Raw genomic sequence first — 144,179 nt, 5'->3', positions numbered from 1 at the left:
TTATTATTTTCAGTTACAAGAAAAGACACTACCCACGTAAAAAGTGATTATAATGAGTATGGTATTTCATGAAGTAACAAGATTGTACTTATTTTTTCCAGGATTTTAAGTGCATTGAAACCAGTGTTCATTTTCAATAACTGCTTCCATCCACCCACCAATTGATCTTCTAACTGATTATTCTGGACATTCTACCCTGGACAGCACAAGGCAAGCGTACATCCTAGACAGGTTGATTTTCTAGCCAAATAAATATTAAGTGCTGATAATAGTAAATACTGGCGTAAATGTGTGCACTTGCTGAGGTAATTTATGGACATACACAAGGGCTTCCAAATACAAATAACAGGCCTACAAAAATTTGTACTTTTTTGTTTTTCTACCCTTCTAAACTGTAATAGGATTCTCCTGCCTGAATTATGATAAATACGTATTTTATATGGCTTACACCGGCATTTTATTACATTGTAACATTAAATATCGCAAATATGTTGCATTCTGCTGACCCCATATCTGTCCAGTCTCTGAAAAAATTTTTTTTCGTCATTTTAATGCATAAATTCACTTGTAAATGCATAATGTTCGTGAAGTAATGAATAACAGACTATATAAAGCCCATTTTTTTCTCAAACATTCTTCTAGCACTGTTTTCACCCTTCCCCCAACAACTTACTTGTTCCAACAATCCCTCATTCTAAGACCAAGAACCAGATGTGAGGTGTTCTCTGAGTGTTCTCCAAGGCCAGCTGCAGCTAAAATGAAGCACCAGTGAGGAGAGCTGGGGCCAGATGAAAGCAAAAGACAGATCCTCCCGACTTTGACATCTTTATTGGGAATTTGGTCAAGCAGCACTTGAGCCATTGGGGTGTTCTGAAACATTGCCCTGAGAACCATACCACCATTAAATGACAAAGCATCCTTCTCTCATGGCTATCAGCACATGTGTAGTTATTATCCTTAAAAATTTAATAGGAATGTTAAAATAGTCTTTTCCTCATAACAGAAAATCAGTTATGCATGACATGGATCAGAACGACACAATATTTTGGAATACTCTTTATAGAATATACAGCAGTCATTTTAATAAGAAACTGCTTTTGAAACCTCAGTAACATGCAATTATTGACCAACAACAGTCTACAAATATAGCTCATACATAGCAAAATACAGCTCAAATAGAGCTCTGTGGTTATATACAGCAAAACACATCACAGGGTTCTGGTGTTTTTACATAAGATGTAATTTTATTGAGTCTGGCAAAGAAAACACAATTGTTATTACATCTAATGAGTTGAAGCCTTAAAAACCTTTTAAAAATGCATTTTAGAGGACATTAATTTAATTTGATTTAGGAAATATTTATATATTGCAAGAAAAGGTAGAGAAGCGTTTCACTATTCAAAGATACCGTTTAAATGTTTTATGTTGAAGGTACATATATCTTTTTTCTAGCAGTACAAACTAATTCTGCCAAATAATTTAAATCCATGTAAAAAAGGGAGTTAAAACCATGACATCATCAACACCTACATGGTACGGGGAAACTGAACTGAATAGTATTCTACAATCAATGAATGTAATAATTTGAAAACTGAAAATGAAAACTAGTTTATAACAGTTATAAACTATTCCTGCCTTTGGAACAATCATAAATAAGCCCACATAGTGTAAACTGATCACTTTTTTAGAAATTAAATTTAGCAAGAATACATTAGAATTTATGTTTACATTTTATGATATATGTATGTTCTATGACAATCATACTTTTGAATAAGATTACCGAAAACTGTATGTAAATAAATAAAAGTTGATAATATAAATGTATCATTCACTAAATAAGCCACACCTCATTTGCCAAGTATCTAATGTGAATACTCCTTGTATTCTTTCCTTCATACTAATATTGAGATGATTACATTGGCAAAGACATCACTTGAGCTGTAATTCACTACGAGTCTAAATTCTGCGCTTCCCCCATGACAAATGAACCGGCATGGAATCCAGTCTCTTAAGCGAGCTGTAACTTTCAGCAGCCACTTGCAGGTGCGAGTGATCTGTCATTCGCTGCTGCTCCCTCAGCCACCTATCACTGTGTTTAATCAAGGCTGAGTGTGTAGCTTCAAGTTGAGATTAATTCCCAGACCAAAGGTTTCTTTCCACCTTTTCTACTTTTTAGGCTGCAGCACACATATCTTCAACAATAGGGGAAATTAGTACATTTCAAAATATGGTACAGCATCACGGACCAATGGACAGATCAGCTACCAAAGATACCTCTTTGTTTTACGTACTGTAGCATCTCTGCATGTATAGAAACACACACATACACATGCACACATAGATACTGAAGACAGAATTCCTGTATGGGAGCATAGGAGTCAAATAAGCTGTTCGATGTTTTTATATGAAGCTAGTCTGTTTTGTATTTACTTGGATAAAGGCTATAATCTGGCACCATCAAAGCAGACTGCTAAAAGATACCAGTTTCAAGTGTCCAGAAAGTGCACTTTTACTCCTGTTACTGCTCTAGATCAGGTAAAAACTGTTAGGGTCAATCTTTGATAGATATTGATGTTAAGTCCAGATACATAGGAGGTTGTTTTTGTAACATAGCTCATCTTGCTCTATATGCATATTTACAGGTGAGAATGAAGCTTGGAGTCAGAGTGCAGGGTCAGACATTTATCGGATGACCCTAGAGCATTTGTCAGGGTTAAGGACCTTGTTCATGGGCCCAAGGATGATGTAACTACTCTGCCGACCACTGGATTTAAACCAGTGACCTTCCGATCACAGGCATGGAGGCTTAACCACAGAGTCACATACCACCTGGTTTTCAATCAAGCTTCTGACTACTGAGCAGAACCCAGTTCCTAAAAATGTTTCCTTTTCCTTTGTCATCACCAGGGACATTTGATTTGAATGAGTATTCTTATTCGACTATGTTTATATTCAGTTATACTCTTGATTTCATTCCCTCCCACCTCTTACCCTGACCAGGACTAACAGTTAAAAAACAGGTGGTTCAATGGATGGTTCTATACTTAACCTCCTGAGACCCCACCCATTCATTTATCTCCATTGTAGTGGACATTTTGTTTTTGCATCTATCTTTTCACTGATGTAAGGAAACTTATTTATTCCTGTTGTACACTAAAGAGGACATGCTGTGAAATTAAAAATAAAAATAAATTTGAAAAAATCTAAATTGTAAGATGTCTTATTTCCTCCGGAGACAAATAACCTACAATTGAAGGACATTTTTTTTCTTGGGTCTCAGGAGGTTAATAATAATAATAATAATAATACATCTTATTCATATGGAATTTTTCAAAAACGCAAAGATGCTTCCTTTTTCATTCCTCTTCTCCTAGTGAAGGTTGAGTCTTTTCATTTGTTTGAAAAGTCTACAGTGGCTTCACATTACCAGGACTGTTGTTGTAGCCAAGAACTGTGTAAAGGATAAAGTAAACATGTGATTGTAAATATTTGAGATAATTGAGAAAATGGTTACTAATTAGTGAACTTGTTTATGCCGATCTTAAAGGTGATGGGCTGTGTGGGCGTGAATGACACATACGTCACGACTGATAGTGAGGCAGCAGATTTGAATTTGGCTGTGCAAATGGTGCACATCGCTTTATGTTCACGTTATATCGCTTTGATTGATTGTTTTAAAATATTTTTTGTTTCGTTGAAAGATCGGTTTGATTTACATAGCAGTTTCATTCATGATTTTGTTTGGAACAATAAAATCCATCCATCCATCCATTGTCCAACCCGCTTATTCAACTGGGTTGCGGGGGGTCCGGAGCCTATCCCGGAAGCAATGGGCACAAGGCGGGGAACAACCCTGGATGGGGGGGCAGCCCATCGCAGGGCACTCACACACCAGTCACTCACACATGCACACCTAAGGGCAATTTAGCAACGCCAATTAGCCTCAGCATGTCTTTGGACTGTGGGGGGAAACCGGAGTACCCGGAGGAAACCCCACGACCACACGGGGAGAACATGCAAACTCCACACACATGTGACCCAGGCGGAGATGGAACAATAAAATAAATAAGTTTATACAAATATTGTCTGGTGTAAGTGCATACAAAGTGACCACAGACTCGGCCTTTCCACAGCGTTTGTTTGGATTTATAGGCCAGTACAACTGTGGAGTTGATTCCTGCCCTGGCATTTTATGTGTTGAGTTTGTATGTTTTCCTGTGTTCAGATGGGTTTTTTTTTTTTTGGTACACGTCTTCCCACAATCCAATTGCATGTGGTTTACATGAATTTGTGTCTCAAAATTGCCCTTGGTGTGTGTGAAATAGTGTTCCATTTAGGACATCGTCTGTTTCATTGTCTTTTTCATTCAATAATGCTGCAACATTTCTGGTCCAGCAGGGGGTGCTGGGGATGCCCTCCATGACCTGTGAGTCAACAAGGAAGGGCTGAGCATTTAAGCTCTGTGGCCCCAAGTCATAAGCCTCCTTAGTGAATCTTGTTACCATTGGATTTCTCTGGATTTGATCTTACTGCTTGTAGACTTTGTTTCTCACCAACGTCCTTCTTGGTGTTGGATTTTGTCTTTAGGTCTTACTTTGCCCTGTTTTCTGTCTCTCACTAATCCCCATGGTCCTGTTGCCTCAAGATCCTCCTGCTGTCACCTGGACTGTGCCTAACAGTTCCACAATCTGCGCTTCTCCTTTTTTCTTGTGCCCCGATACACCATCTCTGGTGTTTCCACTTTGTCCGATCCCGCCTTCGTGCCCCGCCTGTGTATTCACTCGGTGCACAATTCCCCATCATGTTTGACAGAAGTAGCTACAGGGAATCTCATTGTGTAAGAGCCCTATGCACTGCTGCTCAGAGTTCTACCCGAACTGTGATTTCTTCCCCCTTGCACAACCCTTTGTAGATATCTAGCTCTGATTAAGACGCCCAGATGGTGACATGCGAATGGGAATCTTTACCTGTGGTGGGGGGTTTTGCTTTCTTGCTCTCCAACCTTGGGAATATTGCACAGCAAGGGTGAATGTTTCCCTTCTTGTCTCTCTAGTAACAGTGGAAAGCATGAGGTACAACGTCTCCCTGGTTACTGACTATCAGTAGGGTTTATCCAAGTCCTTAAAAAAGGAGCTATCCTGCAGAGGAACAATCTTAAATCCCTAATTTCCCTCTCAATCAGACTGAGCAGTTTTATGTAGGAGCATCAAATGGATGCTTGTCAGTTTCACATCATTGCTACTTCCCCATGGACATCAAGCGATACTCTGAGCTTCAGCTACAAAATCCAGAGCACATTGCAGCTTACTGCAACGCATGAAACCCAGGATTTTTAGACATTAGACAAATTGTGCCAACTGCCATTCCTTTTAGTTATTAACCTGAAGCACCAGAAGTGTCTTCTGAACATTTAGCAACTGGGACCTGGCAAGTACATTGGGTCTTTTCCTTGACATGATTCCAGTACCAAACTACCTGGAGACTGGTTTTTAAAATAGTGAAGCAGATGCTCTATCCCACATCTATGGTAGTGAAGCAGGGATTCCCTTCCATAGTCGAAGTTGTTAGCCAAGTGTTTTCAAGCCCATGTAGAAGGGTAGGTTGTGAGATGCCAAGACAGCTGACCAGTGAGTGACCCCTCCAGCTCCGACCTCTAACTCCATTTTTTACCCCCCTGCTTGAGTGGATGAATTCCGCTTTTTTATTAATGCTCACAAACCTTATCTGAACATTATTCTTTGTACCCAAGTCAGTTTTAGGACCCACAATGCAAGTGGAACACCACCTCATTTGTGGTGTGTAGCGGAAAGCTTCTCAGTACTGACTAGACGTCCTACTCCAACTGCTAACCATGCTTACAGCGTTCCTGGTCACACATTGCTGTGCATTTTATAATGAGCCTTCCTGCATCGCAGAGGACACTACTACAGCTTCTGTAAAGCAGTTCACTTCTTAGCTCTCAAGATGCTCCCCTCAGCCCAAGAGCAGCCAGAACTCTTATTCCACCACACCATTCAGATTCCTGAAGAGATTGTGTCAGACTGGGGTCCTCCATTTGGTCTCTAGGGTCTGGAAGGCTTATGATAAGCACCAGGGGGTAATTATCAGACTTTCTCCTGGCTACCACCCACAGACTAAAGCACAGACTGGAATGACAAAACAGGAACTTGGCTGTATCCCGCAGTCTCCCACAGAAATATCAGCCAGGAGGACTAGGTTAAAATTCTCAGGAGTATGCCCAAAACCCACTACTTAGTTTGCTGATGAGTCTTACCCCATTTTAACTCTGTCTGCATGGGGTACAAACTGACCTTGTTTCCATTTGATATAACTGCCAATGTATCCTCAATGGATCAGTTATTTAATGGAGTAGCTAGGTCTACTGACAAACTCTGCTGGCTTATTCAGAGAAAGTCATCACAGAAACATAAAGGTGACCATCTTTCTAGTCATCTCCTACTTACCCTCCTGCACAACATGTCTGGCATGATACATCTGCCATTCACTTGCGGGTCTTTTTGTACCAAATGGTTCTCAGGTATATCCACCAGAAACCGTGAAATGACAAGTGAACCTGATACCATGTCAGCTACAAGTCAACCCAACTTTCAACCTGACTCTGCTGAAAGCCCTTTCCATCAGCCCACCGGCACACCCAGTCGTCCATAAGGCTTCCAGCTTCAATATCTGGTAGATTTGGAGGAGTATCAGCCTGAGGAAATATCCTGGGTCTCTGCCAGAGACCTACTTAACCTAGACCTCATTGCAGAGGTCCACCAAGTTTATCTCCTAGGCATAGAGGATACTCTCCCAACAGTAATACCACTCGGCAGTAGTCTCATTATGAGTGTGCCAACTGAAGCCACCCCTGAAGGAGGTCCTGTTCTGACTTCTCCAGTCCCGTAAGGGGAGCTGAGGCTGTATAGTAGCGGCGGACATGGAATTTTCCATAACCTACAACCAGAATTCACAATTGTCTTTTGCCGCCTGGATCCTTCCTAGTAGCTGTGTTTTAGTCGTCTAATTGTAAGTAAACTGTTTTCTGATATTTAAGCACCCAAAATCAGAAATTAAGAAAAGTTACAAGTCACACTTTTTCTGTCTAATATTTTTTTGTAATTTCAACCCCCACAAAAAATTTTGGACTGCTGAAGTGGCCAGAGTAATGATCTTTTAATTGTGAAGAAAAGTAATACTGTATAACAACTCATATATTGTACACCACTGAGTGTAACAATGTGCAGTCTCAGTTGTTTAATTATCATTCTGATTATCTTTTTTCAGTATTGTCACCTGTCCTCTGAGGGACAATTATATACCTTGTGTATGCACATGTAATGAGGTACACCTTAGTTTTTTCATACAATCTCGCTGGTCTGGTTAGTAAATAGAGAAAAAAACTACCCCAAAGTGATAATTTCATACTTTTTTGAATATTTATTGCTCTAGTTCTACATTATGGGTTCATAAAATTTTCCAATATATTATATTCTCCAAGCACATATAAAAAGAAAATGTAGCATCAAATATTTCCTAGAACTTTTAAGTTAATTGGCATGAATTTAAAATAAAGCCCTAAAGATTTTTGGAGCTATTTTAGAGATCATGTTTGTGATATTTAAGATGAGCGTGCATGAGGGAGAATTTTCAATGTGGTCTGTGAAAAGCTTTGTAATATTTGTAAGCTACAACATATTTTAAATATTTGAACCATAACTGACTGAGTTACATGACAAAGCACAAATATGTCACATACACATTTAACTGACCACCACAGTGTATGAAACACATCCTGTATGGACGCCCTAAGGAAGTAAAATCAGGGGACATTCATACATTCACTTGTGGTTTATTATCAATAGTACCTGTTTCTTTTTGTTCCTGGAATGGATTCCCATTACAAGACACTTTGTCCATTTGATTTTTCTGTCTCTTTCCCTTATGCTCATGTCAAAATGTCTGTCCTCTACTTTGAATTCCCCCTACCATTTTGGTAAATAAATCCACACCCACATAAAATCCCCTTATCCCATGTTATGTGGTTCTGTTTGCTTCACTGCCCAAATCTTGCAAGGTGATTTTTAATAAATTTGCAAAAAATTCCACAGGAAAGAATTCCCATGTTAATACAGAGGGCAACACTTTATATTAACGGCACCTTCATAATGCTCTCATAATGCATTCATAGAACATTCAGTGCACATTCATAATGCATTCATAGAACATTCATACACAGCATGTAAGTTTACCTTAACATCCTAACATACCTTAACAGCTTTAATACACGTTAATAACAAACCGTATATGATTAAATGTTTGTTATTATCATCAATGTTGTTATTAATGTATAACATTACCATACACAGTCTAAAGTTTGAGAAACATGCAATCTATAATAAATTTTAATGATTTTAAGGACATTTCAGCACTTCCTAGAAGTTCATTTTGCCATGTTTGATGCGAAATTACTTGATTACAAAAATAATTCAGAAACAGGGGCACTGTAAAGGGGAGAAAGTTACAATGATTCCAGGGGTCCTAAGAATTTGGAACATAATTGGATTGGCATTATAATGGTATATAATTGGTATTATAACTGGCATTATAATGCATTATAATGGTAGGTATAAGCATTAAGGATGCTTTGTACTGCATTATAAATGTATATATAGTGCATTATAGATGAGGACTTCATAAAGCATTCATAATGCATAATACACATGGCTATAATGTGTTATGCCTTTTGATAAATATTTCTAGCCATATTTGTAATGCTTTATTAATGCATTATTATTTGTTATGAATGTGTTCATAAATTACTAAAAACATGGCCTTAAGTAAAGTGGTACCAATGTTTCATGTATATTTCAGTAGTTTGCCTTTTGACAGTTTTAAACTGGTATGTTCTCCCTCTTTAATAATAATGATATAAATGAATGTTCCGAGATTCTACTTTATTTGTTATATTTGTTATTCATTTCCTAAATAGTGGAAAAAATGGCTTTTTTCAGTGAAGAAAGGGTTCAATTTAGGTTATGAAAAAAATAAAATAATCGAATAATCAAATCGTGATAGAATTGTTCCCATAATTATCATAATCAAATTGAATCGCCTTGGGGTTAACAGTGTTCACCCCTAGATGTTTTTGTCCAAAGCAGCAGACAAGTGAAACATAAGCAGCTTGATTTGTTATGTTTTTTATGTTCAGACAGGCAATAATTACAGTATTTAATAATTACACTTTTAATTACACTTTAATTGTGGCAGTGGGTTTTCATGAAACGTATGTCATAGCTTTATAACATTGATCTGTAATATCAGTTGTTTACGCAATAATATAATTGCACTTATATTCAAATTTTAGTTACATTTAAAACTTTGTTCAACCTGTACCTGTTTTTGTATTGTAGCAGAACAAATAAATAGTAATTTGTTTGGATCATTTTTTATTATTGTTTCTGTCTTGTCAGTTTGTTATAGCTACCAATACAATCACATAAAATGTAATCATTTTGTACAAGATTGAGAATGTCTTAAAATGGTAATGGGCTGATGTGTTTGTTTGGCAGAACCAGGTCGTTTTTTTATGTCTGAGCAAAGGTGGAAATAGGAAATGCCTCAGACAAGAGGAGATGCAATGCAGTGAATAAAACATGCGACTGTGGAATACAGCTATAACTAAAAGTTTGCACACCATAAAGGGTCAGCGGCAGAGTTTATTGCTTTATTTCAGCTAGGAAGATGTGATTCTGGCAGCCTGGAGGACACTGAGAGTACCAATGGGCCTGAGTAACTGTTTAAAGAACATGGGAATTCAAGAATTTTTAAAGCTAGAATCGGTGAGAGCGGGGACTTGGAACACCAAGCAGACCCAGCTGGTGATGAGTTTCTGAATAAATTGATTATTACTGAATTTTATTTAAGACTGGATTTGATCAAGCAGATTCCCTTATCACCAAAACTAAATTGGCCTTTTACACTCATAAGATTATACCAAGTTTTCATACTTTCATTTGGGATTTTGTGAAACAATGGAATGTGTCACCCAACTCATAGACCATGTTCTTCTGTTGTTGATGGAAGTTGATCTGACAGTCACCATTGAAACATCATGTAGTTGCGGTTCCTCTTGGGATACAGAAAGGTTTGATTCCAAACTAAAAAAACAGTAGCAAAAACCTGAAATCCAACCTCAAACAGCAGGTAAATAGTTGTCCCTGCAGTTAGGAAATGACGTGCAGCAGTATACATATATTTTTTTGTGATTTAACATGCTATTGACAGACCTCATGCATGACCTCATGCAAAACTGTGTTCTTGGCCACCAAGTCAGTGTTTCATGGAGGCCATTTGACAATTTCATTTAACAATGTTTTGGATTTTGTTTTAATGCAATTAATTCAATGCAATTTGATAGAGATTTAGAGTCATTTATGTATCAACAGGGAACACGGAATGTTGTAAATCCACTGCCATAGCCTTTTAAAAAAACCATTAAAAATCTATTGAAAAGGAATTATTAAACAGCCCATGCTCAGATCACACTGTGGCCTTTTCACTTCCAGGTTGTACATAGGTCAGAGAAGGCCCCAATAGAGAAGGAATGTGGAATGTGAGAAAGCAGGGTGGAGGTAATAGAGGTTAAGTCTGCTCACTTGGATATCACTGTAGACCAAAGCCCAGACTCCCATAATCCTAAGTTTCAGTGTTCTGTTTCCCTTTATTTCAGTTTCTTTTCCCCAGTTGAATGGACCAGTTGTATTGTTTGATTTCCTCTCTCCATGGATCCCTAAAAGATAATAATAAAAAATAGGCCTTTAATTCAAGTCTAAGTCAGAGCAAGTATTGTAAGAGACTTTTGCATGTTGATGTTTGCCAGAAAAATGTAAATAATTCTGTTAATATGTGTGGTTTAATAATAGAAGGCCTGATCTATGTTACGTTAATACATTTGCAGTTTATATCCTGCAATAACAGTGTACAGTTCATTTTCTAAATAGCTGCTTCTTTTCCCTAAATCATCAATAACCATTAGCATGATGATGACTGGTCCTTTTAAAATACTAGCAAACAATATTAATTTAGAATTTTTTTAATTTCAAATGCTACTTTTGTTTTTTATAATGCATGGCATTCTATGAATTATCTCACCCATAACAACAAAAAAAATGGAATGCGAAGACAAAACGAGATAATAAGCAGTAGTTTATGTTTCAATGGTAATGCTTTACATTAGCCTTATTTTCATAATAACTTTATATTGCATTCATAGTACATGTAGTGCACCTTCATAATGCTCTCATAATGCATTCATAGAACATTCATAAGCAGGATGTAAATATATCTTAACATCCTAACATACCTTAACAGGTTTAATATACATTAATAATAAACATTAAATGATTATAGGATTGTAATGTTTGTCATTATCATATAATATTTGTTATTAATGTATATTAAAGCTGCTAAAATGTTAGGAGGTTAAGGTATACTTACATGCTACATATGAATGTTCTATGAATGCATAATGAATGCATTAAGAAGGTGCAATTAATGTAAAGTTACCAATGTTACCATTTCAATCTATATAAAACCTGAATTCAGGAAAGGATACTTTACATTCTTCCCTTTGTCTAAGTTTTCCCAGGTATTTCCTGAACAGGCGTGAAGTTTCAAACGTGGAATTAGCAGTGCCTCTCAAGCTTTAATTAGTGAATAAATTCAAAACACAAATGTGGGTAAGGAGCATTTGCTGATTACAGTGAGTTGCCATGCCCACCACACAGGGAGGAGACCCTCTGCCAGCTGTGTGCCAGGAGACACCTCAGCACCACACTAATTTTTGCCAGTGGCTGGAGAGCCAATCCTGCCACCTACCCCCTAATTTCCCTGTAAGTTGGAGGTCCTGCTTGCTGGGCTGGATGTAGATTAATGTCACACCCAGGACAATGCAATCGCAGGTTAAGGGGTTTGCTCAAGGGCCCAACCGAGTAGAGTCTCTGTGGGCATTTACAGGATTTGAACCAGCAGCCTTCCAGTTGCTGGCACTGATCCCCAGCCTCAGAGCCACCATTCCATCCCAAAACTGCAAAATAATACAAAACAAACAGTATAGCAAAGTAAAATACCAAGACGCAATATATATAAGCTCCCAGAAATATTCTGTAAGCCAGATGTAAATATATTCAAAACATATTTTTGGTTTTATTTTACATAATTAAAGTGCGTACCATTAATCTGTATGTCTGTTTTAGGAAAACAGCTTCACAGTTTCAAATGCCTTCAACATGTATCTGAATATCTGAAGATAAGAGGATTCTACTTTGTTTCATGTTTTAACTTTATTGGATTTGATTTGAATTTAAATACATTTTAAAATATTTTTATCTTTCACCATAAATGCTTTGAGCGTTCTATATAAAATATATAAACTATTATTATTATTATTATTATTATTATTATTCATTCGAAGATATCATGATTCAGCTATATTGTAATACTCTCCAATAGTAAATGATTTTAAAAAATTGGACGATCGATTTCATTTTCTGTGTTCTGTTGTATACATGTACAATGGTGCCGATAGAGGTTTTAGGGTCCATGAAAGCATATCATTTTAGGCCCTCCAACCCAGACCAACATAAGAAGAACATAAGAAATTTACAAACGAGAGGCGGCCATTCGGCCCATCAAGCTCGTTTGGGGAGAACTTAACTAATAGCTCAGAGTTGTTAAAATCTTATCTAGCTCTGATTTAAAGGAACCCAGGGTTTTAGCTTGCACTACAATTTCCACTTATGGCCACGACTTCTAGTAATATTGCAATAGCCATTCGGCTGAACAGCATCCAAACCTGTAACCAATATAATTATGTTCCAGATTTTTTAGGGCCCTTGTTACTCGGAGGTCTTTGGAATCAGGAATGTCCTTTACAGCACCTCTGCCTTTGTATGTTTATGTCTATGACACAATTTAAATAATTTATCATTCCACTTTGTATCTGCAGTCAGTCACAGAATAGCCATAAACATGATTTTGACAATTTCGAGTGGAATAAATCAAATGGGGTTTTTTTTTGTATGTATGTACATGTAAACGATATATGGTATTGTATACTCAAGACAATGTATTTCTGCGGCATTAAAAAATTAATCAATTTAATTTTCCACTTTTAAGATGCCCTTCATTGGGTTATTTAATGCCTATTACATATCGCTAGCTCCAATCTTTTAGTTCATGCTGAAATTTCAGAAAAGGATAGTCTCAGATAAATATGCTTAATTGAGGCCGAGTGAACTTTCATTATCAGCACTACAGTCAAACAATCTAAGCAAATGTGATAATTAGAATGAAAAATGTATCCGTGGGAATGCTGAGTGTTCCAGTCCTGCTGTTTCTGCTTTTCATATTTGGCAGTGAGCTCATTTAACAAAAATTTTTAAATAATAACATTCTATTCTTTCACAGACCTCCCTAAACAATCTACAAACACTAACATTACTCCAGGATCCTAATTAAGTTCTTTTCTTGTGTTCCCCACTGTGTCCGAATATTACCTGTTATTGAAATGAATATGTTGTGGTATTAGGCCAAATACTCTGCACAGGAACAGGAATTCTTTGCAAGTATAAAGGTAGAAACAGTTAAACAGTTTTAGCAAAATGATAAACAAATTCATTAAAAGGTTGACATGATAGTTTAACAAAATGTTGTGGTGGACAGATGTAATTAAATGTTTCCATACTGAATAACCTAAGATATTCCTTCAGAACCACGCTTTTTAAAATGTTAAAGGAGCAAAAGACTGTGAGGATGACAATCATTTCTGGTCCCTGCTCTTTTCTTTCCCTGTTCTTCTGTAGGCTTAGAACTGTAAAATACTTTTTATGCACACAGTACATCAGAGTTTGATACAACCAATGATAAAACTGGTGGAAGTGATTTCAATAATTGATATCATACTTTTAGACAGTATAGTGTTTGGTCTGTTGAAATTGGATTTTAAAGTCCTTAGATTTCCCAGTGTGTGCCTAATGTGTGTCTATATGTTCATCTGTTTATTGAAAGTATTTATTCGACAAATAAATCCAACCCTCAACTAAGTGAACACAGAACATGCATCCTGGTCAGGGTCGCAGGGGACTGAGGCCTATCCCAGGCTGCACAGAGAACAAGGCTGGGGTTCATCACGGATACGACACGTAACTTCGTAACACTCGTTAGATTATCTGCATGACTTTGGACTTCAGGTGGAAACCCATGTAACCTGGGAAGAACTTACAAATTCCACACAGAGTGGAGGAGGTAAGCTGGATATATCAAACTAGAGGTCTGCATTCCCGCGGCCCGACCAGATTTTTTGCTACACGGGAATAAATTTACAAACAAAACGCGGTAGTGGTCGGTAACTCTAGTGTAATTTGGACGGGAGCGGGCGGTCTAATAATATACTGTACTGTTCCCGACGTCCTTTCTGAACAGCATATCTGCGCTTTACTCAATCTTATCGAGCACCTGTATGGCCTGCGCTCATGACTGTTATGCACGCGCTGCACGCATGGACTGCGTCACGCATTTTATTGGCAAGGTCTGTGCACGCAGGGTTTGCATAACGGTCATCAGAGCGGGCTGCACCGAGGATGGCAGAGAAAAGTGTGAATGCGCTGTCCTTGAAGGACGTTCAGCTTGGACTAGAAAATGGTCAGTTTACTGTTAAGAAACCCACATCGGGCAAGACTGATGTATGGGAGTCTTTTTCGTGTGTCATAGATGCAGATGGAAAAAAATTACCCTTTGCGCGTTGCGATAAATGCCTAAAAGTTTTGATGTTTAGCAGTCACAAGACTGGAACCTGGTTTAAGGCGGCACTCATGCCTCATTACAAAGGGGCAAACCAAACTGGCATTTACTAAGTCTAGGCCGTTACCAGAGCAGTTGAAAAAAGAGACCACAGAGAAATGTGTTGAATTGGTTTGCCAAGACATCCGTTTTTGTTATCCCTCTCTTTCGGTTTAAATGTGAGATCCTGGAAACAGATAAAAATTTAGCGGGAGCGGTCGGGTCGGGAAGAAAATTATTCTAAGCGGGCAGCGGGTGAACAAAGAGTGAATATATAGCGAGAGCGGGTGGGTGTGGAATAAAACCTCGCGGGAGCGGGACTAAAAAAACAGTCCCGCACAGACCTCAATATCAAGCAACAGCATTACCCACTGAGCTAAAATGCCACCACAAAAACATAAAAGAAGCATAATCATTACTTAATAAATATATGAATGGATGGGTGAATGAAGAGTAGGATAAAAAGTAATTGGGTCTGGAGGATGCCTCAGGCAACTCTGCTGCTGTCACGACTACCGATGCTGTGGCATGTCAACAAAGTCCAGTCCCAGGCTCCGGTCTATCACACTGACTAACGGACCTGGCTGTCGGCACAGGATCTGCCATGTAGGTGCTGTCGCTGGCTCCCCTATAACCAAGATGACTAGTCCCGCAGCAGTATGCTTGAAGTTACCCGTTATTGCGGCTGCACCCCACGTCCTACGTCTCCCAGCTCAAGCCCATGGTCATCAGTCCTCTAACCTGTATGTAGACAGGGCTGAAGCCTGTGCATTCTGCCATCTGTGGGACATACGTCACTGAGCGTGGGGGGCAAACCTCTCCCAATCCACCAAGTAATGGAAGCCCCTGGCAAGGCATATCCTGGACACCTCCCTCATTGAAAATTTCCAAAGGAATCACCCCAGGGTACCAGATGAAGCACGTGGAGTTGGTCATCGAGCAGGGGATACATCACAAACCAGCATGGAGGAGCCCGACTGACATCACTCAGCTCACATACGGATTCCCTGTCTCGGGCAGCCAAACCCCCAGGGAATCCCCGCTCTAGGAATCCTGTTGAATCGGGGAAACCCTGTCCAGCCCACGCCCTCACCGGTGAGTACTATTTCCTGCCACGCCTCTTTCCAGCTGTTATGCATTGTCTTTTACTGCACCTGCTATTTTAATTTCTTCTGAGAGTTTGAGTGTACTTTACTTCCACATTTGACTTCTCATCCCTCCTGCCCACTGGTACAAAAGCTAACTTTGTCAAAAGACTGAGTCTGGAAGTGGTGGTGGTGGTGGGAAGAATGGCATTCAAATTGTATTCCATTCTAAAGAATGCGGCCCCTTCTCTCAAAAGAGAGCTGATGCAGTTGAGAAGCTTGAAGGTCACTCACCCAACTCTCACTGAGTGATCGCTGTATTATTTGACTTGCACTAAATTGTGCACCTTCCATGTTTATACATGGAAGGTATATATATATATACTTTCTATTTATTTGTTTGTTTCTATACTTGTTTGTTTGTTGGGGGTATCGTGTTAAACACATGTTCCCATCTTCTGTTTTCAAAACTTTCATCTTTACTAGTTTGCTTCACACTTGGATCCAGCTTTGCATGCCCAGTCTGTGCAATCCTCTGTCACTAAGTACTGGTGGCTAGAATATTGAAATTTAAATGATGAACAATAGCTGAGGATATACATGGTGCAGCTCAGGATGCACAGAGTAACAATGATAATTGGTGTCATAGGCAGCATTTTCTTCGGGGGAGAATTTCTTGGTGTAAAGTCTGAAACATTTAGATTTTTTCTCTATTAAGCACCATTCCCAACATATTTACTCCATGATCATGCACATATAACTCAGCCTGATCACCAATGTACCTAATCCAGGGGTGAGGGTAAAATGCGGACTGTTTACAAACAATGGATTTTATGTTTATAAACAGACGCGTCGCAAAGGACGCATGCCACGTAGACAGATCACGTGGCATAGAAAGAAACCCATACGACGTTACCTAATCACGGGGTGCGTTCGAGGTGTGTCTGCAGCTGGCATGACATGGAGCGCATTGCTGAGCTCCTCGAAGGCTCTTTTGTTCACGTCCGGCGGAATCCGCATTTTACCCTCACCCCTAACCCAGACCAAACCCCACAGCACTGCCATTCCAACACCTGTCTCTGAGACCCAGAAGCTCCTTTTGTTGAATTGTATCCCCTGCCTTGCCTGATACTCTTGCAAAGGACCTGTTGCTTACATGTGGTTAAACTCTCGCCCATCCACAATACATATATAAACTCACACAGTATGTATCAGGATCAGTGCCTGTCTGGCCTTGTCCCATGTGTCTTCTCTCTGTTTGGTCAGCAGTCCCTGCTGGCTATCCTGATTGGTGTTACTCTAGTGTGTTTCCCTGCTCCCTCCGTTTGTGTATTTCAGTTACAGCTCCTTGTTTTTCGCTCCCTGCTTCCTGTATGTTCAGTTTTCCCTGTTTTAGTTTCCTTTGATGTTTGGCCCTTTTCTGTACCTGATTGCTCCCACCTGTACCTTGTTGCCCTGAGTCCTGATTGGTTAATTGGTTCTGGTTTTCACCTGTCCTTCGTCTAGTGTATTTAAGTGCCTGCTATTGTTCTACTCTTCAGTTGGTCATTGCAGCTGCTTGCGCTGTGGTTGTAGCTTTGTGTTTGTAGCCTGTGGTAGTTTTCTTGTGTTAGTTGTTTATGCTTTCCACTGTTGTTCCTTCCCTTAGTTTTGTTTTACCTGTTCTATTTTGACCCCTATCAGTTTTCTGGTTCTCCCTTTGTGTTCTGTATTGTTAATAAAACCTTGCTTGTTGAGAACCACTATATGGATCGTCCCTCCGTCATGCCCCGTCGTAACAGTATGATCTGCAAGCAGAAAAATCCAGAAACCATGAGTGTCAATGATCCAATTAGGTTAACAAAATGTTGTCATCTTCTGAGGGTTCACCCACTTAGCTAACTGCTGGAACCACTCCTGCCCTGAAACCAGAACTGAATGGACTAAACCCTTAAGTTACAATGAAAGAAAGAAAAAACCTCTACAATTATAAAACTGGACTAATAACTATAAAACTTAATGAGATAGACATGTCCAGTAAATTGTGGTTTAAGCAATATACTATGTGGGACAACACTTGATTTTCAGATTATAGTAAATATAAAAAGACCACATTAAATCGTTTCAAAACTTTTCCCACCTTTAATGTGACTTTTAACTTGTACAATTCAGTTGAAAAACAAAACAAAATTGTTAGGGAGAAAAAAATATATAGATAAAAAAACATAATAAGCTGGTTGCATAAGTGTGCACACCCTTAAACTAATACTACATTGAAGCACCTTTTGGTTTAATGACAGCATTCAGCCTTTTTGCGTACATCAGTCCCACATCTTCAGTCAGCCAAGGAGGCCACCAAAGTCATGGACTCTGCCAGAGACAATTTTGTGGCCTGTGTCTGTGTCCAGGCATCGTCCCCAGGAGCATAGACTCCATCCGTAGCACTCAGATCTCCTACTTGCAAGACCACCGATGCCTGCAGGCCCTTGATGGAGCCCTGATGTGCTGGTGGTTACGGTTCCTACTGGTCCAGTTCAGTCCGCAGCTGTGTCACCGCTGGTCAGTGTAGGGCCACCATGTTCCGTGGACTGTTGTTTGGCCCTGCATCTCATCCATTTGCTCCCTGGTCTACATTCATGCCTTGACCCTTTCCCTACCCAAGTCACCTGTTTCAAAAAGCAAGATTTCTTGCTTAGCCGGATAACTTGTCGGATTTAATTTACCCCAATGTAAATGGCCCTTGTCTTCGATTACTTACATTTAACCTAGCCTACCAAGAAATCCTGCTTTCTGAAACAGTCCTTGGTTCTACCCCAGATAATTGTTAGCCAATGTTAGCAATATTAGTTGATAACAACACATTATGTGGTATTTTACACATAAAAACACCATAGCAACATATCCACAGATAGCGGTTGGACAGTACTGTGTGTACCACCAATTTAATGAACCACAAATAAGATTTAAGTGCTAATAAACAGTATAAAACTGCAGCTTTAACTTATATTGATAAAGGGCACAGCCATCTTGAATTCTGAGGCTGGGGTTGTGTATATTACTCAGACTTCATGAGTCAGAATTCTGACTTCAGGGGGCATTCCAGTTGAAATTTCTGACTAGGAACTTGGAATTTCTGAGTTACGAGTTCAGATGGAACACAGCATAAGTCCCCAGTCGCAGGTTCCTGTGGTGTTCTTTGATCTTGTAGTCCTGTCTGGGCTATTTGTGGTTCACCTGTCTGTCCTGATTTCCCTCTGGCTTGATGTCCTATTATAGGGTCTCTGTTCCCTGGGTGTTTCTTTGACCTCTACTGGTTGTCCTGTCTGGCTCTCTGGTGTCCCTTGTTCATGGTCCTGTGTACCCTGTTCCGGTCCTGGCAGTGCCTCTCACACCCACAGTGCATGTATTGAAAGGTGGTACTGTCAGGATCAGTCCCTGCATTGCCTGTGGTTTTCCCATTTGGCCAGCAGGTGTCGCCGGCCATCCCATCTGTCTCTGTTCGTCATGACTCCTTGCCCTAGTGTTTGATTGAGTGGTAATGGCCCACACCTGACCCTCATCTTGCCATCGTTACTAGTGTGTATATGCACCTGCTTATGCCCTGTTTCTTTGTCGGTCTTTGTATGTGCTATAGATGTTGTAGGTGTTGCATGTGATTCCTGCCCGTGTTAATGTTCCTCATTAGTGTTCCCTCTGTCTTTCTTCTGCATCAGTTCTAGCCCTTCTTGGTCCTTGTTCCACACACCTGCCTTAGCTTTGACCCCTCACAGTCTCTTTCATTTAATGTCCTTTTAAGTTTAACCTCAAATAAAGTTCACCATTCCTCAGCAGAGTGAGTTGTTCTTGATCATGCCTCATCGTGACACATACGATGTTTTTTTAGAATGACTGTGTTCTCAATATCAAGTGTCTTCTACAGCTGCTGTTTCCTTCCTTTGCTGCCACATAGTGCTGCTGCTTCATTTTTGTGTCAGTTTGTCTCAAAGTATAACCAGGTAATGATCTTCATGCATATATTGCACACATTTTTTGTAAAGGACTAATAAAAACCATGAAGCAGTTTTTGATTTATCACATTCATAAGGTCAGATGTCACCTGCTCTCATTCTTCCCTTTGCTGCCACTAAGGGGTGCTTTAATTTTCAGATGAGTTGTCTCCAAATTTGATCAATTCCAGTTTCTTACCCTTCATATATTTTTTCAGTTATTGCTGTAACAAGATCAAGTGTAAAAACTGCCCTTTTCTTTTCTATCACTATGTGGCGCTGCTTAAATTCAGGTGATCTGTGTCCCAGTCAATGCCACTGCAAAATTTGAAATATCTGCAGAAGATCCATCAACTATGTTTTGAGTTATTGTTTTAATGGGATCAAGTGTCTGAAACTGCCATTTTTGCTATTATTATTGTTGTTGTTGTTATTATATTAAATTATTATGTGAGTGCACCTCATCTTGGATTATTCCCTGCCTTGCACAGAAAATGGAAGGAAGGATGGATTATGTGAGTTGTAAGCTGTGGCCAAGTCCATTCCCGAGTCCATTCTCCATGAAGATCTGTGTAAGCCAGCACATCCTGTTGATTGTACCCTGGATCCATAATATCACAGCTGGATCCGTTGGATAAATGCAGCGTCAAACTCAGATGGTGATGCCATCCAGACATGTAGACCGTAAAAAAAAGCAAGGATAGCTCAAAGAGGTGTATACTCTTTACTGGTAAACAGAGAGGAACACAAGGACATATACAGGAGCACCAGCAGCCATAATTACAGACTCAGCATCCCATACATAACTGGCAGACTGTTCCATGATCTAAGGGCCCTATAATTAATGGCTTCAATGCTAACTGTTATTTCATTATTTTACCTGCCTTATGCAATCTAAGTGAACAATTTGTATTGTTAACATTAATCAGTTTAAGTAGGCAGGTGCTTGACCTTTGAGTGCCTCATATTTAAATCAGTCCTAAGTGAAGCCAATGAACTGAGATCAATGGTTCTATGACCATGCTCTCTGCTCCTAATAACAATTCTAACTGCTAAATTTTGAATTAATTGTGTTTATTGTGCAGTGTGTACTCCCTGCCAGTAGAACATTACAGAAATCCAACCTACTAAATACAAAAGCAAGTATTTGTTTGACTGAATTGTGTAAAAATTCCTTTATTCGGCATGATTTCTACAGCACAGTGAACATCTAGGTATCATTCACATCATAGGTGAGGTCCTGCAGGTCCGTAACCACATCCTCCACTAGTATGGCAGACATAGAAGACTCGACAGACAAGGGTTGAGATAAATACCCCTCAAGGGGCAAAGTTTTGTTGAAGGAATGAGGAAACACCACACAAACGGGGGTCTGTTACAAGGTGACATCCATTCAGGGTGGTTATCCTCCAATATTCCCTCCCTTGTAGGTTGGCAGCAGTGGTCCTTCAAGGCAATCATCTTCCAATGGTCACCTGCTGAAGCTCAAATTGGTGACTGACTTTTCCTTTTCTCTTGGTTTCTTCCCAGCATGGGTGTCAAGCCCTGCAAAGGGAAGACTGTCCTGCCCCCTGCTTGAGGCAATCATTAGATGCTAGCTGCACCTGAATAGCTTTTCTTGAAGAAAACCACAGTTAGCGTTAGCCCACTACCACAGCCCGTTACCATTGTACAGAGGCTTCCCAACCAGGCTGCTGCATGACAGCACGTGTTAACTTTCTAGTGTCACTGATGCTTAACTTACATAATCTTAAGTTCTTAAGTTCTATATTTCTGTAAGATGAAGCCTATGTTAGACAATGCAAAATGTACACATCTGATGATAATAATAAATCCTTCCTTGGGTTTCTCTCTGCAAATAATATGGTTTCTTTTTTTCCTAGTTCTAGTTTTCACTCTTCCATATATATATATATCATTCATTAATAGACATTTGTGTCATTTATATAGGATTGCAAGTTTAGATATTGTTCAAAATCTTCCCCAGTGGAAACATTTTCAAGGAGAACATCACAGGGCCTAACACTGAGCCATGTGGAACTCCAGATTTGACTACTGATGTCAGTAACCCTTCAGAGGTATCAGATTTCTAAGCGCTATGAATCCAGTTCCAGAATGGCCTGTATGTGACGGAAGTCTGTTCAATAATATGATATCTAAGGCTGTACCTATGTTGAATAACACAATAAATTTAGAACTGTTTTACTCATGTGGTGTTAATGTCATTTATTATCCATTTTATTATTTATTATTATTATTCATAGATGCCAGGAGCACTTTTAGAGCACTTTGTTAAATGAGAAGGATACAATTTCTTTAAGGATTTCTGAATCTCACACTGGTCTATAGATATTATCCTGAATTAAGGATATTTTTATAATGATACAAATGGGCTTGACAAAGATAGCTTAAGTAATTTTTGGAATTGGGTCCAGTGGACAGAAGTGGGCACTGTATACAAAATTAATGACCTTATTTCACCTGATAAATGAGACAAGAAATTGCCAAGGAAATAGTGAGGGAAGGTACCTTGACCAACAATGATTTCAGAATTAATAGCTATATAGTTAATCAGAAGTTTTACATCACAGAGTTAAGGAAAACAGGACTTTATTAACACGGCCCTTGGCAAAGTGAATGAGGTGCCAGACAAAAGGGCTCATCCTAACCTGCATATACCCAAGTGACCAGGTTTTCTGTCTGCCAGACGTTTCTTCTTTGACTGGTAACCCTCGGATTACTTAGTGAAAGACTTGAGCTGCAGGCTGAGATATGCAGTCAAACTAAGTAGAACAAATGCATAACAAAAAGGACAAGGTCATATAAACACGCAAAGTCACATGATTGACTAACAGGCATCAAGACAAAGAGCACAACCAGAAACCAAATGTATACTCCAAATTATTTCAAAGGGTATTACTTGGATGCAAAATGTAATATTGGAAAAATCAGATAAGACTCTTTAATTGTCATGAAACAGAACTTGGAAAGCTTGATTGAAATAAATTTTGATTTACGCAACTGACAAAGTCCAATATTAGACTCCCCAAAGAGGGACATGCATCCAAAATGCCAGAATTTCTGATCAACAGACCATAGTAGAGTAAACTGTAGGAAACAGATACTTATCAAGGCATGAGTTGGAGATGGGTGGCTTCAGGACATGGTGTACAAAAGAGAGACTCATGTTCAGAGAACTGAAGAAATACAGCCGCGGAAAACATTGAGACCACAGCACAATTTTTTGCTTCACTCATTCCTGAATTTAAGCGTCTGTGAATGTTTTTTTTTTTTTTTTTTTGCAAACTGCAGCCTAGTTCTTCCCTGTTTCTCATTAATGAAGAGCTTGTTCTTTTCTTTATGGGTCTTCAGCCCTGCTTCTAGGAGCCTGATATGAACTGTCCTAGCAGTGCACTTCACACCTGCACTTAATGCTTCCCATTCCTTTTGACGGTCACTTGATGTCATCCTCCGATTCAAGAGAAATTCTCGGATAAGTTAACAGTCATCTCTGCCATTAGAACGTCACGTCCGCCCTCTACCAGGCTGGTTTCTGGTTGTTCCCAGTGTCTCCTGCTTCACCTTATTCTTGTGTACTGCTGTCTTAGAAATTGTGAACCTGGAAGCTACCTGCTGCTCAGCGCAGCCTTCTGCCGGCAGAAGCACAATTAAACCATGATTTAATAATGCAGAATTGTTTAAAAATATAGAGTGGTCTCTTAATTTTAAAAGGAATCAGGATACAGGTGTTAGCAACTGATTTTTGACTGTCACTTAGCAGATGTAATATATTTAAATTCTTCAAGTTTGAAGAACTTATACACTTAAAGTTGTTACTATAATATGAAAATATCAGATTTTTTCTTGGAAAATGTATGTATTCATGCCAGTAATGGAATGCAATGATGTTAGCGTGTAGTGTATTTTTGTATTATTGGCAGAAGAAAATTCTTGTGAGCTTGATAGATTTATTTAAGAAGGAAGTAAATTACAGCTGAAACATTTTTTTCCTGAATGAATGCTGTGTGAATGAATCATAGTATTGGGAGCTGTCCTTAGTCCTCTTCATTCCAGAATATTTAATAAAAGCATAGCGTTAAGCTTATTTAGATAACCGGCAAGGGTGCATCTTGTCCCCACTGTTGTTTGTGTTTTTCATGGACAGGACACAAAGGCACAGCTGTGGATGGAAAGGTATCTGCTTTGGGGAGCAGGAGGTCACATCCTTGGGGACGATGTTGCTCTTTTAGCCTCCTCTGACCATTATGTCTGACACAAATGTCAATGCTGAGTGTGAAATAACAAGAATGAGAACCAGCACCTACAAATTCAAAGCCATGCTACTCTCTCAGAACAGGGTAGAGTACTCCTTTCAGGTGAGAGAGGAACGTTTGCCCTTAGGGAAGGAGTTTAACTCAGGGTCTTCTTCATGAATGAAAGTGACAGGGAATGTGAGATTGGTGGGCAGATATATACAAACATGTTAATGTAATATAGCAGAATATACATTCATGCTAGTATTTGTACCTGGCTTTATTTTATCAAGAATCCATTAGTTTATTTGTAGAAAAATTTAGCAGCACCAAAGTACAGCCGTATACCTCCTCTCTGGCTTCGTTGTTATCCAATTTTCACGTCCATATAGAGTCACAGTCACCATATCCTGGACAAATCTGACCTTGGAGATTCGCTACGGCTTTTGCCAAGTGCCACTCTGTGATGTATTTCTTAATTGATGCATCCCTTGTTGTGGATGATTGTTTCAAGGAGGCAACAAAACGTGAACATTTGTTTATTTAGCAGTCCAAAGTGAGGCAAACAGCACATACAAACATATAACTTTCAAGGACTCAACTAGGCATAAGTGCAGCTAGATTAAGCTTCCAAAGAATGCCCAGGTACAAGTGTAAGCAGTACTGGAGCTAGGACTATACACCACCATTCTCACATAGCAAGAGGCTAAAGAGACAACTATCCAAATTTATAGACAAAGTCTAACACTAAAAACATTCAGGAAACATAGAGTGGTGTAGGTTAGAAGAGGTTTTTCTGGAACCGATGGGTCTTCAGGCATTTCTTGAAGGTTGAAAGGGAATCTGATGACCAGATGTGGTTTAGCAGCTCATTCCACCATTGGGAATCCACCCATAATGAATGACTGGAGTGAGTGGAGAGATTTCCAAGTGGCATTTGTTTGCTGAGCGAAAAATGCAAGATGAGATGTACTGTAGATCTGGGGCTGTACACCCTATGTTCACCATCAGCCATAAAGTTCACTGCTGTTCCTGAGGTCATAACCTGTTTTCTTCATAGTCCCCACTTTTCAGTCCGTTCTTTAATTTTTTATTATAAGTATGTACAATTTCTGGATTTCTTTTTATAAGTATGGTGACAAAACTATATTGAAGTTGGTTGGTGTTTCTTCCACCAATCCTTAGTCCACAATTATCATTTTCTAGTCCAGCTTTTCTCATCCTGAGTACAAGATGAATGGCGATAATATGCAGCCCTGCCAAACTCATTAATCAATATGAAAGTAATCTCTCCATATATTGTCCTGAAAGTGGTTACCTGTTCAGCATAATAGTTCTTCATTAGGACACTAAGTTGTTCTGGCACTGCTGAAAACATTCCACAGTGACCAGTTAACCCAAGTCAAATCTTTGCTCTAATCAGTAAAGCACATGTTGAGCTCTTTCTGGGATTTATTGATTTTATAGAATATCCATTACAGTCGTGTTATGTGCTGTACACCTTGTGGGCAGTGGTGGCTTAATGCTTAGGGAAGCGCACTTGTAATTGAAAAATTGCAGGTTCGAATCTCTGACCAACAAAGCACCTCTGAGGTACCCTGAGCAAGGTACCGCCCCCAAGCACTGCTCCCCGGGCGCTGAATTAGCTGCCTCCTGATATGTCACATACGGGTTAAATGCAGAGGACACACTTTCATTGTGGTGTGACAATTAATCTCTAAACATCACTTTATCGATGCAGACAAAATATTATTAATATTTATGTATCCATATTTATCCATATTAATTTCTTATCCAGTACAGAGTCATGCTGTGTCTGTCCCAGGAAGCACGGAACACAAGGCAGAGGAAACCAGGAGGGGGAGTCAGTCCAGTGCAGCACACCGACTAACATAATTTGGGCCATTTAGACAACATAATTTGGGCCATTTAGACACCAATTCACCTAACTGCATATTTGTGTATTACAGGAACCTTGCCTGCCCAGAGGAAACCCATGCAAACTCCACAGATACGGAGCAGGGTGGGCAGGAATTCAATCCATAATCTTTTGTGAGGCCGCAGTGCTACTCTCAAAGCCACTGTCCCACCTATTATCTATTTATATATCTATCTATCTATCTATCTATCTATCTATCTATCTATCTATCTATTATTATCATTATTATTATTATTATTATTATTATTATTATTATTATTATTATTATTTATGTGCAGAGATATCAAACACCAAGTAAAGAGTTCATTAAATTTTCAAAATAAATGCAAATATATTAAATATCTGTTATTTATACAATATCAGTGTCGAACCACAGTGGAAATGTCCTCCTGCCGGTTGCCATTCTTAATAACCCTTCCCATCATGCACTGTAATCATCAGCAATTTACTACAAAAACAGCTATTCAGTATTTCCATTTTGTGAAACTCTTCAGAACAACAGATTTACAAATTGTAATATTAATATGTTCACTGGTGAATATTTGATGATTTACAATGAATCATGGGATTGGTCTCATTTGGCTCATTTGGCTAAAATATAAAATTTTGATAAATAAAATTGTAAATTTTCCAGAATGTGAACGCATACACACTGACCGACAAGAATAAAACATACAATCACTGAAATTTGGTCGGTGGGCGTATGGGCACACATATTTTCCAGTTTGTTTGAGACTAATTTTATGCCACACCACTTTCTATATTTGCCTGTAGACCAGTAAATATCGTTGGCCGCTTAATACATAAAAGCAATTACATGGAGAAGCAAGCAAACAAAGAAATTCCTTCTGTAAATTGAAGAGCATTGGTGAAAAGGTTTAAGTATCATGACAGCAAGACAGTACAAAGTATTCTAACTTGAAGTAACACAACCTTTGCTTTGGCCAATAATGCATAAATATATACCAATTCAATACATATGGGTTTTAAGGAAAAGATCTGCTACCACAGGGTTTCAAAGACTACAACAAACCATATTATTTCCATTAATTCTACAAATTTCATTTTTTTAATGAATTCGATATCAGGAGATTAGATAACATGGGATGTTTTGTGAGTTTAAGGTACATGAAAGGTTTGCACTAGTTTGGACAGTGAACAAAACCATGTGACATCGGGATGGTAGGAAAGAATATGCACTTTATTTGGGATGGAGATGGGTTTAAGAGATGGGATTAAAGAAATGGACAAGAGCAACAAAATAAAACGGCAGCTGTTTCAGTATCAGAATAATGCTGTGTAATGCTAGATTGAGAACAGGCCATAAAAGCTATAGAGTATAGATACACCGTATTCGCCATAAGTTCTAACAAGAAAAATTATATAAAAATGAAATTCACCAGGTTTTCAGGATTAATGTTGTCTGGTCCCTTCTAGCTGTCACCATACAAGGTCAGTTAGCAAATATATGCCCCCATAGTTTACAGCAATCATACAACTAGAAATCACTGCATTTGTTGTCCTCAAAAGAGTGAAATCAAGATGAACAATGGTAAGGTACGATTGTACTACACAACCTGCATTGATATAAAGAAACTTTATGGCAGAATAAAACAATTCATAAATCAAAGCACCCGAAACCAAAAAGGATGGCATGAACTTTACACGTAGGTCATATGTTACAAGGTTATGTGTAATATATTGTGTGAAGTTGAACACTGAGTCATGCATAATGAATTCCGACCACCAGTAAAATTGTTTCCAGAAACACTCAAAAGAACTTATTATCTGTCACAAGTATGTGTAACATCAGAGCAAGGCACTCTCAAATGTTATTATCCCTCGCTCCTGGGTAGCTGGTTAGAAACTTAGGGGGAGCTGAGCTGTACAAATATATCTGTACCACCCGTTAGCTCTGAGTGGCTGTCCAAGGAAATAATGGCATTGACTGACACAACAGTGGACCAGTCATTGACACATGGATCTCATCTGGTAGCTGGTGTCATGTGACTGAAGGAGAACTATGCACGGTAAATATTTTGGCTCTTGTTTGTTGATTTTTGTACTCTCAAAAAGTGAAGTAAAACCCTTTTTTTTTGCCAGGGATGGGTATTCCATCTTTCCAATGTATTAGCATTTAAGCATTTTTTTTTCTCACTTAGGTCAGAAAATTATGATAAAGAAAACTATCCTTATGTTTGGAATTTATTTATTGGTTTGTTTACTTATGTCTCTGCGTCATATATCATTTGCTATTTGTATTTTTTCAAACGTAAAGCTTCGCATTTATAGAGGAGTTTTTTAAGCTGGAGAAACTGTCCTTATAAAAATCACTGATGGAGGTCTTCGTATAGTTATCCAGCAGGTCTCAGGAGAAATGGCAGAAGAAAAGCTGAATTTTGGTTACTAATGAACAGTTAAATACTGTTAGACTCTTAGGTTCTTTTACTGAGACCGAATAGCCTACAAGAATATTAAAAATACGTCTTCAGTTTCTTGGCTTTCATGCCAATGTTAAAAGTGTGATAGTTAGGCCTAGATAAACATACAGACAAAAAGACAAACTGACAAACAGACAGATAGATAGATAGATAGATAGATAGATAGATAGATAGATAGATAGATAGATAGATAGATAGATATACCAATGGTGTCTTTTTATTTATACTTAAAATCCAAGATCCAGATTATGTATTATTTTTCCCTTTTATCTCAGTCAATCACTGGACCAGAACCCTGACAATGACTGGGTAAGTATAATCAACTTAAAATCTGTGTTAAATCTATTATAACTGTAAAGTATCTATTTCATTTTTTTTAAAAAGTAATGAAAGTAACCATTAAAAAATCGAATATCAACCTATAAAATAACACTTCTAGTCAATCAACAACACCTGAACAGCAAGTAGAAAACTTTCAGTCCGTAGCTGACAGTTAAAGACATGTTCGAGTGTTCCACAGATGGGATTGTGCAGAGATCTTTCGAATTAATTAATGTTATGACTTTTGTGATATAATGAATGTAACTACTATATTAATATTATGAGCTGAAGGCTAAAATCACGTAAATACTTAAATTGTCCCATTCCCGTCAAAATTGAATATTTTTTGCAAAATTTGAAGACACGTAGATTTAATTTTGGTTAAACTAAAATTAACATGCAAAGCAGCGATGAAACTACACTGAAACTAGGAGTAGTGTATGACACCGTGTATGCAAATCCATTGACATATACTTCCCTTGTTCTTTTTTTTATTTCTCATTATAACAGTAAAAGCGACATATAAACCGAGAAAAAGATCACCCAATTAGCCTAATAATCAGTTTAGAAAAAGTGTATGTAAGTATTGGTTTCCATAATAGGTCAGCGCAGTTTTCTGCACCAAACCCAAATTCATTACAGACTATACAGAATTATCCTTAATTATTAGAATCCGTAAAGGTGAGGAGACCTATACCACTCCCGTAAAATATATATTTGTCTTTCAACCTCTGTCCTGAAACTGTTCACGTGAACATTAATGCTTATGATGTACTGGGATACAAATGAACCACTGAGATTTTTTCCACATAAACATCATCGTTATCAAAATATAATACTAATTAACCTCGTTTAACGTGCATATTTAAGCCCCAAAATAGTGGCGGAATAAAATGTGAGTGTTTAATAATCGTATGGTATTTTTGTATTATGTTGAGTATTTGTGGTTCATTCTTTGTGTGTCATTTTTGGTCTTTGCTTTGCTCGTCAGTTCTTTCGTGTTGAATTAAGACTTTTTCTAGTAAACATGATTATTGAAGTCAAGCGGTGTCGTTTCTCGCCGATGGTCGGAACACATTGGAGTATATATATGAAGTGTGTGTGTGTGTGTGCGTGTGTGTGTGTGTGTGTGTGCGTGCCTGCGTGCGGCCGTGCATTTTGCCCATTCTCTTACGGGCGCTTAGCTAGTTAGGATTGCTGTGATGCAGGAATGTCCCGGGAATCAAAGGGTGTATGTACACTACGGCTAATTTAGAATCACTGGCTTCTATCTAAGCAGCATGCCAGGTGTTTACGGGACTCACCAGAGAATATCCCAAGCTAACATCGGTAAAACACGTTGACGTCACAGCCTCAGGACACATTCGAACGCGCAAGATGATACATCTGAGGCAACGATGTCGCCCTGACTCTAACATATTGATGGCTGTGAAGAAGTCAAGACTGGTTCATAACTTGGTTCACAAGCAAGCAAGTGCGTAGATTTGGGTATAGACGGTAGGGACATGCCCCTATCAATATTGTGGGTGTAACCTGTGTGTTATGGTTCGGGACTGATTGGGTCCTTACCAATGTAGAAACCAAACCTACGCCCTTGCAAGCAACCCTAGTCTATATCGTCTATGCGCAGTTTGTAATGAATAACACCGTCACGATGTTATTGCTTTTTGTTTAATCGGATAAAAAGACCACATTTCAAATATTCCATTTTCCAGTCAAATAAGCAGTATTCTGTAGGGCAGAATTATTTGTGTGTTTAGTTAATAGGCACAAGACTTGCTTTATGAATAGCAAACTCAGCGGGTCAACACCAATTTGATAAGTAAAAAGTATTTCTGTGAGTGGATGGCCGGAGCTATTGAACTTTCTGCACGTTTCTTAGCTTTTTATTAAATGAATGCTTAATAACGAAAAGCAAGCTCATTCCTACAACCACTGCTACCTGGGTCCAAATATTTTGGGGCTGGAAAACAAATTATCTTTTTGTGTCCCATTCAGCAGTGATTCGGTAATGTGTAGTATACCTTCGTGATCACTTACCTTAAGCACTTACGCACGTGTCTGCCATAATAAATTTACAAAAAGTAAATGCAAGCAAATTCTCCAAATTCCAGCATGACACTTAAAATATTTTCATGCCAGTGATTACTCTCTCATACTTTTTATGTGCTTTGGCCTATGCACTGCAGGTGTATGTGTGTTTGTTGTGAATGAAGTTTTAAATTACATGTTAATGTTATTCATTGTTTTAAGCTTAAATCACTTTTAGCGTTTACATATCATTTGAAATAATCTGTTTAAAGCAGTTTGTCATTTATTTTCATTACTTATATGCAGTTATCTTGTCCACTTTATGGACAACAGGGTCCACCAAAGGCAGTTTGTTGTCGTAATGACGAATTAATTAACTAGCAAGAAAACTAATCATATATTTAGATCATCCTGTGATTACAATTTAAAATCGGGTGCTTAACAATGACAGTGAATTCCTGAATCGCCCACATATACGAAGTATAACTCATCTTGAAATGTTATTTAGATAATGAATCATTACTAATTTAATTCATAAAACATAGTCTGGTATTTTCAACTTGAAGATGTGTAAATATAAAAATTAACTGTTTTTTAATAATACTAATTTTAATACAATCAATTGATTTGGAAAGCATTTCCAGAACATTAATGTGTCTCGGGGAAGAAGGGAGGAAAATGGTTGATGAGATTGATGGAATGCAGCCGTTTATTTATTGCAAGGGAGACAGCATAGTGTTGCAGAAGAAAGAGCAATACATCTTTCTGCTTTGTTTTAATTAAATATATGGAACAACTCACAGACTAGCTGAAAAAGTACGACAAATATTTAATGTTCAGCTTTGACCAGCAGATGTGTTTTGTATTATATGTCGATAATATTTTCAAAGATGCATGCACGACATTGAATGGTGGCATCGGTTTACACAACTGCAGGAATAAAAACATACGTGATTATTTATTTCTATTATGGTGCTTCAAAAAAAACTTACACCTTCGTAAATAATACACAAAGCAGGAAACTGAATCTATGAGACTAGAATGTTTAATTCATCATTATGTAAGCAATTTGGAGAGTGATTATATGGTAATTGCTCATTAGCGGTGTATATTTATCGCTGTACCTTATGTCAAGGCCATGGGAATTGTGTAGGGTTTGTTCTCCGGTTTCAGGGATCAGTTTCAGAAGCAATTTGTGAAACAGGATAGATCAAATTTGTACTGACGTCAGGTTCTGCCAGCTCCACTGGATATTCAACCTATAAATATTACACTATATAAGCGTTCTATGTGTTCGATGTTTGGTATGCTGGATTCAGTCGTTCTGTTACAGGAAAGCGATGGTTTATAGTCCATGAAAAAAGACACGGTGCCTTCAGATGGCGTTTTAAAATAGTAATGAAAGGAGGAACCATAGAAAATAAAACGTCAGGTCTTACTGCCACAGCCTGATTCACTTGAACTCCAAGCAGGTTGTTAACAATGATTTATAAATTTGAACTGACCTTAACATGTTTGTTTAAAAGAACAGTATCCGCGCAGCACAGATTGCGAGTATTTTTAATATACTACCGCGATTCGGGAAACATTCCCTTGAATTTTTATCGGTGGCATAAACCTTAAAGTTATTTAGGAGCCATATTCCAGGTTTCTGTTTCAATAATTTTTGGATTTTGAGCTATGTAATTTGTATTCTTAAATATGACAGTATCTTTTAACACGTGCCGAAAGTGGTTGGTGAAAACTATATGAATTAAATCTATTAATGATTAAGTAATTATTTTCCGATAATTTATGTAGGAAATAAAATATGTATGACTTGTTTGAAATCATTGTTTTGAGAAGGAAATCTCTAAACTGGCACAATTCACACAAGCACGTCATTTACAATTTGTAGAACGTATTTAAAGCAATTAATTTATATATTTAGGTTTTAAGACCTAAAGGTACCTGCTTTCTTAAAAACAAGTATCCTGAAATTATCTTACTGTACATGGGGGCAATTAACTGAAATATTCCGGAAACTGAAAATTACTTTAACAGATGATTTTTTTTTAGTTATTCACTGTCATCCGGTTGTTATAAAACGTGCGAGATGACAGTAACCGAAAGTACCGCTTATAGTACGATCATGCTTGACTGATACATTTAATAGATTGATACTTTAAATCCTGGTCTAATTATATGTATAAGGATAAATTTAGTGTGAGGTGACCTCCCTTACTTCATTTGTATGACCATTTTTATGATGCATCCATTCAAGGTCTCGCTGATCCCGAGTACATTCCGCTAAGTATAGTAAATTAGGCAGGGTACCCTCTGGACGGGACGCCAAGCCATCGGAGAGCTCTTACATTCAAATAATAACAGCAATTTAAGATTACCTATTCACCTGAGCATCGGCTTGTGGGAGGAGAGTCGAGGAAACCCACACCAACCCGAGGAGATCATTTAAAATCCAGTCGTGGGTGTAAGGTCCTTGAGCAAATGTGTCATGTAAAAATTCTTATACTGAAATTCAATATAGGCCTACTGACGATGAGGTTTCAAATTTAGTGTTATTGCGTAATTTGATTATTATATTATATTATATTATATTATATTATATTATATTATATTATATCGTCGGATTTGACTATAATGGTCAATTCATCTCATACTCCATTACTACTATTACTACTAAACTACAAACTGTATTTACTACAGATGTATTTGCATTGACGTTTATTTTGTATGCCTAACTTACTGTAACTTACTAACTTACTATAGCCACACACTTACAATTCCGTGTATGCATGAAAACACCCTAATGAATAATATGTTATTTGGGAAAGTATGGTGCATTTAATAGCTCCCTGGAAAAGTTGTTTCGTTTTATATTTGTCACTCACTTCATATTAGATGCAAACACTGACGCAGTTAATTGGCGAGAGGGGAAAATTAATAAAGGAAGCTAAACACAATTTAGCTGCTTTGCCTATTGAGGCAGAGGTAGAGAAAGTGCGCCAAATTTGTTTGCAGCGGATCAAGGCTCACCGCCTTCACTGCACTTTCTTTATCTTAATTCCAACTTGAAAAGATATAATTATCTAGTTTGAACAGGACCGCTATCAAATCCTTCTTTAAGCAGGGAAGGGAAAAGCTAGAGTGGATTGCCGCGCTCAGAGCCGCTCGGTGTAGCCCGAGATAGGAGTAATGAAGTTGTGGAGTCCTGAGATACAAAGGGCATTAACCTCATTAGCATGAAACCTTTTCTTCTAACTATTGTGGGACCCTTTCAGCCTTCTAATCCCCCTATTTCAAAGCTGGGTTTGTAATAAAGCTTTTAGGGGTTTTTCAAAGCTAATGGTATTCTCTGAAGATTTTTATTGCTGTTATAGTCCACAGACCATTTTAACATTCCCCATCCATAGTTTGCATGTATAGCCCCCCCTTCCAAAAAAGCTCTTTTATAAGCACGGAAACAATTATAGAATAGCTACTTGCCTTTCAGTACAAAATGTCCAAGGTGGATCTCAACGTATGTTTAATTGTGAAAATAAAATACAGTTCAACATGTATAATCATAATAATAAAAATGACCTCGCGCGCCATCCTTCGTATTTTGTACCCTTCCTGTGCCATTATAACATTCCTAAAGTGTCTATAATTGGTCAGCGTATCTCTTAATTTCTCTGCTTCTCAATGAGCATACATCTCTGTCATCAATTATAAATTATATTGATTTATCGCTAAAATGCTAAAAAAAAAAACACACACAAAATGAGATGCCTGGGTTTTTTGTTTGTAATCAAATGAAGAAACCAGCGCGTGCTCGCATGTCCTAATCACTGCGCTCGATGACAAGAGTTCAGACAAAGCTCTATTTTTGCGGCACATTGCAACCTTCCCTTATCACATCGTAAGGGGTAGTCAGATTGTACTAAATTATGTCCAACCAAGCCCCCTTGGATCCACGGATTAAGAGATTAAAGCGGACCACTGGGCAACGCATCCCCTTTCCCCTTCATATTACTCGTATGATAATTGCCTAAACTGATTTGCACTTTCACAAAAGCTCGTAGGACTCTTTGTATCTTGAACAGAACAGACACTGCTTTGCCATCAATGGAAATAAAACTGATTAATGCCGTCTATCAGGCTAAGCGGCAAATGAAGCATGAAAAAACAACTACTTGCCCTAGAAAACTGAGCTTTTTAGAGTTGGTAACAACATTCTTTATATGTTACTTATGAACTATTTAACTGTAATAACGCACTACATTAATTTACATTTTATTGATATTTGACTTGATTTCCTCTGCTTTTGTATGTTGTCTTATACAAATCAAAACTGAATCCACGATAGGGCTGCACATTGTATATTTCAGTACGAGTAACCTGAGAAACAAAAATACTGTCTTTGCCTTCAATGCAGGTTGTTTAAATGTCCATTGAATATTTAAAACTGCTAACCTATTAGCATACTTTCAAAAAGCCGTGTGGATCAACTTTAAAATTACATTTTTAAATAAAAAACCGTTGATTTTACTCGGAGCAGCATACTGATAAAACTTTATTCACAAAATATTGACAATGACATACTTCTTAGAAGTATTCTTTGTGTTAAAATTGTAGCAAACTTAACACAAGCACAAAACTATTTACATTCTGGTAAAAGAGTAACAGAAACATTAACTTTTAGTACCTTTATACATGGAATATGCTCAGTGCTTAAAATCTTGCTGCCCACAGGGTCGTCAGTTATTACAATTAATCCTTCTTGGCAGCGAGTACAGGAGGGCTAGATTTTACAATGTACGTATCAAGGTTACGGAGACATAGTAAAGCTTTAGATTAAAGGAATGTCCTAAATACTTGTATTTAAAGTACTCTCCTTGTGGTGTAGCAAACTTTTATAAAGTTTTGCAATTAATCTCGTTTGTCTCTTAAAAAACACTATAACGCAGCACTGCTACTTCATATTGTTTTCACAATCACTTAAACACGAGAAGTCAAACGTTCAGACTGCACACTGCTGTAAAAATGAAGCACACAATATCTCTGAGGAGATCGAATTAAAACCAATGCATATGAAAAGGGTAAAAGAAAACTAACAATCAAATATGATTTGCCATGCAATTCAAGTTTACAAAAAGCAGTTAAGTGTTTTGGTATCTCGAGTGGAACGCTTATATTTAGAAAGTCTCTTAAGTGCAAATGTCCAATGCGAATTGGATTGATATTGTAGTGGGTGTTTTCTGAAGATAATAGTTTTGTGTATGCGATGGATGGCGGGGGCGTGTGAGTGTGAGGTCGTAGTAGGTATCTGCACGTGACATCTGTGTCAACTTGCCTTGGTATTTTGAATTGGATTGACAGTTCCGTGGTCTTGATAACAGTACCACCAGTCCGACTTCTCACTATCAGCTGCCGATCTCCAAAGAATCGATTTTTTAATATTGTCTTTACCCTCAGTTTCTCTGCTACTGGGTATTCTTTTCAGTGTCATCCATAACGCCGACGTCCCGCGATCATAAATTTAATCGTCTGAAGTGACGTCGATTTCCTCCGGGCTCCCCTGCTTCGTGGCAAGCCTCCATCGATTTATATGATGCGTTCCTTTCTTTTTTTGTTGGGAGTCTGACCCTTCTTCTTCTAGTTTCTGCCGTTTAAATTTTGTTCTTCGGTTCTGAAACCAAACTTTTACCTAGAAGGGAATTTATGAAAATAAATCACATGTCTTCTATACGCGCAGTCTTTGACAGCTTAACAGCACCGAGAGTAAACAAACAACGAACAACGTAGTAATTGCAACATTTCAGAACACGACCGAATCAGGAGGCCCATTCGTATATCTTTGTAACTCTAAAGTTCTGAGTGAAAGGTTTCGATTGTTGGGCCTAAAGTGTTAGTTTTCATTATGCAGCATGTAAAAAGTCTAACAAGGTAAAATGACATAAGAACGCTCTACAATGGCATCTTAAAAACCGCAAGATTTCATATTTAAATTAAACAGTCACCACACCGGTAATTAAAATGTGCTTTTACACACCATCACAGTTAAAGATTTTACTGACACTAACGTCTAAGAAATATAATTTCATTCTGTACACCATTCGGGGCTTTGCCATGACGAGGCATTGGCTAAGACGGTTTTTGTAAATTTACATTAAAAAAATTCCTTTTAATATACACGCGGGAAAACGCAAAAACAAATCAATATTTGGCGTTTAGCAATCTGTCTCATATATTACATGCATGCGTGTCTGTATTGTGACCTGAAGAATGATCTTTAGTGCTCAATCGTTTTTATCCCGTAACTGTGACTTACTGATTTTTAGGAGCAAATGCCCTTAAATTATTTGAGCGGAGTTTATGCATCTAGAATATTGGTTTGTTAAAATAATTTATTATCAATTGCTTGTCATAGCCGTTCTGATTTATGAATTTTATTCTGCACTGTTTGCATTTGTTATTATTTTTCTTAACGTGAAATAAATGTCATTGTGCCGTAGTATATAGCAGGACCGTGTGAACGTCAACACTATTCGTTGTCATTAATTCCGGTTAGTACGTTACGTACGACTCTAACACTAATTACACATTGAAACGTCAATAAGACCAATAAATTGGTACTAAAAGTGGTCCTGCCGGGTTTCCCTAACGGATGCATTTTATTAAGAACTATTATAAAGTGATGACACATTACTGTAGGAAAATGAGAACCAACTCAAACGGAGCAGACAGAAGTACAGTCCTGGCATTTCGAAGGAAATCTAAACTCGATTATAACCTCATATTACGGAAAAAGGTGTTTCATATTACAGAAAAATAAAGACCTGTTTTACAATTTCTCCAAGTTTATGCAAAAAATTAAAATATTACATTTTGCATTTCTATAACGGACACTCCCTTTCACTCCATTTCACTATTAAATATAGAATGCGGAGTTCTCTGTAGACAATAACATGACATATATTTTATATTACAAACTTATAACTATAACTGCATATATACCTAATCAATTTTAGGCCAAATTCACACAATTCCGCTGATGCAAAACATGACAAATATTCAGCTGCAGTACTGGAATTCAGTAACATAAAAAAAACATTATATGTCTTTCGTTTAATAAGAACATTTTAAGGCCTGACTGTATTGTTTATCCAGAATATCGATAGGTGTATGTCATTTAAAGCTAAGTTAAACGCAACTGAAACAATGCCGAAAACAAGTTAAACAACTTGTCAAAATTATAATTTAATTAATAACTACGGATATTTTTCCAGTCGACCTACCCTGTGCAGTTTGTAAACAATTTGAAAAATAGGATTTTACGTTTGAAATGTAACTTAAATCTCTTACCTGAGTTTCTGTGAGGCTAAGGCTGTGAGCAAGCTGTTTTCGTTCGGCACCAACAACATAATGATTTTTTTCGAAAGCGTGTTCAAGCCGCAGTAGTTGCGAAGGAGAAAAAGCTGTCCGAATTCTTTTGGGCTTTCTTGCCAATGCGTTATGTAAAAGAAAGCTTTCTGGGCTTGTTTCGTTCCCTGTGTACAAAATAGAAAAAAATATATAATTAACCCTGGCCTGTCTTCCAATTTATCAACAACTGGGTTCACATAAATTTCCGAGGAATAACGTATTTAATTAAGACGTAATGTACTGCGATTTTACGGCATACAACACACGAATTTACGCGTCAATTTGGATATTTACAGTACGGAAGATTGATCTTGTTAAAGAAATTTAAACGTAATAAAAGTATAAACACAATGATTAATAAAAGACAAAATATTCACACGTTTGCTTTACACGGTAATTGCTGTTACGAGTACAATTTTTACTTAAGTTCACAAACGCGAAAGGGCTCGAGGGTAGGCATAAAAATTAATAACACGTGGTCTAAAAGTCTGAAATTTTAGAAAACGTTAAAAAAAAATCTTATGAAGGATGTTATGTATTGTATTTTGACTGACATAAACATTATTTCAAGATTATAAAATTTTAATACAACAAACACCTGGCAAGCATTTGATTTCAATGTTTATTTCAAAGGCAAATATAAACGGTAAACGGTTTTACTGTGTTAAACGGAAATATCGTAATGTATTTCAATTCAAGAAGCTCTAAAGAACTGAGTTAACCTAATTTATTATTACGCATATTACCAACCGAATACTATAAAGTTGTGGAATAGGGCAATATGTTTACTTACTGAAAGGCCTTTTCCTCAATAATGTATTTAAATATCTACTTTTGCTAATATTTAAATATATTCGTTTGCACACACATATAATTCGACTGAACTGAGCCATTTTATTTTTGTTAATATCAATTCATATTTTTATATTTAGTGTATAGAACTTTATTCTCAATTGTTAATATATTAGCATATAAAATTAGCATTTAACCTGTGTTTGAATTAGTCTTGACATTTACTTACATTTCCTAGCTTACAATTTAAATAAGAAGCAACGTTAATTTGCTACAATTTTGCTTTTTTTATGTATTAAATAAAGCATAAACATACCTTGGAATCTATGCCCCAAATACCTATATCTATGAATTAGCCAAGGGTAAAAAGTTGAAGGATCCCTTTGCTGACTAGCAAAAAGAGGGTGCGGACTATGCGAGGACGATAACGGGTGAGTAGCCAAAGCATGTGGAGGGGGTACAGAATGAACCGGGACAGCGGAGTTTGGAGGATGCGAAACCGCCTCAGCGAACACCAAGTCCGTATTAGAGTAGACGCCCCTGCCGCTGGAGTGAAAGCCGTTCAAAAAAGGATTCATCTGGCTTGAATTTGCATAGCTGAGAGCTGCTGGTCGAATGGGTTCCTCTGACCTCGACGCCGGTTGAGGATTATCCTTCGCTACCAACGATTCAATAGTAAAACACCGCTTCGGTGTCGGCTGAAACATGGTTTTACCAGTCAAAATCCACCAGCTCAAGTCAAAGCAAGTTTTCTATTTTAAAAATACTCCACTCCGAGGTTGAAAGTTTTCCTGCGATGTATAAGTTGTATAACGAAAAATAAATCAGGTCGAAAAAATTCTCTCTCAAAAAAAAAACAAATCTCTTTAAAGGTAATCGCCTAGTCCAGACAATCCATGAATGTGATCAGTTCTTCACCAGTTGTGCAAGCGATTTGTTAGTTCATGAGCCCTAATTAGTGATGGAGTCACATAAACAGCTTCCTCTGAAGCTTGTAATGGCTTGGTGATTGGTCGCTGCTACTTGCCTTAAGGTTGAGAGAAGACTCTTTAAGTGCGTCAAATGAACTAGCACGGAGAGGCGGATTCAAGCAAAACGGAACGGATTCGTTCAGAACGAAACCTACCGCGATTTACATACTCGCCTGAGCCAGTAGAAAGCCAGAAGGTACTTTAGTTTCTTCGTAGGTAGAACATTATTGAAATACGGTAGTTGAATTTTTGTAGAGCAGTTTATTTCGTTAAGACGACAGTTCATTAAATAGCATTTAATCATTATGACATTTTTGTTGAAAATGTTTATTGTTTCATACGTTAATTTAAAAAGAAATATTTTGCGTCGCTACTTTTGTTGATTTTACAGGTTTTTAAGACTAATTTATGACGGTTTAAATTTGCTATTATTTTAATTTTTGTTCGCTGTGCCACCCATCCCCCATCACGAAAGCAAATTCTATGTCTCTCCACGTTTTCATTTTCTCCGATGGTCCTGAGATTAATTTAGGGGTTGAAGGCTTCTTTGTTTCTATTGGCCGGTCTATTGGCAAGACGGTTGTTAGATACACACAATACGCTTTTCTGTGTTTGTTTGTCCTACGGCTGTAAGACCGTATTATTCAGCTATCGGTAATTATATTGTATGAATAACATATATGGTTTGTAGAATGAGCAGCTGTAGCGTGCTTTATTTAGCGCGTCCAGAGTATCTTGAAGATGGCAGTACGTGTGAGATTTCTTATAGCCTATAATTTCATTCCTTCTAAGTGACGTATTTTTATTATTACGATATAATATAGTATTTAACTAAAGATCGATTGTCAGTATTAGTTATGCCATTTATAAATATCTTTAACGTAATTTCATATGGTTAATCAGAATTTTATTACCAAAAGGTGCCGCGCGAGTTCCTTTCCATTTTGGAATGCACACCTTATTCTTGCAAAATATCAAATAAAGTTGATGAGTATTTCTATTGCCATGTCTCTTCCATATACTGTCCATATGCGCTCTGCGCCCGCACATAATACGTATTTCGGTGTAATTATTATTTTAAATATCCATTGTGTTCAAAAGAAATGTCAGTTGATGTAGCAATACAAAAAGTGAAGGGAAAGAAATTTTGCGTATCCTTGTGTGCTGAACATTGTTAAAGCACTGCATAAATTATCCGAGTTTAAAAATTGGAAATGTCGATCAGAGAATTACACACACATATATAATATATATAGGCCTGTATTTTGCTAAAAGTCTGTGAAATAGTATGCTTACAACTAAAAAAAACTTATGCTCTATTCGTATGTTCCAGATTTCGCTTGTTAACAGACTTTCATTATTATTCAACGTACAGTATTCTTTTTAAATAAAACAGTATTTGCTCAAATGTAATATTTGGTTACATAATTAAACTCGCGCTAAAATAGGCTGAAACAAAATATTTTGAAACATTCTAAAGCAATTAGAAGAAGTCAACAAACAGAAAGGTGGGCTCCAGAAGACGATTCGCATGTAATACATTAGCGTTCGGCGTGATGCGAAAAAAAACTGTACATCTACCAATACGACAGTTTCATGTACAACAATGAAACAGTAGTACCCAGAACAGTACACCGAAAAACTCCCCGGTAAGTAGAAGTACTTTCGCCTGAAAATTAGAGTATATTGCATATTACACGCTATAGTGGAGATGTTACGTCACATGTCAAAGTGTCTTAGTTATTGTTCATACCCACATATTGTATTTGCTTATTTTTTCCTAATGTTATTTTCTTAATTTAATATCTGGTGTTCTATCTCATATCTGTAGATTGTAGAAAATTACGTAAAATGTTAAAAAGTAATATTTCCCGTTAAGCATTAACGCTTTAGGAAGTAAGTAAACTATTGTCTGAATGCTTTCAAACTATGCGGTTTGATGTGATGTATTTGCTATAATTTCGCTGACAAAATTGGTTTCTTTGAACTTAAAACGTTCCTTACATTTCACGAGCAAATAAGTTAACTACCTATTATAACAGTTTTGCTTGCAACAGAATTTTTTATAATGCTTGTCGAATGTACAGTACACCGCTTCAGGTCAGAGCTGCGTTTCCTCATCCAAACTACGTGTTATGCTAAAAATATAAAAAGCCATTATACATGATTATACGTTCATAATTCAACAGTTCAATATACACATGTAATCACATTACTAGAAATGTTTAACAAAGAAATTGCTAGTTCCGTTTGATTATACAGGGAACTCGTAAACAGACCAACTGAAAAACGACTGTATTTTTTCAAAAGACGGTGCTATAGCGGCTTCCTGTGGACATAAAGCGCACCTTTGCCAATTAAGCCCAACAACCATAGCAACATTTAATTTCTGTCAGCAAAATACTATACTTTGTGTATATTTCAGAAGACAACATATAACCTGAATCTAAGATGCAACATAGTTGTTAAATTTCAGAACTCTAAAAGATGAAGAAAATTGCAAGAATAGAACCATTCATTATTATGATTGCATTCAGTTCATTATAATTAAATAGCTTGATTTTTCATAGTATACGTGTTGGTAGGTAGGCCTAAATCAGTTTGTCCCCTACCCTTGAACCCGAAAATGTTTTCATAACAGCGGAATTGCAAAAAGGATATTCGTTTTAGTTGTCAAAGTAATATTGTTCCGAAAACTCAGTATTCAGTGGTTATGAAGAATTTAATTAAATTCAACTTCTAAAAGACCGACAGACTAATCAATCGTTATATTATACGTCATTGATATAAGAAAAAAAGTTACGAGGAAATCAATTATAAACATATCAGAGTGTCGTTTATTTGCTGCTTTTTATTTCAATCGGTATCACTAGCTCAATCACCTTATGTACTACCTTTACCTCACAAGATAATTTGTATTGCAGGTAGACTTATTGTCTTATCTGAAGAATAAGAGGAATTGTATGGGAAACCTTCGTCCAATAGGAGTTTGAGAGTATTGCTTACAGAACAATCTCTTTTAGCAATATATTTGACTTTAACACGATGAACTGGTCACGCAACAATCAGAATATATTTAACTTTTTATATATATCATACTGGCCTAAATTCATTCAATTTGTAAAATGAAGCCGTCGCGGAACGTGAGGTTACAAACATTTCAGCACTCGAGTGTTCTCCTCGCGATTGATTTATTTTGTTCGTTCGTATGTCTCAGTTAACAACTGTCAGTTGACGTATGAAACAACAAATGCTTTAATATACGTTCAGAACAATCAATGCAATAAAGTGACAATTAAACGATTAGACTGGTTTTTAAATAAATAAATGAAGAATGCTTAAATTTGGAGGAATTTGTAGTCAAACGAGCACCTCTTACCGTCTCTATAAGCAGAGTGTACAGTTTACACGAGGAAGACTAAGCACATGACTACACAGTTGGTTTGCCATTTTAAACGTCGAGAACGTTAACGTTTATAATCTTGCAATCATGTGTATGTAGCATGTAGCCTGTGTTTCCCAGATCTCGTGTGGGTGAATAGAAAGTTAGTGTATTTTGTAATACAGCCTTTTTATTATTGCCTCTACAATTCAACGTTGGAATTATGAAATAACTTTAATTTGGGACTCTACAGTCCCATTCGAAACGTATAACAATAATAATAATAGTAATAATAATAATAATTATTATTATTAATAATAATATCTTCCAGTGAGTGCTCACCTTTAAGTTTTTGAAACAAGGTTAAACTGCATGACTACCTAATATAGGGCAGATAACATACAGTGCTATGATATAATACATAATTAATGTCGTATGCGCCATAAAAAAAACCACATAAATAACTGATTTAAAGCAGAAACAAAAACATTCCCTGCCACATGTATCGACACAGGTAAATTTAAAGTATTATGCGTTCAGATTATGTTGATCCTCAATAGCAATAATAGGAATGGCAATCTTTAAATATCAAGAAAAAAGAAATCGTATGTTACTAAAGCGGACAATCAGTATGGATCTTTAATATAAAATGCTTTTATAATAATTAAACGTTCTCTTTTGCATATTAAATTTTGAGTCATGCATTAAATTTATTTTAAAATTGTAAGTCGAATACATATTTTTTCAACTCGAGGTTACTATTTTTATTGTTATTATTATTATTATTATTATTATTATTATTATTATATATTAAATGTCGAGTGACAAATGCATTACTGCTGCCAAAAAAGATTGTGCTACAGCAGCGTGCTAGGTAGGACTCGGATATGTAATTTTCCACAACGGAACAAAGACATCAGTTTTTCAACTCTAAAAGCAGATGTTCATATAGAAATGTATCATTATACAACCTTGACATTAGGATACGACAAATTATTACTAAAGACGAATAATATCTCCTTCTGAAGGGTTACAAGGGAACATTGCGCAGATGCCTATAAAAGTTAGAAATAGTAGTGTATAAATTCACCGCTCATCTAAAAACTCATCAGGTTACCGTGTGTGTACAAATGCTAAACATTGATTTAAGTTAGCCTTCTAGTTTTGTTCTGGAACCAAGAATAAACCGATTAGGATCTCATTACGTTATGTCTAAGTGTTATATCCAGTATTACTATAATTTTGAAAATTAAAATAATAGACGATTAACCAACCCTAACCCACCACGTTATATAGCAACTAAGTTGAAGCGACAAGAAGACGCTTAGTAAAATAAGCAATTGGCCAATTTCTATTTATCGGAAAGATACGTATTTTCACATATTGAATTTGCAGTTAGAAGATAGAACAGGATTGGATGAATGGTTTGCTTATGTTAATACGCAGGGATGTTACCATACACTCGCTAAAATCTTATTATATTTTTAACAAATATAATAATTTGGGAAATCAAAGGGATGTAATGACTAGCTGAAACACCCGTTTAATAAATGATTGGTTCCAAACATGTCGACAAATTTTGTCTTGTAAATGGGGCCAATTACTTTAAATGACTGCACAAGTAGAGCTGTTGCCTTTCCTTATTCTGAAAAGTCTGGAAACTGTGCTGAATGGGTGAAATTTGGGCATGTAGTTACGGTTTTAAAATATGCAGTCCACTAACCACCAAACAAATAATTGGGGTAAAATAATATTTCAAAGATTTTTAAACAAGTTCCTCCAAAGAATTTAGGCTTAATGGTTTGGGGGAGGGTGATGGGGGGGGGGGGGGTAGCTTCTGAAACCATGTTAATGAAATGATACTGTCTAAATGATTTGGTGGCCTACTGGATCCCCTTCTCAATTGAATTTTTTTGTTATTAATATTCAGATTTCTATCCAGTGCAGGGTTGCAGTGAGTCCCAGGACACTCAGAGAAGAAGACAGGGCACAGCCTTGGTATGGGTATTAAGGGTTTTTTTCTCCACAGTCCAATGCGTTTCTGAATCTCCTGTCGTGTTTGCATATGTGTGCCCTGTAATGGTCCATCCAGTATGTCCCCTTGCTCTGTGCTGCCTGAGATAGTTCCCAGAGCCGCCCCCCACAAACCTATACCCCAGTGAAAAGAAAGATTTATTATTATTATTACTACTGCTACTACTACTAGTAGTAGTAGTACTGCTACTATTACTCCTACTATTGACTGGGTAAAATATAATTATGCTCAATGTTACAGTTATATTAGGTGGTATGAGCCTCAACTTTCTTCAATAACTCCCAGCTGCTGCATCTGTCGGACCTGTAATTCAATGTTCAGCCGACTTGGTATAGGGCCATTGTAGCACAATGATTCCAAGCAAGGTGCAGATGTCATGGTAGGTGACATGGGTTCAGCCTGAGACAGAGAAGAACACATATGGGTGCTGATCTTGCAGCTGTTTTATTTCTTGGCATTGGTGGATAGTGCGCTGCTCCCCCATATCAACTTCCTGTCTTTGTCCAGGCCAGGGGTCTCCAACTCTGGTCCTCTAGAGGGCTTTTGTCCAGTTGGTTTTCTATCGTACCTGAGTTCTAATGAGACACACCTGTCCTCATGTAAATGTCAGGAGCAGCTGTGGCTCATCAGGAGCCAGGTAGAATAGAAAACCTACTGGACACTAGTTCTCCAGGACTGGAGTTGGAGACCCCTGCCCCAGGCAAACAGGAGGGGGTGGGTTCAATTGCCTTCTTAAGCTGGTTGACGTGATAAACCCATTCTGTTTGATGTCATCCCAGCTGGGTGCTTTGGTAGCTCCCTGATCTGACTTTTTTCTCCAAAATGTATGGCCCCTGCCAGGTGGCAGGGTAGTAGGGAGAGATGAGTACTAACACTAGCTCACCAGGTTTGATCTTAGGATTGAGTTTACCAGTACAGGCACTGCTGGTTTCACTCGTCTTCTAGGTGCACCAACATTACCCTTTGAAGCCACTCTTCCATTTCCAGCACATGTTCAATGACAAAATGGAAGGGGGGAAGTCAGTCCTGCCATGCCTCCTAGGCTATATCAAGTAGTCTGCATGGAAGTGTAGTCTGTGGAAGCCTAGGTAGTCTACCATACAGCAGAGGGCACCTATGGGTTCATGAGGTCCCAGCTGTGAACATCGTTGCCTACCACTGTCTGGAGCATGCTTTCGAGGACTGGTGGTGGTATATTGAAGTTCTGAGATGTTTAAGAAGTGCCAGATAGTTGGCCAGGAGGAACAGTTCCTTAAGTATAGCTTTGGAAGTGGCTTTCCTCAAGAGGATAGGCTCAAGATATTGCATGGCATAGTCTTTCAAGTAGCCCTGCAATGTCCATCAAATTACACCTCGATAATAGGCAATGGCCCTAGTAGGGCTGGCAGAGGCACCGTGGGGAACATCTTGTGACATATGGTGCAATGCTGGCAGAAATTCTGGAACTCTGCTTCTATACCTAGCCATTGGAACCAGTCCCAAATCTTCTCCAGAGTGTTATAGGCTCCTAAGTGTCCTCTAATCAGGTAGGTGTTGAGCAGATGCATTATGATATCTACAGGATTTCAGCCCCAGGTACTACCAGCAGGTCAGTTCGCTCTTCTTGCCGGAACTTTTGGTCTGCGGGTCTTGCCACAGTGGAGTGAACACAGAGCAGGGATACCAGGAGGTCTTGTACCACCACATACTCCAGATGCACGCTCCACCCAGACATTAGTGCCAAGGACCTGTCAAAAATCCTTATACATACTGCTGAGGGTTAGCCAGTCTTCAAGGGAGTTTCCTGGGGGTAGGACAGCAGCCCTAACCAGGGAGATGGTACATCCTGTGTATCACCATATTAATTGGTTGCCCCTGAAGCTTAATCTTGATGGTTGGGAACTGAGCTCTTGGCCTCCCCATGTAAGGTGCATCCTGCCAGCCTGCTCTTCATGGTGCTATTTCCAATCCATGTGCTACAGGGTCTCACAGCCCTTCCAGGCTTGTTGTTCAAGTGTCAACTCTTAGTATCAAGTCAAATATGTTTATTGTCAGCCCAGCCATATACAAATACACAGAGGGTTAAAACTGCATTTCTCTAGGAGCAAATGTTGTGACACAACGTGGGACAGAGATAAATTACAGTTGTGACATGGCAGTGCAAAGGTCAGACAAGACAATGAAACCAACTATTGTAGCACTGTAGTGCAACAACAAAGTACAGGCAGTACAGTGAGTGGGTGGGAGGTATATGATTGGCCTTGGAATTATAACTGCAAATAAAAAACTGAAACAGTAAAAACACGGTAGCAGCATGATATACAGTGTGGAGCAGAATAAGCAGGATATGTAGATAAGATAAAAAAGACAGCATAAACCCATTTAAAGAGTACAGTAAAAGAACAATATAAAAACCAGTTTAAGGGTGTGATAGTACAAATACAGTATAAAAACTAATGCAAATGGTATTCACCCTTTTAACAATTGACCTGAGCCCATAGGGTGGTCTATGGAGCTATTCACCCAATAGCGAGCTGCAACAAATAGGGCAGGGCTCTTGTGTAACCACGCACCACCATGATATGCTGCTCCATGATATGCCTGACTGGGTAATCCATAGGCCTTAACCAGTGCTACACAATCCATAACAGCCTCAAGATTTAGGTCTGGTGGAACAACATGGTACACTTCCACTGATGCACTGATCCAGTGCTGCCTGCAAGGTGAGAGGACTGTCTGATGCAGGATCTACACCTTCTAGGCATGGTGGTTAGTGGCTTCACTTATTCAGAAGGTTGTAGTATGCAGGCTGGGGTTTCCCAGTCAGAAAGAGAGAAAGTATGTTAGCCCACTCCTCTGACCTCCAAACTTGATCAAACAATATGGGAAAAACGAGAATTAACTAAAATAAAATACAAAGTAAATACACTGGGGAAAGCAGACAGAGTATCCACATACAGTAACATGCACAACGCGTAATAAAGGGTACTTAAATACACACAGAACACAGGGCAAACAAGGAACAGGTGCAAATCATAATCAAATTAACCAATCAAGGAAGGCACAAGAACAATGAGCAGGAGCTGGGAGACATAGCAAAACACTAGGATAACAACAATAGGAAAGACCAGGACCATAAAAATACACAGGAATGCTAAGACACAACACAAGCGGGGTAAACCTAAAACAGGTAAACCTAATACACTAGGAAACTCAAAAACACAAATGTAATATAGTAGGTGAGGCTGTCCTCAGCTCAGCTTCAAACCCACGATGGGAAGGCACAGCCTTCAAACCACACGCTCAACCTGTCAAGCTACATTGTAGCCCAGGAAACAGGGAGACGATACTAGAGCTAAGGGGCTACAAGACAAAGGCAGGAACAAGACGGCCAGCCACACCTGCTGGCCAAAGGGGGATATAACACATATATAGGACAGGGATGGACGGGTGCTGATACAGCCATCAGTATGATGTGTTGAAAATGACCATAAGTCTCACTGCATAACCAATATGTTACATTCACAGATATCACAAAAGTTATCAAAAATAATTATTTTATGAAACATAGTCAACAGGAGGTATAAAGTGTTCAATTCCACCTAAAGAAAAAAAGGCTGAAGAGTCTCCCAGAACACCCCAGGCCTCTAGATTCCCCTGGGCCTTGGACAGCACAGATGCCTGATAGCGAGAAAGTCGACAGAGATTAAATGTACTGGGCTTGGTGACAAGGGGAGAGGAAAGGCAGTGGTGAGATGGCCTATCCCTTGGAAAACTGCTCAGTAGAACCATCATAATTGCTGACACCACTTCCACAACAAGACAGTGATATAGAGGCAGTGATAATGTCTGTATGGGAACCTCAGCGGCAGCCACAACGGGACAAAGATAGTAGCTGGAGAAGAGGGGAGGATTAACAACAGTGCCTAACAGACTTCCAAGGAAGAGACAAATAATTCGGATTTGATATTGAGGCTAACATTGATGATGTCCGGACAGATATAAGGGTCTCCCCTCTAGGGGACTCAAGGTGTCATCCCACAAGTCTAAGCTTCAGCTCCTGTACAAGGGGAGATAATGTGGAGAGAGATAACCTGTATTGTACCAGGCTGGATGGATGGATGGATGAATGAATGAATGTTACCTACATATAGTGCTTTTCAGAACCAATGGGGTAGCAGCACTTCAATCACCACCACTGTGCCCCCATCTGGATGATGCAACGGCAGCCATTCTGCACCAGTACGGTCACCACACAGTAGATCAGGTGATGAAAGGGCAGGAGAGAATTGACCAATTAGATATAAGGGATTATTAGGAGGCCAAATTTGAGAGGTCCACAGTTGGCAATTTTAGCCAGGGCATCAAGGTATCACCCCTACTTTTTCGAAAGATGCCCAGGTGTCTTTTATGACCTCAGACAGTCAGGTCCTCAGTTTTATGTCTCATCCAGAAGACGTAGCAGACCAGTTGCACTTTTTATAAACTCAGTACAGGCCTTTCTACCTCCATTGTTTCTGTACCCTACATCACCATTGAGGATAATGTGGTCTGCCCCTAAATGAGACAAACTATGCTCCCAGTGGCAAAGAGCTGCTGAAGATCTAGAGCAGGTCCTCTTAGCGGAACTGGAGCAATTTTGGTAACAGCTATGAGACTTCCTTGAACAACTGTGGCAGCTGCTGAAACAGAGATGAGCCATTCTTGTGCCAGTTCTGTGTGTCGCAAAGCTAGCAGGTCCTTTAAGCGAGGCAGCTGCATCATCTGTGGAAAGCCGTCCTCTAGAAAGATTTGGGAGGCAACAGGTGGAGGAAGGCCCCCACTCTTTTATCCTCCTAAGACCCAGCTGCTCATTTTTATCCTCTTTATTTGAATGGCCATGCATGCTACTTTGATTAAGAAAAACACAAGGAACTCCTGCATCTCAAAAATGCACCCATCCATCCATCCATCTTCTGCAACCACTTGTCCTGTTCAGAGTCATGAGGGGTCCTGAGCCTATCAAAGAGGCTACGTGCACAAGGCAGGGGAACAACCCAGGATGGGGTACCAACCTACTGCAGGTATGTGATCAGTACAATAAATTTTCCTGAATGTATTTGTTTCTTGTAAATATGTATTAAATTATTAGATTATACATAAATTATTTATATCTTACTGAAAAACACCATCTCCATCCATCTTCCAATCCTCAACAGGGTTGCGGGGACCGAAAAACACCTCCATCGACAATGTACTTTGTAGTGGAAATAATGAGTGGTTTTCTCACTTATATTGTAGTTTTGACATTTAATCAGGTCTTTAGGAATATGCATGTATTGATTTGACTTTTTCGATGTCTTCAGATTAATGCTTGTTGTGGGTGAAAGAGTTTTCTAGGATAATTCTGCCAATAGCCAAAAGACTGGAGTGAAATGCTAAAAGTCAGTTACTTTTAGGTTAACCTTTTGCTTTTAGCTCCTCTTAGGATGAAGAGGAATGTGACAACATCACTGGAGCCCTTCTTTGGAATTTCTCTGTACCTAGCATGCCTTTGATATCCAAGAGTCAGTCCTCTACTCAAGACTTCAACAACCTAAAACCAAACTGCCTGAATCTGCCAAGACCAGAGTCCATTAATGAGCAAAAAATTTCCTTCATTCCATAATTTCCTTCATTCCTTCATTTGTTCCTAATAAGCTTCTGAAATGTTCTCAAAATTCTTGATCTGTTTGTTGTCATCGGCCATAGGTTTTGTCAATCCTCCTATACTCTTGTCACTGTATAACATGCCAGTTTTCATGGTCAGCACAGTTTAGGGAATAGAAGTCCAGGACAGCTGTTTGAGGTTGTTCAGCCCTTTATGAACAGTGCGGGAAATGTCTTCATTTGTAAATTAATATCTCACTGGCAGGGTTGATTTGGAGTGAGGTATTCTCTTTGTATGATATTTGTAATTGTAATGAGTATTGCTGTGTGTGAACCATGTTTTATGGTTTCCGTAATTAAGAACATCTGTGTTGCTGCTGTGGATAAAGCCACACAAAGAATTATGGGATTCCTAATGATCTTGCCCTGATGTATATTAACTATATTGTCTCTATGACAAGAGGGCATTCCATACTCACCAGATTTTTGATTTTGTATATAGTTACTCCTTCAACTTGTGGGTCTAAAAACATATTTATTTTTTCATTCATAATCTGAGTTTCCAGACCTCAAAAAGGAGAACAGTCCCATTGGATTCTGTTTAAACCCAGTCAGAAGCTACAGTGGAAGCTGGTAAATATTATGCTTTCCACAATCATACCTGATTGCAAGGAATGCTTATAATGGGGTTTCGTTGAACGCTGAACCTATCGTTTCAGTACACCATCTGTAAAACATTTCTTAAATATTTCTCCTGTTTGCAGGTGGCCTGAAAAGGAACAGAATCATACTATCAAAGAGGAAGCTGAGCTGGTCATTGCTTATGGCTCGCAAGGTGCATGTTTTATTACTCAAAAGTTTTGACTGCCCCAGTTTTGCAAAAAAAAACCCTTTACCCCATTTCTAATGGTGGATGTGGAGTATATTACACTCTTGCCACCAGCTCATGAGAGTGAATGTCACTAACGGAGAAACAACAGAGGGCAAGGTCACGATGCAGCCAGATCCAAGCTGAAGTGATATCTAGCAACTGAGGTTCTTGGGCATGAAGGGAAAATCCAATGTTGCAAAGAACTATTCACCACTAGAACACAAGAACTACGAACCACAAGAAGCCAGATAGGACAGTGTTTCCCAAACCAGTCCTCAGGGTGCACTGGATGGATCAGCATTTTTGTTTTATCCCATTTCCCAGTAAGGCTTTTAGAGCTCCTGATTGCTTGGGTCAGGTGTTCTGGAAACTGGCATAAAACAAAAATGTGGATCTGTCCAGTGTGCCCCGAGGACTGGTTTGGGAAACACTGTGATAGGGTACAAGATGAGATGACAAGAAAAACATTGAGAATTAGTGAACTAAAACGAACCTCTACATCACTCTACATCAGTTTCCAGGGGTCTTATGCATAAAACTTTGCATAGATTTCACTCTAAAAGGCTACATACGCAGGAAGGTGGAAGACTACACAGAAATATTCATGTTTACAATGTTTACCAGGTCCTGGAAACTTTTGTTTATATCTCCCAATTAATATGGATCTAAATGCATGTACAGAAGGTTCTCACTATACATTGTTTCCTCCCAAAATTAGTTAATTAACTAATTACTATTAATTAACTGAATAGTAATCAAAGGTGGAAAGTTCAAGTCCAGAAAGTAAAAATACATACCAAGATTGTGTTTCAACGGTACAGTGTGCTCTTTGGATTAGGCATCTGCATCTGAAGCTATGGACAGTGAAAGTTCAATTGAGTTTAATCTTAAATTTGGAATAAAGTGGCCACCCGTCTCGCATTTTATGAGCTCATCCAATATTGAAAAATAAAATGATGTATCCCGTTTTGAATCAATACGGGAAGTGATTGTGCCCCCCTACTTGGCATATTTTATGGTGAGGGAAATCCCATATTTCTTCAGATTGGGTGTGGTAATCCCAGGCTGGAATGACCTACAAACACATTCTTAAAAGCCTTGCATTGCAAAGAACTGTTACGAGTGAGAGGTACTTACATGTAATATTGAGATCCAGGATGCTTTACCGAACCCGTTTCAGTTAAGTCGTGGGCACATTTTACTAATTTGTACCCTCATTTTAGTTAAATCATGGCCACATGTTATTTAATGTGTTCCCTCGTTTTAGTTAAATCATGGGCACATTTTACTAATTCATTCCCTCATTTTAGTTAAATCATATTAAAATGTGGCCATGAAATATATGATTTTTATCAGTATGCATTGGGAGGGGCTCCGTAACAAAGAACTGATTAGTCATCCTTAACTGCCACATCTGACAGTACCTTCACACTTCACATTGCACTTAAAATTCACTCAATACTTCTTATCCCCATTTGTGTGTGTAGCAGCATTGCAATCCCTTATTGAATCCTAGCTACTGTGGCACTTAAACCCATAGGATACACTGCTGATGTGTAGGTGATCCAGTCCATGGAGACTTCAATCTTCCAAGGCTTCCATTGCCAGGTATGGAATGGTGAAAATCTTATTTGCATACTTTAAGTAGGCAATAGTGGTAAATGAATATAGGACAATATACACAAAAAATACATACCTCACCTAGGGATGCTTGATGATGAGTTAGAGGGGAGACCTAGGGAATAACACTGTCCCTGAATCTCGTGATCCAACTGCTCCTTATTCTGTCCCATATGACAGAAGGAAGAGGAGAGAGAAAAGTGACTGTACTGGGGGACTAGAGTACTTTTATTAAACAGCCTGTCTTTCTAAGGCAACGTGTTATGTATATGTTATGGACTGCTGTGAGATGTGTGCCAGTAATGCTCTGAGCCAATCACCAATCTCTGCAGTGCTTTGTTGTTCTGTGCCAAGAATCTGACATACCAAGATGTTATACAACCACTGAGAATAGACTCTATAATGCATCTTTAAAAATGGATCGGTACTGCTGGTGGCATTTGGACCTTCCTCAGACATCACAGGAAATTAATGCACTGGTGGGATTTATTAATGACTGTTGAGGTATGACAACATTTTAAATTGTACAATATTCCCACCGATTGGTATATATGGGAATGTAGGCTACATTTTGCTTCTTCACATCAACGACAAGCTCCTTAATCTTGCTGACATTTAAGGAGAGATTGTTTGTTTTGTTTATTCTTTCTGGAACCTAACCTATGCCCCCTAAGCTGCTCTGCCTGCAAAGTGCACCTGAGTCGATTGGTATAAATAGCAGAATTATTACTTGCACACTGATACAATCACTGGATGGTGGGAAGGATTTATCAAAGGCCAAAAATGAAGGGATCACAGGCGACCGTAAGAAAGGGACACAAAGAATTCAGAGGCATGCATGGGTCCCAATTAGAAAACCTGACACAGAGCCCAAAGTGTTCAGCTGTCTCAAGACTAAATTGCCCTAGAAAGGAAGCTCAAAGTGCTTCCTCTCCACCTTGAAAAGGGGTTAGAAGCACTTGAAGTTCTTGCAGAACCAGAAGCGCTACACAGGGAGGTAAAGCACTTGTAATTGTCTCTGTAACAGACTGCCTTGAAAAGGGAGCACAAATGCTTGTATTCGTATCAGATGTCATGGCGGCACCTCCGGGGCCTACGCACGCATGCTGCCCCGACCAATGAACAGGTGGGCGTGTGCCCGGTGCTCCACCTTGGACAACAGCCACCTGTCAGATCGCAGGGCCAGTGTTTTGGATAGTCAGCCAGCATGTGGCGTCAAGGCTTCACCCACAAAACCCCAGACTGGAGGTAACTCATCATGCCAGGGATACAAGCTAAAGGCTGACACCCAGCATTAGGAATATGCCAGCAACTGTTAGATGAGAATGATAATGGCAAACCTATTTTATTACACTCTGTATTGCCAGTTGGTAGGCCTGCCATGCCCCTGCATTGTTCGAATGAATATATAGAATATAATAAAGTGCAGACTGTCGACTTTAACTAGTTACATTCAAACTGGGTGAATTACAACATTTAGTATATGTACCTCCCCCCCCCGCTCGCTTCACAAGATTAAAAATAATTGCAGAATTGACTGACAAGCTATTTCATGGCCAGGTATGGGCTTTTCCACTAGAGCTGTCAAGATTACCCGACAAAACTTAATTACTCGATTATTAAAAAGCATCATTTAGAATTTTCTTAATCGATTACTCAGCAGTATGGCAGAAGCAAAACAGTACATAGATGTTGAGGGCCCAAATAAAGAGCAAAAACATAATATGTGTGGAAACACTTCACATTAAAACTGAATGAATATGCAGTAGTCTTCAGCATTAGAAATCAGAACTTAAATATACGACTGCAATGCAAATACACAACGCATGCAGAGCTCATGCAAAAGCAGCAGCGGTAAACTGTAGATTGATACTTTTTAAACCTATACTAGATAATGTTGAAAAGGAACCATCATTAAACTTGCAAAGCTTGCTAAGTTTGGTTTTCTGTGATTGAGTAAAAACGTTTTAGCGCAACTTATTGATGGTTCGAACCCAGCAGACTATCGCAATCTTTACTATGTAACAATTTGCATGTACATAAAATGCTATGTTGATATTAACATCACACATCATTTCCTTCCATTGCCCAAAACCATGCAACTTAAATGTATTGGAGTACCTAAATTGACTGTGTGACTCAATGTGCACCAATTGCAATGCATGTTATATATTACAAAATATTACTCGATGAATCTTCAGATTAACCAGCAGATTACTCGATTATTGATAAAACCAATAATGGCAGGCCTATTTTCCACATTATTTCATTCACAATTAAACAGGTAAAAGGTCTGGATTTGAATCCATGGGTGATTATCAATACCAAGAATACAAATACTTGTATTTTGACATCCAAGAGCAAACTTGGGACACAATGAATCATGGGATTTATTCTCATTGGTGAGGATGCAACCAATGCATCCTTAACATTTGGGGCTGAGTAAGAATGACATCTGGGGAATTTTACCATCTTCCATACTTCTGATCTTGAGTATTGGAACTACTTCAGCAATGGAAGATGACATCAAACATGTATGGGAGAACACAGGAATGGTGAAGTATTGATACTGATAAACATCCTACAAGTGGAATTTCTATTTGAAAGCTGTTGCGGTGAACTCTCAATATGAGGTCCAAAGAGCTGTCACTGCTAGTAAAGCAGGCCATCATTAGGCTGAGAAAACAAAACAAACCCATCAGAGAGACAGCAGGACCATTACAAGTGGCTATCAACAATGTGGTACAAAGGAAGGAACACAGTGGTGAGTTCAGTAACACCAAAAGGCCTAGTTAACCACAGAAGACAACAGAGAATAATGTTCACAGAATTCTTTCCTTGGTGAAAACAACATACAATAGAGGAAAGACTACAATGTATGTGTGCTCCCTAGGATTTAACACACTTTAATACACAAGCTCTACTTGTTGAGCTACAGGAGTATAAGTTAACCATTAAGAGAAGATTTCATGAAAGTAAATACAGGGAGTTAACCACAAGCCTGAAGAACAGGAAGGCCAGATTGGACTTGCCAGAAAACATTTTTCAAAAGCCTAATCTGTGGACAGATGAAAGAGCAACCTGTACAAGAATGTTGAGAAGAGTATGGAGAAGGGAAGGAACGGCTCATGAACTGAAGCATACCACATCATCTGTGACACATGGTGGAGGCACCTAGTGTTATGGCATGGGCATGTATGACTGCCAACAGAACTGGGTCACTAGTGTTTATTGATGATATGACTGCTGACAGAAGCAGCAGGATGAATCCTTAAGGCTATAATAAGGGTACAGTATCTGCTCAGATTCTGCCAAATGCTGCAAAACAGATGGAATGGCGCTTCTCAACAGAGATGAACAATGATTGTCCAAATACGTATGGACCTAAGTATATGTCCTATCACAATACAGAAGGGATGGGTGCCTAAATGATTTAATTTGAACATGTGCATGAACTTTAAAGGTACTGACTGTCCATTTGAGTACAACCCTGCTCTCAAGTAAACCAATTCTCTTCAGATTTTATATGTCAATCAGTCCAGTAATGGTAACGCATATTATATTCCTAAGAAGCATTAAAACTGGGTAAGACCGCGGTTCAGTGGTTGTTACTACAGCCTCAAATTTCTAGGGATTGATTCCAATACCTGGCTCAATATGCATGGAATGACCATGTTATCCCCTAGTTTGCATATAACAAGCACTAAAGTGAATTGGTGAATGGCCCATACTGTTTGACTACATGCCAATGGATGAACTGGAATACTGTCCAGATTGCCCTCTTCCTTGAGCCCAGGTACACGCCAACCATGAGCCTATACTGGAAAACTGAGAGATGGATGAAACATTGGTTGCACAAAGGCATCATCTTTTTTTATGAGAAAACTATCAGAAAAAGTAGCAGAAGTCTTTATTAATGCTGCAGAGTGGAAACATGGGCATTCACAGGGCATATCACATGTCCTAATATCCTCCATCTTATATTAACCTTACCTTCAAACATGAGGAGGCAGCCAATCAAAAACAGAGCTTAAGCTGTGAAGCAACAGTGCAAGTAAGAGTTTTATATTATCTAAACAGAAAGCTAGTGTGCCCTCTCACTCAGTCTAGCTATATTGGTGGGTCTCCCTTGAAAATGAATGTAGGTGATTTAGAGCATGGTTCAAATGTTCTCCCTCTTTTATATAGGTTTGGGTTTCCTCCCATGGTATGCAGATAAGCAACATGGTATCTCTAAATTCTCCATAATAGTAGATCTAATATTAGTAGAATTAATAACCAGAATAATGGAGCAACAAATACTTTTTTTCCTTGAACGAACTGCAGTTTTTTATAGGGTGTCACTGAATCCCAGGCACACTGAGCGACCTCTAGGCTTTTAGGCATTAAAACGAGTTCATGGGTACGTCAAACATTTCTGCGCTCCGCAGGAACCAATCGCCTGTCGTCTGAGGGGAAGCGCTCTCAGGACGTTGCGCTTTCGCTGATTGGACGCGTGCGTCAAAGAAGAACCAGTGAAAAGGACGCAAGGTTTTAATCGTATCTTCAAATGGGTTTCACTCGGACCGCCATTTTCTTAGTCCCGCCTGTAAGTAATCCAATGGAGGAATTAAACCGAAGATATTTGCGTGTGAATCACAGTAACGAATTGCCAGTTGAGTGACATACGCCTCACTATGTCCAGCTGTATTTACTGGCTACGTTTGATACCCCTTGGCCGTGCGAACATTTTCTCGTTTTGTGAGTGAGGGCTTTTTTCTTCCGAGTTATAGATACATGTTTTTTTTAACCATTATAGTATTTAGCTACATACGTTGAAATTGTTGAAAACATGAATGAAAGTGAATCGCTGGTAATCTAAAACCACTGCTGTATATTATTTTGAAGACGTGATATTTTTATAGACATACGCGCTGTATTTTTTACTAGTGCCACAATTAACGGTTAATTGATAGTGTCGATATTATCTATTTAAGGCACTAGTTAGCATTTCTGTGTTCGCTCGTTCGTATGCAAGCTGTTTGGCTCGTTGCATAAACGTAGCTATTACGTTTCTGAATGTTTATAGGCCGTAATGACCAAAAAAAACAGCTATAAATAACCTGAAAAACAGACGATCTTGATAGGCGAGGAAATACGGTTATCAGTACAGAACTGGTCACATTACAACCTCACGGAGAAGTCTAATAAAAACACTGTATCCTTATGTAATCGTTCGTAGAGGTTCAGTCTCGGCGAATAACAGGTTAGCTACGTAGCTGGAGGTTTGTTGTCCTTTATTTGCGGTTTAATATCTAACTCTGCTAATTAGCTAGCTAAAACTAACATTATTAGTAATCTGCATGTTCAATAATATAGACGTTTTTGTCTGTATTATCGCCAGTTTCCACAAAATGGATCTTCATAAGATTATTCAAGATACATTGAATGAGTTCATCCAGGCGTGTATACCAAACGCAGATTTAAGGTAAGATAACTGACCAAATGATCCGTCTTAAGATCTCAGAGTTATGCTACTTGCAGTGTTACGTAATGTAAACATCTTGCAATGGCTTTGCATACGTATTTAGTGTGTAATATACATTTTTCTGTGCAGCTTTCTGGATGACGTGCTTCTTTCCTACATCACTGGTGTGCTGGAAAACTTGGGCTCTCAGGACAGTATGGAGGAAAACTTTGATGTAGATGATTTTGTTGAAATGCTAGAAGCATACATTCCTGGCTTTGCTGAAATCGAAGGGTTAGAATGCTATTTATATAAATTATACCGTGTGTTTGAAATGTTGCCCATCTTTTTATTCTTTAAAGGTAAATTAAGAAAACACAACATGACAAAACACATTTTTGGTGGCCAAGAGTGTAGTTCGAGAGTAACAATTTTACCCACTACAGCATCTATGGATGAAGATTTTAATGAATCATTAAATTAGCCTTTGAAACTTCATTCTCATGATGCTGGTTATGCTGAAAGTGTTGTTACTTAATCTCTTAATTGAATGTAGGTATAACTTATTATCTTTTTCCCAGGGTAAAAGTATGTGAGATGATATTTCACTTGGCGTCAAAACTAGCTAGAGCACGAGGAGAAGGTAAGTTTCAATATTGTGTAACTGGCAAACAGTGAATGATATGGTGTAAAATACAGATACTCCTCACTTAATGAACAAGTTCCGTCTCTTCGACTAGGTTAAGCGAATTGGTTGATAAGCGAGGAGATACTGATATTTCAAGCATACTGTACTGGTAGTGGGTTTGTGTCAACCATCTTTAGATATTGTTTTAATGTCACTTGCACCATTTATATAATTTTTTTGTATATTTGTAGATGTTTAAACAGTAGTGTATTGTATACTTTAACAGTGTACTGTTCCCGTTACGTGTTTTCTCCGTATGTGACAGGTGAAAATCTGTGAGTGATTAATTGTAATAAACACAGAAAAGACTTCGGAGATCTATCTAGGATAGCAAATTTACAACAAGCTGGCTGATAAGTGCTAGCGTTAATCAACAGAATTACAGATAAATGATATGCTAAATATATAGGCATGTATTGCAAATTAACATCACTGCAATCCAATGAATCACTGTTGGCGTCCTTTTGCACATTACCGAACTAAAACGCATAAAAAATAAAAGTTCCTTGTACATATTGACTAAGTTTTGAAACAATTAAACTTGTAGCCATTGCTTTCAAAGATGTAGCAAAGGTATAAGACACAGGAAAACTTTAATCTTTAATGCATGCCTATGCTTTGCGTGCAACTGGAGGTTCCCTATCCTACAATACAAAGCATGTGCATCAAGCTACATGCAACATTTCAGAATAAATGTCGATCGCAAGTTCAGTGTAAATTGATACGGCATATCAAAATAAAGGTCAATTATTGCAAACAGTACACAACCTTCCTTCGGTGACCCGAATAAATCAGAGAGCAGAACAAACAGAATAGAACAGAAACACCGCACTGCCATTTCCATGCCCAAACTTCTCTTATAGTGTACAATACCAACTGGCTGGAGAGCTGGCCGTAAGTCTGGGTGGTCATTAAACAGGTAGGTCATTCAGTGAGGAGTATCTACTCATAAATTGTTTATATATATATATATTGCTTTTTCATACTTTTTGGTTCACATGCATATATAAACATTAAGCTTTGAGTTTGAACAGGGAAGGCAGCTTGCAGTGACTGAGTGCATTACATTTCAAAGTATTTCTTTGTTTGTTACTGCTTAAAGTTGGTATTTCGATGCTTTTGACATGATATTCTTTGTATCTATTTAAAGACAACGGCCTACCAGAGATGGCGATAAAGGAATCATATTTAAATGAAAGTACTGTCTCACCTCATGGGATTTCCATGCACGAAACGCAGGGCCTTTCAACAATGGAAGAGGGAGCTACAGCTAAGGTATCCGCCACCGATTGTAAGAGGTTAAGCCAGGGGTGAGCAATCTTACCCGCAAAGGGCCGGTGTGTATGCTGGTTTTCGCTGCAACTCCCTAATCAGGTCACTAATTAGAGGACTGGTTGGCTGAAGAGTCCTCACACCTGGGTTTGAACAGCTGACCTAAAGGTCATCCCAAAAACCTGCATACACACCGGCCCTTTGCAGATAAGATTGCCCACCCCTGGGTTAAGCAGACATTACTTATTACCTGATTATTGTATAATTCAATAAAATATGATTAAAGCAGTAATGGCTTAATGGTGTCTTAAGTTACTCATATCTTAATAAAATGTAGTTTGCAACATTGATGGGGCTAATTACTGTAAGGTTTCTTCTAGGGAATATCTGAGTTCACAGGTATGAAGAATGATAATATGAGTTGTAGGTGGCCAACCATATGAGGAATATAACATTAATCTGTATTAATTCCTCTGGAGTAACTTTCAAAGACAGTCTTAAATAGGTGGAAAAATTGCTTTCCTATTTCCTAATGGCAAAGGCTGACAGATGTCCAACAATAATATAGTAATTGCTGTGTTTGAGACCGAAATCTCATTTTGGTAAACCCTTACAAAATAATCATAATGCTTCGGGCCATTTCTAGATTTTTTTTTTTTCCCTTTTTTGAATCTTAGTAGTGACCTATACGCTTTTGAAGAAATGAAATTCTTTTAATTTGAAGTTTTTGGTGGCATGCCCCAGTTATAGTGTAATATTTCTATTTAATTGGGATGTTCTTTAGGAAAGGCTTATGCGGAGGTGAACATTCTTAAAAGGATAAAAATTCCCAAAGACTTGTTTTAGCAAAAAAAGCAGTATTATAAATGTCATACGACTAGAATGCGACATGTGGAATGGAAAGTTCTTCAAAAGTAAAACCTTAATATGATTTGCTGTGTGTTTTTAATTTATATGTAGGAGAATAGTTTTGGAGGAGATGTCCAGATGCAGCAACTCCTTGAGATGTTCCCTAAATGCAGTGTGACAGAGGCCATGGGTGCCCTATCCATTGCCAAGGGAGATATGGAGGAAGCTGTTCGGCTCATCATAGAGGGAGATGTTGAGCTCCGTCATGACCATCCTCTTAAAGTAAGTTAACCCATAATTCATTCCCCCTATGAGAAAAGGTCATCATTTTTATTGTGATTGACTTCAATTGTGAAATTCACCTGTGTGTTTTCACTGTTTTGTCAGTTTAGTAGTGAAGTATTTCTAGTCATTTCAATGGTGCCAGCCATTTATCCTGGTTTATGATAGATCCAGGAGTTATGGAATAAAACATTAACAAGTGCATTATTGCCACTTTAGGTTTCTAGATTCCAGAAAATGGATGCATCGCATTTTATATATTTTTTTCTTAATACTTTTTGCCGTACTATCGTGAAGAAGAAATAAGAATTTAGCATAATAAAATATTATGGTCAATATAGAGGAATGTGAAGAAAAATATCCAGATTTTTGTCCAATGTTATGTTTTTAACAGGTGAAACATTGTAAAGCTGTTTCACCACAAGCTGATGATAAGTTGAAGGCAAGCATTCTTGAAAAGTAAGTTTAATCTTGTTTATGCGTGATTAATGGTTCTCTTCCATTCATATATTATTTGTTGATAACAACTGTATGTCCAGAAGGATAATGTGGGAGGGCATTAGTAACCAGTGTTTTCATGTCATTTTCAGAAGTAATTGCTGTTTTCCTTTAATTGGTCTCCCTAATTGCAAGTTAGACCCAATAATAACTGTAGGATTCATAACTGAGTTTTGACTTTCGTGTCCATCGAACTGGCAGCTTTATTTTCTTCACTTTGTGTAAAATTCATCCCATCCAGTTCCATCCCCCCAATAAACATGGTGCTGTTTATTACAACCATACAGTCCCACAGTTTAATAATGTATTCTTAAGTTGCTCTTAAATGTTTTTTTCTTCTAGATATATGTTAATAGATGATGAGGAAGATAAGAAAATTCACAGGCCTGTAACACCCAAAGAAGTAAATCATTTTCCTGTTAATCTTTTGGATGGATGGATGGATGCATGGATTGATCGATTTGATTTTTCTGATCAATGTCCAGACAGATACAATTACGTATAATACTAGTGTGTACTGATAAATGCTACATTCTGCAGTTCAGTAGGATTCAGCAAAAGATTTTCAGAGCCTGTATATTATAACAGTATGAAGATTTTCACAAAGGAATTTAAACTGAGATTACATTGCTTGATCCCTGATTGCAATGTTGCCTTTTATGCAGGCTCCCAAAAAACTGGTGCGTTATCATGGTGGTCAGGTGGTGACAACCAAAGGGGAAAAATATCACCAAGTCAAGAATGAACAGACAGAGGAAATGAAGAAAACTTACATCAGTCTTAAACCAGCACGCAAGTATAGATTCCATTGATATCTAGGAGACTAGATGGTTTTCTGGGTGTCATTCACATTTCAGACAAGGTACCATAGCAAATTAAAAGTTTTCTTTACTGTGGTGGTGTTTTATCTTTAAAGACAAACAAATCAAAAAGGTCATTATTGAACATGTGAGTGCTTTGTTCATGAGATGACTAATCCATAATTTCACATTCCTGTTAAATTTTAAAAATTTTAAATCTCCAATTTTAAACTTTTATTCAAGTCTTTGGTGTACCAAAGTTACTGGTTCACTAATAGCATTTATCTGCCAAGGTAAAAAATAGTAAATCATTAAATCCAGTGGTTTACCATGGTACCATCATGATTTCAAACCAGAGTAATTCTGTGTAATCTTATAATAGAAAGCCTAATGCTAATCTGGGCCAGATTTATTTTTTTCTCCTGTTTTTGTCTAATTTTTTTTTATCTTGTTAGGTTGTATATTTTAGATTTACCCGAATGACCTTTAAGATGCATGTTCTTTATTTTTATATACATGTGTATTAAGGGTATGTATATATGCACTGAGACATTTAAAAATAAGCGAAATGTTATATAAGATATTTAAGAACCAGAGAAATGTTGTAAATGTCGAACTACATCTTTTTAATGTATGTTCTCTTGCAATAACTAGTCTCACATGGTTCTAGTAGCATTTTATTGGTGGTAGATGTAATTTGGTTTTGTATTCTATTTTTTGTTGAGAAATTGGAATAGATGTGTGTGTGTGTGTGTGTGTGTGTGTGTGTGTGTGTATGTATGTGTGAGATATATAAAAAAAATTTAGGTAAAGGTCTTTTACCTCATGAATATTATGTATGCACATCAGTGACCGGAAGGTATTGTTTTTTTATTAATGAATTAATTTTTTCATTATTTGTCATTTTTAATTTTTGAATTAAAATGGCTTGTTTGCATATTGGCAAGCTAAACATGAAAATAAAAAAAATGCGTGATTACTTGACTTTCAGAAATTTGGAAATGTAACCAAGATTATATTAGTGGAGGGAGTGGACATTTTTGGGTAACTTTTTGTTTTCAAATTGAATAGTCAACTTAAAAAGGATGCTGGGTATCCTCTGTTATAAATATGGATTGTGATTCAGAGACATTATAGAAGAATGGTTTTAGTGGGTAGGACTGTGTGACCTCACCACTAGATTTGTGGGTTCAGTTACTGAATTACATATGTTTCACCTGTTCTGGGTGGGCTACCTCCAAGCATCCTCTTGATACATCTTTGATCTTTGGGCTGCGCTGTCCATCTATTCATGTTCCATACCACTTGCCTAATAGGCTGGTCTAAATTAACAATAGTCGTCATTTTCAATTAATACTTTCCCATCCGCAGCCGGGTTTGTTGTCTTTGTCATTACTTTTAATTTAAGAATTAATATCAGCTGAATGTTTCCGATGCAAACCGCTTTCCCATTAATTTTATCATAGCTGTGAAAAGCAAAGATGGAGCATGCTTTGTGAGATTCATTGAAATACAATCTATTCATCAAGCATCAACTAAATTTAAACAAGGCCTTGTGGTCTTATTGGTGGAACTCCCACTATGTCCATAATGAAATGACTACTGACACTAATCAACCTGTGGGTGGCACTGTTCATCCATTCTAAAACCATACAGCTTATCTAGTAAATGCATGTGGTGAGGCTGTAGACTTTCCCAGACAGTGCAGAGGAACATCCTGGATTTAATAGACCTTAAACAGGCCATGTACTCGCATCCAATGTTCACTTAATTGCATGTTTTTGGACAATGAGAGGAAGCCCATGTAAACTTGATCTCCATACACACATAACGAGGAAAGTAATTGAACCCACAACCCTGCTGGGTAAGGCTACAATTCTAGTATAATTTTAATATAGTACGTGGGAAACTTTCCAAATTAAAATGAACTAACATGATTGGCAACAATATAAAACTCGCAGCACCTCTAAAGATGTAAATGGCTTAGGGCTGTGTGAAAGTATAAAGGTTTGTATAACTGTTTAATGTGATTTTGAATTGCTGGAGGTAAGACGGTTAATGGTTAGACAGGGATATAAGCAACATTCCCTCATCAGAGACAGAAAACCGGGTATCGATGCTGCCTGCCTCCGTGGCATTCCCTATTATACTACAGAACATTTCTGCAGTTTGTCCTGTTATATGTTGTAATTGCTGTTGAAGTAGCTGGTTCTCTGCAATAAAGTCATCTTATGAGGTCAATGAGAGATGCTTAAGTATCTGACAAAAAAGTAAAATGTGTGTGGTATATTCATACAGCCCCTATGGCAAATGTGAAATTGAAAAAAATTAGTGTAAAGTTTCTTGTGGTCCTGACCAGGAAAAGTGGTTAGAAAATAGGCATATATATATGTTCGGAGAATCGGTATCATCTCTGTTGACCTTAAAATATGTAAATGAGTACCCCTGTGTTATTTTCTTAAAACCATTCAAAGGAGTTTCATATTTATATTACTTTATCCCCTTTTATTTGAACAATAGCATACACGTATAATGAAAAACAGGTTAGACAGACCATATTGAAATTACAGACTTGAGACTAAGTGAAACTTTAGTACATCCAAGCTAATTGCATAAGGCCTCTTAAATCGTTTCACCTACACTCAGATAGTTGGTTAAGTAAGTATTCAAGACAAGCCGTTAATGCCACGTTTATCTCAATATTATGTCTTATGGGCTCCTTTTAATCCATTATAGCTCAATATGGCAAGGCCATGTACGTAGTGTGTAAAATAACATGCATGATACATGGTTCTAATGCCACAGTGAGAGAACATAAGAATACACTTAATCTGGTATGGCACATCTGCCACAAGATATAAAGATGTGATTAGGAGTTTGACCATTCTAAAAATAATTCAGCTAAATCACAACCACAATAGTCAACTAGATTTCAGGCAATACATAAATGAATATCCTCTATTTTTTTTAATGATTAATCAGTGCCACACTGTGTGTTATGAATACAAATGATAAATATGCCAAATATACTTAAGTGAAAATTGAAAAGTAAAAAATTTACTTTATTTGCAGTCATAACATTAATGGTTTTCATTCTTATGTCCAGTAAGAAACTGCCAGATCCCCCGCCTATAGTGTTCATTTCCAAAGGCATACAAGTAGGCATTGAATGTAGGGGATGTTTTTGCTAGAAGAGGAGGCACCTAGAAAAAAAACAGAAAAACAATATATTTGAAAGTATAATTATTAAAAACAATATACACTGCCTGGCCAAAAAATGTTTAGTTGGACGGCATTTAGCTTTGATTATGGTGCACATTCGTCAGTGCATTGTTTCCATATGCTTATGCAACATCTCAATATTTTTTTCCATCCAGATTTGCATTAATTTCCCGTCGAGATCTTGTATCAATGATAGGCGAGTTGAACCACTCCATAAAGTCTTCTTCAGCGCATCTCAAACATTTTCAGTGGGGTTAAGGTCAAGACTCTGTGGTGGCCAATTCACGTGTGAAAATCATTCCTCATGCTCCCTGAACCACTCTTTGACAATTCGAGCCTATGAATCTTGGCATTATTGTCCTGGAATATGCCAATGCCGTTCGGAAAGAAAAAAAATCCATCGATGGGATGCCCCGGCCAGTCAGGAGATTCAGTTGCTCAGCTGACTTCACTTTTTTGTGCCATAATGTTGCGGAGCTGTAATAATGATCCAATCATCGGCTCTTAAGTACTTACTGATTTAAATTCAAATGCTGACAATTTTTTTGGCCGGGCAGTGTATGTCATGCATTATAATATTGTAAAAAGTATAATTACCATTCTCAGCCTAGGTGACACAAGAGTGGCATCTTCAAAAGCAGCATATAAGGACAGCACTGCATATGGAGCCCAGCAAAACAACAATGTCTTCACGGGAGTGTCAGGATTAAACTAGAAATGAATGACAATCTGGATTGACCTTGAAACAGTCAAATAATGTGCTTCATGTATTTCTTTATTTTTTGCAATTAGAATTTTTATTGAGCTAATAACCAAAACAGCACATACATATAGGTGTGGTTCTGCAAGAACATCACATATTCCAGTTAAAATTTAAAAGTTAAAAGCAATGCTCTTTTTCTGCAACAAAACCAATGGAATTCTTTATTACTGACGTTGATTCAGGTTAAACAAGCAATTGTCTCAAAAATTATTTTAGATGTTGCTGTGCACTAAAAATGCTTGTGTCTCCTAAAAAAGTTATGCACCAGTGACAGAACAGCACTCAAAAAGCAAACAGTCTTACCTTATATTGGCTGGTCTTCTTAAATTTTCTTTCAATTGATTGGTAAGAACTCATGACAGTGACAGTTTGTATAAACAGATTGCAAATAGCCATTGAGAGCATATAGGAGACGTAGTTCCTAGAGGAAATTCAAAACACATTACGTTTCAATATGGCTTAATTTCCAAAATGATATTTTAATCAAGCTCACTTAACATTGATACAAGGCTCTTAAGATCTTAAGTGTTACTATATTCTTCTGATACTGTTTTACAACGTGCTGGCTGGTGTACCTGTCACCTTTGGAGTAGTCCAGAGTACAGCATGTTCTGAGGGGCTCATAGGCATATTCTCCCCATCCAAGTAATGGCATGGCAGACCAAAATCCAGTAAAACACCAGATGAACACGACCAGAGTGATTACATCACTCCATTGTAACTTTGTTCCTAAATGGAACATTGGGGAATTAGGATATGATAAGAATTCTTAATTAAAGGTTATCTAACCCTTAAAATGTCTATGCTTCCGGTTTCTCTGTGCATTATTTTCTGTGGTTCTACTTACTTGTACAGTATTGATGGTACCTGTCCCAAGCAATTGCAGCAATAAAATTAATGCTAGCAAGGGCAGTTAAAAATCCTTGAAAACCATGAGTCTGACATCCCTCTGAACCATATGGCCAATATCTGTGGAACTCAAGTAAACGTGTTAACAAGCACTTAATGGAATGAGCTGCTATTTCATTACTCAGATTTAGAAAAAATCCGTAAACAGCAATTGTATTTCACTGACATATGTTAAGTAGCTTAATAGATTTATGTTAAAAAAAAAAACAAACAAAAAAAACATTAATTACCAACATGGATATCTGAAAACTAGAAAAATTACAATTTGTACAGTTTTATCAAAAATACTATACACAGGAATCAACATTGTATATTGTATAATTTATGATCATTTCTTTTAAACAGCAATAAAAAGTCTTCAGTTATTTTTTTTTTACCCCAAAAAGCTTGAGAATGCTGCAACAGTTGCATTTATGCAAATTCCAATGTCAGCCATAGCCAGGCTAAACACTAGAAAGTTACTTGGGGTTCGTAATTGTCGTATTTTGAAGAAAGAAACAAATGTGAGAGCATTGAGAGAGAATCCCACCAAACCTTAAAAATGAAAGCAGAAGAAACCATTAAAACATCAAGCATTTAAACTGCATATTAAAACTGATGAACTGATATATTTCACTACAAAGTTTTTCAAGAACTCAGTAATAATTTGACTATTAATTATGAAAATGTACATCTTTCTAAGTTCTTTTTTGCCAGTAGCTTACCTTCAAGAAAAAGAGTACATCCTATTGAGAAAACGTCAAAGTCACTGAATCCCTCAGGTAAAGTCACCATTTTGTTTTTGACAAAAATGTTTTTAACAAAACTTTGCAGTTTGATAATGCATCACCGTTTGACTATCTAGTCTGTCTTGATATCCCATAGTATGTTCATAAGAGGCTTTCTTTTAAGGGGCCTTTTAACGGGAAAGCACACACACTGTTAAGTCCCAAAAAGAATTTTAATGAATATGACTGAACAGCTAATCCAATTAGCACATATAATAAGGCAATTGTGTCCTGGAAGACCAGTGTTACCTAATCAGTTCATGTTTTTCTGGTATTATATTTAAAATACCATATGTGAATTTTATTTTTCATTAACGGAAGTTCAAGTTAACCTGAATAACATGAATTCACTTTAACCATACAAATACACTCTCCTGCAGCATCATTATTCTAGTTATGACACATTTGTTCTTCAGCTATTTAAGATAAAATGCTCTATATATATACACACACTTTAACACAGTGAAAAAAAGTTTCATTTCTTTGTTATTGTTGTAATTGTGGCATTCTAAGAATAGGCATTTAATTGCATTGAATTAGAAACAATGGTTTCATTGTTTATGAAGCTCTACCCTGCCCACATGATAATAAGATTGTGAACCATGGCAAAGCTACAAAAAATGATTAAAATGCCATAGACAAGTTTTCTTTCTTTTTATTAGTAATTTTTATACTGTGAACATTTTTCACAGAGTCTGGAAAGGCCAATGTATTGATAGCATGTTCACATATTTCAAATACACTTTATGTAGTCTTTGTTAATTAATTAAAGTTGAAAACAGAACTCCGTAATCTCTTCAACATGCTTTAGCCTCTTTGGAAAAAGGGTAAGGCAGAATCCAGTTCAGAAAAATACAAATATTACCTCACAGCAGGAGTGTTGCAGAAAACGTGACGTGAGACCGTCTAGGAGGGTTTGGAGTCTGTTAAATACATCATATTTTATATATAACAAAAACTGCTCATTATGTTAGTAACATGCTAACTCAGGAATAGGTCTCTGCTTAGGCAAATATTCAAGCTCCTATAAGTGTAATTCAACAGTCATCCAGGAACCTTCTGCATAGCGGCAGCTGCAAGCCACTAATCACCATGAACAGAGAGTGAGCATTATTGTTGCATTCTATTTGAAGTTGGAAGTAAAAATTTCCGAGTTCCTAGTCAAAATTTCAAATGGAACGCCCCCTGAGGTTGGAGTTCCGACTTGGAAAGTCAGAGGAACCTCTAGAACAGGGGTCTCCAACTCCGGTCCAGAGAGCTACCGTCCAGTAGGTTTTCTATCATACCTGGCTTCTGATGAGCCACACCTGTTCTCGGGTAAATAACAGGAACAGGTGTGGCTCATCAGAAGCCAAGTGGGACAGAAAACCGACTGGATAGTAGCTCTCCAGGACCGGAGTTGGAGACCCCTGCTCTAGAACCCCGACTTCAGAATTCAAGATTTACATCAGAAGTGAAAGCTGTAGTTATGCACTGTTTATTAGCACTTCTGTGTGGCTCATTAAATCGGTCGTACACACACTGTCCAACTACTGTGGACGTTGCAATGGTGTTTGTTTGCGCAATATACCAGGCAATGTGTTATCAGCTGGTATTGCTAACAATAGCTAGAACTGGGGCCTGTTTCAGAAAGCAGGATTTTTTTTGCTTGGCCAGATTGCTTATCAGATTTAAGGTAGTCTGGGATAAATGTAAGTGAATGAAGATTAAGGTTATTTAAACTGGGGTACCTTAAATCTGACAATTTATCCGGTAAGCAAGAGCCTCCAACTTTCAAGGTAAATGGAATGCAGCATATCTTCCCTGGCATAGCTAAAATCTAAATCATGTAGGAGAGAGGAGAAAGCAACCAGTAAGCCGGTTGGACTGCAACCACCCAATTTGAGGAAGATGTATTTTCAAGAACAATTTAAGTTTGTTGGCTGTTCTTAGACATGCCCTTTTGCAAATAAAATGAATGCCTCAATTGAGAACTGTGCCCCTTTGTCAGACACAACAGTCTCTGATGTCGCAAGGTAGACAAAGGCTTCTTTGATCGTCTGAATTGTAAGTGGACCTGAGCAGTCTTTCTTCGATGTACCATGAGGAGTAATCCATGATTAGCAGGCAAGTCTTCTTGGGCCACTCAATCGGATCCATCTCTATATTGTATTCTGTGTTTCCAGCAGACTTTACATCTCTCTATTATTTGACCTATCAGGGAACAGATAGACTCCCTAAAATCCCCTCAAGGGACCTCTGTAGTTTCTCCACTCACAGAGATGGTAGCATTACTAATCCCTCTCCTAATAGTATTTATTAAGCTCGATAACCTCTTTTTTAAGTTTGTCCATAGTACCTCTTGGTGTCTGTTAATCCTCTTTATACATGTCACTGGCCAGCCTGATATCGAGTACAAACAGCTGATGCTAAACCTTGTCTCAGTTGTGTTAGAGCACTGCACAACCATGTTTCGAGGGCTTAGTTCCCATCTCACCTTCCGATTTGCGTCTCTGCCCAAATCCATTCTATTCTTCAACCATTCTTTCAGTAGTTTTGGGACTGGGTCCATCTGAGATAAACGTTTTGCCAGGCAGTTTCACAATGCCTCTGAAATAATGAACATCTGTCAAGCAGGTTGTCATCTGCAAAATTCTTATCAGCATCAAGGCCTTAGACCTGTTGAACTGGAATCTCCCGAAAGGAATGATTAACGTTGAGGGGTCATGACTGGTAATCTGGAAAATCTGGCAAAATCCATACTAGGCATATTTTTTTTTTGGACTGGCAGAATATGGTAGTCTTGTTACACTGCTGCATTTTGGGGTAGAAATCCTAATCTTCTTACATGGGCTTTGGGATGGCAACTATATCTGAAGACCATTCTGTCACTTTTGTGATCACCCCATATCCATATCATTAGCATGATTGACACCAGTATTATTCATCTTGCTCCCATTGTTGATTTTTATTTTGTTTTTTTAGCTGTGGGGCACTTTGTTCCCATCATGGAAACAAGGAGAGGTCTATGGTTCTTTAAGAGCCCCATCTTTTTAGTGTTCAGAATTCCACCGAACATCCATTACTTGGACCAGTTGGGTTTCCTTGTGCCCCAGTTTCATCTGATTATATCTCATATTTCCAAGGTCCTTCTGGTATCTAGGCACAGCAGCTAACTACATCAATTCCACAAGAAATGCCTCTTTTCCTTTTCACAATATGAAGTTGCAGGCAAATATCCATGAAAGGGCGAGATTTATTCAAGGAAAAATAGGTAAATACACTATATGGACAAAAGTATTGGGACACACTTATTAATCATTGAATTCAAGTGTTTCATTCAGACCCATTGCCACAGATGTATAAAATCAAGCAACTAGCCATGCAGTCAGATTTGTAAATATTTGTGAAAGGATGGGTCATTCTGAAGAGCTCAGTGAATTCATGCATGATACGGTCATGGAATATCACCTTTGCAATAAGTCAGTTTGTGAAATTTCTTCTCTGAGAAATTGTAAGTGGAATTATTGCAAAGTGGAAGTGTTTAGGAACAACTGAAACTCAGCCACAAAGTGGCAGACCAGGTAAAGTAACAGGGCTTGGTTGAGTGAGGCACATAGTGTAAAAGTAGCCAAAGCTCTGTTGACTCAATAACTGCCAAGATTCAAACTTCCTCTGGCATTAATCCCAGCACAAAAACTGTGCACTGGAAGCTTCACAGAATGGGCTTCCATGGCCGTGCAGTTGCATACAAGCCTCACATCACCCAGTGCAATGCCAAGCCCCAGATGGAGTGGTGTAAACCAGCCCGTCACTGGACTCTGGAGTGAAAACATGTTCTGTGGCGTAATGAATCGTGCTGAAATAGGGTGATGAGCAGGAACCTTCTAAGCAGTCCAGTTTTTGCAGGGAGAGAGATCATAAGATGCTTGCACATTTTATTCTCTCGCTGACCTGCTCCCCAGTGCAGGCTTGAAGCTGGACAGGGGAAGACAATGCCACCTTCCATTTGGAGCAAATAGTGGCTGGCAGTCCTTTCCTCTTAACACTCCTTTGTGGTCAACTGTTAGTCAGCCTAATTCCTGGTGGACTGTCACGTTACATAACACAAAGGTTAAAGAAATGGCTGTCCTCTAGGAATCTAATTAGCCAACTCATTAACTCACCCGACACTGCACAAACACATTTAACTACACATGCTCATTCCATCTTAACTTTACAACGAATAGTAGAAGAACATGCTGTTAAATAAGCCTTTAAGAGTTTCAAATCCTGGGACACAAAAGGTTTTCATAGCGATTTGATAATACTCTTGGCCTTAATGAATATGACCAGCAATACTTGAAGGCTTTAAAATAGAGGGTTTTGCCTCTGGCATGGACAAATACAGCCATTTTCTGTCTCTTTTCGATTTCTCTTTAGCCCAGAGGTGTGCGATACTAAAATTCTGTTTGACTAATTATTGCACCATTTTCTGGGGTGGAACTTAAGCAATGGAAAATTAGTGGTCTTACATCAAGTTACACCTGATCAAGTCCCATCCGAGGTACATGGTCAATAATATAAACTAATCTAGAGGTGCCTGAAAGCGGATGCAGTAGGGCGTTAGTGGGTATATCACTGTGTAACAGGTGCAGAAGAATGGGCAGCACTGCCAGCTGTATAATAACCCTCTGTCCAAATCTAACTTGTAATACCGTATGCATACAGTAATGTTTATATGATGGACAGCTACAGTATTGAGATACACACAAATTGACTTGCTTTTGGTGGTCTCGGTTCCAAATGCGAACACAATCCAACACAAGGCTGTTTTTGTTTTCCCGTGACTAGCCACATGATGTAAAAAATGTTCCGACTTGATACAATTCATGAACAATTTAGGTCTTAAAATATGCAATTTGCACAATATGGTTAAAAATCAGCAATACCTGGAAAGACATTAAGTGACAAAGCAATTAACTGCCATTTTTAATTGGGATTTTTGCTAAATGATGGTCAGGAGAGGATTGAAACTAAGTTTAAAAATATATATAAAACACACACAACCTGCAAATTCATATACTCAGCTATATTCATATTATCAACTACCTGATGAATATCAACTACAGGCATTTACAAAAAATCAATCCAGTGTTTTGAAACACATGTGCCTACTTTCCTGGTGAACCAAACAAAACATGTAATATTCATGTAAATGTCACCATGCCCCTACTTTCCTATATCATCTCCAGGTGTTGTCATTTTTAGAAATTTGGATACTGTGATCATTTATAAAGTACTATACAATTTGTAGTACTTTATTTGGTATAACTGCTGCACTATGATGTGTAAAGAGGATCCCAACATCATCATAGTCAATAAATACATTACAAAATGCTACTTGACACTTAGCAAAACTTTCAGGGAGCATTTACATTTTCTAAATATATTCTATATTAAAAAAAAAAAAAAGATTTATGTTAAAAACTAAGAAAAACTGAAAATGGGACCATAAGTTAATACTGAATAATGTGCATTATTCTAACTTTGTCCAATATTTGAACATTAACAAAGCAATATAGGGCATATTTCACTGTACAAAGAAAGAGTCCAATAACACTTTCACAAATTTTGTTTGATTACCAAATTCTGATGCGTATTTTCAGTTTTCAAGCTATATTTAATTTACAGTACAACTCACCCTATACAATAACCATTATTGAAAACATCATTCACTTGTAATATCTTAGCATCATAAATGACATTTTAAATCATACATCAGGAATATTTACACATTTTTGGAATCAAATAAGATGATAAATAGGCAAATGTGTTCAAGTAGTGCATGCACTTGTAGCTTCTACATGCATACAAAAATAGAAATGAAAGCACACAGGGAACAAAACCAATGACAGTGCACTAGCTGAAATTCTGTTCATATCTCCCCTTGATCATTGTGTTCAGTAGAGGTCCAACCTGGGAAAGAGAAGCTTCATATTATTTGTCTGATAGAAGGAGGTGGTAATAAATAATAAATTAACAACAACAATTAATAATAAGTAGTAGTAGACATTCAGAACATTATGATTTAAGACCTTCCATTGCACAGAATTATTTTATTTTGAATGTGCTCTGTGATAAGATGTTTGCTGCCACATTAGTGTTTAGGTGTGTAACACAGTTCAGTATTTTTTGTATATTCTTTCACAGAGTCAAACAGAAAAGGATGTCACAATAAAATACCTAAAATATTTTATAGGATGTCATAAAGCTTAACAGCACAAGAAACTCGAAATGCATTCTTTATCGCAAACAAAACTGTGCTGCTTTGTGAAACATTGCCTCATTCTTTACCTTTATGGTATGTATCACCAAGAACAGTAATAGAATATGCAGTATTATATTTTCATTAATTCTTGAAATTTGACAGCACCATTCAAAGCTGACTAAATCTGATTAAATCAGACCACCAGTGCACTTTCCATATGCTTAGGCAGAAATATGAGACTGGAAATGTACTCTAAGCACTGGCTTAACATGTGTCCTTCGGGGGAAATGTGTAATGAGAGTAGAGAAACAAAGAAGCTGGCCCTTTAATGAGCATTTAATTTAAAAAGCAGCTATACATGGGAAATGGCTAGGCTACCACTGGAATACAAAAAAGTGCTGAAATGAAGATCAGCAGCATTGCATGGTATGATCTCATGTTATTCTTTGAAAAGTAACAATACGATACCGTTCAATAAGACAATTTAAATGTTAAAAGGGTGAATTCTAATTCAATTGTGAATGGGTTTTCCTGGAGGACAGTGGTGTAGCAGGGCTGTTTTGCTAGGGGGTTTCATGATACACACCACAGAGCACATTTATCACATTTGGAGGAAAAAAGGGGGGGGGGCTAACAATTAGAAAAAAAATACATATATTACAAAAATATCTGTGAAACTCAGCTTGGCAGACAACAAAAAAATATGCTGCTGAACTGTAGTTTCCCAATACAATGCAAGTAAACCACAGATTCATTTTTCATGACCATCTTTATCTCTCTCTCTGTGCCTCTATTATACCTACAAGTAAACGGAGCGTATGACACTTTTTCAATAAAAGTTCATGTTCCTTTCTGTGTAGCCATTCATATATTCATTGTCCCTAGAACTGCTCATTCGATGCAGGACCACCAAGATACCGGGCCTAATCTCGGGGCACACAAAGTACAGAGCAGGGTATGACCAGGATGACATGCATATATAGGCCTACACATTTAGGACAATATTAGAGGCACCACTGCACCTAACTTGCATGTCTTTGGAGGGAGGGAGAAAAGCAGAGCAGTCAGAGGTAATTCACACAAACACGGGGAGAACATGCAAGCTTCGCACACACAGAGGGTCGAGCCCTACAGTTGTGTGGCCATAATGCTACTTACAGAATTACTGAATAGCCATTCACATATTAATGTATCAGAACAACGTTTAGTGTTACACACATATTGCCATTAATAAAAGTACTCACAGAATCTGAAAGTGAAAATCATTTTAGGAACTATAGGCATTGTCGCAATTAAAGATATTAATGTCAAGTAATTATATCGTAATACATACACAATAATCCAGTATACATATTATACTATACTATATTATATTATAAACTGGTACAACACAGTGACAGGTTATTAATAGACACTGATTATATCTGATCATATACAATTTCATCATATTCCACACTATAGTGGTAGTCTGACAATAAGATTAGGATAAGATTATTTGGGGCTAACCAAGTTCAGACCATCAATTATCTTTGCATTTTGGTCAAATGAATTACATTTAATGATTTTTTTTCTTCCTTGTATAATAAATGGATATATAGTGTGTATCATAAGAATGTATCCTTTGCAAAACACCAACCACTCCCCTCCTTAGAATCAGAATATTTTTATTTTGCTTTTTAGGCCCTTGATACTTCTTAATAAACTGAAACTACAAAATGTTTATAAAAACATAACTGTACCTCATGTGGATTTCCCAAAGCTTCGCCCAGCATTTTCTCTATGTTCCGCATAATAGCCACCTTCTGGTGAGCTTTTAAAGGGTACTCTATCCTCTTTGGAGTAGGTGCTCCCTAGAAGATGGAAAGGACAACTTCAGATAAAAAACAACAACACAGTTTCAGAATTAAATATTGTAAATCAGACTTCCTGCTTCTCTCACTGCAAGAACTACATACCTTATACCAGAAATTGACTGTGATAGTCACTCCTCCATTTAACAAGGACTCAATGTGATGCCACCTGGGACGTTTACAAAACAGAAGAAACATTTTTTAGATGCTAGATAATAACAACTAAACCAATTTTTACTCACTGAGTGCTGCTGTATCCTCTTACCAGTACATTGGGATATACAGAACGTCCCCTGGTCCTACCACAGTCTCATATCCAACAACATTTTTAAATTTAGGAAACCTTTCAGAGTCAGGATTCTCAAAATCAACCTAAAATTATACAAACAAATTTCCAGTTAAAAAAAGTATAAACTCCGCATCATACACATGAATGTAGGACATGTCTGTGTTATACACTGAGGTTTTACCTGACTCTGTCTGTCGCATGGATGATGAACAGGGAAAGGGTAAAGGCACTCAAACTGATCAGGAGGGAAAAGGATGCATCTTTTGTAACCTTTTATTTGTGCAAAGAAGTTCTGTTGTTCGTCATAATGCGCAGGAGTTACATTCCCTACAAACGAAGAAAAATGTGCTGACATTAATGCTTTATGTGCATCACTAACATTAAACCCTTTACAGGTCACAATCTGAACTATCACACTTATAAAGCAATAAAAGAAAAAAACAAGAAGCAAAATTACACATTTGTTCATGGAGTTATAATTGGATATAATGCCACAATGGAAAACCTATATATTTTACAAAAACCAGCTAAGATTGACTACAGTACATGCAGTCAATGAAACTAACAGGTTTAGTCATAGTCTATTTACATAAGTCCTATTTCTTTGAAAATTTCACTTAATTTTCTGTACACACACACACACACACACACACAACCTGCTCTACATTGCAGAAGGAAATACATGTAAAGCTGTTATGGCATGTCATTAGGTCTAAACATACGGTCTTTAAAGATGCAGATTTAACTGTTGCAAAGACTAATACTAAACATTGATCCAATTCAAAAATTGCTTTATATGAATTTTACGTATAATTAAACGAAACATAAGACCAGAATTTAGTCGGAAACAAAATACTTGCATGCGACATATTTTCATTCATATAATAAGAAAATGAATAAAGAAAACTCAAGTGTCCTCTCTAAAAAAAAATGTAAACAAGTAGCATACTTGAAAAACCAAGTGGGTTGTGGTTATTTCTAAACCGAGTTCAGTTCATGACAGTGAACTTTTCAAACACGTTAAAAGAAAAGTCAACTATTTGTTACTATTTATTTCAATGCACTTCGATTTTGCGTTTATCTCTGTTATATCACTCCACATGTTAAATACAAAATTTATCCATATATCACCATGTTATACGGTTGCCCAAGATACCAGTCGCCCAAGCCTAGCACAGACATAATGAGCTTACAGACAGACTCTAGAGACTGAACTGCATGGTCTCTAATTCAGTAACAAGTATATGGAAATGGTGGAAAGTGTGCACATTACCTTCCATGCCTATGAGTAAAAGGTTAGAGGTTAGCTGCCCCCAGTTGTGTTTGGCTTGCTGCTTGTTGATCCAGTTCCAGTTGAAGCCCAGAAAATCCACAACAATTTTTCGTCCTACTGTATCATTCAGTGTCTGCTGCAAGTAAACCCTGAAACCATGAAAACATAATATAGCCATCAAAGGAGCACAGGGTTTGAGATGAGGTACTTAATCCTAATTTTGATTCATTTTAAATGTAATCAAACATTTATGGAGCCCCCCAGTGGAGCCCCAAACAAAGCATAATGCATCTTACAGCAGGGACAACAGGCTTTATCTCCACTATGGGACATTAGCAACCTAGGGTGTGGAGGCTCACAATCACATTGGATTAGGCTGCATTTCTTCTCAATGCCCAGTTACAGCAAGTGAAACCTGCAACTGGTACAGTGAAAAACAGAAGACGATTGACCGCATACATACTGGATGAAGTACGTGCACCTGCTGACACAAGTGTCATGTGTTGAGTGAAATTTATAATGGAGCTTTGTTGTAGGCTGCTACAGGTGAATTAACCCAACCATGTTGTAGTAGGTCCAATGACTCCCCAGCTTTATTAGTCTATTAAAGGAGGATCTTTACCTTAAATCCAAAATAATATCAAATAACATTTTGCCATTATGTAAATGTCCACTCACTTCCTTTAGGTTGTAGTAGGGCTGCACAATATCGGAAAATTTTCAGATATCATGACGTGATTTTGTTTTTTGTGAAACTGCACTATTAATAAAGCAAAAAAAAAAAAACAGGAGTTGAAAATATACCCAAAATAAACTATAACTAAAAAGAACTTATCTACCAACAGAATGCATCAAATAAGTCAGTGGTGTTGATGCCAATCAAAAATATTTCCATACAGGAGAAGGGTAGTATCTTTTATTGACCATCACTTTCAGTTTGCTCCTCTTCACTCATTTTTGTTAAACTCACAAAAACATCACACCATCTCAGAGTGAGTTCAACAGGAAGGACGAAGATGATTATGACTGGCTTGATGAGCGTATGCAGAAGTCATGCAAAAAGAGCGATGGTAAACTTTACACTGATTTAAACAAAAAAAAAAAAAACGTATACTACATAATCTTGAAAAGGAGCAATCATTAAGATTGAAAGCTTGCCAGGTCTTGTTTCCTATGACAGAGCAAAATGTAGTGATAATCTCCAATTAGCGAATCTTAGGGATTTTGAATTTGTTTCACAAATTGTGAATTTTATCACAGATTTCAAAACACTGGAACTGTATTACAAACCAGCATTGCTTTTGACAAATACCATATACTGCAATAGGACAGTATAAAAAATTAGATACAGCTCAAGTTTAATCTCAACCCAGCTGTCGTGTTCCTTGTGATGTGACAATTACATGCACATAACATGCAACGTCGATACTAATATCTCACTTCGCTCAGCCCTAAACAATATATAGTGTTTTGGTCTCCAAAAAAAAAAAAAAAAAAAAAAAACAATTACATTAAAATATTGACATTTTATATATTTAGGGGATGCTTTTGTCCAAAGAGACATACAAGTGTGGGGAATGGCACATCACAAACATACATGCTGTCAAACAGTCAAATAGGCATAAATGCAGCTAGACAGAGCTTCCGAAGAAGTGCAAACTTCAAGTATTAATTCTCAAATGATCATGCAGGTTCTTCTGATTAAATGATCCAATTTTGCGTTAATGACTACCATGCGTGAAATTGTTAACCAATAAATTAATTTAGCTTAAAGGTCACAGATAAACCGCTCTTTAAAATGTTAAGTTGAAGGAAAAAAGGCCACAGAAACAGCAGAAGAAACTGAGGGGTAATACATTAATATGTATATTAAATATAATTTTACAATTAAGTGAAAGTAATATGATGACATGTTAACAATGACAACCATTTCTCCATAAAATCATAAATACAGATTTGCAGAGAGCCAGAAGGATATCTTTGGAAGCACAGAGTATCACACACCTTGGATGAAAAGCCAACCTACCACAGGGCATGGGTACATACAATTGACACTACAATTGGCTTAAACCACATATGTTGCACACTGACTACACAATACTTAATGACAATAGATGACTTTCAGGAAATCATGGTAATACATTATATAGTTTTTTTTTTTTTTTAAAGTTACACTATAAACATTACCTCTCTTCACCAGCCGATTCTTCAATTTCCTCTACTTTTTCCACAAATTCTGAAAACTTCATTTCTGTACGCCGTGACATTGGTACAAAGTTTTCAAAGTTCACCATTTTTTTCTCATCAAAGTAGAGAAACTTGTGGTTTTGGGCAATATACACTGAAAAATCTCCATTTCCCATGTTCTCCTTCAGGTAGTTCAAGTCCCATTTAAGTGCAGGATACACAAGATTGGTATCTGTTAGGACAACTGGCTCCTGCAAACAGAAAGAATTTCATTGGAAAGCAGCATAATTTTTTTTAGCACTTACTATCTTGTGAGTGTAACTCAGAATGTATTAATAAAACATTAAAAATAATAAAAATAAAAAAATAATTTAAGCTTTTTAGCTGCCAAGTCATCAATACAAAAGCACTATTCTATTTAGCCAAAATTAAAATACTTTAAAAGTTATTGTTTTAAGACAAATTTTCCACACATAGTACACAAGAAATATTTATCAGGGTCAACTGATACTGCTCTGCAAATGAAAATGAAACAAAGATTATTTACAAGAAACAATATGTGCCATTCTCTAGTGGTGCACAAATATGAAAATTTTGGCCAATAGCAATAACCAATACATTTCTGCCTAATATCACCGATACAGATACCCTCTGAGCCACTTGCCAAGCATGGGGTTGATTGGCGTTGCTAAATTGCCCATAGGTGTGCATATGTGAGTGACTGGTGTGTGAGTGTGCCCTGCGATGGGCTGGCCCCCCGTCCAGGGTTGTTCCCTGCCTCGTGCCCATTGCTTCTGGGACAGACTCCGGACCCCCCCGCAACCCAGTAGGATAAGCGGGTTGGAAAATGGATGGATGGATAAATTAGAAGACAGACAATTCGCAGCATGCTCCCTTTAATTTTATTCTACTAGCCAAACTTATTTTTAATTTTCTAATTTCCAGAAGTTCCTTACTTGATATGACATTTAAATTAGCTTTAACCTCTATCAAAGACACATTTAAGCGAAATTCAGATGTACAATTTAGTGGACTACATGCCTAGCTATACAGTAAACTGACTCCGTGGACAAAGCCACTCAATTGATTTAGACACATATAATATCGGTACACTTCATAATTATAAACAAATATATTTAAATGCATTAAGACGCTGAAAAAACAACTTGGCTATACAAATTATTGTAGGACTTAGAATCACACCAACTGGAACTGGTTTATACAAATCCTCTATGAAACATTATCACGGTTTATGATTTTTAAATTATCAAACAAAGCCTCCACTAGCTAAACGAGCCCACGTCTGAAATACTAACCACCCGGTGCACATTCATAAGAAAGAAACCGAAAGACAACAGCCACGTACATCCTTGGGTATGTAAACCATTGTCATTGCCTAAAAATCCTGGATTCTAAAATACAATGAAGTTAGCTTACACAGAAACATGTAGCCGGACCTGACCGGCTACCGTTATTTAAAAAGGAGGAGTGTTTCACCTATGCGGCTCGCCACAGTTGCTATTTATGGGCATCTTCCTATCCTGCTATTTCGCTGGGCATTCGGGCAACAACAAGCGACCGACAAATTACCTCATTGTTTATGAGTATCTCCGCTCGGGGGTCGGTATGAGAGAGTCGCGGGATGGGCTTGCATTGAAAAGGGTACTTCCGAAGCTGAGACTCACTCCATGCCGAACTGCGGCCGTCGGAGTCTGCCGTACTGCTTTCGGTGCCTGATGTATCGGCTTCAGGTATCACGGTTGCCGCTGCCATGCCGAAAGGTGTTAGCGAAGCTTTCACTGCCTTAGCCGTGCTGCTAATTCTAAAGAAGTCTCACAAACTTATTTCGAATGTAAATATTTAAGATAAATTTTCAGTTGGAAATGTATCCGGTATTATATGCGGACGATTCAGAAACTTCTGTACGCAGGAAACACAAATGTAAATACATATGTAAATAAGAAGGGACGAATCACGCAGAAGCGTATAAAAGCATAGCGGAAATCGCGACGCTTGCAGTGTTATCGCTACTGGAAAATACTATGACATCTAGCGTACTGAATGATCTATTACAGACTAGTCAAGAAAATTGCGCTGCAGCGATCGCCACTCTAGCTGCAGACGAAATACGGTGGCCGTCGAGTACAAAAGACTTAACAAACGCAGCCTAAAAGCATGCGAAGTGGAATTGAGGGGGAAATAGACAGATACGAAATTAATTAAATGAATATTAAAAGAAAGTCACACGATCTAGGAAAAAATAAATATTAACAGAAACAAAATACTGACTGATTTAAAAAAAAAAAAAAGGAGTAAAATAAGGTGCATGTATTTATAAAAATGGCACAAAAAATGAAGGAAAAAAATGAATATCACCAGAGATGGAAAATTCAGATTCAGAAAGTACAAATTCAGACCGAAACAAAACCTTGGTCTGGATTTGTAGTTTCTGGACCCGAACTTTCCCCCTCTGATTATGACATCACTAAGTCACAATGAATATTCACAGCCAGTCTACAACACTTCTTGACTGATGGACCCCTTGTTATCAATGATTGCTCCAAGGTGGCTGTATATAGTTTTCATCATCAACACCAAAGCAGTTTGCTTCATCTTTATCCATAGCCTCAGCTTCTCTTCATATCTTCTTCATTTTTCACTGTTTCCAAGTGTGATGTCTTCAGTGTATCAACACTTGATATTTTTCCCCTGCACTCCTGAGTCTGAGTCTAGTTTTTTCAGCCCAGCTTCTCTCATTATTTGTTCTGTATATAAGTAGAATAGGTATGGTGATGGTATGCAACATTACCTAGTTCCTGTACCAATGTGAAACAAATCCGTTCTCATTTCAGGTACCAGAAGCCTCAGAATACCCAATGAGAGTATATGAGTCTTCAAGCCATGTAAACGACAAGAGGGTGCAAGGGAAAGGTGAGAACAAGTTTCAAGAGTGATATGTTCAACACAGGACTTACCCGGAGGGCCGTTGTAATGGCCAAGTGGTAGGAGATCAGATTGATGGGATTGAGGACTAAGCTTGTGGACAGATTCGAACATCAACAGTTCCAGGGGCGGAAAGCTAAACCCTCTGTGCAGACCTAAACAGCCGACTGGGCCTGTGACATCAGTTAGCCAGCTCCTGGATTAGAGGTACAAACAAGAGCTTCATGGGATCTTTTCCATAGCTGGTGACATCATGAAACAAATGCACATGCGGATATGACTGCCACCAATTCCTGCTGATAGGGCCACAGATAAGGACTGGAAACCAACCAATCTGAATGCCAGATAATGGTAGCAGCAGTCTCTGTTACTGCAGGACCTTGGAAAAGGGAATAACATGCAACCTTTGAAAGCCAAATCCAAACAAGCCAGTGTGTCCTTGCAGCTGAAGTAGACTAGTGATAAAATCCGTAGAAACATGTAACCAACAGTGTTAAGGAACAGACAGCAGGTGTAGCTATTAGCAGACATATTACGGGCACATGCCATATATAGTTAGGTCCATAAGTATTTGCATAGTAACACATTTTTTGTAATTTTGCTTCTGTACACCACCACAATGGATTTGTAATGTAGCAATCAAGATGTGATGGTAGTGTAGACTTTCAACTTTAATTCAAAGGGTTTAACAAAGTTATAGCTTTCAGAAATTACAGCCATTCTTACATTTAGTCCCTCCATTTTGTCCAGTTACTGTCAAGGCCCTGAAAACAAAGGGAATCACTTGCACTCGCTATTCTCAGGTTCGCCGTCATCCTCTGTGACAAAGTGTCGTAAGAGCACATCAACCTTAGAGAGCCCAACGCACCTGACATGCCTTAAGATGCTTTTGAAACTGTGGTATTGCTGAGATATGATCATGGACATCAACTGTAGCAGCGAAGACCTTGAAGAGTCCCTTCCACTTGCAATCACTTGCCAACGGTATAAATCAGTTGTATTGTCTTACACTAAGCTCCTGATCTAATTGTCACCCCTTCTGTTTGGACAGCTCAGATATTATTACCATTCACCAAGCTCAGTCTCTGTCAAGTTTTCGTTAATCATTTCTCAAGTGTCCCCATGATTTCCTCCAATCCCCAAGTGACAAGGACATGGATATTTTTGGGGTCCTAGCCAAAGCAAGTCTTAACCAAATCCCTGGAACAGATACATTATCACAGACAGCATGGATGCCTCATTGCTGCCCTGCAGTCTGACCATTAGATAACTTGCTGAGTCCTAGGCTGCAGATATAGCTGCAACTTGAAAATTAGCCCATTTCCAAAACTATTCTTTTTCACTGCGTATACTGACCCTGGTCCCAAAATCAGCATTTGAGGATGGCATAAAAGCTTTATTGATATGTTCAAGCAAATAAGTGGCCAAATGTGCAGTAGGACCACAACAGCCAAGAGGAATGAATTTGTTGGAGGATGGAAGCCAGGCAAGGTTGCATGATCTCAACTACACGAAAGTGAGGCGTACCTTCACCTTTTCCCAGGTCCTAGACTCTTGCAGATGATAGCTACATCCAAAGACCCGCAGTTGGATGTCAAAATGGCTCTGGTGCCATCAACACTCTTTGGGTGCGAGCTCCGATGCCTGTCAGCCATTTACCCAGCACCTCAAGGGCATTTTTCAGGGATTAAGGATATTGCTTAAGGGCCACTTGGCAATGTGACTATTCTGCCAAGCACATGATTCAAACCGGCGACTTTACCATCATACAGTAGGCACAGAGGACCAGCAAGTTAAAAATCAGGAAGGAAAACAAATCAAGAACATTATAGAGTTATCCAGCTTTTGGTTAAATGGTTGCATTGTGTGATGTAGACCTCTTCTAATTTTACTACATAACCATCTTTGTAAAATTTAATTTAAACCTATACACTTAATGTTATTTAGCAAAATATAGTGTATTAAACTTACCTAACAAGGTGATAACCACCAAACATTCAATTTGAAAATTTCTTTGATGCAATTAAGATTGTACTGTACTATGCCAGTACCAGATTATTCATAAGTATGCAGCTAAAAACAGCAAACAGATAATGACAATAAATTATGTATTGAATGTTTAATAAACAATTTATATATATTTTCATACATATGTTGTCATTTAATTACAAGTCAAGCTAGGCAAATACCATGGAAACATTAAAATACAAAAACTATAAAACTATGGCTTGATTTAGCTTTGTTAGATATTGAAGTACAAATTGTATTTTCCTTGAAGTTTAAAATCATCTGGCTAACAATACAGACCAATGTTCATTTATTCATTCATTCGTTCATTCATTCTTTGATTGGAGAGCTGGTCAAAGTCTGCTGGCTTGGTGCCGTTGGGGCCTGATTTGCAGTCGCCACACCCTCGCAACTTCGGGTCCAGCATCATCCAGTTTCTGGAATATTGTGGGATCATGTGTCACAGAAAAAGCCCGCAGTAGAGGTGCCAGCACACTCATAGGGATGCAGAAGTTGAGGTGTGGATAGGTCACATCAGCAGCAAAGTCCCGTGTATTACTGCATACAAGACCTGAACACAGGGGTATATATAAAATTTAGTCAGACATACAAGATACACTTGCAGAACTGTGAAATAATAAAGCAATTGTATGGAGTGAGATTAATACAAATACCAAATGTCAATAGCAACATTTCTATTTATATATTGTTCATTTTTTAATAAAAATCTTGCAGTTGTAAGCCTAAGGTGCTTCACCATCGCTAATACAAAGATGCACAAGTGTGGCAGCATGTATGGGGCAAAGCACTGTGTTTTGCTGCCAGATTAGTGACTCAGGGAAACAATGCCCTTTCTTATGTCATTCAACAGTCTATGAGGCAGGGAATGAAACACTATATTATCCATTATGTCTATAGACATATAATACACAACACCTGTTATCAATTAAATTGTAAATGTCTGACAACTGATTACAAGTTGCCGTGGAATGACCCTATATTAAAATAACTACATGCATTTTAATTTGAACATTATGATATATGCTGCACGTATTATTAAAAACAAACAGACCATATTGAAACTGCAGATTAACAAACATTCAGTGAAACAAAAGTGAGTATACCTTCCATCCGTCATACATTTTCTATATTATGTAATTTTCATTTCAGGCTAATTGCATATGGCCTTTCACAAAACTATATCTGACCAGTTTTGCATGCTAGGTCTCTGGTTAAGTTATTCAAAACAAACAGTTAATACCACATTTCTCAATTTTGATCCCTTATGAGATCCTTTTAATTTGTTATAGCCCAACATAGCAAGGAATTGCCTGAAAATAAGAAACCAGGTAGTAAAACTTTACAAAAAAATGGAAAAGGGTAAAAGAACATGAGTAAGCTGTTATACAAAAGCTGAAGCACAACTACAGCAATTATTGGAATGTATCAGAACAGGCACAGTAACAGAAACTAACATCTTACAGGGCAGCATATAAATGTTAGTATTGGCGCTGTTACCTAGAAGTTCTCCCGTGTCTGTTTGCACCAGAGCACCTCCACTGGCACCTGCCTGCACTGCACAGGTAGTCTGCAGCATCGCTGCTTGCGACTGGCATGTGACGACTTTAGACAAAATCCCCGATGTAACAGAATGTCCACAACTATGGCCAAATACACCATAGCCAATGATGCACACACTTTTACCTGCAAATACACGGAGAAAAACATTAAAAGAAGATGTATACCTTTCTACAAGACAATAATAAAGTCTTAAGTTGTGTCAGGATGCATCCTTCCATTTCTAGGCAGGAACAGAGGCTGGAACCATATGCATACTGTACAAGAAGTGACCCAACCAGGGGTATAGTTAGAGATGAATAGATAGGGAGGTGAGTCTTTACTATTGGGGGATGATGGCAAACATATTTAATATAAAAAAGCTATTCATGACTTAAGCCAATGAATGAAAATTTATTTGGGGGGGTTTAAAAAACATTTAGGGGGCCTAAAGTGTGACACACCCTGGACCCAACGTACCTGGCTTGAAAGAAGAGGCTAATTTTGGAACAATAATATCAGGAAGAGGTTCTTGCAGCCACACTATTGCCACATCAAATGGTGCCGTAACTTTTGTGGCAAACAGCACATCACCCATCACAGAAAGCAATCTGAGGGCATAAACAAAAGAAGCTTTCAAAGTATACTTTAAGTTCATTCTTTGATCATATCCATTCTAGTGCAGACTTTAAACACGTTGAAATTTATGTATATCTCAGACATTGATTTAACGGTTTCCATCCTTCAAAAGGACATTCCTTTATGGCAAAAAAAAATGCAACAACTGAATTTATAAAAGACAAATGATTATAATAATGGAACAGAATGTCTTTATTGTCATTGTGCAGACAGCAAGTGCAAGAAAATTCATTCTTCACATATCCCATCCTGTTCTCTACTGTGACACACACATACAAGTGAGTGCAAAATTTGGGGTCAGTGTACAGGGTAAACCATTCATCTGGAACCCCTAGAACAGTTTGTACAGTTAATGACCTTGCTCGAGGGCTTAATAGTGGTATTCTTACTCTGCTGGCCACAGGGAATTGAACGAGCAACCTCCTGATCACAAGCCTAGAGGCCTAATCCAAAAAACTATAGAGCAATCCTCTCCCCCAATAATTCATATAATATAGTCTGAAATGGCTATTAAAGACATCTGTCAAGTTCCAACATGGCCTTTGCTTTGTTTGGAACTTATAATCTTTGCTGCTATTTCATTTTAGGAAAGAATTATTAGTCCAAAAACAACAAGGTTTCAGAACTACATACTTAGACCCCTAATTATTGGCCTATTGTCTACTCAGCTACTACTTTACAGAAGCCTATTAATACAATTTTCTGTCTAAACAATCAACTGAACACTGGAATAAAACAATAACCCAATTAGCCTGCAGCAATCCCAGAAAGACCACACACAATTGCATTAATTCTTGAACTGTATTTTTTCAGTGCAACATTCTACAATGTTTTCATGACTGATTTTAAAAAATCAGTTAGTTCTATTCTTTTCAATATATCATGTGTCAAACTTACATACCTTTTGGAAGTCTTGTACCTCACAACCACCCTGGATTTTCCATTCAATACATGTCTACAAGTCAGAACCAGTTGGGAGTTCAAGAGAACTCCAGAACCCCAGAATTGGTTACTGTCAACTAAACACACCATTGGGAAATTTTGAATGATCGCACACAGCCCTTTATGCAGCAAGGCTTGATTTACATCAACAGGCACTTCAATAGACAACTTGTTCAGTGATTGTCTGTGATTTACTGCTTGTGCTAGGTTTTGCAGTATCAAATGAAAGGAACACACTAAAGTGAGGCCAACCCATTCCCTTGACTTCCAACAAAATGGAGACACAATCAAACCCACAAGGAATGCAGCATCTCCTTCTTTAACAAACAGCCCTCCTCCTTCCGTACCTGGCAAGCAGTGTGAGTCTGTAAGGATAACTGAATTATCCTTTCCTACAACATTACTCACAATACCTTTGCTCAATGTGTTCATAAAAAGATCAGGGCAGACAGATCCAAATGGAGAACCACAGGCAAAAACCTCACATCCTTTCTCTAGAGCACAACTAGAAACCCAATGGACAGTGTCTTTACCTGCCGATTTTACCAAACCAGGCACCCTAAGAAGAGCGAAGTAACTTAAAAAGTCCGAATCCTTAATTAGATCAGCATGCTCCTCACCCAAGGAAAAGCGCCAGTTGTCTGAAACCTTAAATAATTCCAAAAACGCTGTCTGAAACTCAAGACAGTTTATCAACACAATAAATTCAGCCTTAAGGTGGGTTAATTTCAGCCTGTTTTGTTCTGGATTCGTCGTCCTACCTCGACACGTTATTGCGTTTGATGGATGAGTCGTGTAATCGTGTTGTACGTAGATCGTAAGAGTATCGCTAAAACTCCCTCGCAACAAAAACTGGAAGTCAGTGGACAACACGTCTTTCCTAATAAGAAAACGAGAAAACAAGTGGCCACTGCAAAGCACAAGCCCATGAGACTCATTTAAGATGACTCCGCTGCAGCTGAATTGTTTGTGTACCTTGGAGTAATCAGACTGCTCACCGACGTGTTTTTCAGACGATTCAAAAGCCGTCACAACGCAACACGTTTCTGCTATGCCAACCATAACTACCCGATTCTACAATGGAATCTAGTTATGCAACTAAATCCGTCCACAGATGTAAAATTCGCTAACACTATAAATGATCAGATTAATGCTCTTATTTCTAATGTTGCTAATTCTGTATCCCATTAACCGATCTACCGGTTCTATAGTTCGCTTATCTTGACGTTACGCCTATATATACTGTACACTGCATTAATGTGTAAATCGCCGATCTTTTCTGTTAATGTTAGCTATACAATAATCAATTTAAGCGTTAAACCTTATCCACCATGGAACCTGCACCCGCCATAGTCGCCTTTTGGACTTGGGACACGGAAATAACAACACTGTCACGTGAGCAGTCAGGGTCACCGGCCGACAAAGCATGAGAAGATGGGCCATTAATATCAAGACAAATATTGAGCAAATTTAATTTATTTATTACATACATTTTATTATGTTTATAGTGAATTCCCTTTGCAAGATAAGGTGTAAACGTGCAAATTCCGAATAATTCCTTCATAAATAAAAAGGTTAAACTAGCGTCATTAAATAGTTGCATACATTTTTTTCCAGCGGATCGTTTTCCAAAAGTTCGACCTAGATATTGACTATAATCATGTTCTTCGAGACTACTGTTTTTATTATTATTTATTCAAACATTTTGAGTAGCCTACATTTAAAATTATAAACGCACATCATACCATGTTCATTGCTTGGCAACGGAAAATTGTGAATAAGCGAGGCATACTAATTAGTTTTCATAATTAGTATTTATTATTTAATTTTGCCCTGCGCAACCGGGACCATGCTGTGAACATCAGTACTGAAAGGTACAGAATTTCACCAACATGAAGTAATTTTCCCCTTGGGATCAATAAAGTTTATAGTTTTGTTTTTTGTTCATGAGGCACATGCCTCGGTTTGGAGCTTCCACAAATAACTCCTTTCATTTTCGAGATCTAGTTCATTTATGTCATTACTCTCATCCTTCTTGAAAAGGCAACACGTATTCCTCGGTTCCTAGAGCTACTTGCCACTGTGGCTTAAATACTTTTACCTCACATCACCAGGGCTGCATCTTGAATCCCACCCCCTGCTCTAAGTATGTGGAGTTTACACGTTCAGCCAATATTGGCAGGTTTCCTCCCACAGTCCAAAGACATGCAGAGTGTGTGTCCTGATATTCTACCCAGGGCGTTCCCTAGCCTTGTGCTCTATGCTGGCAGGAAGAATAAATCTATAAGTACAACATTAAGAAGCATTACATTGTTTTGCAGAAAAAGGGAACTTTGTATCAACATTATTCCAATGTTACAATGTACAGAAAGTTTAATTTAACATTGTTGTAAGAATCCAAAAATAATATTAAGCAAGGTCAACGTTCACTTTCATAAGACTAGGAGAGCAAAGAAAACGGAAAAACCTTCCACAATAACTGATATATTCATGTTTTAATCAAAACTAAATCAGAATATAAAAGTAACATATGAGAATGAAAATATTGGCTGTTTCAGAATTTTAGGATTAAGCCCTTTTTTCCTGGCCTTACACCTCACTCGGACTATGAAACCGTTTTAGATAATCTGAAAATGATTCAAGAATTACATGTTATCAGCATTTTACTGAAGTTAATTCTTATATTACTCTTAATGTGTGAACTAAATTGATTAAAAAAAAAGGCCGGTCAAACTCAATGGCTCTACTCCCATAATCAGTCACTAACCTTAATTACGTAAACTACATCTTCCGTACCACTTTATACCTCTTTATCAAGACACTACTGAATTTATCTAAGAAATGACAGAAACTCGACAGGATTTCCGGTTCTTGACTTCACGACCGGATGACGTGGCTTCTTTCTACCACCGGTAGTTGAATGGATTTTTTTTATTCAACGCAAGCTCAACAGAGTCTACGCTGATTGGACTCAACTGCTCACGTGACTTGTCCCAGACAATCAAACGCGAGTGCGTGCAGTATTCAGAAAAATAGGCCGTAATGTGTGCGCGAGAATCCCAAATCTGCCACTGAAATACGACCAGGAAGAAGGAAGGTGTCACGGCTCCAGCAAAGCTAACACCTCATCGTTGATCAGAAAAAAGGTTTAGGAATAATGGGGTTACCAAAATGTAAACTATTCGTAATGATATTGCTGTTTGCTGTGGAAATACCATTCCCAGTTCAAGCCGACGAACATGAACACACGGTAAGATAATATGAGGCCCAGAAATAAAGCCTTGATTGAGCCGTTGGTAGAAATCTCCGCATAATTATGTCGGATACACCTGGTGGTCTGAACTAAGTTAGCAAGAAAGAATAATATAAAACCGAGAAGTACCATTCCGTTGCGTTAACGAAAGGTTGTCACTAGGACAAATTGTGATGTTAATTAGCTGACTTGTAATATAACTTTAGGGTAATTTCCGACGTTCCCCATCATTCTATGCATATTTTCCTGGGATCTAATATAATCACCAGGAGCTTGATATATTGCATTTAAATAGTATGCAGTATAAGTCAGAGCAGTTCAGTTTTTGTGATAGCTGTTGCTAAGTCCAACGTAAAAGTGCCCATCGATGTAAAATTCCGCAGCTATTTAGTTTCCAGCAATATTCGGTAATCACGACACTAGTTTAAAGATGTCAGCTATTTCAAATGCACACAGATAGCACGATACTTGTAAAAACCCGTGTCCCATTGTGAAGTTGAATCCAAGTAACTATATCCGGGTTTTGGCCTTGTTATGTGTTGATACATCAGGTACTGAACGTGTCGTTGACTGGAGCTTTAATTCATTCTTTGGGGGTGTTAAAGGACAATGAACGTAAAGCGTATTGAATGTATCGTCATGCCAGACTGCAGACATCGCTGTCGTGGAAAAATCCGACAAGTGGAACCCAGTTCGGAGAAAGATGGAGAATCGTCTTCCTCAGGAAGAATTCAGATGTCGCACTGTTGGGCGCAAGTGTGTCACATATCCACGCGGCAGTCCATTCGTCACTGATCGCTAATTAATCAAACGGGAATAACAATAATAACATGATTTGGCGTTTTTAAATTAAAAAGGCCCGCATCGACAGTTAGAATTAAAAACTTCTCTATTCAAGGGGTAAATATCATGACAGATATCCAGTCGTTTTGTGAGCTTACATTTATAGAACTAACCCTTTTGAAAGGCTCAAAAAGTAAGCCGGTCATACTGTCGAGTTTGAAGGCACTTAGTTTAATTTCATAGAGAGCAGGTTGCTGAAGACGTTGCTTGCAAGGGTTTGAAAAGGAGTGCATGGAGAAGTGACACCACTAATGGACTACATTTCCTTGTAGAATCCTAGAGGTTTTACAGTTGAGATTTTACAACAGACATTGTACCACAGTTAAATGTAAAAGACGTTTCCATGTATAAACGTCAATGTGTCAAGTAAATGGGATGCAGCAATAAGTCCCTACAGTACGGAGTATTTGCAGTTCTAATTCTGTCTATTTGGTTAGGTTACTTTTGGCCTCTATTGAAATTACACTGTGTGTCTTTAAGCCTCTAGCCTTTATTTGTTTCATAATGTAATTTTATACATAAACTTCTGTAGTACTTGTTGCTGTAAAAAAATTACTTATTTCTAAAAGAGCACTATATGAGTGTACTATTTTTTACATGCCATCAATGAGTTTTTAAATATTGCATTTTCCAATCAATCTGTGAAATCAGTGTGACAGAAAAACAGTTATAGGGCTTTGCATATCCTTATTTACAAGCATTACTTGTTTTACAGTGTCATGTCTGTTGTATTGTTTCCTAAATAAGTTATAGGTTTGTGTCACACCCAGGAGACTTAATAGTCAAAATGTTTAAAAAATTGTTTTTTTTTCCTGTTTATATAGATAAAGTATGTGCTTGGTAAATTGGTCGACAGTTTCAGCTTTTTACATTATCAATTTTCGGTGCTTGTGGATTTTGTAATAGTCAGGGCTTTATCCATTAAAGTTAGGCCCTCTATTCACCACTGTTCAGCTTGTCCTATTAGAAATGATATTACTTTCTCTGGTTACCCAGTCTATAAAACCTGGGGACCCTGATTGTTCATCACTGAGTGCTGTGATGGAGATAGTTCAGACTACCGTAAGCCTTAGCATTGGCGTGTGTCGGTCAATTTAGACTATTTCACGCAGAGGAAGTCAATCGCAAGTTGTTTGTTTTTTTTTCTAAACTTGAGACAAAGCTCTAAAGTATCTGGAGACAACTGCTTAGATAACTGTAATTGGAATCCATTTTGAAACCATACAGCAACATTCTCTCCCCTCATGCTTCCAAACATCCTGTACATCTCCCAAATTGTTTACTCTGACAACAGTCCTATGCACGCTGATATGCCGCCTTCAAGTTTCAGTGCATCTGATTTTTGATTATGTATTGAATGAATATCAGAGTGTCAGGGGATTACACCAAGGCCATGTAATATGTGACATTCTAAATTTCCCAGCTGAAGAGTCGGTTTTCCCCAGTCTTTCTCCATAACTTTTAAATTGCTTTTTCTAAATTTGAGGTTCAGACACCCTGCAAAAACATGTACATGGATTTGATGGCAAATATTATTTGGAGATGGGCATATTTATTTCTGAAATAACTTTACCCAGTGCTGGATCGTTTTCAGTCAATATTCTGTGCCTCAGTAGTGGTGTGTGTTTTTTCTGCATAAGAATTTAAGTGAATTTCCCACAAAAGTGTGTTTATTTTTATTCATTTATTATTATTTTTTTTATATATAAACACATTTATTCCTTTTCAGTTCTGAGCTCAGAATTTCAAACTTTTCTTTTTCTTCAGCTTGAGTATAATGAGGAATACTGATACAGATGTGTTACACTTAAACCATTTTGTCTCACTAGAAATATTTGGTGCCTACGCTCCCCTGTATTATACAACCTCTTTAATTCAGTGTTTAGGAAATGTAACCTATTTTGCATGTTTTAATTGTAGGAAGCGTTTCTTATTTCACTGCAACTTTTTCAGAATGTTTTCTTTTCCGTTCCTCCCTTGCAGTACACAGATAAGGAGGAGGTCGTTTTGTGGATGAATACAGTGGGCCCATATCACAATAGACAAGAAACCTACAAGTACTTTTCCCTACCCTTTTGTGTGGGAACCAAAAAGACAATCAGTCATTATCATGAAACCTTGGGAGAAGCTCTTCAAGGAGTGGAACTTGAATTCAGTGGCTTGGACATCAAATTTAAAGGTAAAACACCCCATGTAACCTCATGACTGTCTTCTGAATTCTGTATGTTGATGTAATGCTAATATTTTGCTTATTGGTTCTTAAAGCATTAAATTAGTTTCAGAAAGTACCAGGGTGACGTGATTTTGGCAAGAACTAGGTGCTTTGTTTCTGGAATAGTCAGATTTGAAATAATGGCTACAATAGAAACCCAAAGTTTGATTTTACTTTTGTGTTCTTTTTGTCCAGTGTTTTCTGGGAGAGAAAAAAACTCTACAACTCTAGTTAAAGTTAGGATGGCAGGGGAAAATCCTAATTTTAATTTTTTTTTATTGAATTTTAAAATGTCTGACACGTTTTTTTTTGCCATTTACCTGAAAATTTAAACTCAAAAGGTACCTCTAGTGTCTTGCACAAAGCTCGTGGTAATTCTACTCGTTTTGTTTTAACTGCATGTGTCCTGGGACAAGGACAGTAGTCTGATTTTAAATGGCATAGTCAAGTTATAACCGTAGGTCGACTTAGCTGTGCATGTAAAAGTCCTGAGTGTAAAACCTTTCCCAAATTTCTTAGTTATGAGCTTTGAGATCTGTAGCCCAGCATCCACCTTTTTACTGGTTTCTCAGCATTCTTCCCAATTCAGATGTTTTTTATATTTGATGATAAATGGTGTTTGTGGATTGGCCTCCTGAGTGTAATTAATAGAAATTAGGGGCTGCCACGTGGCAAAATTACTGTTCTGACTTGTTTACATGGACAAGAACATGCTGTGAGTTGCTCTTGAGCTATACTGGCTGACCTTGTACAGTTCTGAAACAACTAGGTGTTAGAACTAAGCATAGAATGGTGTGGTGGATTTTTTTCCCCTCTGGCCAATTAGTTAGGGCAACCAGTTATTGTCATTCTTATTGCATCAATGATATGCAGTATATAATGTATTCCCCGATACCCTGACGTCTGCGCCTTTGTCTCCGTTCCGTCCCTGCTCGGCATGACAATATTATTATAATTAAATGTATTAATGGTTTATTATTAATATTAAAATAATTAAGAAATCTTTATTTTTAAATGTATTGTATAATAATTACTGTTACTGTCATTGTCTAAATGTGTGTTTACTGTTTAAATATATGTATTCAGATTGAAGCGTTACCCTTGGTTTCCACTGAGACGTGCAGCGTAACTCATTTCCCCGCGCGTACAAGTTGTCTTAGGTTGGCGTTCACAGTTTGAATTCTGAGATTCAGATCGAGCTCTAGGTACTTTTTTTTTTTTTCTAACTGGCTGGTTCGATTTTCGTGTTCTTTAAATAGTTCTAATGAGTTTGAGAACTGAGGTACCACTGTAGTCTGAAAATGTTGGAGTTGTACTTAAGTAGCTTTTCTGAATGTAGGACTAAAGGCTTTCCTTTTTATTTAGACATGTCATACAATGCCTGGGATGCAGGTCCATAGTAGTCATTGGATTCTTGTTGGTGCTGTTATCATTGTTGCAATATTTTGGTGACACCATATGCCATCTATTTCTTGGTGACCTTGGTAATCTTGAACAGGTTTCCTTATTCAATAATGATGGCCTTTGAAATCTTATCTGTCTCCTGGTTTGTGCCTTTCTGCCGCTTTATTTTGAAAGTCTCCAGCTGCAGTTTAGTTTGGTCTCTCTCTCATCACATTATGAAGACCATAATTAATCATTATAACTGAACATTACCTAACTGATATTATCTCAAAGGCAGAATGTCATGTTATTGGTAAGTGGTCATATGCATTTATCCAGGCAGTGATTCTTATTTTTCATTTTTTGGAATAAAATCTTTCCTTTACATTTCTCTTGACTCCAGATGTCTTCTAGAAGTATAGATTTAGGTATCTCAAATTTAACTATAAAAATTTGTGTTCCAAAGGAGAAAGGGTGTAGTTTTCTGTTTTAATGTTTTTAAAGTATTAAAGCCATTCCTGGAGCTTTGGGCTTTTGTGGTGGTTAGACTTTTAATAATGGAATAGAACTGAGATTATCATTACAATGCCCCCCTTGTGGAACATGTGAAATGTATTACAAGTGTAGTTGTTGTTGTGTCTCTAGTAATCACTTGTAATTAACGATAATGTAATTTTATAGGACGAAGTCCGTAAGATCATGGGTCTTCTCCAAAATTTTCCTGGCGCGAATATTTTTAATTTAAAATTTTAATGACGCAATGAAATGGCATGCTGGCAGCATGTTTGCATCATCTGAAGGGAGGATTGATGAAAATTCTCTGAACATTTATTCCACATGCAACTGCATTTAGATGCCTGCGTCTAGCAAGATTTTTATCATATTCATCATATTAGTGTTGGGCAAGGCCTTTCATGTCTCCAAAGGTATTGTCTGATGCTCATTTCTGACCCCAAGCTTTTGTCATTTGTATATCGCTCTAGACAAAAGTATCTGCAAAATATATGTAAATGTACAAATCACTGATCATGTTTTTCAAAGCAGTGCACCTGTTTGTTTGCATGCAGTTTACCAATAAAGACTGCTCATTTTAAACTTGTGCAGGTGTTGCTCCTGAAAAGGAAAGTTGGGGTGAAAATTACTATTATTTAGGGAACAATTTGACACATCATAATTCTTTAATTTCTACTATTTGATTTTTTTTTTGTTGTTGATTATTTTGATAACCAAAACTTAAACCTTTTTTTTTTTTACTTTAAACCTTTTTGTAAATTACAGATTACCATGAATGGAATCCAAAGAAAGTAGAATATCACTATTAATTTTTATTATTACTAAATGGGGGGGAAACAACTACGAAAAGGCCAACTACTGTATTGTACAGAAAAAAAACATGAACAAAGGAAGTGCTACCTGATTGGCTGCTTTCACCAAGGCAAAATAGTGGTGCACCAATTCGCCAGCTGTGAAACTTGCTGAGCTTGCCAACTCAGATTAGCAGAATAACATGATATTTGTTTTTTTATTCTATAGAAAATGAAAGATCGATATGTAGGCCAGATCTAATATTGAATTATAAATATGCCACATGCTGGTATTTTGGGACCTCTTATGTGGTGAATGAGCCAACGAAATCCCTTGTCCTTCCATTAAACTGGAAAATGGTCATCATCCAGTTTAATCAAGTCCATTATTTTAGTAGTTATAGTTCTAGTAGTATGTCTAGTGCTGCTAACTTTGAATATTCTTATACAATTACTCCTGCTACAACATGTAATGTCACACTGCGAATCTGTTCCAACAAGATTGATATATTAATACCGAAGTCAAATACAATGCAGAAGCGCATTTGTATTTGTGTGATTTTCAGTCAGAGAGGGAAAAGCACTATGCAACGATGAGATATGGTCTTTAGAAATATTTCTAGCACGCAGAAACACCTATCCAAGTGAACAATGAGTGTATATAGTAATGCCTGATCTTTTGAACTAGTTTTTTTTCAGTGAATCGATCAAAGCAGTTTTCAAATCTAAAAAAACTAACTTTTTGTATACCCTTGCATTGTAATTCAGTTCAGTTTTATTATTATAGAGCATTTTTGCAACATTATTTTCTAAAAGCTCGTCATATTATTCCCTGCCCAAAACCCCTAGTGAGCAAGCCAGAGGAGACTGTGAAAAGGAAATACTCCCTCGAAGGAAGAGACAAACATTGACTAAAAGGGGGAACCCATCCTCCGGGGGCTGGCAGAGGAAGTCAAGATGGCAAAATTCCAATGTACACTGTCCAGATTTTGAGATTTGAGTGTCATTGCGGGGGCAGGCAAGGTGATGGCATGCACCTGGTGCTGCTTCTGATGGCTGGATGAACAGTGGTACAGCAGCAGGGAAGCAAGGAGAGATGTTAAAGGGACAGCGGCGGGCAGGCTGGACGGACAGGTAGTAGAGGTGTCAAAGGCAGCAGGGAAGCCGGAATATCTTTCTTTTTTGGATTGCACACCTCAGGTGGGGTGGGGGAAATAATAAGTGCGTTACTCAAAGTAGGGGAGACTAGAGGAAGTGCAAATGGTTAGCTGAGTGCAGTATGTAAGCTCTGGCAGATACGGCTATGGCAGTATAAACAGAAAGGAGAGGCAAGTGGGAACGCAGGCAGAGTGAGTTCCTGAAACGTCAGCACTCCGATTCCACAAGGGAGTGTGAAGCTAGAGTGACAGCACTGACGGTTCAGTCCATCCAAAGCCAATGGCTCCGATCCACACTCAGACCTACACCTCACATTATATAGGTCTAACTGGGAGTAAGCAGTTAGCTAGAACTGTAGCCCCTATGAGCTAGACTAAATGGTGTATTTTAGTCTAGATTCGAATATTGAGAGTGAATCTGAATCTCGCACATTGGAGGACTATTACACAGCTGCAGAGCTCTGTAAGGGAACAAAATCATTTACACACAACCTATTTTATAATATGGTGTTAAATATCTCATGTAATTGAATAATCATACCCATTGTAAAGTTGAAGTATCATAACACGACCATCGTCACCCGTGGAGCATCTGTATTTTGTAATCAATCTGAGACTTAAGCCAGTGAAGGGAGCATAGAACAGGGCTAATATGATCAAACTTTTTTAGCTTTTGTAAGAACTATGGCTACTGCATTTTGTATCGGCTGAAGTTTGTTTAAGAATCCAGATGGTCAACCAAAAAGGAGGGCATTACAGTAGTCCAGTCTAGAAGTTATAAAGGCATGCATTACTTTTTCTGCATCAGGGAAGGTGAGCATCTTCAGAAGCATGGCTGTTCCATAGGTGATAGAACACAGTTCTAGTAATACTTCTTATGTGAGCATTGAAACAGATCTGAATAAACCAGGACAAGATCTCTGACCACTTTAAGCTGATTAGGAAGACCTCCAAGGTTGAGGTTGTCAAGCTTATTTCCATTTTTTCTGTTTAACACAAAGAAATTTGCCTCTTAGGCTTAGATAACAAGTTTACTAGGGTCGTGCTAATCAGTGGTGCAATCTCCTTCAGGAATTGCATAGGAATTGGGTGTACAAACCTAGTAAATAATTTCCTCCAACAAATCAAGTTAAAAAGTTCTGATTGTTTTACCTGAAAGAGAGATTCAAAGGTGTCCGTACTAGTAGGACTAACAGAAGACTGGTAGCTGTACGTAGCTAAAGACAAGTGTCTAATCTTAGTTATTTTCCCTTTAAAAAATGTAGTAAAGTGATATGCGTATATTTCCAAAAGCATTGTAGCTCAAAGATCATCAGATTGTGCTTCGTTTATGAATATAAATGGTCATTCCCCTGCCATCAAAGTTTCTGGATATTCACCATCCCTGTACTATTTTAAGCATGTACTTCTAGCATGTGAACAGGATGGTGTGCTATTCGGAATTAATATCTCCATGGAGGATTTGCTCCCAAAAAATCGCTCATAATCAACTCCTGAAGTTACAGATCGATGCCGTTGAATCACCACCTTAATCAATTCACTTTGCATTGATGCATCTTTACACTCCTAGCCTGCAGTAGTGTTGAGTGAAGCATGAGTGGAAAGTCAATCCGGTCCTTAAGCCACTTAATATCAATCCATCTTCCACCTACTGGGGTTGTGACATCGAGTCTATTCCAGGCAGCACTGGGCAAAGGGCAGAGGAACACCCTGGACAAGGTGTGAGTTATTTGTAGCTCACATAAGCAAATACTAGATCTGGGCTTTTGCTAGGGAATTTCTTGATCATTGACTGCAAGTTAAATATGTTTTGTCAAAAGGAAGCTGATTTTTTTCATTACTAAAGGCTGGTTGAAAATCTTTTTCCTGATGTTCTCAGAAAAAGAAACCGTGATCACTACTTGTAGTTCATCTTGCTTTTAATTTGTATTACATCAAGACTGTAATAGGGCAGCTAAATCTTTCTTATCAAGTTTCAGTTCTGTTCAGCAGTTTTCAATTTAATATCGAATTCTGGAATTAACTTTTGGGAATTCGAACAATGTATCGAATGCAAAATTTGAACACCCTAATGATTGATATAATTTGATAACCTTGTTTCCAATGTTGTTGAATTCCTACAGATGAAGTGATGCAGACAACCTACTGTGAGATTGAGCTTGATAAAGCCAGGCGGGATGCCTTTGTTTATGCCATAAAAAACCACTACTGGTACCAAATGTATATTGATGACCTACCTATTTGGGGTGAGTAGATATTGGGTATTTGCATTTAAGTCTGACTTACTAATAGGCCTACGTCCTTCAGCTTTCACAATGTATACATCAGAATTTCAGCTTATTGTTTATTGGGTAAAAAAGGTATGATGTGTGTTGAATGTTGTGTGACCCGTCATTGCTTATTGAATTTTTGTTGCTTTAGAAGTATTTAGGCATTTATACAAACATCTGAGGCAATGTTTTTGTATTTCAGGAATTGTTGGGGAAGCAGATGAAAATGGAGAAGACTATTTCCTCTGGACATACAAAAAATTGGAGATTGGTTACAATGGCAACAGAATAGTGGATGTAAATCTTACAAGTGAAGGGAAAGTCAAGCTTGTGCCAAACACAAGAATTGCCATGTCCTACTCGGTAAGTAAACTGTTAAATTGGCTCACCTATTCATATCTTTCATGGCACCTAAATTAGACCAGCCATTTTTATTGAACTACTAAAAATTTTCCTATATTTTCTGTGGAAAATAAATATTGCTGAATTCTCAGTTGTAGCAGATCATTTACAGCGACGGTGCTTGTGGAGCTTTGAAAATAGACTTTTAGAGGGAATTTGGAGAGGATTTAAAACTTCACAGGTACACAGTTCAGCATGAGAGAATTAGAACTCAGACGTCACTATGATCTGACAGTCTTGCCAAACTGAAATTCGCAGAGTCCATTGTTGGTGACCAGCTGGAATACTCACTCATTAGCTGAAATCAGGATCTGTTTAGCGATCCATTAATACTAATGCTGTAATGGATCATAGTTGATCCGTGATCCATACAAATTCCGCCCTGATTTCCCCCCCCCCCCCCCCCCACAGTTCGAAACTGCTACAGAAGTCCATAGGGGACATGCATTAAGGACTTAAAATTCATTTCTCACAGTGGGACAGACTTTCCCCCTCGTGTAACACATGGGGGGAATTATAGATTTTAGATGGGAATGCAATAAAACCTGTGTGGATTCAGTAGTATTAGCTGTGGAATTCTTGATAAATGCTGTTTGCATGTCTAATTACATCCTTTGTTATTCTGTGATCTCAAAAAAAACTCATGATCTTGAAAACAATTTTTGCTGTGTTGAGATTACGAGAAAAATAAGCCGTAATCCTGACATAACAAAACTGATTAAATGTTCTTTATAGATGTCTATATGATGTTGTAGTGAAAAGGCAAAGTATTTGTCCGTCCATCCATCCATTGTCCAACCCGCTTATCCTACTGGGTTGTGGGGGGTCCAGAGCCTATCCCGGAAGCAATGGGCACGAGGCAGGAAACAACCCTGGATGGGGGGCCAGCCCATCGCAGGGCACACTCACACACCATTCAGTCACACATGCATACCTTAGGGCAATTTTAGCAACTCCAATTGGCCTCAGCATGTCTTTGGACTGTGGGGGGAAACCGGAGTACCCAGAGGAAACCCCACGACGACACGGGGAGAACATGCAAACTCCACACGCATGTAACCCAAGCGGAGACTCGAACCCAGGTCCCAGAGGTGTGAGGCAACAGTGCTAACCACTGCACCACCATGCCGCCTTAGTATTTGTGTTCTTGTGACATGTTAAAAGTTCTTTGATTTGTGTTTTTTTAAGTAATAAATGGAAAGTAAAGTTATGTTTGTCCTCCGCCCCCTGATCTGTGACTCAAAACTGACACGATCCAAACTGTCTTATGTGGTCCATTGCACCCCTAGTTAATACCAATTTTGACTGTCTGGGAGGGTGCCAGCGTTGTCTGATTTGCCAGAAACTATATGGCAGTCTCAGACCTGGAAAAATATTTTATGATTTGCTGAAAGTAAAGTTGGCGGTTTGCCTGAAAGTGAAGATCTATATTTGGCCCAAATCAAACACACTGGATCGCCAAGGTATCAGGATTCCTGCTGTCAAGTATGGTAGTAGCTGCATTATGCTGTAAGATGGTTTTTCAGTAGGAGGCCTTGAGAAGCTTGTTATTAAGGGCTACATGGACAGAACCAAAAACCTGTCAGATGGCAAGAACCATCATTTATAAGATATGCTTGATTTGCCTTTTGTACAAGGCACACCAGAATTGTTTCGCTTTTTGCATTTCACATCTTATTCTCTTAAAAGAATTTTTGGGGTCAGAGGACAGGGTCATTCAGCGTGCTGCACCCCTGGAGTAACTGGACCTTGCTCTAGGAACCAACAGTAATGATTAATGTATCAGCCACGGGATGTGAACCTGCAACCTTCTAGACACTGGCACAGATCCCTGATCCACTTGGTTGCATGCTGCCTATGAAGAGTAACAATATATTGTAACAGATTAATAACCCAGAAAATATGATGATAAACACAAAAGAGTACTTTTCAAGTAAGAAACAGTGTTTAGTAATGGCTCTGCCCAATCCAATAAATGTATTAATTTCATTGGATATATGCAGGGGTTGGACAATGAAACAAACATCTGGTTTTAGACTATAATAATATATTAGTATGGTGTTAGGCCAATACAGAATCAGTTCATCTTGGGAATAACTGCTACAGGTCCTGCACAGTGGCCAGAGGGATTTTGAACCATTTGTCTTGCAGATCAGTGGCCAAGTCACTACGTGATGCTAGTGGAGGTAGTTTCTTGACTCGCTCCTCCAAATAATATTCAGATTTGGTGAATGTGTAGGCCATGGGAGATGTTCAACTTCACTTTTGTGTTCATCAAACCGCTGTGTCACCAGTCTTGCTGTGTGTACTGGTGCATTATCATCCTGATACGTGGCACCACCTTCAGAGTATAATGGGTGAAGATGGTCCTCCAGAATGTTTGGTAGTCCTTGGCAGTGATGTGCCCATTTAGAACAAGTAATGGGCCCAGAAGATGCCATGATATTGCAGCCCAAACCGTCATTGATCCACCCCTAGGCTGTATTCTGGGTACATAACAGTCCTGATGATAAGCCTTTTTGGATGATAGACAGTGATGATAGACTCATCAGAGAACAATATGTTTCACATTGTCCATAGCCCAAGATTTGTACTACTGCCACAATTGGAACGTACATTTGGCATTGGCATGAGTGACCAAAGGTTTGGTTATAGCAGCCAGACCATGAATATTGACACTGTGGAGCTCCCGACAAACAGTTTTGGTGGAAACAGCAGAGTTGAAGTGTACATGTAATTCTGCAGTTGGGCAGCTGTGGTTCCAGGGTATGCCCCTGCCCTTTACTTTATATGACCCTGTCCTGGATATGCAGTTATGAGATGGATGGATTTTCTATTTTTGTAAAGCTTGTTCAAACAGTGTAAAGGGCCTAAGCGTTGCATTTAATTTTTGGCAAGCACAGAATAAAAAAAGGTAGTGTCTTAGGGCTGAAACAACTAATCGATTAAAATCGACTATTAAAATAGTTGGTAACTAATTTAATAATCAATTAGTTGGTTCCATGTTGTTATACACACAATCACAGTGGCTACCCCCTAATTTGGGAGCAATAAGCTAACCAAAGCCGCGGTGGCAGTAAAGCACCAATAAGCTGGATGCCGACCGCCATAAAAGAAAAGGGAGACGCAAATCCTTCATTCAGTGGTGTAGTGGAGGGTAAATGCACCTAAACGCCGTTTACGCACCTTTTAAATTTTACAAAACAGCGTTTACCCTTTTAACCCTAGTAAAATGCCAGAAGTATCTGTGGAATTTTGTCTTCCTTAGTACTTTAATAATTTAATTTGATTGGTTGCTATGGAAGTTCTTTAGGCTAAATTCTTTTACAAAAAGTCTTTGTACTAAAATAAGGAGGAAAATCATTAATCAAATGTATACTTTTGTATGATTGGGAAGGATCTTGTTGTGGAGAGCACTAGCTTTATTTTAAAGTATCCTTAAAACGGCAACTTTTATTTTAAGAATTACATGGAATGTAATAAGGGATAATTTGCATACATGTGCTCTATAATAGGAAACGATTTAGCAATTTCCTGAAACCTCTGAATTTTGACACTTATGTTTTCCCAAAACAGGCAGACAGTTTTCTTTGTTTTTGTGGTACTTTCAATTCATTATCCTGCATGTGGCGGACTGTAGGTTTATGAAACAATTTGCTGGTTATCTTCTGTTTTTTCATCTCATTTCAGTGGATGAATTTGTAGGTGGTCTTGGGCTCTGACGGTACAGAGTGCTGCAGAAGCAATTATGTGATGTCTGGATTATCAATCAAAAATGGACCACCTCAATTTATTCTGGCACTGTATAATAGGGGGGGAATAAAATTATCATAAATGGTAGCAAGCTGAACTTGACAACTGTCAGATTTTTATTGAAATATCATGCTGGGTGGCACAGTGGCCAGCATTATTTCCTCAGACCTCCCCTGGTTTGAATCCCACATGTGCTTTGTGTGTAGCTTTTGCATATTGTCCCCATATCTCTTGGGTTTTCTTCTCTCAAACCAAAGACATGCAGTTTGGTTAATTGGCAGCTCCGACCAGGGTGAGTGATTAGAAGATGGATGGATATATCATGCTGCAAATTATGCACCCACATAGAGAACTTAGGGGTGTTGGAGAATGAAAATTTTTGTGGGGTTTTCTGTTTAAATGTGTCTCGATGTATATGGAAATCTGTGGGTGTTAACCAGTTTAGTAGGGTGTTTTTTCTATTGGTTTTTTTATATTGATCTTACTTTGTCCAGCATTAATGGTTGTAAGATGGATATTATAGTCCAATGCCATAGAATAGAATAAATGTTCTTGATCTTGCTAATTTAAGATTCAACCACTACTGCAAACAAGCTTCCACTGATGAAATGAAAAAATTGTTATATTGCATTGCTTTTTCTTTGGTTGTGTTTTCAGTGTAGCATTGTTAAATGCTCCTGAATGTCCCTGCATTTGTTGTGAGGCATCCAGTTGATTATTTTCCCGCCTTTTATAGGTTAAATGGAAAAAGTCTGACGTCAAGTTTGAAGACCGATTTGACAAATATCTTGATCCATCCTTTTTTCAACACAGAGTAAGTTTACACCCAATAAGTCAAACAGCTGTTGTCTTGTATGTTTTTGGATGGGTGGTCAAATTAGTACCTTGCAGGTTGTTTTGTTGAACCTAGTAGTGTTAAATGTTAGAAGTCAATATAATAATGACCTCTATAGCAGTCAGTGTGCAATAATTGGATTTCTATTTTAGCGATAATTGTTTTGATTTCCTTTGTCTTAACCTGTCCCACATGGTCACTGAAACTGAACATTAAAGTTTTATTTGGATGCATAGTGACACTGATCCTTATATCAGTATTGTATCAAAGCACTCACTGCTTACTCTAAATTTTCTTGTTAGGATTATTATGAAGCTTTCTTGACATGGTTGCCTGGGGGCCATCTTGTATTTTCAGTCTCCTAAGCCACTAATCCAATTAGCGCATAATTTAATGCAGTATAATTACTGAATTTGATTTCAGCTATGAAAATGCTTAATTGTTTGTATGTTGCTGATATTTCACCCAAGGCAGAGCCCTCTGAGTTAAATGCTTTCTTCCCCTTAACAGATTCATTGGTTTTCCATTTTTAATTCTTTCATGATGGTAATTTTCCTTGTGGGACTTGTCTCTATGATACTGATGAGAACATTAAGGAAAGACTATGCAAGATACAGTAAGGAGGAGGAAATGGATGACATGGTGAGTATTGTTGCTTGGTCTTAACATAGCTATTTGGTGTGTGTATAATGCAGGAGTTCAAAAATGCAAACAAATCTTCATATGAACAGTATATGATCCCTACAACAGTCCAAGGGAAAATCCATAAATGGTTCACTGTATAAAGTATTCAAAAGTGACTTTAAGGTTGCACTTATTAAAATCAAACGATTCAAACTTTAATTATTCATTCACTTTGACATTTCACCGCTTGAATTTAAACTGACCACATTGATCTATTAAAATTGCATGAACAATAAAACCTTTAATGACAATGTATATAAAAAGACTATTTTGGGTTGTCTCCATGGAAATTGATTCAGTGGAATCAAATGTATTTTTACTCTTTGTATGTATTGATTTCAAACAAAGACAATTTTTCTTCACTTTAAAATATATAATAAACTTCTTGGGGGGAAAAAGCCAGACGAAGAAAAGCTACTGAAATGAGCTAAAATGCAGTAGTTGACTCATCCGCATTTGTTAAACGCCATTTTGCCACCTCCATCTTAAATCGTTAGTATCAAACATTTATCGTTAAATAGAACAATGTTTTGTTTCCCGTGCTTAAAATTTTTTAAAAGTTAGTTTTCATAAACATAAATGGTGCTGTTCTAAGGGGAGTGGTGAGGTATGTGGTATGTTAAACATTTAAGATCCCTGATATTCCAGTAGATCAAGTGCCTACAGAATTCGTGGAAAGGTGCTATTGAAATTAAGGGTTTAAATTACTGTAAGTGCAATGTAAATTTTACAATGGCTTTCATCTGCATCATAATCTCATTGTTCTCTTTATTCCTCTATAGTAAGTCAAATTCTTTGCTTTGTTTTTTGTTAATTCTCCGTTAAATTTGTATATCGTACGAAGCATGTTTTCTTTAGTATTGTTGGGTAATTCTTTCATGATTCCTTCCACCGTATTTTTACTTGGGTTTCCGTGTTTTCTTCCTTCCATAGGACAGGGATCTTGGTGATGAATATGGCTGGAAACAGGTCCATGGAGATGTCTTTAGGCCTTCAAGCCACCCCATGATATTCTCATCATTTATTGGATCAGGCTGCCAGATATTTTCCGTTTCACTTATTGTTATTATTGTTGCAATGATTGAAGATCTTTACACAGAGTAAGTTTTGATTCTGTAATCTTTTTGATCCATCTCTCGTTCTGAGCTGAAACCCAAATACCTGAGTTTGGCTCCATTACTTCCTGATAGTAAGCTGATACTTCACTGGTATAAGCATGTATAATGATGATGCTGTCATCCAAAGTGAGTATGAATAATTTTCATCCTCACTGTTTAAATTACTTGTAGACAAGTTTGTTTTATATAAATACCCCAATATTTAAAGTCTCATCACTGGGATCCTAATATATTAAACACATCCTACACTCCCAACTGTTTTCACGGCGGCGTTTGTATTGTGTTTCTGCAGCAGGATATTTGCATAACCGGTTGACAAAGAAAGCATTTCAAGGTCCACCCCAAAGTACCAAAGTTGTACCTTTTACTGGTTTGGCACTTTTGGTACTGGTACTCCAATGGAAGTCAATCGAAAAGTAAAAGTACCAAAAGTACAGTACTTGGCGCAGTGAAAAAGCACCGTAAAATGGGACAGCAGTCGTGCAATTGATTGTAGAAATAGAGACTAAATTACTAGGTACTAGACGTGGATTGGTCACGTATGGCTGATGCCCGATCTGTTCAATCGATCTGGATCAGTGATGATTCCGAACCGAATATCGGAACGGTGCATCTCTAGCTTTCACTGTAGACTATATACGTCAAGGCTTACTATATACCTAACCGTTTGACTAACCTGTAAGTCTTGAAACACAAGTTACTCCTTATAGCATTTGGGGAGCTTACGGTGGTAGTTGCTTGGTTTCAGTTCCTACTTGGAATAGATGCTGTTGATGTATTTCTGCATGTTTTAATGAAGCGTTGTAGGATGGTGAAGTGCGGTATTTCATATGCTGAAAAAGAAGATGGTGTTTGAATAAGACCCAAACAATTGTGCAGAAGTGTTGTTGGAGTAAATGTAAATTTATCAGAAATAATAAGACCTCTAATACATGTGGATTTGTTTATGCTTTTAGGAGGGGATCTATGCTGAGCACTGCCATCTTTGTCTATGCAGCAACTTCACCAGTGAATGGTTATTTTGGGGGAAGCTTGTATGCAAAGCAAGGGGGTAAGTAGAAATGTTCACTTCGGTGGTATTTTCAAAATATTTAAGTTATTTAAATTGGTTTTAACACTAATTCCAAAGTTCAGAAGTTTCACATCTAAATTGGAAGCATGAGATTGATGCACAATTTGGTTTTTTTTTTTTTCTCTTCATTCTTAGGAACATTTTTCAAGACGTTTTACAATGTAATGGAAAGTACATCTATAGTATTCAAAATATTAGTATCTTGGACAAAATTATTTTAAATTTTTTTTAGGTTTTGGCGATAAATGAAGTGTGAAAGGTTTAGATTATTTTTGATATTCAGCATTGCAATCAGAATATACCCATTGAGAAGATGACTTTCAATACTGATATGTAATTTTTACAAAACTGATGTGTAATTATGTCCTCCCCCCACCCCAAAATTAAAATCTTTTGTGTCCACAGAACCTCTAGCAAAACTAAATAACATATGACCTGTACAGAGTTCATGGTTAATAAGAATCTAAATATTAAATAAATGTTTATTTTTATTGCCTTTAAGTGAACTTAAATCATTGTTCTTTTATATGCAATGACTTACTTTAATAATAATATTAATATTACATTAATAAAAAGTTGCTGCAGTGTGGTCTTGACCTTATGGTGTTTAGAAGAGCCTAACTTTCTACTATGTGCTTGTGAAGAAATTGTGAGCCTAAGGGCTTTGCTCCAAATTAATACAAAAATGTGATAGATTCTGTAAGCAGTAAAGTGAAATTCTACATTTTGAGTCATCTGGATTTAAAAATGTGTGTTGCAAAGTGATACATATTTATTGTACAAATGTAAAATACACTAATATTAAGATTAAAAAAAAAAGAGGCAGCAGAGTTCAAGATGATTAAACACTTTTTGACTGGATCTATTTTCATGCTCCAAAATGGTATTGATTCCACCCCATATCAAGAAATGTATTTCTACGAAAAAGTTGAATAATAGTGTCGGGGCATTGGGCATTGTTTGAATATCTAAAAAATGAATTCCGGTCTGCTTTTAGTGTAGGCCATGTTCTTCGGAATTGGCGTATAATTTTAAATAACCTTTCTTTGTAAAGTCCCCAAAAAAGGCATACCACAGAGATGTTCTGTTTATTTTTTAGATACAGCACACATTGTGCTGGATGGCACGGCGGGTAGCTCTGCTGCCTCACATGTCCAAGGTTGGGGGTTGCTTGTCTTCCCCTTTTGCGTGGGTTTCCTTTCGGTACACTCAGTTTCCATCTGCAGTCCGAAAACTTGCATTTCGGCTTTATGGAAAGACATGACAACTTGATGCATTTAGCAACATTTAATGAATACAATGATTACATTTTTATCTTTTAATCCAACAGGCAGGAGATGGATTAAGCAGATGTTCATTGGCGCCTTCCTTATTCCTGCGATGGTGTGTGGCACTGCCTTCTTCATCAACTTCATTGCCATCTACTACCATGCTTCAAGAGCCATTCCTTTTGGCACAATGGTCAGTGCTGGTGTATTTTTACCTGGAAAACGTTTAAGAATTTCAAGTCTGTTAATCATTTAATGTTTTCTGTTTCAGTGTTAAGTATACTCACTTGTTTTTCTTAGCTATGTTCTATGTCGTAATGAATGTAAACAATTCATAATTTTAAATGCCAGAATCAATAACTTTTCTATGAACAGCCCTCATCATTAGTGAAAACTGGTGTTCTGTTATTTTGACATGGTCATTTTCCAGCCACTAGCTGTTTACTTGCCCTTTGTTTATTCATCAGCGGTGGTCAATCTTATCCGCAAAGGGCCGGTGTGTATGCAGGTTTTTGGGGTAACCTTTAGGTCAGCTGTTCCAACCCAGGTGTGAGGACTCCTCAGCCAATCAGTCCTCTAATTAGTAATATAATTAGTGAGCTGCAGTGAAAACCCGCATACACACCGGCCCTTTGCAGATAAGATTGGCCACCCCTGTTATACATAAACCAAAATTTTCAGCGTGAGACTTTTTAAAATCAAATTACTTGAAATTTTAATGTTTGTCAACTACAGTGTCAAAGGAATTGTCTTAATCCTCTAAAAGTGATATAATAGTTTACAATAGAAAATCTGCTAATTCAGATATCCAGAATAGCGTTTTGTGCTTAATGATCATTGAGCAACCTGTAGAACCTTGGCGTGATGTGAGAATTTCTTTGCTTGTAATTTTGATCAGATTCAGCAGATCTTTTCTTCCCTTTATCAGGTTGCTGTGTGCTGCATCTGTTTCTTTGTGATACTACCTCTGAACTTAGTGGGAACCATTTTGGGTAGAAATCTATCAGGCCAGCCCAACTTCCCATGCCGTGTCAATGCTGTTCCAAGACCTATCCCGGAAAAGAAATGGTGGTTATTATTTTTTTTTTTTTGTCTAGATTTTGTTTTGTAGTGAATAAATTTAAATGTAACATGTTTAGTCCACAGAAGTTTTACTCTGGTATGTTGAATGACCTTATTCTGTTGGATCTCCTAGGTTCATGGAGCCAGCTGTTATAGTCTGCCTTGGTGGAATCCTGCCCTTTGGCTCAATTTTCATCGAAATGTAAGATTTCCATTGTTCTCTCACTGGACCATGATATTTTGTCTTTTTTGACTGTTTTTGTCTTTTTAAAAATGCTAATTTGGTTGGAAATTTGAATTTTGACTGTATTTGCAGGTATTTTATCTTCACCTCATTCTGGGCTTACAAGATTTACTACGTATATGGATTTATGATGCTTGTTCTGGTCATCTTGTGTATCGTCACTGTTTGCGTAACTATCGTCTGCACCTACTTCCTTCTCAATGCAGAAGACTATAGATGGTGAGTAATGCATGTGAACAGTGGATTTCTAATTGAGACCTCTTTATATCATTTTTAATATTCTAATGAGTTTGTACAGGAAAAAAAAAAATAAAACCAAATTTTTGATATTCAGCATTGCAGTCGGAATATACCCAAATTTTTGGTTTATACCGTGTTCTATATCTGTACCAAAATATTGGTTTTGAAGGCGAATTTCATATGTATTTTCATTTTTCCTAATTGTTTTTGATGGAATAAGTTTGGTATAAAGCTTAAGCTGTATGGGATTTAAGCTTTAAGTTCCTTGCACACTTTAAAATTTACCTAACCCTCCTCACCAGGCAATGGACAAGCTTCCTGTCAGCAGCATCCACTGCTGTATATGTTTACATGTATTCTTTCTACTACTATTTCTTTAAGACTAAGTAAGTTCTGCCTTTTCTTCATCCATATCAAGTATTTTAATAACTGTAAAATGACCTTTAACTTTGTGTATTTAAAATATTCATTACCCAAGTACAGAAGCTGTAATGTGCTTGTGTGTTTTACGTTAATTGATATGTCTTGCATCTTGCTGATTTAATGTAACTTAATGCTAATTTTATTGTAATCCCTGTTTTTTAGGATGTATGGCTTATTTCAGACATCCTTTTATTTTGGATATATGGCTGTTTTCAGTACAGCTTTGGGAATAATGTGTGGTAAGTTTTTGAATTCTTTAGTTTGCCGTCAGACAAAAAAAAAAAAAAGATATGATGGTAGACGGAGCACTTAACCTAGGTAGCATATATATACACACACACACACACACACACACACACACTGTGGTACCTCAGAACTCGAATTTAATCCGTTCAGAACTCCGGATCGAATCCTAAAAAGTTTGAGTTGTGATCGAATTTTCCCCATAAGAAATAATGGAAAACCAATTAATTGGTTCCCGGCCCCAATAAATTACACCTAAATATGTTTTTTTAGCATTTATACACAAAATGAACCGGATAAAACAAGAAGAGCATATACTGTACTAAACACATATATCAAAACAGTAATTTGTAAAGTAAGAAAATAAATGTATCCAAACAATGTGTCCTGCCCCAATCGTCCGCTCCTTCCGTGTGCCACGCCCCCTCGTTAACCCTGTGTGGAATCCCCATGTGATAAGCTGTTTCCGGTTGTTTTCATTAGCCCTCTGTATTTTGTCCGCGTTTCAGTTTGTTTCCCCAGTCCGGTCATTGTATTGTCCATCTGCGTTTTGCCTGCCTTACCTGTAATTAAACCCCGTATTCCCCGATACCCTGACGTCTGCGCCTTTGTCTCCGTTCTGTCCCCGCTCGGCACAACAATATTATAATTAAGCGTATTAATGGTTTATTATTACTATTAAAATAATGAATAAGAAATCTTTATTTTTAAATGTATTTTATTATATAATAATTACTGTCTATCATTGTCTAATTGTATTTTTACTGTCTAAATATATGTATTCAGTTAGTGTAAACATGCACGGTGCTGTCACAGTAAATGCGAGGCTGAGACTGAAGCGTTACCCTTTGTTTCCGCTGAGAGACGTGCCGCGTGACTCATTTCCCCGTGTACAACTTATCTTAGGTCGGCGTTCACGGTTTGACTTCTGAGATTCAGATCGAGCTCTAGGTAATATTTTTTTCGAACTGGTTGGTTCGACTTTTAAGAAATTCGAGTTCTAATGAGTTTGAGAACTGAGGTACCACTGTAGTGGTAAATTAGCCCAAGTTCCAATCCTATAATGCTAATTTAGGCAAATAAAATATGACTGCAATAGAACCGTAGTACATGGAATATAACTAATACATTGCTGAACATGTGCTATTAGCCTTTAAAAGGTGCAGTGCTTACATTTATAAATGTACGATATATAAAACTAACCCGAAACCAGACATCCTTCCCATAGTCCCTGAGAAATGTCTTTTGGAAATACTGCTTTATTTGTTTTGAATTGCAATGCAAAACAGGTATGGTGTCATAAGTGCACTAATATTCATTTTGCATCCAAAGGCCTAGTTTTTCTCTTTTAAATGGCCTTCTGTTCTAGTTATTGGAGAACATTAATACTTGACAAGTTAAATATGTTAATAGGTTACAGATGTGTTTTGGTGTTAGTGGTGAATCTTAAAGTAAATTTCTGTGTCATCCCTCTCCTTCCCCTTTAGGGGCTGTTGGTTACATGGGAACAAGTGCCTTTGTAAGGAAAATCTACACAAATGTGAAAATTGATTAGAGAATACATGATTAACACTGGGAAATGTGGATCAGCTTCAACTTTTCTAACACAAACAGGCACAAGTCATTTTGCAAGATTGTGGTATTTTACTTTATACAAATTTTGTTTTTCATTTCCTGAATCAAGCCACAGAAATCAGAAGTCACATGTTCATTAGGTTTTTTTTTTTTTTTAATGTTTTCTATGTCTTTTTTTCCCTTGGGGCAAATGCTTAGAGTATATGGGGTAATGCTACATGCGGAATTACTCCCTTTTCCTGCAACCCTTTCGCCTCCCAAAAAAGAACACAGCTCATTTTTGAGGCTCTCTTCAGTGAAGAGGAAAAGGTATATTTGAGAATTTTTATGTTGTATAAGAAAAAGGGAGTTTGCTTAACCGTTCACTGAAGTCCGATTTTTATTTTGTATTTATTAGCTGTTGAGAATGCCATTCTTCTATGTCAGGTTATGCATTTTGTTTCTGATTGCAAAATGTGATGTACCTGCTCAGTCACACTGTATACATCTTGAAGGCTACATATATTCTAAGTTTAGTCAAAGTCATCACCATATTGGGTATACATTATTTTCTTTATAGTCTAAATTGTGAAATCTACCCATCCAAAGAAATAATGCTAAGTTTTAGTTCTGCCACAATTAACTGTACATGTGGGCAAATGCTTGAGGTAGTATGCAGAACTGTTAAACTATTTTTGAGGTGTCTTATCTCTTTTCCTCCCCCATACCATTTTAATGCTTGGGTTTGAATTAAGTATATTCATGAAAATAATATCATAGGTGATATAACATGTATATAACCTTAAAATAATGTAACATTAGTTGTAGAATGGAAATGTATTTGGTTGTACAGATTTACTATGTTTGTTCGGTTAGGGTTATTTTTTAATGAACACTGCGTGCAAAAAAAAAAGAAAAAAAAGTTTGGTGTCCTCATCACAAGTTCATTCTTAAATCTTGCATGAAGTTTTCATTGAACTGTATGTATCAATTGTTTTTTTCCCATAATGCCTGTCATATCTTGGTAATATGCACTGTGTAAAGGAAAATTTAAGTAAAAAATATGATTATCTGAGATGGTGATGCTCACAGAAAACACACATTACAAATAAAACGTGACTTCATTATTTTTAATTATAATTTAAAGCTTTAACAGAGTCCTCTAACTCTGATCGGTCATGACCATGATTATATTTTATTTCCTTATTTTAAAATTTGTGAAACTGAGTTGCTGCGGATATACTGTACAAAACGTTACTGCACACTTATCTGGGTGTTTCCATTGTAGTGTTAAATGTTTAAAATATTTCCATGTGTAATTGTGTAAATACCATATGTACTTCAAACATTCTGAAGATATGAATCAATTTACTTTTATCTTTCCACCCACAATTTGATTCTTCATAGAAAACTGTCTTTAAAACGTTTTAAAAATGATCACAGTTGCTGTTGAGACAGAACATAATTGGACATGGTTTGTATTTTAAGAAAGGAGAATTGATTAAAGTTCTCATGCTCCGAAGTTCTTTAGCTGTACAATAATTGATTGTTTTTTTTATTGTACAAGACTGACTCCTGCTTATGTCTGAGGGGGGAAAATGTGTGCACGTGCTTTTGGGGAAATCCTGTTTAAATCATATTTTCCAATTTGTGGAATAAAATTATGGTGTCATGGGAGTTCTTCCACTGTTTATATTTTTGTACAGTGTTTTTGAAGTGTATTTCTCCATAAATCATCTTTTTCTATGAAGGTAAGAATCTCTTCCTTTCTGGGAAACTTTTTTTTTTCCATCATACAGATATTAAGATCAATAATTAATCTGTTAATTCCATTCTGTTTTATACATTTTCAAATTTTGATAAGTTAAATTTATTCCATTTGATGAATAAAACTAGAATGTATTAATTTTGTCTGCTTCGACTTAAATTGTCTAGGATGCAATCTTTTCGAAGTATATTGAGGTGCTGTTTCAGATTGGTCTAAATACAAACTTAGTATTAAATTAACTCATTTTAGTATAGACTGCCTATGGTGCTATTTGTTTGAAAGCATTTATAGATTTTTGGTGCCCATGTAGGTGCCTTTATGGAGGTTTTGTGTTTCTACCTGGGTTTTCCCAGAGTGCCTTGGAAAGTAGCAGAGATCCCAGATTTGCTGGGTATAGTTGGTTGAATGAGGTTAATAGGATCACTGGTTTTAATTAATCCATTTTCTTTATTTCCAAAAGTATATACTGTGTTCCTTGTGTCATCTTCTGCCATAAAATTTCATTGTGGTCTCTTACTGTTTTACGAAGGTATTTTAAGCAGTAAAGAATTCTAGTTATACTTTATAGTCTATGAAATAGTTTGCTATTGTTGAAGAACTAGTTTGCATTATTTCTTGAATTTTTATATAATATATCCATCCATCCATTTACTGTAACTGCTTATCCCATACAGGGTTGAGGGGGGTCTAGGGACTGTGGATTCAAAATAATCAAAATTCACTGAGTTTTACATCAAATGTAAACTCAAAATAAAACATGACATATGTTTGCCGAAGTATTTGGACCAGTTCATTGGGACAAACCTTAAGTTGGCCAGAATACTTTAATGTGCCCCTCAATCAGTTGAATGGTTTATGCTGGTGTGCAGGACTAGTTATAAATGACAAATTTTAAGTTTAAAAACCCACCTATATCTGCAAGGTCCCTCAGTCAGGTAATGGAATCTGAAGCAAAGACATCAAGAACAAGGTACTTTCAAAACAAGTCAGAGGGACTTATCACCACCTACAAATTAGGGGAAGCAAACAGTCACTGTTCCTGAACATCTCCCTGAACAGTTCAGCCTGTGTCATCAAGAAATGGAAGAATTATATAGAATAGATCATGCTATTCCCCCAAACTGAGCCCCCAGGAAAGGGGGATGCTGGTAAGACATTCTACTCTTTAACAACAATCTGAGTGCAGAGTCAAATAATAGCTGTAATTGCATTTACTGTTTCATAGTGTTTGTGTGGTCTGCTGGATATGTAGTATGGGGTTGATTGACAAAATGGCAAATAAGGTGCAAGCTATCATCCAAGTAATATGCTACTGCCTGATACAAGAATCAACACTGTTGTAAAAAAAAAAAAAAATCTGAATCCGAGGGTATGAAAGGAAATGTAGTAATTTTCTGGAAGTTTAGATGAAGACCCCATTGCAATTGAGTTGTTTGAAGAATTTCATCTGTAAGACAAACTGGACATGAGTAATGAGGCATCCAGGCCCAGACAGGTTGAAGAAAGATGATAAATGAACTCGAATCCATTTTTATTCTGTATTGCAGAAATGAGACACGGGACGTTTATGTAACTCTGGGTTAGTATTTAGGTGAAGACAAAAATAACACTGACTTCCTTGAGCTTGATATCAGGCATAAATGTAGGAGAGGTAACATTTTTGTTTGTTCATTAATTGGATGTTGGATCCAAAACATTTTAGACATGACTTTGAACAATTACTAATAAGGCAAATGCACAGAGGAAGTGCTCTCAGTAGCTATCATTGTTGCCTCACCCCTGCAGTGTGAGATGCTGAAGTTGTACAGTGAGTATAGAAAATCACCCCCTGTCAAAAAGCAGCACATTTGTCACTACAGGCTGAAATGAAAACGCATCAATACTTCATGGAACCCGCTTTTGCTTTAATAACTGCCTTGAGTCTGTTTGGATACTTCTCTACAAACTTGGCACACTGACTGGGCAATATTTGCCCATTCTTGCTGACAGAACTGTTCAAGCTCAGTCAAATTGGACAGTGCCCACTGGCGAACTGCAATCAAATCATTCCACAGATTTTTAGTGGGGTTTAAGACTGGGCTTTGATTAGGTCATCCAAGGACATTCACCTTTTTCTCCTTCAGCATCTGTATGGTCAATTTGCTTTGGGTCACTGTCATCTTGTAAGGCGAAATGTCTTCCTTCCCAACCTGCTGGCAGAGGGCAGTGGGTTTTCTTCAAGAATCTGAAGGTATTTTGTGGCATTCCGTTTCCCTTATATGGTGACAAGTGCAGCAGTGCGTGCTGCAGAGAAACACCCCCACAACAGAATCCTACCACTACTTGACTGTATTTAGGGTGTTCTTTGGATAGCAAGCTGTATTGGCTTCCTGCCACATGTACCGTTGAGGCCAGAGTTTGGTGTTGATCTCATCTGACCATAGATCCTTTTTCCCCACTTGGGCTCAGCATCTACAACATGTCTCATTTTAGCTTATAAATACTCAGTGTGAGTATTTGAGTTAGTGGCTTTTCCTTGCAACACTCCCATAGAAGCCAGATTTGTGAAGCACTAGTAATATTGTCGCAATATGTACATAATGACATTCTTTGCCGTCATGAGCTCTATTTTGACTGTCTAATGCAAAGAGTAAAGTGCAAGGCATGACTAACATTCATCCGTTTTGCTATTTTCACAGCAGAAACTACAGAAATAAAGCTGCACCTGAATTATTGGTTGTGTTTAATGAATTTTCACATGGTAGACGTAGTTCACACAAATGCATGAAATTTTATTTTATAGATTTTTTTTGGTTTTTATCTTTACACCACTTACATTTTTTAGACTTTATATGTCGGTGAAAAACTACAAATAAATGGTGGGCACACATTATTTCTAGAAAGACAGGTATACCTGCATAGATAAATGCCAAATTCTATTCTCTCATTCCTAATTTCTATCCAAAATTTGAATCCGATCAAAGCTGATGTATCGAAATCGCTACATTTAAGTATATGAATCCAATTATGCTAACATCTGGCTTGGCCTTACACTGTCAACATTCCTTAAACACATTCAACACAACAATGTAAATTTCTAAATGATCAGTAAAGCTTTTAATGGTCAGTCACAGAAATAAAACTAATAGTTCTAGTTGACCTTTTCAAAGTATTCTTTTGAGCCTTCAGGAGTTGGCTTAATCTGAAAAAGAAAACAAAATTAATGCACCCAACCCTACAATAAAAGGATATACATCATAGTAAAATTAATCTACTGCACCACAAACCTCGACATTCTGCAATTCTGCATCCATATACCATCTCCTGGAACATTGAGTTACTTCTCAGATCAGCATAGTACTTAGGAAACAAAACCTGGTTAGAATTGTTTGAGAATCCTTACCGTTGGAGAGTCGGGGGTCCAACTAGCAGGACACACCTCCCCATGAGACTCGACAAACTGGAAGGCCTTGACCAGACGAAATACTTCCTCAACATTGCGGCCAACTGGCAGGTCATTTATGCTCATGTGTTTCACCACTCCATTAGGGTCAATGATGAACAATCCCCTGAGGAAGAAGTACAGACCAGTTAACCATAAATATATTTGCGGTCACATAAGCAGAAGTGCATTTTAATTGAATGGGGAAATGTATTACAGGCAATCAAGCAATAAATCAAACATATTGAAAGTTACTTGAACCAGTCTGGTCAGTTTGATCCTTTAATCAACAGCCTGCAACAAAGCCTGAATTACATAGGTTCTCTATCAGCGGATGTTGCTATGATGGTCCTACTGGTTTCAGAATATGCAGAGAAACTGTTTAATCATCTCCGCTTAGTCCACATTTAGACACTTGGTAATTTCTGTGCCTTCTGCTTGTCTTCTGATTGTAATATCCAGTCTCAAAACAAGTGGATTTTATGGAACTTGAGAGTTGACTTAATCATAAATTCATACAGGAAACCACTGGTTTATGTTCTTTTAAGGCTCAGTTTACAGAGTTGTAAATTATAAGTTGTAAGAGAGAATATTCATTAGGCATGCCATGTGAATGCAAGATGAACATTTATTCCTGAAGAAATATGTCCTGATATGGATCCATCTGTGTCACGCACAGATTTTCTGCTACCAAAAAAAGCCCTGGCAGCATAACTAAAAAGGCAGAGGCAGGGGGAAAGACATGAGGAATCCAGGAACACCAGGACTCCAACACATGACAGCACACTATAGTCCCACTAGGCATTAAATTATGTTCTATTTTCTTTATGATATGCAAAGGTACATGTTGAGTGTGAAAAAGTCTACGTAATGTGAAAAAGCAGGCAATTCAGGAGGGAAACTTGCTTTAAATGACGTTCTTTAAATGGTTTCATAAGTATCCATGGAATGTTACATAGTTATGATTCTACTTAAATATTCTTATAGTTTCTATTTATCCAATGTGAAATGTACACTTAGTAAATAGATAATGAAGCAGTGTGAAGTACTTTTTTCCCCCACCTCAGATAAGGGAAAGTGTGTTAACAAGGACAGAACTGAAATGCGACACTGGAAGACACCAGGGTGCATGCAATAAATAAACTGGCAGGCCTAATAATGGCAGTGTGCCAAGAGGGGGGGCAAGCGGGGGCACTGGCATGAGGAATCCCTAAATGCCAGCATTCCAACACCACATGAAGCTGTATGTGGGGCTAGTGACAGCACTGACAATACAGCTGACAGTAACAAGCGTGCTTTTGACCTGGACTTAAAGATCGTAATCTTGAAATCGCCACACTCAAACAGCCAAATATCCAAGTGTCTAGAGGGTACTGTGGTTAAATCACAAGTAAGAAAAAAAAATAGTTCAAGAATTCATATTCAAAGTAAAACAAGCTGAAATTAAACTAGGGCTGTCTATCGATTATATTAATAATCGAGTAATCTACCGATTAATCTGACGATTCATCGAGTAATCATTTATATTATAATTATACTATACACTGCAATTGGTGCAAAGCAGGAACCAACCATACACTGCAGGGTACACGCTCATCACACATACCGTCAATATAGGCACTCCAGTGCAGTTACGTTTAATGTTTTTCGATAGTATAGAGAAATCAGCAAATCTGCTGAAAAGGCATCCGCACACACAAAGCGGCGGTGTGTGGCGACAGCACTACCCAGTACGCTACTGTACCACTAGGCTGGCATGATGTGCGATGTTAAAATCAACAAGGCATTTCATGCACATGCACAATCGTCACATTGCAAGGACTGCGATAGTCTGCAGGGTCCAAACCATTAAATAATTCTGCTATTTACTTAGTCACAGAAAAACAACTTTAGCAAGCTTTGCCATTTTAATGATTTTTCCTTTTCAGCATTATGTAGTATAGGTTTAAAAAAAATTCAGTTTAACGTTTCCCGCCACCGCTTTTGCATGAGCACTGCATGCGATCTCCGAGACAACCACATAATTTTCATCCTCTCTGTTGGACTGATTCATAGATTGTGTGGCGCGTTTGTGAAAAATTAAGCAAAAAATGAGTGAAGAGGAGAAAGGCGAAGAAAAACTGGTCATGAAAAGCCATCTGTATTCCACTATTTGGAAATATTATGTGTTTTATAGTGACAATGAGCAAAAGTGAGCAATTTGTCGGCACTACTTTGTATCTAATGGCACAAAGTTATTTGACAGATTCTGTTGGTAGACAATAAGTTAAGAGGTGGAATAGTTCTACATTTGGCTCTATAGTTCATTTTCAACTCCTAAATATCGCAATGTGACCTTTCTAGTCTCATTCATCCGTATTCAAAATATGCAATACGTCAACAAAAAATAATGGATATTATTGTGTAAAATTATGCAACTAAGCAACGAGGTAACCCGCATTTTAGCAGCGATTATTTTGACACACAGTTATCACAATAAGCGAAATAAATAAAGTCAGAGTGATGACAAAGGCAGGCTAGGCTGCTTTGAGAGGCTGAATGACACAGATCTATGGCTAACCTCACAGTATTGGGTGAGTCTGTCAAACCTGAATGTCTTCTTATTAGACATATTTGCTTTACAGTCACGCCGTGGTGTCTGCTCTAAGTTAAACACGGGCGCATTTTATGGTTTGCTGTTATAAATGTAAATTTGCTTCATGGGACCACTCATTAATAAAACAAAAAAAACATACAACATACCGCAGTGCAATACCCGGACCTTCCAGCAGGACTCCATAGTCCCTGGACACTTGTTTATTGAGATCTGCCAGCAGGGGAATGTGGATATGACCTAGTCCTCCACTCTAGGGAAAAAGCAGCTTGCTAAGCAAAAGTAATTCTGACAAATGAATGAGAAATGTTGTTTCCATAAATTCTACAAGCTCCAAGTAATTAGATTTTTTTTTTCCCCAGGATAGTAAAGGTTAGGAATAAACTTAAAACTTTCATAGTTATAATCTTAAACATATATAAAACTGTATAAAATTCTGGCGCCGCTTCATGTCTTTGCAAGTAAAATGAGTTGAATGGCCTTGAGTCCTTGTTTTCTTATGCTTAATTCAAAAAATAAAAAAGGACCGTCACGTGATGATGGTCACACCCACCTTTCTCGGAGTGTTTACCCAAGCCAAGTGGGTGAAGTGCGAGTCTACAGACACACCGAGAACATCACAGTTAATGCTGTGGAACTCACTGGCCTTGTCACTGAATGAAATTATTTCCGTTGGGCAGACAAAGGTGCTGGAAACAGGGGAGAGAAAGAAAAACAAAATCTGTAAAATGAAAATATCACAAATATACTCCAAGGATTAAACTGCTAGAATTTAAAGCTGCTTTATATTTAGGAATAAAATGGTAGAAACATTATGATTTTCCTATTTTAATACTGCTTTACCTGGAAGAAAAAAAAACAAAAACAAAACAAAAACAATAAAACATTAAGATGAATACAGACAACAAAAAAAAAAAAAAGCTGGAAAGATTAGAGGAATTAAACAAGGAGCCCAAATCCATTTAAAGGCCTAGGCAGGCTGCATATCACTCCTGTTTACCATGCAGCCATTTTCTCATATACATGTGAAGAACTGAAAACTTAATACTCACAAATCTAAGGGGTAGAAGAAAAGGACAAGGTATTTGCCCTTGTAATCATCCAAACTGATCTCTTTAAATTCTCCGTTATGAACAGCTGTGCCTTTGAAGTGAGGTGCATGCTGAGTTATTGCAGGAGCCCACCGCGCAGTACCTAAAAAACATAAACACTAATCATTCTCAGTTTACTTAATATCTTAGTAAAGACAAAAAAGAATTAACCTATAGTGTAACCTCCCAACACAATCCATGACAGGAAACGCTAGCCTATACTACAGAAAATGACATTTTATGTATACTCTTCTGTCTTCCAGTTAATGAAGACAAGGTAAACAAGTAAAGCTTAGTTTGAACTTCCTGATGGCTGAGTCAGATTTGGTGCTCATCCACGACAACTTCGAGAATACGGTTTTGCAGGGCACAAATTTCACTTGAAGCCTGATTTTGTCAAACAAAATTCAACGATTTCTGTAAACCCAAACTCTACATTATTCCAGTGTGTGAAGAAGCCAATGAAGGCATCAATACAAGTACTTCCATCCTGAAAAAGAACTCTGCCCTACCTACCGAAGAAACGGCAAGAAAGAAAACATTCTGCATGTTCCCATAAAAGCTGGTTCTCAAACTGGAGCTCAGCCATATTGTTTTATTCCCTCACCTGCATACATCAGCCACACTGTACTACATACTGCCAAGCACTATGTCATGCAGTTTGCGCTAAACTGGGTGAAACATTTAAAATGTTAGCAGAATCCATCTTTGTGTTCAGCAACTATGTTTATATACTGTAAAACAACAGGCAGCAGGTATTAGAGTCAGGGAAGAGGCAGCAGGTATTAACAGAGTCAGGGAAGAGGCAGCAGGTATTAACAGAGTCAGGGAAGAGGCAGCAGGTATTAACAGAGTCAGGGAAGAGGCAGCAGAGAAATAGAGGAAAACAGCAAAAAGTGGAACCTCTTGTATAGTTCTGTAAGTAAAATCTGTTAATGTCATATACCTCTTAACTGTCATTTAGCTAGATAAATCTCTCATTGCTATACTTCAGGGGTACCCAATCTTATCCACAAAGGGCCGGTGTGTATGCAGGTTTTTGGGATAACTTGTAGTTCAGCTGTTCAAACCCAGGTGTGAGGATTCTTTCAGCCAATCAGTCCTCTAATGAGTAATCCAATTAGGGAGTTGCAGCGAAAACCCGCATACACACCGCCCCTTTGCAGATAAGATTGAGTACCCCTGCTATACTTGATGGGGTTTTACTACAGACCACTCCTGAGGTTGTGGCCTTGAGTAAGTTTTTCTTTTTTATTTACCCAAACATCAAATTTTACATTTGGCTCACTAACTGTATTTTATACACCTGAAATTCCATGTGCTGGAATTCCCAAGATGTACTTCTTGTACTTGCTGCATAAGATACATATCTTACGTATCACATTCCTGGGGGAAAATGTTTCACATCTCGAACAGTTGAACTCGGAAGTAGCCTGCTGCAACTCCGGAAGAGCCTTGTTAGTTTAGACGGTCTCCAACTTATGACTGGGATCCATTCCAACACAAAGGTTACGTGTTAAACTGGACATATTTTGGAATAGGATATTTGCACTGACTTAGTAGGGTGAATTAGACTGGGAGATGCATGTGAACCTGGGATAGTTTTAAATGCCATACAATAGAGAACTCAATTTCGTTAAGTGACAATGACAAAGATTATCTTATCTCAACTTAACTTACCCGTGAAAACTTTAATACGACATGCAACATTCACTAGGTAGTAGCACTACCAGGCATATGACCAACCAAAAATTATTTTTACAAACATTACTAATTTAAAAAAAAAACCTTTGGTTGAATGTGTAATTCATTGTAAGTCAGGTACAGTCTGTATTTATATATATTTTTGTTTTAATTTCTGCCGTGACATAAAATTACATGCAGACACATTAATAATGTGCTGAAAATCACCAGATGCCCAATGGTAGACATGCAGCTTACACTGCGGTCACATCTGCTCACACACACAAGGTGATCTGCGCCTTGCAGCCAAAATTTTATGCCATATTTTGCATGCTTGGTTGGTTTGTACAGACTGAACAGACAGTGTCTTCCAAAGATCTTCTGCCAACAGACTGCAACCAGCAACACACTCAGATATGGTACCTAATTATGAGAAAAGAGCTACTGATAAAATGTTTCACACTTATTTATGGCTGCATAAAATATGTTGCAATATATGCATCACATTTACCGAATGAGAGCCTGCAGCAATGTATAATAGCACGCATAACTAATCTTTCTTTTTCCAACAATGACTTCCTGGAGTTCAGTACAATGCTTTGTATTAGTATTCTCTTATTTAAGATGTTAAAGGACAAATAAAGAGTGTACACGCAATTTGTGACAATGGAAGAGTCTTTCTCTGCTTAAATTTCCATTTGCAATCTTATGAGTCCATCATTCACAACTGGACAAACAAACTGCTAACAGCTATACAAAGTTCATCATCCCAGAGTAAAAAATTGTTTCAAAGCCTCCCCTTCCTACCAAGTAAAGCGAAGTTAATTAAGTAATATACAATATTATAAGAAATGTTCAAATGCCAGCAGAAATATTAAGCATTCCCCCCCCCCCCCACAGGTGTAATATGGAATCTTAGCCACAAGGCTAAGACAGTCTAGCAATAGTTCCCTAAATTTGCCAATAAATTTAGCTTAATGCAGGCGCCTGCCCAGCAAAAGCTGAGGAATGATTAACATCATTTGAAGTCTATGTCCCTATTAATTGAGGCTGTCCTAATGGGAAAATCTGCAATGCAATATTAGGAAAGGAATCATCAAAAATTTTAAGCACATTCTAAAGCATCGCTATGGCACATAAGTCTCCCTTCCCCCTACATTTAAGCTTAGCCCCCCCCCCCAGCATACCATTTGAGAAGCAAGCTTTGTGGACGGCATCACTGGCAAAAATCCTGGAGCACTTGTGCACGGATCCAGCACCTAAAACAGCAGCTTTAACAGATGCTGAAATAACCCTGGAAGCCTGGGGGGGGGAATAAAACAAATCATCACTGTTGTAAGTTCAAATAAATCATTGTATATTTGGCAGTTATTTTAATAAGCATCACATAATAATTTAAAAAATGTTTAGGAGGGCAGCACTGTTGCCCTAGACCTTCATAGGTGGGTTCAAATTCCAGCCCCAAACTATTTTGGAGTTTTCCCATTTGTACATAGGAATCCTCCCGCAGTCCACAGACTCCATAAATTGGCATCTGTGAATTGCACACAGTGTGTGTGGGTGTGCATGAGTGTTCTGCAATGGGCTGGATTCTGGTCTGGGGTATTACTCGGTCTTGTTTTACTCGTGCCGATTAAGACTCTTAGAAACAAGCATAACTGGCTAAACACAGACACGTAAGAACGGCCAGAAATCCAACAGTACTAATGTTTTAAATGAAAGGAGTTGAGTGTCTTTTCCACCTCAAAGCAATTTCATATGCATAGCATTTGAGATAATCGTTAAGCATTAACTTAAGAGTAAATCTGTAGAAGTAAGAAAAGTCGAATATAGAATAATATATCTAACATTAAACCTTTTCACGTATGGGTCATGTACAGCTTTTCTGAAGTGCAAACTGCATTAATGAAGAGACAGAGCAAACTACGGATATTAAATTTAATTCTATATTCTGGGCAACCATTAACAAACTAAACGATGTTAAAGTTATTGATTTCATGGATTACCTTGCTAAAAACTCAATATTAAAAATTATACATGACAAATTCAAGTTATCTATGCATAGTTACTAATATTACTGTCAACGTCAACAATTTGTCAACATATAGCCTCCATCTAAATTTAATGTCATTGCTACATTTCAAATTATGAATTTGTATTAATGGCTATTTATACAGCATGGTAATCACCAAAGCTTTAAGCTTTACTGTACAAATGCAAGGTTTACGCTTCCCTTGCCTTTTGCACTATAGTGTTATATATAGCAATATATACAACAATTTTGTTATTACTATCGACGTCTATCAAAGAATACATACATTTGTATTAAATCCTATTATCATTACTGCTGCCATTAGTTGTACACAGTATCATTTTAACACCAAGTTAACGTCCACCCCGCTTTTGCATCATCTTAAACGGTCTCTAAACTAAAACTATTATTGACAAACTCTCCTATTTTAACATCACCTGCATTTAGGACATTCTAATAAACTTACAGAAAGTCTTCTTAATAGAGTGGCCATTTTGGTGAATCAAAGGTGATTTAATGTGGATTTAATGGCGGCTTTAAAGCAATCATAAGGAAGTATACTGCCACCTACCGTCTCGGAGTGCAGTCATCTGGTAAATTCACCGTGTTCCAATCGTCATCTAACCGCTTTATGCCGGGCAGGGAATCGATCACAGGCAATTCGTATATGATTGAGTTACATCCTGGATGAAATTCCAGTCTGAGTTATAGCCCCAAATATTTTACCGCCGATGCCTGTCTTCCTTTAAAAAAAAAGTTAAGCCCCGGGTTAACTTGACTTAGCCCCTGATTTTTTTTTCAATAACTAGAGACGCCCCTGATACGTACAGTTCCTCGCATGGCACATTCGCGCAAACACTTCCATAAACGATGACCAATTTAGAGACTAAATATTCTAACATATTCCTTAGAAAGCCATATCACAAATTACAGCTCATCCTTCTGTTTTATATCTCTCTCAAATGGCCAGAGGCTTGCTTTTTTATTTAAAATTTCTGGAAGAACACATGGGTAACAAAATGGAGGAAATCAAGTAAGTTATAATTGAACAGTGTTTGACTCCTGCGCGGGCTGCATTCAATATATCACAGATGTTTCAGGGGGCCACCGAAAATGACATGGCAAGCTGTAGTTTGGAGACCAGTGATCTAGAACATGTTCATGTGAGGCACCAAAATTATAAAGTTAACCAGACCTATGCGAATTAACTGAATGGCGTGAAAAGCTGAATGGTTAATTATTTTGTTTTTTGATTTATTTCTTTTTAGAGCTATTGGAGGCGAGGAGTGAGGAGCTGCACTGCATGCAGGTCCCTATCAACTCCATTTTGGACTCTAATCCTGTGAAGTTCATCTTGCTCCTATGCCTTGAAAGTTCATCTTCCCCCTAAAGGAGAAGTAGTAGTAAAATGTATACTGTTAATATGATGGTGAACAACATTTGCTGTTTTTTTTCCATTTGCATGTTTGAAAGAGATATTGGTTAATTAAAACATGAATTATACTACTTATCTCTCTTCATTGAAACAATACAGTTTAGATTTCAGTGTGCCATTAAATACAGTAGGTATTTAGGGGTTTTCTGTGAAATGACAAATAAGATGTACCTACTTTAGCCCAAATGAGCATTAAGACCAAGTTGGGTTACCCATATAGGCCTTATATGGAGCCCATCAAGGGCCCAACATTAGCCCATGTGGGCTAACCCATGTGGGGCCACCATGGAAACTGTGGACAAAATTGACTGGGCCCCACTTGGGTTTCCCAGGTGGGGGCTACATGCCAGCCCAAGTGCATCCCATGCAGGCCCCACATATGTGCTGGCTGGGTAATGCCTAACTTTGAATTGTCCATGAGTCTCAAAAAATAATTCATGTAATTTGTCTGTATTAAGGACGGTGACATTGGCCTATCTAGTCTAAAAGCATGCACTGTGAAGAAAAGCATATTGTGATTCTGAGCATATTGAATAAATACAGACAGTGTAAATAAATTTATTTCCTCCAGGTACTCTTCCCATGTAGAATTACGTGACTAGCTGGACTGATGTTACTAAATTGCCCATTGTATATCAGTGTGTACATGGATTGGTGTTCTGTACCCTGGGATTCCTGGGGTAGGCTCTCTGTAACCCTCATATGGAGGAAGAACGGATGTATTTTTTTTAAGTATTAATAAAAGTACAAAATTTAAAACAATGTTCTGATTTTTTCCCCTAGCTGTAATCCCGACAAAGGGGTCATCTTCTTTACTAGAACCTACTGACAATATTATGTTACGCTATTAATTTTAAATGGCACCAATAGTCAGTAAATTAAAACGTGAACTCCACAAATGCATTGTGGAAGCAGCAATTAAGCGCCCAACCCTGATGTCAGCCATCATAGCCTCCTGTGTCATATACAGTATTAAAATAGTGCATCACGAAAAAGACAAGGATCAGTAACACGGCCAAGTTTCTTTTCCAGGTTAGTAAGATGCAATTACTTTTCAAGGAAAGTTACAAGCCTGTTTAGTAAATGTATTGGCTGTAATTTTATTCAAAACCTCAAGATGTCACCATAAATTTGTGTAATATGCATCGCTGGATAAAGGTCATGGAAATTAGTTCCAGGTTCGCTATTATGAATTTATTCTGAATGTGATTTTAATGCAAAATTAGGCAAGTGCTCATTATTCTAATATCTAAAATCTCAGATCACATACTTGTATACTATTCTTTGATTAGTACCCTACACCATACTTGCTTACGTTGTGCTGAGTTTAGTAGTGTATTATTATTATTTATATTATATTATATTATATTATATTATATTTATTATTACTGACTCTGAATTCAATCTCAAATACCATTGGTCCGAAACCCGCTTTCTAGCGGCGCATGGGGTAGATGGGTAATTTCTTACATCCGGGTACGATTGTTCTGCGTCATTCCCTTTCTGAAGACTTTCGCGGAGCGTGCGGGTCGCGTCGGTGTGGATGGATAGTTGATTTAACATATGAACATATTCTAAACTCAACTATAGCTACAGGAGCAAGTTGCAACGATGCCGGCGTATTTTCAGCGTCCAGAGAACGCTTTGAAGAGAGCTAATGGTGAGTATATTGGGTCAGGCCCGTCTTCCATTTCTCATTTTTTACTTCCCACCATTCTCTTCTCGACAGCATGGCGGGGAAGCCATGTTGTCAGGCAGAAGCTTATTCGGGCCTTGCTTGACTTTCAGCCTATTTAACTTATAAATTTATGACAATTTTTATGTGTCAGTTACATGGTCAAATTTATGCTGCAGTTAACATGTCCTGGTATTTTTCTGAGCACTTCTTGATTTCCCTTATCATGTTGCCTCATTAAATGTCAATTGTAACGTTGACCTCCTTTTCTCCCATTTATTCGGCTATTCAGTTAAGCATTTCAGTGCTTCTCAGTGAGAAAACTGAATATCAGTGAATGTTGTTACTGCACTGCGATTTGGACACCTTATTATATATGACTTGCTCAGTGATTTCCACCTGGATTGATTATGTCGAGCAAGAGAACGCATTTAGCCGACGCCTTTACTCATGAGGGGATGTATGGTTTTTAGCAGATATCTATACACGATTGGATATTTTGCTTGAGCAGTTAAGGTTAGCTGTAGAAATTTTCTAATTACTGGGCAATCGTCTCCTATTTTGGCGATGCTTTAAATGAGCATAAGAGCATTCACTGAAATATCCTGTAATTTCGTCTGGTATAAATTCATGTAAGATATTTATTCATTTCCATAGCACATCAGCAAATTCGAAAGCACATATTTCAGTTCTAATCTTACCACTGCCATATATATTATGTGCATTTTACCAAAAAACCTTTTTCTGTCTGGCACGGTTTTTATGCTTTAACAAGTGTATGCCTTTATCACGTCTGATTATAATTAACCTGTTCTGGTGATATGAGATCTTTCCTGCAATTGTAAAGGTGCAAGATTTCCTTTTCGCCCTTGCATCACTTGACGTCCTCCACTGTTGATTTATTATTATTATTATTTAATTATGAGGTTTAAAAAAAACCCATGTATAATCTCGTGTATTCTCTCCAGAATTTCTTGAAGTTGGCAAGAAGCAGCCAGCTTTGGATGTTTTGTACGATGTTATCAAGAGTAAAAAACATCGAACATGGCAGAAGATTCACGAGCCCATCATGCTCAAGTACCTGGAGCTCTGTGTCGATCTGCGCAAGAGCCACCTTGCAAAAGAGGGTTTGTACCAGTACAAAAACATCTGTCAGCAGGTGGGTTTTTATCTGACTCTGACGTGTATCCCGGTTGGAATTCTAAATTCTTGACTTAATCAACTTGTTACAAGTACTTGAGGAGAGTGTCAGGTGGCTTTACTGATCAATATATTTCTTCTACAATGGTTGAAACATGACACATTGTTTTTATTAATTCTTAGAAGTTATAAAGCCATATAATAGGAAGTACATCATTCCAGAATGAAAAGTTATTTACAAATGGTGCAAATTTGGCAAATGTTTAGGATTGGGGACTTAGGGTAAATTTACTCTAATATTGACAAAAGTCAAACTTTTGGATGTTGATTCTAATGTGTTTTTTATATATACATTTTTCAAATTTGCAGTTTTATTGTATAGTAGATTGTGGTTCTGTGGATGCAAACACTATCATTCTAGAATTGCTTATATTAATTAATGGTGATGATGAAGTGAAATCTACTGTAACATTGTACCATCTATGGGTAGTAGTTGTACTTAAAAAAGGAAAAAAATATCCCATCGTTCTTTTTCAAAAGGTCAACATAAAATCTTTGGAGGATGTTGTGCGAGCCTACCTTAAGCTGGCTGAGGAGAAGACTGAAACTGCTAAAGGAGAGTCTCAGCAGATGGTGCTAGATATTGAAGATCTAGATAACATCCAGACTCCTGAGAGGTACATACTGTATGCTTGCATTTCTTCTGTGGGTAATGCCTTCACATATTGCAAGTGTGCATGCAGAGCTACCCATGTGTCTTGTCATGTAAGACAATTGTACCGCTTTTTTTTGATTGCTTGTCAGTGCAGTTTAAGTGCACTTGTCTCCATTAGCGACATGTCAGATTATGTCAGATAATTTCTACATACCGGTAATATTGTGTATTTTGTTTTATAAAATTCACAGGTTTTGTGGGACCTTTGAAATGTTCTTTGAAATGTTTTTTGTTAGTCATGCTCCAAGGGATGTTTGAGAAATAAGTGAGTCAGCATTTTGCATTAAGTTCAAGGGCATATTTGAACAAGTGTGAAAGTTCGGCAAGACAGGCTGAACTAGGTCCAGGTTAGAAGCATTCAAACCCATAAAATGTTTCTTAAAAGCATTAAAAAAAAAGTGCATTAAAAGCATACAGCTGTCAAGGTGCTAATAAGGCATACGTGCAGCTTGGCTTGGTTTATAATGAATGACGAGCTAAACAGGATGTACAAAAATAGCAAGAAGATAAAAGAAACACAAAGGGCAAAACTAATCATTCCAATTACACAAGAAATCAATTGAGGGATCTGTTAATATTTTGTTAGGCAGGTGCTTTTTTCCAAAGCAATGAACAATTGAAAGGAGGGTCAGACAGTCCCTGGGGCAATTGGGGTTAGAGGCCTTGCCAAAGTGACAGTCAAGTCATTCTGCTGAAACTGGGATTTGAACCTGTAACCTCCCGATCACAGACACAGTCTTAACCTGCTGAGCCACACATTGTCCCCCACAGAGTGGAACAGTTGTAGGGCTAGTTGAGGTGTTCTCGGAACAAACGGGTTTAGAGGTGTTTCTTGAGTATTGAGACATTTTATGAACCGTATGTGGATGGGTAGTTCATTCTGCCATCGAGAAACCACACACACATGTCTGTGATGAGACTTCTGTGATGGAGGCGGTTGCCAACCAAGTGAGATGGGATGTAGTTCATGCTCGGTGCTCTCCCGTTACTGGCTCTGAAAGCTTGCACCAAGGAGATACAATGCCACTTTTTTTTTTTTTTTTATGAAAGCAGTCTTTTTGACTCCTCCCACGGTTTCTGTCAAGCATAACACCATGTTATCTGCCCTCATTCTGTACTCAAAGTGAAAGACGGGGTGTGTTTCAGGAACACCCATGATAAAATTTGCAGCATGGTTGCAGTCATTTTATCCTGCATAAGTGTTACATGAGGATGAAACTTTCCAGTTTCTTGGTTTTATAGGTTGTGATGTCTTGATTTTTGCAGTGTGTTGCTGAGTGCAGTTAGTGGAGAGGATACTCAGGACCGCACAGACCGGCTGCTGCTCACTCCCTGGGTAAAATTTCTCTGGGAATCCTATCGCCAGTGTCTGGATTTACTGCGCAATAACTCCAAGGTTGAGCGCCTGTACCATGATATTGCCCAGCAAGGTGAATATTTATCCTGTTTGCTTGTGAGTGAACAGTCTGTGCCTGGCACACATGGAATAGATTAGAGGTGTGAGAGAAATCGCAGCCTTGGCCTGTATTGAATTTTTGATTTCTTTCTTGTTTTAACAGCATTTAAGTTCTGCCTTCAGTATACACGCAAGGCTGAATTCCGTAAGTTGTGCGATAACTTGCGCATGCATCTGGGCCAGATACAGAGGCATCACAACCAGAGCACAGCGATTAACCTAAACAACCCAGAAAGTCAATCCATGCACTTGGAAACGCGTCTGGTCCAGCTTGATAGTGCCATAAGCATGGAACTCTGGCAGGTGTGTAACTCAGACATTCCGTCTTAGGGACTTTTCATGCACATCTAGCTCTTCTAATATTAAGCTTTTTGTTCCCCTCCCTTAGGAAGCTTTCAAAGCGGTGGAAGACATCCATGGTCTTTTTGCCTTGTCTAAGAAGCCCCCCAAACCTCAACTGATGGCAAACTATTACAACAAGGTTTCAACGGTTTTCTGGAAATCGGGGAATGCGCTCTTCCATTCCTGTACCCTTCACCGTCTCTACCACCTCTCCAGAGAGATGAGAAAGAATCTTACTCCGGAGGAAATGCAGAGGATGTCTACAAGGGTGCTTCTTGCCACCTTGTCTATTCCCATCACCCCCGAGCGCACAGACATCGCCCGTCTCTTGGACATGGATGGAATAATTGTGGAGAAACACAGGCGTCTGGCTACACTCCTTGGCCTCCAGTCTCCTCCGACCCGTCAAAGCCTCATCAATGACATGGTTAGCAGATCAGTTCAATATTACAGCTGTATGTTCGTGCGCCCGTATGACCATTGACTTGGATAGGTGTAATTGTTTTATGAAATTTATTCTAAATGCCCTTATTGACCAGTCTTCTCCAACCGGAGCAGAATAGATAATGAATCCTACGGTGTTGATAAAGTTGCTAATCTTAAAGAACCAAAATGCTGGCTGTGGTATATAGAATTCCTTATACTCCATATATATTGAAGAACTGTGTGCAAACACTGTTAAACTTCAGGTGGTTTTGTTACTCATTGCCCTTTCATTCAAAATGATGCCTTTAAATCTGGAATGGGCACAGTTCTGCCAAGCAAGGCGTAGAACAGTGAGTCTTATGCATTTCAAAGCGGAGGGATTGCTGCAAAGCTTCTGCAAGCAGTTAATAGTCTTACACATTCTTGTCTTCCACTTTTTCTTTAGGTGAGATTTAATCTGCTACAGTATGTTGTTCCAGAGGTGAAAGAGCTCTACAATTGGCTGGAAGTTGATTTTCACCCCCTCAAGTTGTGTGGAAGAGTAATAAAGGTGAGTGACATACTCTTTTGAAAAGACCAGATATCCAACTAATATTCTGCCATGAATTTAGTTTACCGGACCTGGTTTCTCCCAGTTCGCTGTTATATAATACAAGGTGTGAAACAGTTGCGATCTGTGTGTATGTGCGTAACGTATGTTCATAAATGTGTGAAATACCGTGAAGTTTATATTGTGGATCTCTGCTTAAATATGAGCTGCTAGTTATTTCGAGAGAAGTCGTCCATATTACTTTACAAATTGAAGCTTCCGTATTTTAATCTTCTGAGTTTTGTGCATTAAAGCTGATCACATGGGGCAGTGGTGGCTTGATGGTTAAGGAAGCGCACTCGTAATTGAAAGATTGCAGGTTCCAATCCCCGACCAGCAAGGCACCACTGAGGCCCCTGGGCGCTGAATTAGCTGCCCCCTGCTATGTCACGAAAAGTCACATATGGGTTAAATGCAGAGGACACATTTCGTTGTTGCGCACTGTGTGCTGTGGTGTGTTGAAAGGTTATTTGGGCCATGATTGCTGTTCCAATGGCTCTGTTAAAGTTCTTTGCTTCCAGAGAGATTTGTCCTTTTGATGTGAATCCCCAATTTTTTTTTTTTTAATTAATAATTAGCCTAAATTTCAGGGAAATAATGACTGCTGGCCACGCCAATAGTAGCAGGCAGCCCTGGACAACTGGAATATCTTTGTGTTCTGGAGCAGCCAATCTAGTCTGAGCGTTTTAGTGTATTTTTGCACAGTGTTTATTGGTCAAAAATAGGCTGTGTCCAGTAACTGATTACTTTGCCTTTGCTTCAGTGTATGCAACTACTGCATTATTGTTAATGATGACTCTGGTTGCGCAGTTGATTCAGTATGCGTTGATCTTTGACCGATGCAGCTTTTTTTTTTTTTTGTGGATAGGTTCTGAATTGGATTAAAGACCAAGCTGAAAAGGAGTTGGACCTTCAACAGTATGTTCCTCATCTACAGAACAACACCATTCTCCGCCTTTTGCAGCAGGTGAGGTATTGCTGTGTTGGTATCCAGATACCTGGTTATGCTATAACTGGTATAATTCCAGGGCACTGCACAAGAAATGGTGCTTCCATTACTTTGTAGATCTTATTTCATTGAAAGAACCTTTTCAATGTTACGTTGATTATCCATTCTCTAACTGGAAATGTATATATTTTTTTTCCCCCAGGTTGCTCAGATTTATCAGAGCATTGAGTTTAGTCGCTTGGCATCCTTGGTTCCTTTTGTGGATGCTTTTCAGCTGGAACGTTCCATTGTTGATGCTGCACGACACTGTGACTTGCAGGTGAAGTAGCTATATAGTTCTCCATCTCTGGCTGTACAACTTTTTCAAGCAATTAATCTTTTTCCTGACGTGATGTCAGGAATGTCACTTTTATTGTAAGACAAAATAACTTCCATTATTGTAGGGTTTGCAATAAGCATTTGCAAACATTGTAGACTTAAAAAAATCTTACAAATATTCAATACAAGATTCTTACTGTTTGCATAAAATCAACGCTTCAGTTTGATTTTTCTGCTATTTGTACCAGGTGCGGATTGACCACACATCTTCCACCCTTAGTTTTGGTTCAGACTTGAACTATTCTACCAAAGAGGATTCTCCAGTGGGCCCTTTCTTGCAAAACATGCCTTCAGAGCAGATCAGAAATCAGCTAACCGCAATGTCATCCTCCCTGGCCAAAGCTATTCAGATTATTAAACCTGCCTCCATACTGGTATGTGCAAAAACATACATGGCCATCTCTGGCATATAATCTACCAGCAGTGACTCTGAGTGTATGTAAAGCACTTAATAAGGTTCAAAGCTATGTAGTCTTATTTGAATTCACAGATTGTCTATTGCACTTTTGTATTGAAATATGCATTTTGTGTCCTGTAACAGCAAGAGCATGAGGAGCAAAGCCAGCAGGCCATAGCTGCTTATTTGAAAAATGGTCGCAAGGAACACCAGCGTATCCTCGCTCGCCGGCAAACCATAGAGGAGCGTAAAGAGCGACTTGAGAGTCTGAACATTCAAAGAGAAAAAGAAGAGCTGGAGCAGCGTGAAGCTGAGATGCAAAAGGTTCGCAAGGCTGAGGAGGAGAGGTTGCGGCAGGAGGCCAAAGAACGGGAGAAGGAACGAATCATGCAGGAACATGAACAGATCAAGAAGAAGACTGTGCGGGAACGTCTGGAGCAGATCAAGAAAACAGAACTGGGTGCCAAAGCCTTCAAGGACATAGACATAGAGGTACATCAGTGCTGTTATGTTCGTTGGAGTCGTCCTTCGACTGCAACTCACCATGAGGTTGAGCGGTAAAAGCAGCTGAAACAACCCTGTGTTTTGTCCAATGATGTGTAGGACCTGGAGGAGCTTGATCCAGACTTCATAATGGCCAAGCAGGTGGAACAGCTGGAGAAGGAGAAAAAAGAGCTGCAAGAACGTCTGAAAAACCAGGAGAAGAAGGTGAGGATAAGTCAGCTTGATGTGAAATAACTGCACTTGTGAAAAGCAGCTGGATAAGTTGTGTCTGTCTCTCTGGGATGTATTGGAAGTCTTATTTGGCCTTATTTTAAAGTTTAATAAAATTGTCATTTCCTAGATTGACTATTTTGAGAGAGCCAAACGCCTTGAAGAAATCCCCTTAATTAAAAAAGCATATGAGGAACAACGTATAAAGGACATGGAGTTATGGGAATTACAAGAAGAAGAAAGGGTAAGAATTTTCCCTGAAGTTTGCTCCCCTGGGAACAATGTCAACGAATGTTTTATATTCCGTCATTAATCACTGATTGTTTGTGTTAGATACTCAACATGAAAGTTGAACGTGAGAAGGCACTGGAACACAAACAGAGAATGTCTCGGATGATGGAGGACAAGGAGAACTTTGTATCCAAGATTACCGCTGCCCGAAGCTTTATTTACGAGGTAATTTTATTTGGAGTTTCATCTTGTTTGTTTTTGACCCATTCTTCTGGACTGTTTTGTGTACATTTTCAAAGTTTGCGTATGAATATCTTTGAGTTTGAGTCACCAAACTAAGTAGGAGTCTTGCTACTTTTCCTACAGTAGTATTTTATATGGCTAACTGGGAGCCATGGGTAATACCTCAAATTACAAATCCTGAAAACCTTTCTTTAAATTCCATTCTTGTACATACAAATTAAAATGATGCGTTGCTAGGCTTTTAGTATCCCATGTGTTTTAAAATAAAGGGTTAATTTATTTTTAATTCACTATATAAATTTGTGCCCCTACTAATTGATGCCACTCCACTTTTAAGGGACAGATCTGCTATAATAATGCTTGTTTTTCACTTTTCTCATTCTCTGTGCTGATATCTACTTCATCTCGTTGAAATGCATTACAGTTGTAATCAGAATTGTGATTCATGCCAATTTAGTAGTCTTGGCCATGTTTTCAGTCCTTTTCTGCTTAAAGTGAAAACACAAATTTCTGAGTTTTCATCCTGACTTATTTGTATGCTTAAAATAATTTGTCTTGTAGGAAAAGCTTAAACAGTTTCAAGAACGGCTGGTGGAAGAGAGGAAAAGGCGGTTAGAGGACAGGAAAAAGCAGCGTAAAGAGGACCGGCGCAATGCGTACCATAGGCAGAAAGAAGAAGAAGCACAAAGAATTCACGAGGAACAGCTGAAAAAAGGTCGGGTGCATTCTAGAATTGCTCTGCATTGCTCATCCCCTTTTGTTGAAGTGAAGGTTGATGTTTGAGTCAGTTATGACTACACCGTAATGTGGAGTTTTTAAATTGAGCAGAAGAGCAGGCTGTAAATAAGACCAGTGGCCGTTCCTTTATGTGTGTTCCTTTAACACTTCACATTTCTAGGTTTTCTTAATCATTTGCTTGCAGCCCTTTCTTACTAGAATGAATCTAGAATTTCTTCCAGTGGTGTGTCTAGAAATAATTGAGAGATCCTGCGTTAAATAAATGCAGCTTGAATTGTTTTCCTCCTGGTTTTAAACTATGCATGGGTAATTTATAAAACAGTGCAGTGAGTAACATTTTAGCTATTATATAAATTGATGAACATGCTTTAAAAACATTTGCTTATAGTGTATTGTATTCTTGCCCATTGTGACACTGGCAGCTTCCTGTCTCGTATACTGAGGTACCCCACATGGAATCCTGCAGGTTTTTTCTAGGCTGTTGTGGTTGTCACTAATACATTGACGGTACATGTATCTGTGCTGGCAGAGCGAGAGGAGCGGGAGCGAATTGAGCAAGAGCAGCGTGAAGAGGAAGAAAGGGAGTACCAGGAACGTCTCCGTAAGCTAGAGGAGCAAGAAAGGAAGCAGCGCGCTCGACAGCAGGAGATCGAGGAACGGGAGCGCCGGCGAGAGGAGGAGAGGAGAGTTCCTGAGGAAAAACCGAGCAAGGTAGCGAAGCGAAAACTCAGGCTAATCCCGAGAGCGTTCTAAAGTTTAAATCTAAAAACCGATCTCTAGGAACACGTATGTGATGAACGTTAGAAATGGACATCCGTAAAGGCTGTTGACTACACGGATGCTCTTTATATACACTTGTTAAAATGTAATTTCAGAAAATGCGTTTGATGTACCGAGTAGTGATGCTGCCTGGATTTCTGACTGGCTAACAGCTCAATCGTGAAGTCACGATTGAGCTGTATTTCAGGTTGTGTTGGTACGTGGATAAATACAGATTTAGGAAATGCACAGTGGATTGCTGATAGACTGATGGCTAATAGACATTTGCTTTGGGGAGCGCTCAACTAAAAAGGAATTTCTTTATAGGATACTCCGCCCTGGTCAGAAAAAGAAGAGGGAGGTTGGCGGAAGAGGACAGTGGAGGGAGAATCTGATTGGCGTCGTCCTGTGCCTGAACGGTGAATTCCAATTCATTTAATCTAGCTGCGAAAATTAGATGAATTTCCTGGATGTATTCCATGCTTATTCAGAACCAATTATTGAACGCATTTACGGGTTCTCCAATAGAGATTGGCGCCAAGAAAATCGAGATGAAGATAAAGCTAGCTTCATCAAAGATGAAGAAAAAGACGGGAAGGAACCTTTCAGACGGGGAGATGGTCCTCGCAGAGGGGGGATGGAAGAGCGAGTGCTGAGGAGAGGTTTTGATGAGGATCGTGGGCCACGTCGTGGTCTGGATGAGGACCGGGGTCCTAGAAGAGCTCTGGATGACGACAGAGGTCACAGGAGAGTGCTGGATGAAGACCGTGGACCCCGGAGAGGCTTTGATGATGACCGTGGGCCACGAAGAGGGATGGACGAAATGAGAGGTCCAAGGCGAGGGGCTGATGATGATCAAGGAACCCACCATGGGGATGATGCCAAACCTTGGAAACCCCTTGGCAGGCCAGGTAAGCTTTCTGCTGGCACTTGGATGAAGACCAGCAGGACGGAAACATTCAGTTGGGCACATAAGGAATAAAGCATAATTGGTACATTGTATTGATAGGAAGTTCAGTGGAAAGTAATTATTTAAATTTGATCACTGAGAGCAAAACTTAAGCAAATTATTTTAGTACATTCTTGGTTTTTACGGAAGTTTTGGCTCAATGTGCTGCTGAAAAATGGTGCTTGATAGCATTTGGTTTCCTTTATATTACAACCAAGGAACCTGCACAACATGAAGGTCAAAGGTTGGAAAGTAATTACATGTGTTGGAAGTGGGCATTAAGAGGTTTTTTTTTTTTTTAAAGCACTCTACAGAAAATGCTTTGTGGCTTTGCCTAAATTGAGACTTGTTTTATGCTAATTGAAAGGTGGCTGGAGGGAGAGGGAGAAGGCTCGCGAAGAGAGTTGGGGACCTCCTCGTGGTGACGAGAACCGTGATGAAGGAGGCGAACTAGAGCGAGATGAACGGGAAGACATGGATCGTTTCAGGGAGCGCAGGCCTCAACGGTGAGAATATAATTGCAAATTTATGCAATATAGCAAAATCATTGTGGCACCTTATCTGTTTCAGTGACTTAAGTCAGGTCTGTTTAACCTTGATTTCATTTGAAAATGCTGATTCCCTTTCGAGTGTTCCTTTTCCTTTAAGATTAAATCTATAACCAGCCCCATCTATCCCTAGGATAGTCTTAAGCATATGCTAATATAAGTGGATAAGTAGTTATGGGACATCGACGATTGTAGTAAAATACTTGGAAATTGTTCAGTGGTCTGCTAGAAGTGTGTTCACCTGTAATTTTCCTGTTTTACTAGTGGTTTCTGCAGTAAGATACTCTGAATTTTTTTCCTTTTGGAAATTAAATGGCGCTTTTGACAAGTTACGTTTTATCAGTCTACCCAAACTTCAGAAATACAACTGGTTGATAAATCCAATTTTATTTTATTTTTTTTATCAAGGACTATTGGCATGACACTTATTGTCTTTGATTGTGTTCCAGGGAGGAAAGTGGTGGAGGCTGGAGGCGTGGTGGTACTGAAGATGCTTCCGGTTGGCGAGAGAATCGGCGTGAACGTGAAGAATTTGACCGTGATGATCGTCGTGGAGACCGTGATCGCCGGGACATAAGAGAGCGGAAGGAAGATCGGGAAAACAGAGCCCCGCCAAGAGAAAATGAAGAAGGTTGGATAGCTGTCTGTTACAGCAGCATTTGCTAGACCTGTTGTGCAGCTTGGAATACTTCTTCTCTTGCATTTGTCTGGTCATTTAGGTATCTCATGCTCTTTGTGCATATAGGTGTTTCTTGGCGGCGTAATGAAGAGAAGAGAGATGAGCGCAGAGAAGACCGTGAAACTCCTGGGAAGACTCCACCCAGGGAAAGGGACCGTGATGGAGAAAGGAGTTCTTGGCGTTCAGACAAAGATAAAGACAACCCACGCCGGATCAAGAACGAGACTGACGACGAGGGATGGACCACTGTCCGCCGCTGAAATGTCTTGACAGTTGCCTCTTGTCAAAGTGCTTCACAGCCTTATTTCCCCCCCACCCCCCCCCCCTCATCACAGTTATGAAATTTATAAAAATGATGTATTGCTAAAACAACCTTTTCAGTCAAGATTCTTCTGCTTTGGTAGGATACTGCATTAATCACACTATCTAGTTTGTGGGTTATCCTTGTGAGGGATGATCCTTTGTATTCGGTAGTTTTAAAATGTATTGAATGCCTATGCATTGCTGCTTACAGGTGTGGTAACTGTTTTGCTTCCCTTAATCTGACATTAAATAAAGTAATTTACTCAACATTTTCACTTATTTCTTGGTTTTCTGCCTGTAGCGGGTGTTGTGACTAAGCGGTTAGGGTTACAATTCAAGTATGGCTTAAGTGATGCATGACTTGATTCTGAGAAGTGAAATTACACTGCCCATAAATTTTCTGTTTTATATAGGCTGCATATTTATATCATTCCTGCGTGTTAGTGTTACTTTACGTTTTTTGTGTTTGGTATGATCTGATGATTTTGGATCTGGGAACGCTGAACTATTTTCCCATATTAATGGTAATTGCTTGTTTGCCTTATGCCATTTTGGTTTATGAAGGGTAACATAGGAATGTTGTACTTTTAAATGTGGGGGATGCTTGTACTAAGCACTTCTGAAATGTGTAGAACTTGAAGAGCATAGTTGTAATCCCCACATTCACCTGAAGTCTCTCAAACCTAGTGTCCTCCTCTATTGCCAGGGTGAATCTACATGTTCTGAATGATATCCCTGTGGCTCTCAAATGACTGAATGTTAATGCCCAGTCATCAAGAGGCTCTGCTGGTATGTTGTAAATCAAGCTATTATGGAGGCCAGAGACCGTTCCGTTGGAATGACTGTAGGGCTATAGGAGTTCTCCAGGGATGCTGAAAACGTAGAATAACGAAGGCGTGTTGTGGTTAATGTTGTTTGGAATTAAGTACCTGGAGAGGAAGAATTGTCAGAAGTGGTTTGTTATGGATTCTATTCAGAAACTTGCTGGTTCCGGCAAACAGATGCCACCGTTGGACCCCTGAGAGGCGCGTCTGTCTTATGGAGAGAAAGATGATACAGGGTTGATAGACATTTAGTATCACTATTCTATAAATCAAGGGAGGTGGACCTTACATTTAGAAAGGGGGACTAGAGGGTGTGTTCACACGTCTCGACACTCCAGGGAAAATTTACGCCAGATTCCAGCCATTGGTTGAACGTAATATTCAGGAAGGATAATATAGATTCTAGCCTGGCCAAAATTAGTGGACCAATTATTCCCTGGTTTCCCTTGAGTTCACAGGAGTCTGGTAACAGTCTGCATGTGTTTTGTGGGCTTTAAGTCATAATTGTGTGCTATGGAACATACTGTCAGATGTGCTGCAGGAAAATGGTGTATGGGGGGCATTAAATGTGTCCTGTCTGGCTCCTGTATATATATCAAGACATGCACCAAGTTTCCACTCAGTTTTCATGCACAGACTGTCAAGGAACTTCCATCAGATTTGGGAGGGGCTGCTATTTGCAGATGTTCTTTTGGCCTCAACTGATGAAGATCTGCCATATCGTCCGAAGTGCGGGACATCGAGCAGTAGTGGAGAGTGATGCCAAAACTGATGTGCCTCTTGACCCAAGCCTGCCTTTTAGGGTGCTTTTCCACTGCACCAGGTGCCGTACTTTTGCTGCAGTATTGTTGGTAGTTTCCCTTTTCCATTGACTTCCGGTCAAGTATCAAGTACCAAATGTTCCAGTAATCAAAGTGCCAAAGCATAAGGATCAGATGCTTACTTTGCATTTGAAAAAGTTTGATTTGGACCTGGAAATAAGTCAATTTAAAACAGATGGAGCTGGGAATATTCGTATGTGGGCTCCGTTCCGACGCACCAAGAGGTTTTCGCCAACTCGTCTGCATCTACATTTCTTGCGCTGATCAGGACGACCTCTGCTCTACCTATGCACATGCACATGTCCATAGCACATGCCATCTCCCAGATTTCAATTTAACCCTTAATTCTAGAGTATGTTTTATGTACATATGAACTACTACTTGAAGGGTAATGCCAAAGGTTTAGAGGACATGCAAAAACCAGCTAAAGCTGTGAAATTCACCACCAGAAGCCTCTCTTTTGGATAACATGTAATCCATCAGTCATTAGGAAAGCCTGCCAGTGCCTTAACTTCCCCAGATGTCTGAAGGAGGTCTGAATACCACCAGTAGCACAGGAAATTTCTCACTCATTGTGTAACATGTTACATCAGGATTCAGCACAGGACCACAAAGCACTGCAGAGAGTGGGGAACAGCAATGACTGCAGTACTGGCATATACTTCACAGCAGTCCACATATATATGCACAATGCCTTACAAAGCCTAACCACATTACAATGGGCTCCACTCTCCATATACAGCTACTTTTCTCTTTGTACATTAAGCACTCCGTATCGTAGACATATGAAGAGTAACAGAGCCCTGAAATGCTTTTACAATGGACAATCACATTATTTAACCCGTTAAATATATCCTGGTCATCAAAATATGTTCTACATGGGTTTACCTGTGTTATTGTTGACTGTGGCACGTTTTATATTTATAATTAAAAAATATTTGGCCTCTTCATCTGCAGAAATACCACAAATAAGTATTGTGCTTATATGCA

The 144,179-nt window shown here is 38.0% G+C and overlaps 8 protein-coding genes across 14 annotated transcripts; 3 read left to right on the top strand and 5 right to left on the bottom strand.

Moving 5' to 3' along the window:
- Positions 1-35,419: 35,419 nt before the first annotated feature.
- On the bottom strand, positions 35,420-40,078 carry emx2 (empty spiracles homeobox 2). The gene is made up of 3 exons (XM_023842088.2): positions 39,389-40,078; positions 38,221-38,405; positions 35,420-36,562 (listed from the first exon to the last, which is right to left on the bottom strand). Exons 1-3 carry the CDS (start codon positions 39,777-39,779, stop codon positions 36,395-36,397), a joined length of 744 nt encoding a protein of 247 aa, XP_023697856.1. The 5' UTR covers positions 39,780-40,078; the 3' UTR covers positions 35,420-36,394.
- A 17,943-nt stretch (positions 40,079-58,021) lies between these two features.
- cuedc2 (CUE domain containing 2) lies at positions 58,022-65,633 on the top strand. Of its 5 annotated transcripts, none has more exons than XM_023842613.2 (9): positions 58,022-58,146; positions 58,942-59,025; positions 59,155-59,298; positions 59,586-59,647; positions 60,843-60,967; positions 61,925-62,095; positions 62,490-62,554; positions 62,936-62,996; positions 63,259-65,633. In XM_023842613.2, the coding sequence occupies exons 2-9, from the start codon at positions 58,952-58,954 to the stop codon at positions 63,403-63,405; spliced, it is 849 nt and encodes a 282-aa protein (XP_023698381.1). In that variant the 5' UTR covers positions 58,022-58,146; positions 58,942-58,951; the 3' UTR covers positions 63,406-65,633. The 5 variants fall into 5 exon arrangements, with proteins under 5 accessions (XP_023698381.1, XP_023698391.1, XP_023698373.1 ...); XM_023842623.2 differs by having other exon boundaries at positions 58,126-58,212; XM_023842605.2 differs by lacking the exon at positions 58,022-58,146 and adding an exon at positions 58,153-58,298.
- Positions 65,634-65,901: 268 nt separating this feature from the next.
- On the bottom strand, positions 65,902-70,307 carry LOC111859699 (RPE-retinal G protein-coupled receptor-like). The gene is made up of 7 exons (XM_023842653.2): positions 68,992-70,307; positions 68,665-68,821; positions 68,226-68,347; positions 67,954-68,107; positions 67,682-67,799; positions 67,213-67,326; positions 65,902-66,596 (listed from the first exon to the last, which is right to left on the bottom strand). Exons 1-7 carry the CDS (start codon positions 69,059-69,061, stop codon positions 66,474-66,476), a joined length of 858 nt encoding a protein of 285 aa, XP_023698421.1. The 5' UTR covers positions 69,062-70,307; the 3' UTR covers positions 65,902-66,473.
- A 3,668-nt stretch (positions 70,308-73,975) lies between these two features.
- Positions 73,976-83,009, bottom strand: hif1an (hypoxia inducible factor 1 subunit alpha inhibitor). 2 transcript variants are annotated; one of them, XM_023841116.2, is made up of 8 exons: positions 82,473-83,007; positions 80,883-81,133; positions 78,696-78,844; positions 77,604-77,749; positions 77,399-77,505; positions 77,239-77,302; positions 77,023-77,133; positions 73,976-74,991 (listed from the first exon to the last, which is right to left on the bottom strand). In XM_023841116.2, the coding sequence occupies exons 1-8, from the start codon at positions 82,653-82,655 to the stop codon at positions 74,935-74,937; spliced, it is 1,068 nt and encodes a 355-aa protein (XP_023696884.1). In that variant the 5' UTR covers positions 82,656-83,007; the 3' UTR covers positions 73,976-74,934. The 2 variants fall into 2 exon arrangements, with proteins under 2 accessions (XP_023696884.1, XP_072565701.1); XM_072709600.1 differs by lacking the exon at positions 73,976-74,991 and adding an exon at positions 74,998-76,206 and having other exon boundaries at positions 82,473-83,009.
- A 2,920-nt stretch (positions 83,010-85,929) lies between these two features.
- Positions 85,930-90,364, bottom strand: tysnd1 (trypsin like peroxisomal matrix peptidase 1). 2 transcript variants are annotated; one of them, XM_023841103.2, is made up of 5 exons: positions 89,732-90,362; positions 88,930-89,047; positions 87,870-88,000; positions 87,351-87,536; positions 85,930-86,403 (listed from the first exon to the last, which is right to left on the bottom strand). In XM_023841103.2, the coding sequence occupies exons 1-5, from the start codon at positions 90,030-90,032 to the stop codon at positions 86,186-86,188; spliced, it is 954 nt and encodes a 317-aa protein (XP_023696871.2). In that variant the 5' UTR covers positions 90,033-90,362; the 3' UTR covers positions 85,930-86,185. The 2 variants fall into 2 exon arrangements, with proteins under 2 accessions (XP_023696871.2, XP_023696861.2); XM_023841093.2 differs by having other exon boundaries at positions 88,930-90,364.
- Positions 90,365-91,969: 1,605 nt separating this feature from the next.
- Positions 91,970-115,967, top strand: tm9sf3 (transmembrane 9 superfamily member 3). Its single transcript, XM_023841624.2, has 15 exons — positions 91,970-92,220; positions 95,050-95,245; positions 101,246-101,368; positions 101,595-101,755; positions 106,284-106,361; positions 106,893-107,024; positions 108,000-108,166; positions 109,141-109,235; positions 110,587-110,717; positions 111,453-111,592; positions 111,720-111,788; positions 111,903-112,049; positions 112,373-112,456; positions 112,656-112,732; positions 114,224-115,967. The coding sequence occupies exons 1-15, from the start codon at positions 92,128-92,130 to the stop codon at positions 114,289-114,291; spliced, it is 1,761 nt and encodes a 586-aa protein (XP_023697392.1). The 5' UTR covers positions 91,970-92,127; the 3' UTR covers positions 114,292-115,967.
- A 2,796-nt stretch (positions 115,968-118,763) lies between these two features.
- On the bottom strand, positions 118,764-127,449 carry prdx3 (peroxiredoxin 3). The gene is made up of 7 exons (XM_023841634.2): positions 127,345-127,449; positions 126,034-126,148; positions 123,125-123,266; positions 122,626-122,761; positions 122,222-122,325; positions 119,441-119,606; positions 118,764-119,239 (listed from the first exon to the last, which is right to left on the bottom strand). Exons 1-7 carry the CDS (start codon positions 127,369-127,371, stop codon positions 119,189-119,191), a joined length of 741 nt encoding a protein of 246 aa, XP_023697402.1. The 5' UTR covers positions 127,372-127,449; the 3' UTR covers positions 118,764-119,188.
- Positions 127,450-129,785: 2,336 nt separating this feature from the next.
- On the top strand, positions 129,786-141,811 carry eif3s10 (eukaryotic translation initiation factor 3, subunit 10 (theta)). Its single transcript, XM_023841614.2, has 21 exons — positions 129,786-129,973; positions 130,957-131,147; positions 131,669-131,805; positions 133,110-133,273; positions 133,403-133,602; positions 133,688-134,068; positions 134,513-134,617; positions 135,525-135,623; positions 135,808-135,924; positions 136,172-136,357; positions 136,525-136,872; positions 136,984-137,088; positions 137,225-137,338; positions 137,428-137,550; positions 138,130-138,283; positions 138,836-139,017; positions 139,393-139,484; positions 139,594-139,976; positions 140,382-140,520; positions 141,012-141,193; positions 141,308-141,811. The coding sequence occupies exons 1-21, from the start codon at positions 129,925-129,927 to the stop codon at positions 141,499-141,501; spliced, it is 3,645 nt and encodes a 1,214-aa protein (XP_023697382.1). The 5' UTR covers positions 129,786-129,924; the 3' UTR covers positions 141,502-141,811.
- Positions 141,812-144,179: the final 2,368 nt, after the last annotated feature.

Source organism: Paramormyrops kingsleyae, chromosome 3 (assembly GCF_048594095.1).
Source record: "Paramormyrops kingsleyae isolate MSU_618 chromosome 3, PKINGS_0.4, whole genome shotgun sequence".
Classification (NCBI taxonomy): domain Eukaryota; kingdom Metazoa; phylum Chordata; class Actinopteri; order Osteoglossiformes; family Mormyridae; genus Paramormyrops; species Paramormyrops kingsleyae.
Note: the sequence above shows the minus strand (reverse complement) of the source record. Positions and strands in the feature narration are given on the sequence as shown.

What these genes read in the sequence shown, in the direction of transcription:
- tm9sf3 (XM_023841624.2), top strand. Translation starts at nt 92,128, where the DNA reads ATGGGGTTACCAAAATGTAAACTATTCGTAATGATATTGCTGTTTGCT. An exon ending in CTTGTATGCAAAGCAAGGGG is followed by an intron (nt 109,236 to 110,586) that starts GTAAGTAGAAAT and finishes TTAATCCAACAG; the next exon opens with GCAGGAGATGGATTAAGCAG. An exon ending in GGCTCAATTTTCATCGAAAT is followed by an intron (nt 111,789 to 111,902) that starts GTAAGATTTCCA and finishes CTGTATTTGCAG; the next exon opens with GTATTTTATCTTCACCTCAT.
- emx2 (XM_023842088.2), bottom strand. Translation starts at nt 39,779, where the DNA reads ATGTTTCAGCCGACACCGAAGCGGTGTTTTACTATTGAATCGTTGGTA. An exon ending in TTTGGGGCATAGATTCCAAG is followed by an intron (nt 38,406 to 39,388) that starts GTATGTTTATGC and finishes TTTTGTACACAG; the next exon opens with GGAACGAAACAAGCCCAGAA. An exon ending in TTAGCCTCACAGAAACTCAG is followed by an intron (nt 36,563 to 38,220) that starts GTAAGAGATTTA and finishes ATTCCCTTCTAG; the next exon opens with GTAAAAGTTTGGTTTCAGAA.
- tysnd1 (XM_023841093.2), bottom strand. Translation starts at nt 90,032, where the DNA reads ATGGTTGGCATAGCAGAAACGTGTTGCGTTGTGACGGCTTTTGAATCG. An exon ending in AGGTACAAGACTTCCAAAAG is followed by an intron (nt 88,001 to 88,929) that starts GTATGTAAGTTT and finishes TTATGCCCTCAG; the next exon opens with ATTGCTTTCTGTGATGGGTG. An exon ending in AGCCTCTTCTTTCAAGCCAG is followed by an intron (nt 87,537 to 87,869) that starts GTACGTTGGGTC and finishes GTGTATTTGCAG; the next exon opens with GTAAAAGTGTGTGCATCATT.
- cuedc2 (XM_023842613.2), top strand. Translation starts at nt 58,952, where the DNA reads ATGGATCTTCATAAGATTATTCAAGATACATTGAATGAGTTCATCCAG. An exon ending in GGCTTTGCTGAAATCGAAGG is followed by an intron (nt 59,299 to 59,585) that starts GTTAGAATGCTA and finishes TCTTTTTCCCAG; the next exon opens with GGTAAAAGTATGTGAGATGA. An exon ending in AAGGCAAGCATTCTTGAAAA is followed by an intron (nt 62,555 to 62,935) that starts GTAAGTTTAATC and finishes TTTTTCTTCTAG; the next exon opens with ATATATGTTAATAGATGATG.
- eif3s10 (XM_023841614.2), top strand. Translation starts at nt 129,925, where the DNA reads ATGCCGGCGTATTTTCAGCGTCCAGAGAACGCTTTGAAGAGAGCTAAT. An exon ending in CACGACACTGTGACTTGCAG is followed by an intron (nt 135,925 to 136,171) that starts GTGAAGTAGCTA and finishes TATTTGTACCAG; the next exon opens with GTGCGGATTGACCACACATC. An exon ending in TTAAACCTGCCTCCATACTG is followed by an intron (nt 136,358 to 136,524) that starts GTATGTGCAAAA and finishes GTCCTGTAACAG; the next exon opens with CAAGAGCATGAGGAGCAAAG.
- hif1an (XM_023841116.2), bottom strand. Translation starts at nt 82,655, where the DNA reads ATGGCAGCGGCAACCGTGATACCTGAAGCCGATACATCAGGCACCGAA. An exon ending in GAATCGGCTGGTGAAGAGAG is followed by an intron (nt 78,845 to 80,882) that starts GTAATGTTTATA and finishes TCATGGTTTCAG; the next exon opens with GGTTTACTTGCAGCAGACAC. An exon ending in CATGCGACAGACAGAGTCAG is followed by an intron (nt 77,506 to 77,603) that starts GTAAAACCTCAG and finishes GTATAATTTTAG; the next exon opens with GTTGATTTTGAGAATCCTGA.
- prdx3 (XM_023841634.2), bottom strand. Translation starts at nt 127,371, where the DNA reads ATGGCCACTCTATTAAGAAGACTTTCT. An exon ending in CAAAGCTTGCTTCTCAAATG is followed by an intron (nt 123,267 to 126,033) that starts GTATGCTGGGGG and finishes TATGTTTTTTAG; the next exon opens with GTACTGCGCGGTGGGCTCCT. An exon ending in GGTCCGGGTATTGCACTGCG is followed by an intron (nt 119,607 to 122,221) that starts GTATGTTGTATG and finishes CTTCTTCCTCAG; the next exon opens with GGGATTGTTCATCATTGACC.
- LOC111859699 (XM_023842653.2), bottom strand. Translation starts at nt 69,061, where the DNA reads ATGGTGACTTTACCTGAGGGATTCAGTGACTTTGACGTTTTCTCAATA. An exon ending in ATGTACTCTTTTTCTTGAAG is followed by an intron (nt 68,822 to 68,991) that starts GTAAGCTACTGG and finishes TTCATTTTTAAG; the next exon opens with GTTTGGTGGGATTCTCTCTC. An exon ending in GCATTCTCAAGCTTTTTGGG is followed by an intron (nt 68,348 to 68,664) that starts GTAAAAAAAAAA and finishes TGAGTTCCACAG; the next exon opens with ATATTGGCCATATGGTTCAG.